At 41.0% G+C, this 144,179-nt stretch overlaps 1 protein-coding gene and 1 non-coding gene across 10 annotated transcripts; both read right to left on the bottom strand.

The window, feature by feature from the left end:
- Positions 1-26,064: 26,064 nt before the first annotated feature.
- On the bottom strand, positions 26,065-26,171 carry LOC113617723 (U6 spliceosomal RNA). Its single transcript, XR_003431732.1, has one exon. It is a non-coding gene; the product is annotated as a U6 spliceosomal RNA (small nuclear RNA).
- A 9,639-nt stretch (positions 26,172-35,810) lies between these two features.
- On the bottom strand, positions 35,811-135,387 carry ELL2 (elongation factor for RNA polymerase II 2). 9 transcript variants are annotated; one of them, XM_027100573.1, is made up of 14 exons: positions 134,896-135,173; positions 115,600-115,647; positions 89,554-89,675; positions 84,427-84,590; positions 77,052-77,311; positions 74,216-74,340; positions 73,966-74,053; positions 71,636-72,203; positions 68,975-69,041; positions 65,499-65,670; positions 63,493-63,537; positions 63,323-63,401; positions 46,892-46,988; positions 35,811-35,925 (listed from the first exon to the last, which is right to left on the bottom strand). In XM_027100573.1, exons 1-14 carry the CDS (start codon positions 135,040-135,042, stop codon positions 35,826-35,828), a joined length of 2,082 nt encoding a protein of 693 aa, XP_026956374.1. In that variant the 5' UTR covers positions 135,043-135,173; the 3' UTR covers positions 35,811-35,825. The 9 variants fall into 9 exon arrangements, 7 of the variants coding, with proteins under 7 accessions (XP_026956374.1, XP_026956375.1, XP_026956380.1 ...); XM_027100574.1 differs by having other exon boundaries at positions 46,892-46,985; XM_027100575.1 differs by lacking the exon at positions 35,811-35,925 and adding an exon at positions 42,630-45,976.
- Between the last annotated feature and the right edge of the window lie 8,792 nt (positions 135,388-144,179).

The raw sequence follows: 144,179 nt of genomic DNA, 5'->3' as shown, positions 1-144,179 counted from the left end.
GAATATGGCCCTGTGTGATTGGTCCTCCCTGCCTTAGCCATGTCACTGCCTTTGCCCCACATTTCTCCTTTATGCCACAGCTATCTCGAGTCTGAGCCTTTGCACCTGCTCCCCTCTCTGTCCATGGTGCCCCGGCCCCCATTTCTGTGTGGCGGACTCCTGCTGGTCCAACACGACCCAGATCATGGCTTGACTCCTCTAGGTAGTACCACTGAACACAGATCTCTTTTCCCCCCTGGGTTGGGTGCCCCTCAGCTGAGCTCACACAACATGCTGTACTCTGACTCATGCCATTTCATTGTTCTTTTTTACTCTCTTTCTGTCACCTACAGGGGGCTCCCTGAGGGCAGGGAAAGAGCTTTCATCCCTGTATTACCAGAGGCCAGATGCGCACTGGTCCTTATCCATCCACCCATGCATCCACTCTACAAACATGAATCAGCGCCTCTGGGCCAGACACAAAGACCACATGCAGCCTCAGCCCTTAGGGCTTTAGAGTCTAGGGGAGACGATACAGACATGGAAAGTGAACCCAGTGTTATAAAGTATTCTAGGTGGTATAATAGAAGTATGTGTGGGAATGAGGGGGACCAAAAGAGACTGGTCATTCCCGCCTGGAGGGTGCTTAGGGAAAGGTAGACAAAGATGAGCTAGGCTGAATCTTGAGAGAGGAGGTGTTTTGGAGTCTACAAGGTAGGGAAGTGCACTTCAGGCAGAGGGAACAGGAAGTGCAAGAACGACATAGAGAGCACTTGGTGTTAAGTGTAGTCACGTGTGAATAGAGCATTAAGGGTTCGAGGTGGGGAGAGAGGAGAGAGACAGCTGGAGAGCAGGCGGATCATGGGTGTCTTTTACCAAACTGAAGACTAAGGACTTTACATATAGGCAGTGAGGGGCAGTAATAGATATATTTTAGGCATGAGGAGATTTGCAGTTCAATGTGTGATGAATTCAGCATGTTGTGACATCTTCCATTTAGCACAATGAGTGGCTAAATGCAATTTGACCACAGAAGGAGTGGTAGGGATGCTTTGAAGCAGGTAAACATTTAGGGTCCTTCAAGGCTCACCCTGGGACTGGTTCTGGCTTCCACAAGGCTTGGAGTGTGCAGAAGGGCAGCTCAGTGGGTAACGGGCTGCCGGTGTTCTGAGCTGCCCTCAAGACCTCTAGACTCATCTTGGCTGCCCTTGGCCCTGTCTATGTGCACCTGCAGGAGTTCAGGTGAATGAACCACGTTACCAGCAACCCTTTCCAGCCTCAGACACATGAAGATTCTGGTGTGTGGCTGTGCCCGTTTTCAGAGTCTATCTTGTTTGATGCTCTCTCTCTGGATCTCTCTAGATTTGACCACAGAGCACCAATCTGGCTCTCACTGTAGACTGTAACTCCAATTTGACCTCAGGAGACACTGATGCTGACTCTAACTGTGGTCCCTCACCTTCTACCGCTGAGGGCGGCTGCTCGGTGCTGAACTCAGAAACACTACAGCTCCCATGTACTTCGGACCTACTGTGGGCCAGGCTCAGTGCTAGGAGCTTTACATACATCATCTCTAATCCTCACAGCGACTTTGAAAGGTAGATACTTTGGATCCCAAACTGACTAGAGGAATAAGGAGAGGGTCCCTGACTTGAAGGACTTGAAGTTCAACCAAGGTCAGGAGTAGAGGCTGCTTTGCAATAGGCTCCACCATATACTTGGGAAGTCTCTCCAAAAGTTGCCACCTTTTCTAAGATCCAGGCTCAGTTCGATATAGCATGTCACCCACTGATACTGGTGCCTTGAGAGTCCCTGGGACCCACTGAGGTTTCTTGCTATCATTTGAGCTCAAGACTGTATCCTTTACCTTTCCAAGTGTTTCACCACATGCAGCTCTTACTCTTTCTATTGGCTTCATGGGAGGGCTTTCTCTTGAGCTCTCCTCAACCGAATCGTGTCAGGCAAACCAAACTGAGCCGTTTATTAGGAATCTCTTCATTAGGGACAGCAGGAAGGAAGTGGCTTTATGTTTCTCTCTTTTCCCAACTCTCGGTGCCAAGGTAGGATATTTCACAGGGCATCTGGCCTGTCTCCTTTGGGATGGTTGTGATTGGGGAAAGATGAAAGGTGAAGGATTCCCCTTGGGCTGTGACTTGGATTCCCTCTAAGGGGTTCTAGGGTACTCTGAGAGAAAGCACATAGATTTAGACTTCAGAGCATCGTATAAACAAGCAAAATATGATAACTCCTGCTTTTATAGCCCCAGCCTCTAACCAGGTTTATCAGCTTGGATATTTTAGGTAGAAAGAAACAAAATACCCAGTTTAAACCAGTTTTCATTAGGGGATTGATTTTCTTGGCCATCAGGAAGTTGGAGGTAGGAGGCAGGCTCAGAGGTTCAGGGATCCAGGGCTCTGGGTGGGGGTATCTGAGATTGTCGTGGTCCTCCCCTCATGGCTGCAGGTTGGCTGCAGCTGGTCCAAGCATCCGTCCTCACATAACTGTGTTCAAAGGTAGGAGGAAGAGGGTGGCCCCGGCAGGGGGTGACACAGGTAGGGCATCTCTCCTCCATGCCTTCCCCTCAGCACATTCCCCTTATACTTCCTGGGCTGGAACTGGTTCACGTACCCTCCCCAAGGTTAGGGGCTCTCTCCCCTAAGCCCATTGATGTGTGCTTGATACCTGAGTTCTCTGGGTCAGCACAAAGAGACAGCACAGCTGTTGGATAATCGACCCGCCTTACTCTCTGTCATACGTGGCACTCTGATTTTATCGACTAACACCCACCTTTCACCATCAAGAGCAGGGGTCTGCTTTTCACTGGTGCCTCCTTCCCAAGGTAGCTACATCGGAGGTGAAGGGATTTTCTGGACTAGTCCATCATTCCTGTATGTGCTAGGATGCCTTTGGCTGTAAGGAACAGAAACCCCAACTCAAACTGGCTTAAATAATAATATTCAAAAAAACAAAAGTCTGAAGTAGCGCAGCTTCGGGGCTGGCACAGCTGAGAGGCCTCAGCTCCATTCCCCTGCCCTTGTCCACGTGATGCCTTCACCCTCAGCCTGGCGGTGGAATCCCTCATCTCTGTGAACAACAGTGTCCAGGGGAAGTGAGAGAGGGTCACTTCTGAAGATTTCCCAAACCTCACCTGGTGGTGTTGGTCTGCTTTGCCTCACAAGCTCATTCCTGACACAGATTAGCACATGGAATGACCACACTTTTGGAGAGAGTAGGCCCATGCCTGGAGTGGAGACAGTTTAGCCTCTCCTGAGGGAGGGGGCCATGTTGGGGAGGACTGAACTCCTGGGCAAAGCTGGGAGGAGGAAGGGGAACACGAACGTGGGAGAGGCAACCACCAGCTCCCAGGACAAACTTCTTGGAAGCAGAGAGCCGCCAGCAGGGACTTTATCTTGTTTAGTCAAACGAAGCTGAAAACACTGAAATAAAGGATGACAGCTTCTGCTGTCGAATAGATGGTTGTATCCACTTTTTTGACGCAAAGCCTTCCAAGCCTAAATGTTTTCAGCGGTTTCAGATCTGTCACTTCCTCCTTTCCGAAGGCAGGTTATCAAAATGATATTTATCTGATAAGTATCCCCTCTGTATACCTGCCGTTTGCAGGTAGGAAAGCAGCCCCTGGCAGGTTTGGAGGCTGTCCAGGGCCCTCCAGCGATAGACTTGGGATTCAAGCCCAGGCGTGTCTGAGCCCAAAGCAGGCGCTCTCTGCTTTGCTCTGCCCAGCAAAGCCCCTGGTCTTAGAGGAAGGCCAGCGTCAGTCTGGAAGGGGCCTCAAAGGCCACCTACACTAGCCCTGTCGCGTGCTGGCATCCCCGCCAGGGCATTTTTCTGCCGTGCTCGTTCAGCCTGCCCTAGGGCCCCTCCGCGGAACAGGCAGGGACTGGAATCAATGGAAGGAACGCTGGGCATCTCCCACGGAGGGTGGAGCCTGCTCCTGGCTGTGAAGCAAATGCCCACGCCCCACCCGAACACAGCTTTCAAGAAGGAGGGAACATTTGATACTTTCATGCGGATTATAGGGCCAGGACGAGGAAGAAAGCAGCAGGTGTGTGCAAGGACGTCATGTGAGAGACAATCACAGCTTTGCTTGTGACAAAGAACATAGTGGTTCCAAATGGGAGTGAAGATAAAATCACATTGCCAGGCTTTTCTGAGAGCACACCTGAGCACACTTCTTCTTTCATATTGAAGTCTCTTAGCCGTGTCTCTCCCGCAGCTGGTGGCCTGAGTGCCAACTCGCTCCTTGAAGCTCAGCTTGATTCCACAAAGCTGGTAAAGCCCAGAAAGCTTAACTGGACCTATGGTGAACTCACCCTATGATGCAAATTAGACATTCCTGTTATCATGTAAGTTCTAGTCTAACTTTTATCTGGATACCTCTTGTTGATACACATCCACTCCCCTGAACAGTCTACAAGCTGGTTTTATTTCTTGCTAATTCCCTTGATGTCAGTACAAAAGAAAACACTGATGAGTGCTCAACTTGAATACCCATCGGTGGGCACGAATTTAGTAATAATATAGGAATATGATGGAAGACTGTGAAATTTTTTTTTAAGATTTTTTTTTGATATGGACCATTTTTAAAGTCTTTATAGAATTTGTTACAATATTGCTTCTGTTTTATGTTTTGGTTTTTTGGCTGTGAGGCATGTGGGATCTTAGCTCCCCAACCAGGGATCGAACCCGCACCCCCTGCATTGGAAGGCGAAGTCTCAATCACTGGACAGCCAGGGAATGTCCCATGAAGAGGCAGACACATGTGAACTGGTTTGGGACAGACTCTTATTAAGATGCAGCAGGATGGCAGCAGTACGCTATCATCACTTGTGTACAAAGAAATGGTATGTTGAGTGGGACTTTCTTTTTGCGCTAGAATTGGGAAGGCCAGAGCTGGGAATGAAGAAGGGTAAATACTGCACCTCCTATAGAAAGCCACCAACAGCTGGTAAGACTACCTTTTCAGGGCTTGCCGAAGGACGGAGCTGACCCTGTGATCAGCATGCTCTCCCCACCACCTCCCCCGACCCTGGGGGCCTAGAAAAGAATGTTGGGTGTTTTTCCTTTTCCTCCTCCAAGCCAAGTGAGAAGGGCTCCAGGAGAAGCATTCTTAAAGATTGGCATGTACCTGCAACGAGGGAGACTGGTACCTCACTTGCCAGTTGGTCAGCTGCTCAGGTTGTCAGTACCTTGGTGCCTACCGAGGAGGGCGAAGAGCCTCGGGAGAGATGGCAGGGCCTGGCTCGAAGAAGATGTGTGAGTTTCCCCTGGGGTGAATGAACACCAGGAAGGGTGACAGCACTGAGCCGTCTTGTTGTAGCAGCAGGAACCTGAGGAGGTTGGAAGAAGTTAACCTGCAGCTGGATCTCCCACACTGGGGAAGCTGTGTGGGAGGAACTCTCTCTGAAGAACTTACCTGTGAGCCCCAAAGAGCCTGTATTAGGATGCTAGCCACTCAGAACACATCACCAAGGGCTAGTGGTGGCCAGGGAGCTGTGACCATTCACAGGGAGAGGACCACAATGTAAGCCACTAAGAGATATTTGCCTTCCTTCCCTCTTGTCCCTCTCAGTCCCCAGCCTTGAAAAAAGATGGGGAGAGATCTCATAGAGCCGATCATGTCCCTCCCGTGTCCACCCCAAGAGCTGGACTGGGTCAGGAGTGAAGGAGTAGATATGCCTGCTGCAGGTCCCCCAGCCAGCAATGGGGGTGGAGTTTGAGCTGATATGAGATTGGATTTTTTTTTTTTTTTTTTGCGGTATGCGGGCCCATCACTGTTGCGGCCTCTCCCGTTGCGGAGCACAGGCTCCGGACGCGCAGGCTCAGCGGCCATGGCTCACGGGCCCAGCCGCTCCGCGGCATGTGGGATCTTCCTGGACCGGGGTACGAACCCGTGTCCCTTGCATCGGCAGGCGGACTCTCAACCACTGCGCCACCAGGGAAGCCCGAGATTGGAATTTTAAACTAGATTAGATGAGACTCCTAATAACTAAAGGCAAACAGAAAGCTATGGGATCTGTTCATCTTCTGCCCACCCGGCAGAGAAGGGAGATTGGACAGAGCACAGTCGGAAGTCACAGTCAGTGAAAAATAAAAACACCCCAGGTTAGTTTTTTGCAGCTTCATATATCTGAATATGTATAGACTATATCTAGAGGGACACACAAGAAATGGGGAGCAGAGACTGACTCTTGGGGGTGACTTGGGGACTGAATGCATCTCAAGGATGAGAGGAAAACCTACTTCCTGCATACCTTTGGGGTGCTTTTTGTTTGCTTGTTGGTATGTACGTGTATGACACAAAATTGGCAGAAGTCATGCCAAAAGTGGTGAGATAGAACAGGAGTGGTGGAAGAAGTGGAGACAGGACCCTTAGATCTCAGAAAAACTTGGCCAAGTTCACCTCTTTAAGGGAACGGGCTCACACTGAGGTGTAAAACCCAAATTCCTTTCTGCCCCAGCAGGAGTGGGGTATGGGGATGGTAGGGGCTACTCTGCACCCAGGTTGTTCCTGAGAAGCAGAAGATGAGAATGAATCTGGACGCTCACATACAAGCCACGTGCTGGAAGCAGCCTGTCCCAATGGCAGGGCACAGAAGAGGGACTGCAGTGCACACAGCCCTCCACCTGCCCGTCCTGCTTAACTAGAAAAACTCAACATGCAAGGATGAGTAATCAAAAAGGAGCCATCACGACATGTGTGTACAGACTGTGCAAGAGGAAAAGTCTGGAAGCAGGAAGAGAGGAAATGTCAGCAAAGCATTACAAGTTGTATGTATGAGGATTTTCCTTGTGGCATTGTTGGTAATAACAACAGCCCTAAAACCTAAGAACCACCCAAACACTCATGAATAGGAATTAATTATACAAATCATGGTAACCTATATAACCGATTACTTTGAAGTCATTAAAACGTGAGTTATATATGTATGTCCTAATATGGAAAGGTCTTCAAGATATATAATTTTAAGTGATCTAAATAGGCAATATGAGGACATATTACAAAATTTTAATAATACAAGATGGTATTAGTAGACAGTGAAAGCAAAGTTGCTCCTTCACCCCCATTTCCCAGCTGCTTAGATCCTCTCACCAGGAGCAGCCACTGTTCCCAAATATATGTGCCAGGATATATTACTGAACTTTTTAAAAAAGTAGGGTCGGAACAGCATGCAATTCCATTTGCATAAAATTTTAAAGTATGTATATGTGCAGATGTGTGTATATAAAATATATCATATATATAATGCATAATATGTATATATATACACACAGTACAGTATATAAAAGCAATATAGTTTTTCTGAAAAGCAACTCAGGACCCTATTAATCAATCAATTGATTAATTAATTTCTTCAATTATCTTTAGGAAAATGACTAGCAATCAGAGGAGGGTAGGGTAACTTGATCAAGTCGGTAGTATTTTATTTTGAAAATATTTTAAAATATAAAACACATTCTACCTGTAAGAGTTTCAGACAATATAAAAGTATTTAAAGTCACAATGATCACTATTCAGGTGGCAGTTTGAGGCCGACCCTGCCAGAAGAAGTAGGATGCCAGCCAAGAACCAGCAAGGACTGGTGGGACACTAGGACCCGGGCAGAAGTGCGGTGGTAAAGCCGTGGAAAGGTGGCGTCCAAGCTGGCCCCTGGTGACACTGGCCTCCAGGAATGCATGTCCTGTGTAGTTCCATCTCACACTGCATAGGGCTGACCTGTATGTACCAACAGGATAAAGTGAAATGATGTGCATGACTTTTGAGTCAGGACATAAAAGACACTGTGGCTTCTTCCTTGCTCTTTCTTGGATCAGTTACTCTGCCTTACAGCTGCCGCAGTGTGAGGACACTCAAGCAGCCCCATGTAGAGGTCCATGAGGCAAAGAACTGAGGCCTCCAGTCAACAGCCATTGAGTGAGCCATCTTGGAAGTGGGTCCTCCAGCCCTGCTTTAGATGAGAGCAGCCTCAGCCAGCAGCTTGCCTGCAACCTTCTGACAGACCCTGAGCCACCTAATTGTCCCTGGACTGTTGACCCTCAAACACTGTGTGAGATAATAAATGCCTGTTGTTTTAGGCAGATAAGTTTTGAGGTAATTTGTTGTGCTGCGATGAAGAACTGATATGAAGGCCTAGGCACCCTGGGCCTCACCCCACATGCAACAGGGGACGTGATAGTCAACTACTCCAGCACCATTTGCAGGTGGGAGTAGGACTTCTGCTAACACAGGGTATGTTCAACCTTCAGCCTAAAGGTCTTCAGAGCTGACATATGGGAAGGGGTGAGGCAGTTTGAGGCGTGTGTGTGTGTGTACAATGTGTGGGTATGTGAATAAGTGTTGTTCCCTTGAGCCTTCCATAAAGGAAAAAAGGAGTCTGTTTTATGTGCCCTTTGCCCCCAGGGTGACTATGAATCCTACTTTAGTTATGGGACCTTTTTAGTTTGTTTTTTTTTTTAATAGACTTTGTTTTTTTAGAGCAGTTTTAAGTTTACCAAAAAAATTGAGAGGAAGGTACAGAGGTTTTCCATATTCTTCCTGCCTCTACACGTACGTAGCCTCCCCCATTATCAACACCCACACCCATGTGTTACAACTGATGAACCCACATTGACACATCATAATCACACAAAGCCCATAGTTTACATTAGGGTTCTCTCTTGCTGTTGTGCGTTTTGGACAAATGTATAATGACGTGTATCTACCCTACAGAGTAGTTTCACTGCTCTAGGAATCCTCTGTGCTCTGCTTATTCATTTCTTCCTCCCAAGAAGGAGCGTTTTATTCCATGTTATACCTTCTTCATTGACTCTTTGCCATATGCATATCACTTTTATGTTTAATTTTTAAAGCAGTGATTGGGCAGTAAGGGAGTGGAGAAAAGCAGTATAGAGTGGCCTTAAAGGAGCTTCACCAGGAGAAAGGGAAGTGAGAAAGTGATAGGGCGATAGCTTAAGGAAATAGCAGGGCAGAGAAAAAAGTATCTTTAATATGAGGGAGCGTTGTGTACTTTTTTTTTTTTTTACAGGAAGTTGAGGGAGGAAAATATAGTGAGAGAGTGGATGCTTGCTAGTGCAAGGTCAGAGACAGAGCTGAGGGTAGGGGACTGAGGGCCAGGCAGTGGGGTTAACCTTGGCCAGAAGGAGGGACACATCTTCAGGGGAACGCTGGCGTTGGGGGCCTCATGGGGAGTGGTTCTGGGGCCGAGGATGGGCAAGCCAAGTGGCGGCAGTGAGAAGCCCAAGGGACTCCAGACTGACACATGGCTGAAACAGCAAATGGTGGGCTCCAGGAAGGAGAGGAGGCAAGTGAAGCCAGGAAAAGATGGTGAAAGAACAGAGTGAGGAGGGGTTGACGTCAAAATGAAGAAGAAAAACTGGTTCAGTGGCAGAAATTTAAAAAAACAATAATTTTTTTAAAAGTTATGCTCAGTGACAGGAAATTCAGGCTCATAAGCGTGCACTCGGTAGATGCTTGGCTGCATGACTAAATATTAGCAGCAATGTCAGAAATGTTGAAACAAAGCTATGAACGATTTTCAAACAGCAGTTTCAAGCCTTTCTTGGGAAACACAACTTTCCTTTGGCTAAAATGACCCCACAACTAAACGCGGTCTGTTTGACCAGGGAGGCGACACTAGAGGGACGCAAACCACTGAGGCCAATTAGCTACCAGTTCATCAACACATTAAATTAATCTCTTCAGATTACCAGCTGTACAGCACTTGCCTCTTACAGAAGTAGAAGCTACATTCATGCACAACTCTGAGAAAAATTCCTTATACATGAGCTGAGATGCTAAAGGAAATGAGTCACTTAGGAACAGAGCATCTTTAATGGAAAAAGACAGCTTGTCCCACCCAGAGACAATTGCTGGGCACACGTATACGGAGCTGTCATTTGAAATAACTTGTCCAAAGTGCTTGAGGTAAAACTTAAATGAAGCTGAAACTGGAAAATAAAGTTCTGGGCTGACAGTAACTATTGAACTCTGGTAATCCAGAGTGTTAGGAGATGAATCAAGAGGAAACACCAGTGTCTTAGCTGTTCCACACCCAGGAATCCTCCCTTTCGTTTCTTTCTACCCAGCATCCTTTCCCCATGTAACAACTCTCAGGTTTCATGATTCCTCCATAGGCATGGAGTTCAACTAAAGATAGACAAATGTTCTTCAATGGGCTTCTGATTAATAAATTTGGTCACATCCAAATGATGGAAGAGGATGCAATTGTTAATAATAACAAGGTATCTCTCTATCTCTATGTGCTGAGGTTTCTAGGGTCTAAAAATCAAAGTGAAGAACCATGTGTATAGGACAATCTCCTTTGTATGAATATAAAAATGTGGGGTAGGGGCTTCCCTGGTGGCGCAGTGGTTAAGAATCTGCCTGCTAATGCAGGGAGCACAGGTTCGAGCCCTGGTCCGGGAGGATTCCACATGCTGCGGAGCAACTAGGCCCATGAGCCACAACTACTGAGCCTGTGCGTCTGGAGCCTGTGCTCCGCAACAAGAGAGGCTGCGATAGTGAGAGGCCTGCGCACCGCAATGAAGAGTGGCCCCCGCCGCTTGTCACAACTAGAGAAAGCCCTCGCACAGAAACGAAGACCCAACACAGCATTAATTAATAAACTCCTACCCCCAACATCTTCAAAAAACAGAAAAGAAAAATGTGGGGTATGAGATTATTTATATGTATGTGTATTTATTATACATGTATTTGTATATGAATGAGATAGAGCTATATATCCTAACATGAAAGATTTCCAAGTGAAAAATATATCAAATTTTAAAAGTTGCAAAATATCTATATCTTAAAAAATGATATATGTGCATGGATCCATGTACTGTTTATGATGGATATGTCCAGAAAGGAGGCTGGAAGACTGTGCAGCAAACTGTGGGCATGTGGCCTCTGAGGGGAGAGTGGCTGTGGGAAGGATGGTGCCGGTTTTCAGCTTTGCTCCGTAGACTTCTAAATTGTTTGAAACTTGTACAATAGGATGTATTCATGTATTACTCAGATAAGAAAAAAAAAAAAAGCAAAAACACCAAAAGTTAAAACTATGTGATCGGGCTTCCCTGGTGGTGCAGTGGTTGAGGGTCTGCCTGCTGATGCAGGGGACACGGGTTCGTGCCCCTGTCCGGGAGAATCCCACATGCTGTGGAGTGGCTGGGCATGTGAGCTATGACCACTGAGCCTGTGCGTCCAGAGCCTGTGCTCCACAGCGGGAGAGGCCACAGCAGTGAGAGGCCCCGCATACCGCAAAAAACAAAACAAAACAACTATGTGATCAACTCTTGATACTTTCCTGGGCAATTAGAGAATCAGAGTGTGGTGGTACAGACGCAAGGTGACACATCCCAGTTTACTAAGCATGGCCTTGCTGGGAGCTGCCCAACAGAGGGTCATAAAAGAGAAAGGGAACAGAGTTTGGTAGCATGCTAAGCCCAAGCCCCTCATTTCTACAGATTTGAGGACCACCAGAGAGCTGTGAGGAGACTGAGCTTGAAAGTTCATCTCAAAACATTGTGACCCCTCAGCAGCTATGGGGTAGCAGGGAGGGGAGAGGCCTTCTCCAGACTGCTGAGGAGTAATTTCTCTGCACTTTCCAGGAGAAGATGGAATTGTAGGGCTTCCCCTTTGGACTCTGAATTACTAAAAACACAACTGTTTTTGGAGGAGACAGATTGTCACCATGTGGCTGGTGATGCCTGAGTGCTAGGGCATGAGACGGCCCCATTGGCCCTGTGATGTGGACCAACATGTAGGGACAAGTGGCAGTGAAGGCCAGTCTGCATATGATAGAAATAGCAGATGATCAGAAACTGAGGGTATTTTCTGATAATGAAACTGTCGAGATAGCCTCATCCACCAAAGGGCAGACAGCAGAAGCAAGAAGAATTACAATCCTGCAGCCTGTAGAACAAAAACCACAATCACAGGGCTTCCCTGGTGGTGCAGTGGTTGAGAGTCCGCCTGCCGATGCAGGGGACATGGGTTCGTGCCCCGGTCCGGGAAGATCCCACATGCCGTGGAGCGGCTGGGCCCGTGAGCGATGGCTGCACGCCCGGAGCCTGTGCTCCACAATGAAAAAAATCAAAAAAAACAAAGAAACAAAAAACCACAATCACAGAAAGACAGACAAAATAAAAAAGGAGAGGACTATGTCCCAGATGAATAAATAAGATAAAACCCCAGAAAAACAACTAAATGAAGTGGAGATAGGCAACCTTCCAGAAAAAAATTCAGAATAATGATAGTGAACATGATCCAGGACCTCGGAAAACGAATGGAGGCAAGGATCAAGGAGATGCAAGGAATGTTTAACAAAGACCTAGAAGAATTAAAGAACAAACAAACAGAGATGAACAATACAATAACTGAAATAAAAAATACACTAGAAGGAATCAATAGCAGAATAACTAGGCAGAAGAATGGATAAGTGACCTGCAAGGCAGAATGGTGAAAATCAGTGCTGTGGAACAGAATAAAGAAAAAAGAATGAAAAGAAATGAAGACAGCCTAAGAGACCTCTGGGACAACATTAAACACAACATTTGCATTGTAGGGGTCCCAGAAGGAGAAGAGAGAGAAAGGACCTGAGACAATATTTGAAGAGATTATAGTCGAAAACTTCCCTAACATGGGAAAGGAAATAGCCACCCAAGTCCAGCAATCACAGAGAGTCCCAGGCAGGATAAACCTAAGGAGAAACATGCCGAGACATTGTAATGAAATTGACAAAAATTAAAGACAAAGAAAAATTATTAAAAGCAACAAGGGAAAAATGACAAATAACATACAAGGGAACTCCCATAAGGTTAACAGCTGATTTCTCGGCAGAATCTCTGCAAGCCAGAAGGGAGTGGCATGATATACTTAAAGTGATGAAAGGGAAGAAACTACAACCAAGATTACTCAACCCAGCAAGGATCTTATTCAGATTTGATGGAGAAATCAAAAGCTTTACAAACAAGCAAAAGTTATGAGAATGCAGCACCACCAAACCAGCTCTACAACAAATGCTAAAGGAACTTCTCTAAGTGGGAAACAAAAGAGAAGAAAAGGACCTACAAAAGCAAACCCAAAACAATTAAGAAAATGGTAATAGGAACATACATATCGATAACTAAATTAAACATAAATGGATTAAGTGCTCCAACAAAAAGACACAGACTTGCTGAATGGATACAAAAACAAGACCCATATATATGCTGTCTACAAGAGAACCACTTCAGACCTAGGGACACATTCAGACTGAAAGTGAGGGGATGGAAAAAGATATTCCATACCTCAACATAATAAAGGCCATATATGACAAACCCACAGCACACATCATTCTCAATGGGGACAAACATTTCCTCTAAGATCAGGAACAAGACAAGGATGTCCACTCTTGCCACTATTATTCAAAATAGTTTTGGAAGTCCTACCCACAGAAATCAGAGAAGAAAAAGAAATAAAATGAATAGAAAAAAAATTGGAAAAGAAGAAGTAAAACTGTCACTGTTTGCAGATGACATGACACTATACACAGAAAATCCTAAAGATGCCACCAGAAAACTACTAGAGGTAATCAATGAATTTGGTAAAGTTGCAGTTTACAAAATTAATGCACAGAAATCTCTTGCATTCCTATACACTAATGGTGAAAAATGTGAAAGAGAAATTAAGGAAACAGTCCCATTCACCATTGCAACAAAAAGAATAAAATACCTAGGAATAAACCGACCTAAGGAGGTAAAATACCTGTACTCAGAAAACTATAAGACACTGATGAAAGAAATCAAAGATGACACAAACAGATGGAGAGATATACCATGTTCTTGGATTGGAAGAATCAACATTGTGAAAATGACTATGCTACCCAAAGCAAGCTACAGATTCAATGCAATCCCTATCAATTACCAATGGCATTTTGCACAGAACTAGAAGAAAAAAATCTTAAAATTTGTATGGAGACACAAAAGACCCTGAATAGCCAAAGCAACGTTGAGAAAAAGAAACAACAAACAGAGCTTGAGGAATCAGACTCCCTGACTTCAGACTATACTACAAAGCTACAGTAATCAAGACAATATGGTACTGGCAGAAAAACAGAAATATAGATCAATGGAACAGGATAGAAAGCCCAGAGATAAACCCATGCACCTATGGTCAACTAATCTATGACAAAGGAGGCAACAATATACAATGGAGAAAAGACAGCCTCTTCAATAAGTGGTGTTGGGAAAACTGGACAGCTACATGTAAAAGAATGAAATCAGAACACTCCCTAACACCATACACAAAAATAAACTCAAAATAGATTAGAGACCTAAATGTAAGGCCAGACACTATAAAACTCGTAGAGGAGCATATACAGAGAACACTCTTTGACATAAATCACAGCAAGATCTTTTTTGACCCACCTCCTAGAGTAATGGAAATAAAAACAAAGATAAACAAATGGGACCTGGTGAAACTTAAAAGTTTTTGCACAGCAAAGGAAACTATAAACAAGATGAAAGAACAACCCTCAGAATGGGAGAAAATATTTGCAAACGAATACAAGGAAACAAAACAAAAGGAAATATGCGTTCCACACTTTTTAGCTTATTTTGTAACCCACTTTTCCTTCATATTTTGCTTCAGAGAAACCAAACCAAATAAAATATAATTATAATATCAAGGTCCTTAAAAAGAAAACCCAAAGATTTATTGAGAGGAGAATATAATAGAGTAGCAGGTTGATAATTCCTATGTGGATTTTTCTCTGGTGCAGGTAACTTCCCCTCCCCTCAACAGGAAAAATGCTCAGGGCTTTGTGTTCTGAGTTCCCAGATTCCCTTGTCTTGGATGGGGAAGGGGCCAGTGTCAGCTCTTTTGTGTTTTAGAATGCAAAAATTAGTTTTGAAATGTAAGGAGGAGCTGGAGGGAGTGAGGGTATGGGACTGAGCTTTGAGGGGAGGAAGGGGACGGCCTGGCTCCAATGGTAGAAAGCGGGTGGCGGGTCTTGAGTAGCGGGCACCTGTGTGCCTCTCGCCATCCAGCATCCCAAGCTGTGATACACCCGGGCTGAATCAAGCGAATGAGGCTGTGGACACGTGTCAGTGAGCACTGAGTGTCAGGACTTGGGGGCCTGGCCTGGAGGGGGTGGAGGCCACCAGAGGATCCTGCAGGTGGAGCCAGGGGCTGGACATTGGGCAGCTTGCTGGCTACCATAAGGCACCCAAGGCCCCTGTCCAGTGTTCCTGGATCCTGGAAACTTTAGAACCCTAGAGTTCTTTGCCGATCCCAAAGGAGGGGCAGGGCCAGCGTGGCTAGGGCTGAGTTAGATTTCATTAGCGGAATTAAGAAATATGGCAATTTTTATGCTCTAGGGCAGTGGAGTGATTCCCACCACACACAGATTTGTTGGTAGATCATTGAGGAAGGGAGTTTCATCCAGTGCTTTAAAGAAGCGGGTAGAATTGAAGTTTGGTGTGTGGAGAAAGAACAACAATGCATGAGCAGGTCCAGCAGAGCCAAAGGTGTGATGGGGGAGGCCTGCAGAGGAGCTCCTGGCAGCAGGTGTTAAAAAGGGACGTGGGGACCAGAAATCCCTACAGTTTTCTGTGGGTGTGGCTACAGAAACCTCCCCTGACTCCCCCAGGACACCTACAGTGACACCTACAGTGAAGTTGAAACTGGTTCGGGTGCTTTTGGGTGGCTGGCTTCTCCTCCCCCTACTTCCTCTTAGAAATGTTTTAAAGTAACTCTGGGTCACTGTTACAAAAAATCGTATGAAGAGACACTTCCTCTTATTCCTGGCCTCAAATTCCTCTCTCCAAATGCAACCACAGTTCCCTGGTTCCTGGTTCCCTGTTTCTTGTTTATGGGGATGGTTGTTTATATATTTTTTCTTAAGCAGTAACATACCTGCTCACTGTTCTGCCTTTGTTTTGGTCACATGACAGTTTATCTAGAGTATTTGGAGCTCCAAAGCATCTTTATAATGCTACTTAGTATCCCATTTTATGAATGGACTCTAATACATTTAACCGGTATCCTGTGGTTGGAGTTTGGGGTTGGTTCAGTCTAGTAGGACGGCTACAATGACTCTCCTTGTCCTGTGAGTGTATTCTCTCAGAGAACTCAGGGCACTCAGAGGGGAATCCAGAGTCCACCGTGTTGCAGAGACACCCAGAGGGGACTCAGAAACCTGAAGTCAGAGGACCAAGAGAGATTAAATGCCAGCGAATGGGGCTTTCTTGGTGGCGCAGTGGTTAAGAATCCACCTGCCAATGCAGGGGACACGGGTTCGAGCCCTGGTCCGGGAAGATCCCACATGCCGCGGAGCAACTAAGCCCGTGTGCCACAACTACCGAGCCTGCGCTCTAGAGCCCGCGAGCCACAACTACTGAGCCCGTGTGCCTACAGCCCGTGCTCCGCAACAAGAGAAGCCACTGCAATGAGAAGACCGTGCACCGCAACAAAGAGTAGCCCCCGCTCGCCGCAACTAGAGAAAGCCCACGTGCAGCAACGAAGACTGAACGTGGCCAAAAATAATAAACAAAACAAATAAATTAAAAAAAGAATGCCAGGGAATGTTAATATTGGGAAACTTTGGGGCTTCTCTAGCCTGAGAATTAGAGATTTGAGAGATCCTAAAGAGATCTCAAGGACTGTTCATTCATTTTCTCCCTCCTCTGAATCCCAGGAGTCCCTTGACTAACCTTCCCCAATGTGCCTGCAGTAGGGTCTTGAGAAGGTAGACTCACCTTTACCATCCCTGCATCACTTACAGGCCCCCCAGAAAATATGATTGAATTGAATCTAATTTTCTTGTGAACAGAAGTATAGCATCTGCTTCACTGTTGATGTTTTCTTCCTCTGAATCTTCCAATGGAGAACTGCAGTCCTTGCAAAGACCTTCCATTTATTTCTGGGGAGCAGCAGAGGGTGTTTCACATGCCCTTAGTAATAAGCCCTTTCAGTGGCTGCTTGACGTCCCTGATAATTTTTACCTTCCTCCTGACTCTGGCTCCATCTCTTTTGGGCCCTGCTGCTGTTTTGCTGGGCTGAGCAGAAAGTTCCATACTTTCGACATCACGCTGACAGCTCTGCGCTGTGAGCCTTGCTTGCACAGATCCTGTAAGTCCCTGACATGCCACCATGCTCCTAACATAGGCAAACATAGGAATGTTCAAGTTTGGGTGTGGTTCCATCTTCCAGGACTGGCTCAATGTTCAAGGATTATGAAACCCAGTACTTCACTCTCTCATGACCTAAAACGCAAACAGAAACTCCCTTGGGAGGAATAAGTGGGTGGTTGTGTAGACAGATGCTGAGTCTCCTAGTAGTTGAACATTGAGACCAGCAGTAGGGCGGTGCCACCTTAATGGACTTAATGGATGATGCCACTTAATGGACCTTAGGCCCTCGTTCTGACACAGTAACACACCTGGCTATTGTTACTCATCTTTGACAATTCCACCACTTGTGCAAGAAGAAATTGGTTAGGAAGAAAGATGTACATAAAAGAAAGGTGAAAGAGAATTATGCAATCTCCATTTTTGTTTTCTTCTCACCTAGTGGAGTTCTGTGGCAAGCTAGCAGAAACAGCAGGACCTGCTTCAGTTATGTTCTGCCAGAATTTGCCAGCGTGCTGTAAGGACCAGCAGTGGTTCTGATTGGTTGGAGCCCATGCCATCTGAGATGTTAAATATGCCTGGGTGTATTCTGAAAATCATATTCAATATTGCACAATAATTTTATATATGGAAAATTTTAAAAGGGGATTTCTTTTGCAATTCAATCTATAGGAAGCGACGTTTGGCAAATTCTTTGGTTGGTGACATAGGAAAATGCAAAAGATAGAATGGGAGGGGAGAGACCACTGGGGACCAAACCAGAATTTGGGGTAGCGGTAGTAAGAATTTTTCACCTCTCTGATGGGCACATGGATGAAATAAATTTGAGAAACACTCAACTACTAAAAATATAGGTGATAGAGGTGATTCTGGCTATGTACCAGTTGGGGTAATGCATGAAGAAAACCCCTATTATAGCTTCCCCTCTGTATGTTGGCTGGAGAGCATGCGTTGTCAGACATCAAGATTGAAATCACTCAGCCCTGTGGTCATTGGAGGTGCCAATGGCCTTCCTGTGTCTCTCTGGGGTCCAGAGTATTCTTCCAGGACACCCTTGTTTGTTCTTGTCATTCTGTGCCTTTGGGCTTCTGTGCTGGGAAAGGACTTTCTGAAGCAGAGGTCCACGGGGGGACAGTGTGTAGAAGTTGAGAGCAGGGTTTCAGGATCAGGAAGACCTACTTCCAGTCCCTCGGCTGCCACTGACTGGCCATGTGAATTAAGGCAAGTGACTTTATCTCTCCAGCCCCAGGTTTCCTCTTTGGTGGACGGTGTTAGATTGGATGGTGTTGGAACCTCTCTCAGAGGAGAGACGAGGATTACATGAGATGCTCTCCTGAAGTGTTCCCCACGGTGCCTGGCCCAGAGTACGAGCTCTGCTGCTAAGTGGTAGCTGGTACTGCTGACCCACAGGGGTGGGAGAGGGATACTGGGAGTTTGATTTCATGCTAGAAAGAGAAGGCAGAGATGTCAGGAAGGCTCAGGGAATCCCTGTTTGGGAACCTGAAAAGGGTGATGACCAGGAATAAAGACCATAAGAAAACTGTAAGACTTCTGAATCTTTGAAGTTTTCCCAGTCCTCAGTATACCTCTATTTCTAGTGAAGAAGAAAATCTTTTTCCTGGTTTTCAAGAATGTCAAAGGTAGCTGGAAAGACAAGTCTGTCCTCTGTCCTAGGCCAAAGTTGGGAGTAGAGAAACTCTCAGGAAACAGAGTAGACAAAAAAACAAAAAAGGCAGGTATCCTGGGGCCCACAGGAAGGCAGAAAAAGTAGCTGACAACCAGACAAGGCTCAAAATATGGCCCTGGGGGCCCAGCCAGCTGCAAGCCTGCGGTGCTTCCTGACATAGTGGCTCCTGGAAGCCCGTTTACCCAGGAACACTCCCTATCTGTGCTGGGTCTAAGTTTGTGGCTTACTACAAATAAATATTTACTTAATGAACATATAAGTGAATGGGCAAGCTCGCTTAGCCAATAGTTTCTGTTATTTAACTGCTCTCCAGCCCACCAAAGGCATCAGGTGTGCATTATCTGATAAACACAGAGAGCAGCAGAGCCGGGCCGTTGAAGAGACTACCCAGCTGTGGTTTCTGCCAGGGCAACATCCCTTCTTCCAGCAAAGAATCTATCTTTTCCTTTTGGGGAATCACCCCTCCCCTATTCTTGATTTGGGTTCCATCCTTTAAGACTCAGTTCTAGCAGGAGGTGACTTCTGGTAAGTTCTTAAATCCCAATGCCAGGGGTGGTCACGTGACACAAGCTAACCAATCAGAACCAAGCCAGTATGTTCAAGGAGGGGCACATGGTACAATCCAAGACGATGAGATGCAACTCCTGGTACCTGGCACATTGGGACACAGGGGCTCTCTTCCTAGAGGGCTTTAAGTTTGTCTGCTTGCAACTCTTGGAGTTTTGCCTTCCCTCCAGGAGAGCCTGAGTGAGGATGGAGGCCATCAGAATAAAGTGGAGACAAGAGAGGGAGAAATAAATGCCTGATGACACCATTTGAGCACCTGTCTCTGATTGTGTGGATCCGGCCCTGCACTTTTCCATTGCCGGGGCTGGTAATTTCTCTTTTTTGCTTAAGTTGGTTTGAGATGGGTTTTCTTTCACTGAAATACAGCAGGAAACTGAGGGGGCACCTTCTGTTTTCACCAGTGGAGTAGAAAAGCAACATCGACCTTTTCCTTTAGACCTGCATTATAGACTTCTCTTAACTTTTTAAGAGTTAATCTCTTCATGCTGACCCTTGGTTTTCCCAACTCATGTCTTGACTCAAGCTCTTGAAGCTAGTCGGAAATTAATTCCACATCTTGTAAAATAAGGGGAAACAGAAGTTGGTGAGAGAGTATTTTACGAGATAGTTTTTTTTTTTTTTTTGGTCAAACGTTTACCAGTGTGTCCCCTGCCAAGGCTGGTTCAGAGCCAGAGATTTAAGCCCTGGAGGAAGTGCTGCCTTCTTCACGGCATCTTTTTTTTTTTTAAATTAATTAATTAATTAATTTTTGGCTGCATCGGGTCTTCGTTGCTGTGTGTGGGCTTTCTCTAGTTGCAGTGAGCGGGAGCTACTCTTCGTTGCGGTGCGCGGGCTTCTCATTGCAGTGGCTTCTCTCATTGCGGAGCACAGGCTCTAGGCACACAGGCTTCAGTAGTTGTGGCTCGTGGACTCTAGAGCACAGGCTCAGTAGTTGTGGTGCACGGGCTTAGTTGCTCCACGGCATGTGGGATCTTCCCGACACGTGTCCCCTGCATTGGCAGGCGGACTCCCAACCACTGCGCCACCAGGGAAGTCCCTCACTGCATCCTGACAAAGAGTAACTAATAGCTTTAAGACAGTAAGTAAAAAGATGGAAAAGAAAAAAAAAAAAACATCTGGACAATGGAAATGATGATTCAATTACTTTTCAGGTTCTAAGGGTGTGGTTTGGGGTTTAGTAGGTATTAAATGTGTTTTGCATCTGAGCCTCCATGTGTGTCTCTGGTAAGAGAAAATGTCTCTTAATTGAACCTGAGAGGCAAATACAAACTGTCTTTAGTTTTACATGGTTTGACAAACGTGCTTTTCTAAACTGTGCGTCAGGTGAGATGTGGTTCTTTCTTGTCTACGTGGACACCCTGTTCTCCCCTCTTCGGCATGTCCAAAATGTTCCCCACTGTGTGTGTGACTTTGGGATGGCCCCCAGTGTGCTTTTTGGACTGGATCAGTGATTCCAACTTAAAGAAAAGAAAAAAGCAGTGGGGGGCTTGGTTTGACATGGCTTGTACAGAAGCCCACCAAACTGGAGCTGCTTGGGCTGAGGTGGGAGTGCTGGGCTGGGAGCCCGCCTTGTTTGGCCTCCTGGGGTGCCTCCCCAAGCCTCTAGGACTCTGAGGGGCCTTGTGCAGTGGCCACATGTTCACCAAGGGCCTAGCCCCCTGCACACATTGCAGCTCTCTCATTCTAAGTGCCCCCTCTGCCATGAAACCTTTCTAGTACCCCGGCCCACACAGATTTCTTCTTTTTCTGTGGCACTTTCACATTTGTGAGTACATCACACACTCTGGCCTATGTTTTTAAACTGACCTCGGTGTGGAGATTTGTCTTCCTTTGAAGCTGACATGTCCATGTCTTTCTTTTGGGAAGTGACTCAAAACTCACTTGGGAAGCCGAATGTAACCGAAAGAACTCCAGGAAATGGGGACACAAGCTTTGTTCACAGACTGTGGAAGTCTGGCCTCATCACACCAGGGCAGAGCACGGCCAGTGCAGACCTAAGGCCCCCACATCGGTCATCCTTCTCCCAGACCTTCTCACCCTAGTGCACACATTGGCCAGGCTGTGGTAGTTGGAAGGTCCTGGAAGATACCTGTGTGAGCTGGGTCGTGGCCTCGCCTTTAAGCATCACTGGGCCAACCAGTGATGACGGCATCCCCAGGAGGAAAAAAAGGCTGGGCCTATCACTAGTACCCCACCTGCCTTAGTCATTTCCTTACCACTGCTTTCCTAAATAGAGGGCTTTACAATTGTCATCCTCACTCTGGGGTTCTGTGTAAACTTCACTGGGCTTATAAACAAACTTCACGCGATGTGATTTCATTCAACACGGCATTGTCTAACGTGGGGCCTGACCTAGGACTGTGTAGGAAGGTTTTCTGAGGCTCATAGAGACATTGTGGTTGGAGCGTCACCTAGTGGTGGCAAAGAGTAGTGCTGGTCAGGAATGAATATAAGGAATATTTCCAAAGGGTGGATAGTAAGATAAAGAGCATTCAGGGGTCTTTGGTCTCCACAATTTCATTGAAAATATGCTTTAAAGCAAAATTATCCTGAACATAAGTTTTAGTCTTTTAAAAATGATTCCAAAGACAAGTCTGTGTCACCATAATGAATACTAGCTATTGTTATAGAGTTCTCTAAATGTAGGAGATTGGGAAAAATCTATAAGTTTTCCATCCCATTTAAGTTTCTATTTTTTTAAAATTGGTACATCCACATCCTCTGGGTTTCCCATGCATGTTTTAGCTGCAGGAAGATTTCCCTGAACCTGGAGATTTGGGACCCATGGAATGGGTACCACGCAGTATTACTTTAAAGGGTCTGCATTTGCTCACCCAACCTCACCAAACCTCTCAGCCCCAAGAGTGTCCAGCCTTATGTCTCATCCAGCTGTGGGTCTAGATGTGGTCAGTCCAGGTTGCATCTCAGCCCCTGAACGAATTTTGTAAGAATTTCTCTCTCTTTCACTGTCTTTGTTTTGTTTTGTAATTTATTTTTATAACGGGGTTTAGCTGATTTCCAATGCTTTACACCCACTTGATTCACTTACAGAGAGATATCAATAAATACTTTTTAAGATTAAAAAAAAAAGTTGGTACATCCAGAAATAATATACCAGGTAACCATTAAAGAGAAATAGGTTTATATATAGAACTGGCTAAGAGATATTAAAAGAAGGATGTAGGATGTAGAAAGTATCAAAAGAATGCTACAATTTATATGAGAAACACATTAGAAAAAATATATGTAAATTTGGTCTGAACAAAACTTCTGTTAGTAAAGTGAGAGACTGAATTATTCAGCTCCAAAGAACAAGGGACATTTGCTGCTTCGAGCCACAAGGTGTTCTCAGGTGACTTAGAACCTAACTAGTGCCTGAGGATCAATCCTTGTGATGTGTAGTGGTCCTACAGCGGCACCCCACTAAAACCATTAAGTAAATACCGCTCTTCCAGGGACACACAATATAAGGACTGATCATTTAGTGCTGTAAGCGCCCATGGCGTTTTTAAACTGTCACAGGGAGAAACTGAGACATTAGAAGAGTCTAACTGGCCCAAGGGTAACTCCCTGGGGAGCTAGACTCAGAAGCAGCTCATATCCGCTCCACCACACTGTCCTCAGAAAGCTGTTCCGATCACATCTCATATCCGAATTAGACTACTGAATTGATAATGGGAAATTGTGCCTCAAAGGCCAACAGACAGCCAACTCTGGGGATACCAGCTGGTTTTATGTATGCTTTCAAGTACTTAATTGAGAATTGAAAGAAATCCTGCCCTGAAATGGCCAAGATGGGGTTTTGGCCCTCCAAAACTGAATTTTGTGCACACAGAGAAAGCCAGCAGAAAGCAATTTCTTATCATGTCAGTCAGTCTCCTGGATTCCCTTCCTGCAGGGTCTGCTGGAAGCAAGAGTGGTAAGAATTTTTCTCTTTTCTAAAATTAGATTAGCCAGAGAAAATATTTGCAGAGCTAGCTCCTTGGACCCTTTGAGTTGGAGTCTTCTAAATTGTTAAAATTTTAGAGAGCGCTCATCTTAAAATACTTTACCTATTTTAATTGGTATGCAGAAGCCCCCAAAGGCTTCAAAATTCCAAAATAGCCTCATTGAAAGATTTGTTGTAGAAGGCTAATGAAAGATGAATGATATAAAAGGTACCTAAAACAAACAAAGTTTAAGGATGACATAACTACTGCTTCCCTCTGTCCTCCTTTATTTGAGTACTCATCCTAGTAATCCTCTGTCTGGGTTGCCTTTCTACTCTGAAGAGACTATTAAATGGTTACTTTAGAAATGGGACCACCTGAGGCTGTAGGCGAGAGGCTGTAGGTGAAACTATTCAGATCAAAGGCCAAACTGAGGGCCATAATTAAAGAATTTCTTAAACCCAGGGAGCATCCTCAAAAGTTTTTGTAAATGGATTACCAAGATGAGGGGCCACCAGTCTGACTAAACTCCTAAATTTAGCTGATATTCAGAGCCTGATGATAGAAAAAAAAAAAATTTTTTTTTTGGACCTCCTCTGAGCTAAAATGAGGGAAAGAAAAGCATTCCAACGTAGGTGAATTGGTATGTCATTCCTTTGATAACATTAAGGGGGTCAGCCAGTTCTTTGAGGAATTAAAAACAGCTATCCTTGTTTTACAAATCTAGTCTTTACAGGACTAGAAATGTGAATCGAGAAACAATCCACAGCCTACCAATCCTTTTACCACTCCCCAAACCTCCCCTACTTATTTTAAAAGGCCTTTAAGTATTAAGAAATGTCAACAGAGTCATCATCATTTAAGTGTAATACTTGTACCTAGGTTTACTAGAAATCAAATAAGATCTTATTATTCCTGTTATTAAAATTTGTCAGCAAGAAATATAAGTTGATAAGATGAAACTTTTAAGTAAATTAAATGTCAATGAGATAAGAGTTTTTAGGTGAACTCTTTAGGAATAATTATGTTTTAGGACTGTCTACTTAAAATATTTTCTCTAGATTTTTGGTAACTTGAAACTGCTAAATGAAGTTAAATGATGGGAATTCATTGAATATTCAGATCATTTCCAAATAAGATACTGGAAAATTAATTGCTAAACAAGTCTAAGTTTACCTACTTTTGTCTTATTAGAGAAAAACTGAGATGTTTGGGTTCCTTGGACATGTCTTATACCCCACTGAGGAAAGAAATTAGGTTATAGAAATTTTATAAGTTTGCCAACCAGAATGTGCTGATAAGACAAACAGTTCATAATTGCTTACTTAGTTTTTGCTAGAAACTAAGATTTTTTAAGGTAAATTAGTAAGTAAATTAGTAAGTAATTAGTAAGTAAAATATCTTTGTATCCAAGGAAAAAGAAGGTGTAAGGAATGGAAATGTTGTTTTTTTGTTAAGGGGAAAAGAAAGTAATTTTGTCCTAAAGCTGGTTATTTCTAAATGGGGAAGAAAATAAGGGACAAATTAATATGGATATAGAAAGTTGTAGGAGGTTTGTGAGAAATAAAAGAATCTTTAGAAAGGAATACTATGTGTAGTCAGGGCTAAGGTTAGAATAAATTTAAGTAAGTAAATTTTAATGTTAATGTGGTACAAAACCTGACTTTGGTTTTCTCTCTGTTAAGAGGACAAAGTTTTCTTAAAATATTGATCGACTTTTTTTTGGGGGGGGAGGATTTTATTTATTAAAATTTTTATTGGAGTATAGTTGATTTACAATGTTGTGTTAGTTTCTGCTATACAGCAATGAATCAGTTGTACATATACATATATCCACTCTTTTTTAGATTCTTTTCCCATATAGGCCATTACAGAGTATTGAGAAGAGTTCCCTGGGCTATACAGTAGGTCCTTATTAGTTATCTAGTATTAGTTTTATATATAGTAGTGTGTATATGTTAAACCCAATCTCCCAATTTATCCCCCCCTTCCCCCCTGGTAACCATAAGTTCTTTAACTGGTAATCTGTTATAATTTTCTTTTGAAATCTTTTATTGTCACTTTGATTAAGTGAATAAGTACTATTCTACAGTGACCCACGATACTATTTGACCAGGTGTTTTGAAACCTTTTTGATATTTTGACAAAATTTCCAAATATCAAATTCTAATTGACGTTCTTTTGACCTCTAGCTAATTTTGGGATGCTTCAGAGAGGACCCCTGAAGCATCTCAGAGAGAGGAATAATAAACTAATTATGCTTATTTACTATGTTAAATTACATAGAAAGCATTGTCAAATGAGTGGCGATAGGGCTTCCCTGGTGGCACAGTGGTTGAGCGTCCACCTGCCGATGCAAGGGACACGGGTTCGTGCCCCGGTCTGGGAAGATCCCACATGCTGCGGAGCGGCTAGGCCCGTGAGCCATGGCCGCTGAGCCTGCGCATCCGGAGCCTGTGCTCCACAATGGGAGAGGCCACAACGGTGAGAGGCCCGCGTACTGCAAAAATAAAAAAATTAAAAAAATAAATTAAAAAAATGAGTGGCGATAAACCTTCTTAGGTTATATTGTATAGGTAAATATTATTAAAAAGATATTCTAGAAATTATATGGAATTTCTAAAAATCTGATATGTCCTGGTAAAATGTTATCAGTTATAATTCTAGTTATTATCTTTTTTTTAACATCTTTACTGGAGTATAATTGCTTTACAATGTTGTGTTAGTTTCTGCTATATAACAAAGTGAATCAGCTATATGTATACATATATCAAAAATATGGAATGCTTCATGAATTTGCGTGTCATCCTTGCACAGGGGCCATGCTAATCTTCTCTGTATCGTTCCAATTTTAGTATATATGCTGCTGAAGCAAGCACTCTAGTTATTATCTTAAATGTTGTATTCACAGCATTAATCAAGTTTCTTTGTTAATTGCATTGTAATCAGATCTTTAACTGTGCCTTTTAAAGTGTTTTGTCATTTATGGACCATTATTGTTTTATTTTGTTGCTTTTGCAAAAAATGCTTCATCTTCAAGAAGAGTCAGAGAAATGACTTTTTGACAAGTACAGGTTTCTGATAACTTTCAGATCATACTGCTGAACTGGGTAAGAAATTAAAGAATTCTAATGGAAAACCTGATAGCTTCACAAAACTGTTAACAGAAGATTAAGATCAAGGATTAGTCACATAGGACTGAGTGAACTGATGAATATGGTATAATTTTTGGGTTTTGTCTGAAATATTACTGGTTTTAATCTGTGTTTTCCAGATATAAAGAAACCTTTCTCCTCAAGCTAATTATGACTTACAGCAGTTTGGTAAATTATACCTTTGTAAGTAGAATTGAAACATTTATCTTTTCTCTCTACCTGATTCCTCCAGAAATTGGAAACTCTTATGTTCCCAGCAGGCTTGTCATCAGGTGAATAAGAAAGGCTGCCTCCTGGCAGGTGCAGGAATCTCGATATTTTGGGGAACTCAAGAGAGGAATCCACCCAGATCTATAGATATCACAAGCAGAATCTGATGGCAAACCAGATTGGTGTGGTTTTCCTGGACTTGAGAGGCCTTTTAAAAGTTCAGTTTGAGATTTCTTATAAAAAGTTCCAGCACAGCCAACTTAAAAGAGCCTGTATGATCAATTACATTTATGTAAATGATCAGGCCAACTTTATTGAAACCAGACTTATTTTGCAAATAAGTCAGTCTTAATTTGGCTATATTTCGTAGAAATTAGGGCAATTTTAGAGGGGGAGAATTATAGTTCAGTGGACATTAAGTAGTAGTGTTACTGTTTTTTGAGGGTTTTTTGCTGTGTGTGTTTATTGCCTAAGACTCACTGCTCAGATGGCTCCTTGTTGCTCTGTTGCATTATTATAAAGTTTGTTCCTGAAGCTTAGCACAGTAATTTATCTTTGGATGAAGATCAGATGCCCCATGACCTGTAACCAGGAGATTATGCATCGTCGCAGCTTTTTCAGTATGCCACTCTTCCTCCCTAACTGCAGGATACAGTTCACTTTTAAAGGGGTTAAGGTGACAGCCTTCTAAGGATCTGAAGATGCAAGGAAAGGGCTAGATGGCAAACAGGTACACTTAATTTCCAATTATAAAATATTCCTGGTGTGAAATTTTAAAGTGATGGAGTTGGTAAGGCAAGGCTATGGTGAGGAATGTGAGGAAAGTTTTCTGGTACAGCAGCACTTGCCTAGGAGAGATAACAACTGAAGATGTGTTTCTTACAGCTGGCTCTGACCAGCTGAAGCTGATAAAGGACCATGAAATTGGAGAGACCCTGGCACACCAGGCTCTCAATGGTCCTAACTGAAGACTCTTCCTAAACAGTGAGCAGTGAGGTTTGGTTTAGCCAACTGTGTTTATTTCTTTTATTGAAGTATAGTTGATTTACAATGTTGTGTTAATTACTGCTGTATGGCAAAGTGATTCAGTTATACATATATATATATATATATACATTCTTTTTTTATATATATTCTTTTATATTATGGTTTATCATAGGATATTGAACATAGTTCTCTGTGCTCTACAGTAGGACCTTGTTGTTTATCCATTCTATATATAAAAGCTCACATCTGCTCACCCCAACCTCCCACTCCATCTTGCCCCCAACCCTGTCCCCTTTGGCAACCACCAGTCTGTTCTCTATGTCCGTGATTCTGTTTCTGTTTCATACGTAGGTTCATTTGTGTCATATTTTATATACATTCCACATATAAGTGCTATCATATGGTATTTGTCTTTCTCTGTCTGACTTACTTCATTTAGTATGATACTCTCTAGTTGCATCCGTGTTGCTACAAATGGCATTATTTCATTCTCTTTTATGGCTGAGTAGTATTCCATTGTATATATGTGCCACATCTTTATCCATTCATCTGTCACTGAACATTTAGGTTGTTTCCATGTCTTTAGCCAACTGTGTTTAGACCTGTGGATCCATTCTGTCCTCTCCAGAGAGATCCAGAGTACTGGATCTCAATCCTTAGTTAGCAATAACCACATGAAACCTGCTTCTGGCTAGCACTTTAAAAACTCTGTTTCCCTCTCAGTGAACTTCTACTTCATCACTAGCTTGTGTTCCTTCATCTAGCAAGTCAGTAGACTTAGCTTTTTCTTTTTACCTATTCATCTATCCATTCCTTCATCCATTGTCCATCCATGTCTTCACTTATTATTTATTAGCTCTGGTGGTCTTTGTTTTATTTGTTGACAGGCATAAATAAATTAGTATATGTAAAGCACTGATAAGTGATAGCTACTATTATCTTCTTCACTCACTGGTATCTTGCGTATATATTATAAGAACATGTCCCTGAAATATTTTAATTCTGTCTCTATTGGAAGCATACATGAATGAGTCATTGAGTTCAGCTGATAGAACGTTTCTAACCCAAGTTTGTAAGTGACGGTGTGGTGTTCAGGAAAGCCTCATTTGGCTTCTAGAAAGATGGCTGGGAAGATTTTAAGCCTCTTCAGTGGGAAAGAGGCTGACATATTCAGGTCTAAGTTCAGGGTCAGACACTGACGTTCGAAAGACTCTTCATTGTGATTCTAACTTATGAACTTTTGAAAATTATAACTGAACTCTTTAAGAAAACAGGGTTAAAAGGTAGTTTGTTGGTATATAAGCATCTGTAAGGCCTGTTTCCAAAGCTCAGCATGTGCCCACACGTGCCCACAGGTACACAGCCTTGGCCTTGCCCTGTAAACTCCCAGCACAGCACACAAGTGTGGGCCCTTGTTACAAAGGAAATGGCTCTATTTCTCAGAGCAAAGAGATATTGAGGACACTTCCCAGTAAGTGGTACAGAACAAGGCCCTGTTGTTTCCTAGACCTGCTGTTCTGTGTAACAGGAAGCTCCGGGTCCTGTCCCTGCCCACCCGGTCCATTACTGCTGCAGTGGAAGCAGCCAGTCCAGGCTCTCCTGGTGAAGGCCAGCCCAGAGCCGACACCACCCTCCTTTCCTACTTGCCTGGGCTGTTGTGGCACATGTTTGAACTGGCCAATGAGGAAAGGTCATGGGCAATTTTGAATCAACTGCCAAGTGCTGCAGAAACTTTAAGCACAGAAATGGACGGGGACCCTGAGGTCAAGACTCTAGATGCCACTGCCCTGCAGTCAGAGCACCTGCTTCTGCAGGTCAGGTCAAAGACCACTGGGGACTGCATGACAAAGATGGTAGTAGGGTCACTCAGAGCCAGCAGTCCAGGCCATCACAAGCCGGGAACCAGCTCTGCTTCACGTGTGAGTTACTCCTCTTCTCATTGTCCTTTTAGCTGAAGTGAATTTTTCACTTGGAATCTCTACTTTTGCCAATTCTCCAACTGGCATGGCTGCGGCTCCTTTCCCCAAACCAACACTGAAGAACCTGTAGAAGCAGGAAGGAAACATGGATTCTAAACATTAATAACAAACCACCCTCCCGCATTGTGCTTCTCCCTTGAGCTCTCATAGTACTGTCAAGAGAATGTCCTTTCCTCCCCTCGAAGTTCTCTGTCTTGCAATGAGTCCAAGGAACCCCAAAGCCCGCTTGGTTCAGTTGATTTCCACTGAGCCCCATCAGTGCTGATCTGGGGCCCTGTGGGTCGTGCCAGAAGTTGAACCCAGGCCCTGCTCTGTGCTGTGTGGTTGAGGCTCAGGGATACAAACTGTCCTGCCTGCGGCCCGTGACCGGTCCAGCAGTGGCTGTTAGTGATGCGCGGGTGGGGGAGAAGGTCCTCCTCCCCAGCCTTTTACTGATGTCACAGCTTTTTGTCAACATCTCTTTGGCGTACACACACACATTCACACACACGGCCATTACCCCCAAGGCATCCCCGTAGTTCAGGAAGACTGGCTTTAACCCCGACACACAGGCCCTCCCCGAGAAGGCCCTGGCCTGGAGCCTGGTCCAGTCCAGACTCCATTGTCCCTCACGGGCTTGTCTGCTGGCCTCCTAGGCAGCTGCTCTGACCCACTGATGTGTTCAAATAACAATGAACCTCAGAAGGGAAGGGGTCAGGGGCTCGATCTGTACACCTTCCACCAGATCTAGATGAATGCTGATGGCAGCCTCTGTGACCCCTTCCACCATGTCCTGTTTCACACTTCTTTACCAGGAGGTAAAGGCCTGGAGACATCTGCTCTGGAACAAAGATCTGTTTTAAGGGCTCACTGAGACATTCAAATGATCATTCCTTTTGTTAATTTTTCTTCACCAAACAATCCATTGCATGCATTGTCATTTTATATGTGTCTGTGGTCATTTTCAGACTTACTTTGTAGGAACAGAACAATTTTTCCAAAGAAAATTTAAAGAGGATCACAGTATTAAAAACACCAAAGTAGTTCTGTTCTGGCTGAAGCAGGGGGGTGACGCTGAGGGCTCTGCGCTCTGCTCTCTCGTCCTCCTGCTTTCCCCCTGCAAACCCCCTGTGCTCTGAGGACACCAGCTGAACAGTATTCACATCAAGCTTAGGATCTAGAATGAGAAACCCTGAGTGTGCGGCCATCAGTCAGGGCTCCTGGCTGTAAGCAGAAAAGGAGTTTATTACAAAAACAGTGAGTAGGTCGCCACCCCCCTGGGAGGGACAGAGGACAGGTTTGCAGGGAGCAGCCCCACATAACAACACCGTGAAGACAGTGCTGTGACTGGGCACAGGGACCACGGTTCACCCCACTGCCACCACTGAGCCTGCACACAGGGCCCTGCTGCTGGAGCTGCGGCCACGGGGCCCCTGGAGGGTCCATCTACCTAGGATGGAGCCTGCAAAGTCCTTGCTTCTTCACTCTTCCAGCTTCTGAGTCATGGTCTGGGGCGAGAGTGTCCCGTTGGAGGACGTTGTACCACGTGCCTGCACTTTAGCTTTGAGGAAGACTGAGAAAGTGGGTATTTGGCATTTTCAGCCTCTATTAATGCGAGATGGATCTATTTTAGGAGGTTGGAAATTCTCCAAAAGGAGAAGGAGGTTCAGATGCTAGGGGAGAAGAGGGATGACAAATGTCCACTGCAGTAGCTCTGGCAAGTTGCTTTACTTCTGAGCATCGTTCCTCTAGGAAAGACAATGGCCCTTCTAGGTCATCCATCCATCCATCAGCAAATGTTTCTTGAGAGCTGTTTATTTTTCTATTGTTTCATAACAAACTACCCCAAAGCTCACTGGCTGAAACAACCATTTTAATATATCTCATGATTTTGCGAGTTGGGAATTTAGGAAGGGCTTAGATTATCTGAGAGATTCTCTGCTCCATGTGGAGTCAATCGGGGTCCTTTGGGACATTCACAGGGTAGCCAGTCAGACCTGGAGCCTTCAGAATAGCTTCATCCATTTGTCTGCCTCTTTGGGATGGATGGCTGGGAGGCTGGGCTCAGCTGGCCTCATCTCCCTCCCCACGTGGACTCTCTGCATGGACTCGCCAGCAAGAGAGCTGGACTTCTTATGTGAACGCTCAGGGCTCCGAGAGACCAAGTCCTCCTTAAGAACCTGGAGCTGTCATAATGTCACTTACACTGTATTCAATTGGTCAAAGCAGTCTCAGCCTAGCCCAGATTCAAAAGGAGGAGAAATAGACTCTGTTTTTTTTTTAATTTTTATTTTTTTAAAAATCTATTTATTTATTTTTTGCGGTACGTCGGCCTCTTACTGTTGTGGCCTCTCACTGTTGTGGCCTCTCCCGTTGCGGAGCACAGGCTCCGGACGCGCAGGCTCAGCGGCCATGGCTCACGGGCCCAGCCGCTCCGCGGCATGTGGGATCTTCCCGGACCGGGGCACAAACCCATGTCCTCTGCATCGGCAGGCGGACTCTCAACCACTGCGCCACCAGGGAAGCCCTAGACTCTGTCTCTTGATCGGAAGTGTCAAAGAATTTGCAGCCATCTTTAATCCACAATAAGAACCAACTATGGGGCAGGCATATATAGGAGCAGGGCATACAAAAATAAATAAGACGTGGTCCTGCCTTCAAGATGCTCAGTCATAGAAGGTTACATGAAAAGCAAACAAATGAAAGCAGTAAATGAGATCAATGCGAAGATGCATTGTAGGTTGCAAAACAACACTAATATGAAGGATTAGCTCTAAAACCAGGATATAACAAACTCTTCTAATGCTCTCAAATATCAGAAATCATTTATTGACCAGTTTGCCAAGAATCAGGAACTCAGCTAAGAGTTTTCCTGGCATAACTGTCCCCAATTCTCAGGGCAACTCTACTGCTGCCACTTCTACACGGTAGAATCAATGCTTCTTGTTTAATTACACAACAGCTTTGGATCTTGCTTTATATCAGCACCCATCACTCTCTGCTCATGGAAGCTATTTAATAGATGCTTCTCAAGATAGCCACACAGGCTACTTAAGAAGAGATTTTCAGTTTACAGTCACCCACCCAGTTATTCCTTGAAGGCTTGGATTTCTCCCTCTCGTAATTATTGCTTTAATCTCCTGAGCCACGCAACAGCAAGTTTTCAGGCTACAAGGCTGAAAGAGTTGAAGACATATCTAAAGGTACAAAATTTAAGTTCTTACTGTGTAAAGAGAACTAGACAACAGACCACTTTGTGCAAATACAGTTTCTGCCTCAGAGAACACTCAGACAAGATTTTAAAACTGTACATTTACCTGATTGATAAAGTGACATGCAAAGGTAGACAAAATTAGATTGTAGGAAATTTGAAAAGTAAAAACACAAAAGAAGTTACTCATAATCTCATCATCCAAAAATAGTACTAGTGGGCTTCCCTGGTGGCGCAGTGGTTACGAATCCGCCTGCCAATGCAGGGGACATGGGTTCGAGCCCTGGTTCGGGAATATCCCACATGCCACGGAGCAACTAAGCCCGTGCGCCACAACTACTGAGCCTGTGTTCTAGAGCCCGTGAGCCGCAACTACTGAAGCCCGCGTGCCTAGAGCCCGTGCTCCGCAACAAGAGAAGCCACCACAATGAGAAGCCCACGCACCTGAAGGAATAGTAGCCCCCGCTTGCCGCAGCTAGAGAAAAGCTCACACACAGCAACGAAGACCCAATGCAACCAAAAATAAATAAATAAAATTTATTTTAAAAAAAATTCTAAAAAAAAATAGTACTGTTAACATTTTGATTGATTTTCTTCTGGGTATTTATTTATTTACTTATTCATTTTCACTTACTGAAAGTAACAAATTTCATTTTTTAAAGGGCAGTTTTAGGTTTACAGAAAAATTGAGCAGATAGTAAAAGTATTTCCCTTCTATCCTCCTTTCCTGTCCTATTCCTAACATTCTGCATTAGTCGGCACAGCTGTTACCATTGATGAAGCAATTTTGAAACACTTATTAACTAAAGTCCATCATTTACACTAGGGTTCACTCCCTGTGCCGTGCGGTTCCATGGGTTTTGACCCATGCATAAGATCGTGCATCCACCGTGACTGAGTCACACCGATTAGTTTCCCCATTTTCTTTTGTATTGTCAGATCCAACCAGAATACACTTTAGCACGCAGCTGTTCTCTGTTTTTCACGTCAGAGCCTAACAAGCCTTCCTTTACCGTATTGCCCTCTGCCTCTGCACGCCGATAAACTCAAACACCATAGGAGGCACCAGCCTACAGGTAACCATTCCCCTGCATTAATACTGTGGACGGGTTCTTCCCTCATCATATGGGATCTTTAAAAATCGGTTCGTGGAAATAGCTTTCCACGATCTAGATAACATTCAAGGAAGAACAAACACAACAACAACAAAAAGGTTTAGGAAGAAACAGCGCTGTGTGGCGTCCCCCAGCACCTCCCAGACAAAAGGCTTCCGTCTGAGGCTCGTGCTGAGCGCCAGTTTCCTCGTGGCTGCCCGGAACCCGCAGCGGGGGATGGGCCTTCCCTGGAGGCCAGGGAAGAGGGGGTTGGCCGGCTCTCCGCTTCCTTGCTTCTCCGGGAAGGACTGCGCCCCAGCACCACTCCCCCTTCATTGCCATCCATCTGCGCCCCTCGGAGCCTTTAGATGTAAACCCGGCACTATTTTCTTTCGCCTTTAGGACTGGTTGGCTTCGTGGGAAGATGAGCAGTGGCGTTGGTGGAAGTGAACTCGGGCCGTGTGGGACGGCTGTAAGGGACATGCCCGTCAGATTACCCGACCAGGTCAAGCTGCTTTCCGGGAAACTTCAAACTGTGGAACGCTGTCCGGAAAGTTTTCACCGGAGGGCGAAAGCCTGGCAAGGTCCTTCTGCCAGCTGGCATGTAAAAGTGTGCGCCAGGATTAATGAGCATAATAGTACTTTGTTGTGGTGGTGGTGGAAGTGATATAACCCTGACGCTCTGCATCTGAAGACCCCGGAGCCCGTCCGCACGGCCTCCTTCACCGCTCATGTTAGCCCACAGCTCAGCGCCGCGTTCCTACAACGCAGTGGCAAGCGCGGAATCCCCGAAGTCCTCAGAGATGGCGCCGCCGTCCGTGGTTCCTTGCGTGTGTCACGTGTTCCACAGCTGGTATGTGCCAGAACTGGACGCTGTCTCCGGGACAGCGCTTTCCTCATCCCTCACCCCCGCCCCGCACTTAAGAATGGGCCAGGCCTGCCCCTCACACCCGGGTGCATCCCATCCAGAGATGCCTGTGCAGGCTCCACCCGTGGGGCCCCTCCTGGCACCAAGAGTCCCCCTGAGAGGCCTTGTTTGTTTTCGCCGCCAGAGTCCAGTCTGTCCCCTGACCTCTGACCCAGAACTATTTGTTCCAACCATTCCCAGCCTGTTGCCCTGGCTCAAAACAAAGTGGATGAAAGGTCTTTCCTCAAGCCCTGCTTTCACGCTCAGGGGGTCAGTGAAAATGAGTGGTGTGGTCATGTGGTTGATGAATCATTTTGGCCTTGAAACGAAGAGTAAAATACACTCTAGTTCAGGGCCTAGTAGGGCGTTGACAGCTGAGAGGCGGTAGAGTAAACGATAGGAGCACAGTCTTTGGGCCAGAGGGACCTGGGCTTGAGCCCGGCTTTGACTCCTCTGTGTTGTGTAATGTTAGGCAGACCTCTTAACCTCCCTGGGCCTCAGTTTCCTCATCTGTAAAACAGGGCTGATCATAGTGCATCTCTTATACAGCGTTTGTGAGGATCACATGAAAACAACAACAACAAACCCCACCAAGGTAAAGCACTTAGCCTGCTGCCTGGCCTAAGTAAGCTGTCAAGACACTGTAGTTCTTTTTATTCAATCGCCAGGAAAATGCCGAAGAATCCACGTGTTGTGTCACTGGTGTCCCTAGCACTGTCAGCAAACACTTCCACGTTGCCGAAGTAGCAGCACCCTTCATCCAACACACCTTTGCTTTGTCTTTCAGGCCTCCTGCTTCCACAGATGCTCATGGGTTTAGGTCAGTAACCTCTTAGGCCGGGAAAGTTTTCCTCATGATTGTGACATAAGTGAGTACAGCTCTGAAGAGCCAAAGAGGTTCTGGCAAAGACCTGCACAGGCCATGAGTTTCCTGTGAGTTTCCCACTACCAGCCACTTGGAAGCCGCTGAGGTTTGATTGCAGACTTCTCCTTCCCACAGCTGGCTGCAGTTTACTTTACCTCGGAGTCCGCCCTTGATCTCTTGCACGCTGACAGCCAGTTCTGTCTGGCTGGGGGATTGTGACAGCCTTTGTTTCCATGCGGGCAAAGTCTTTTGAAAAGGGGAAAAGCTCGTTAGTTAGCTGTCATCCTCAAACGTGGTTAAGTTATGAGTAATTCTAGGAGAGCCAGGGAGCTGGCAGCCCATTAGGTTGAGACTTTCATCTCCTTGTACAGAGTAGTGGGAGATTAACTGGGATATTGTATGTAAACGTTTCTGTCAGCTGTGGAATTGCTTAGAAATCCAGCAAGGAGGGTGACCACGATATCACTTTCCCTACCTCTGGGAGGTCGGTAGAGACACTCCTGGAATATGCAATCTCGCTATACCTCCACACGTGTGCACACACACCACCCACATTCTGTGGTGAGGAAGGGATGGCGTGTGGCCTTAAGGGTTGGTTTGGATAAAGGGTGCATATTTCTGCTAGTGTTTTCTTTTTTTCTTTTTCCAGTCAGGCCTGGCCGTGGCCGTTGCCTCAAAGCCAATGGCACCGACAGGACTTTTCGGTCTCCTCCATCAACTCCAGTCCGCTGCTCCGTCACTCGGCTTCCAGCAGGTGGCGCTGCTTCCCGCGTGGGCCTGGCCCGCCTGCCTTCGCTCCGAGGAAGCCAAAGAGATGCCGGGAAGTTGGGAAGTGGGTCCTCGCGCAGGTCGAGCTGCCGCCGTGGCAGACGCAAATGATGACACACCGGCTTGACGAGGGCCTTTGTCAGAAACCATGGGGATCTGGCGTTTCCGCACAACGGAAAACAAAGTGCTTCTGCCAGAGTTGACATTTGCTCACCATTGATTCCGGCGCATTTACAGGCAGAATGAGTTCGTGTGAGATTGCAGGACCTTGCCATGAGTCAGATTCACTTTCTGTAAATCAGAATCAACATTACACTTCCCCTCACTTTGGCCCATTACTTGAACTTTTAGGTCACCGTCTGTATTTGTATTAACTGAAGAAATTCGGGTATTTCATAAGAACTTTTTTTTTTAAGGGCAAAACCAGCTTAGGGCAGATTGTAGTTTTGAGATTTTTGTTGCTCTTAGCTCCAAAAATAGGTTGGCCTTATATATTATTTACATATTCAGAAGTATGCCATGTACAAATTCAAGTGAAACTTGCAAAATATTTTCTGGCAGGAAGCCCAGGAGGGGTTGTTCAGGGGGACAATGGTGCCTAGACCAGGCATGGGAGCAAGACACATAGGTGAGGAGACACAGGCGCAGAGCTTTTTTTCAACACCTAGGAGAAAATGTAGACAGCTGGAGTTGATCTGTTCTTAGGGTTATGGCCGAATTTTGATACTGGGGGAAAGAGACAAGATGGAGTTAAAAGTGGAGAGAAACAACAGACCTGGGAGGGTTCGAAAGGGTTTGAGCAGGTGAACAAGAAGGAGCCTGAATAATACCCTGGATTTACATCAGGTGAAGCACCTGAAGAGGTTTAACTTGGGAGGAGCTGGGGGCACGGGAAAGCTTTTCATCGGCAGGAGAGGGTTGGGAACAGCCGCTGGCCTGGACTTGAAGGTACATCAGGGAGCGCCCCTGGGCCTTGCAAAGGTGGTTCCCTTACCCGCCTGTCCAACAGGCTACTCCTGACTCTTCTCTGCCATATTTAGAGGGAAATACATCCCCAAGAAATTCCCTGTATCCTCGTTCCTAGTTTTAGCTAATTGTTCCCCCCAGGATATTTTTCTATTGATATCCAATCCCCTTATCCACCTTGTGAAACCTCAAATCTCATTGTCTCCTAAAAGTTCTCCTACAGATATCTCTATGCCTGGTTGAATTTTTTGTGCTTTTCTTGGTATATACTATTATTATTATTTTGGGGGCCTTTTATGTTTTTACTGGGAAAAAGGATCTTTGGAGACCAGAGAAGGCAGGAAACAGTCTGTGGCCTTTCTTGAGCTCCCTTTTCCTTCCAGACCTCTCGGGCGGGCGGGTGGGTGGGAGGCGGTGGTGTCTCCAGCTGCCCTGCTCACCTCTTGCTTTAGTAGGATTGGGTGGGAGCCGATGGGAGGGATATGAGTACACACAGCACTTTTCAGACACAAGGATATGGACGTCTCAGGTGAGTGAGCAAACAAAGAAATAACCCCAAATACTTGGAAAACCAAGTCCAGCAGAGTTTAGCTTTACCCAACTAAACTCACCCCCAAGCCCAGCCCTCAGGGCACACAGGAAGAGTGATGCTCCTATGGGTAATATATTCTCATGAATGTATGCAGCCTTAGGAGCAATTCTTGGCTTGTAATAGGAATTCTACCCTTTTCTTCTTCACTCAGAGAAACATATTGGGATTGAAGAAAATGAAAGAATTCTCATTCTTTATGAGTGTGTTTGTACATATGTATTTTATGTGAGAGGGGAAAAATGCAGACTGACACTTGGCTAAGTAGATTATGATTGATCCCAATGCATCAGGGCAGTAGAGAACAGTCAGACCACACACACACACACACACACACACGTTGTCTATTCCACATCATTTTGGAAATGGGGAAACTGAAACTCCTAGAGGGCTCAAATAAACCTCCCGGGACCATGGTATGTCAGAGGTGCAACTATGTCTTCCAATTCATGCCTTTAAACTTTTGTCTCTTATCCTTTGCAAGGTGGCTGGGACGACCAGGCGCTGGCCTAAGTGCCTCATTCCATTTTCAGAGGAGCTGAGGTCAGGTGCCCCCCTACAATTCGAGAAGGCTTGCCGAGCCGACGCCGCATTCCCCAGCGCTCAGGTGAGTGTTCTTTTCTGGGTGATGGTGCCTGATGAATCTGGCATTTGTGAAACGCATAGGCCGAGAGGCTGGTTGGACTCTTGCTCAATATTCTCAGGTTGACAGCATTGATTTTCTGTAATTTGAGAGGAGTGTGGCATGTCAGCCAGGCTTTTATCATGCACCTGTCTTCTCTTCCTGAGGATTGTTTGCATTGTGGAGATTTCCTGGTGATATTTTTAGTGTCCGATTCTCCATGGTTTCTCATTTCCAAGTAACTGTGGCCATGTTTTAGTGACTCGTACAGATGTCCCTGATAGAACTGATGACTGTTGACTGGGAAGCCCAGGGATTGTCCTACAGCTCGCGTTATTGGTTTCAGCTGATTTTTCACAAGTTTTCAGATAGCTTACCTTCCAGAATTACAGATTTTCATTAGCTACCGTTCTTCATGCTGAATCAGAAAAAGGATATATTCTGGGGTAAAGCAAAGGGGATGGGTGCAGCAAGTACTGACACACCATTTTTTCAGTGGTCTCCTCTCCCTGCTGCTGCTTTCATGCCAGCTGTAGTTCCCCAAGCCCTGCATCTTTGGTCAAGACCACGTGGGGAAATAGCTGAGTCACACGTTTCTGCTTCTCTATAATTACAACTTTTATCACCTCATCTGACATAGAAAGGGTGTTGGTTAGAAATGATATACACATTAGGAATAAGCTCTTTAGAAACAGCAAAAAAAAAAAAAGAGAGAGACAAAAACAGAAAAAGAGCTTTCATGGCATTCATAATGTGAAGGGTTTTTTTGAGTCTGGAGCTAAGGTTATGAAGAGACAGAGGAGTCATCATCCCTTCTTACCCCTACAATCATGGGAACAAAAACATCTAGATCCACAACACTATACATTTTCCATTCTCTCAACACATCTTGTAGTGATTTTGTTTCATCTCCTCAGCACATGTGCCTGGCTCACATACCATGGCAGCTACCCTCCCCGTCTCTTCTCCCACCTTCTTTGCTGTCCTCACTGTCACTCAAGACTATTCAAAATCACCTTCACTATGAAATCTTCTTGTCCCCCCAGTAGATACCCCTTTCTACTATATTATTTTGCTATTGAAACTTAAAAAGCAATGTTCTCAGGTCATTCTCCACGTCCATCACATCTCCAACAGATTGGAAGTTCTTGCAGAGCGGAGGCAGTGTCTGCTAACTCCTTTTTATTCTTCTTGTGCTTCTTCGTTCCACAGGGTAGTCTTCCGTATGAGGAGCATCTGATCTCAAATCTCTCTCGTTTCCAACTTAGACCAAAGTCAAGTGCCCTCCCTGCCAAGCTAAGAACAGAGCCCCCTTTCCAAGTGCACATGTGAACCGTCCCTCCGAATAGCCAGGGCCTGCAAACTAATTAGGTTTCCTCTCCTTCCTCTACCCAAATATGACCTTGCCGATACCATCTCCTATTAGATGACAGATGCGGGTGTTTTTATTGCATGGTTGCCATTTGCCACATGCTTCCTGGACAGGTTTCCAGGTAACCTTAATGGCTGTGCTTCTGGGGAAGGAGGAGGAGAAAATAACTCACCTCTTCAGTAAGTGGTTTTAAAAATATAACAGCATTTACAAGCTTTTAAAGAGCAGCTCTCTCTCTCCTTCCAGCCGCTCAGGCCTTGTTTGCTTTGTGATAGGAGCCCCCCGTAATGCTTGGCAACCTCTGACTAGGACAGGGGGCAGATTGAAAGACCAGAAGATTGATTTTTCTGTGGAGGGCTTTCCATGAGGGGCATGGGAGAGCGATCTTTTGGGGAAGCAGTGGTCAGTGAGGCTTACTTCTTCATTTGCTCTTCATTCGTGTGTGAGGCTGAACACACTCTTTGTCTCAACAAGCGAATCCCAAACCACAGAGGGGAGCAGTCTATCCTGGAGGTCCTGAGACGACCGGGACCTGAAGGGTAAGAGGCTGGGGCTGTCACAGCCTCTCCTCCCATTCGCATTTCCATCCAAAACTTGCAGGGGAAATGTCCCCAAATTGCTTGGTGTTCTGCTTTGATGTGGCCACAGTGTGGCCACCCAGGCTTACTTTGGTGCAGCTGGATCCCGTGGATCAAACTAGGCCTGACTGTCCAGTTTTGGAAACTGGGAGGCATTTTCCCCTCTGCCAGAGCTTGGGCTTACCTTCCCCAGAGCACTGAGCAAAAACCTCATGTTTACCAAATCCCAGCCTCATGATCTCTTCCTGTCAGGGCAGGAGGAGAAGAAGTAGGCACATAATATCAAGTAGACCTTGCAACTTCTGTCCCTTCATTTCTGCCCAACATAAAGTTACAAGGGAAAGAATAGGTAGAGGTGGGGTGTTGGGGGTCCGGGGATGGATCGGTTGTGTGAAAATGTAATTTTAAAATTCTCACTGCAAATCAAATCATTAGGTCTTCTGCATATAGTTTTATTTTTTCAAAACTATTCTTAAATTAAAATTTTAAATCTACACTATACTTTAAATGCTCTGGACAATGTACTGAGGTTTTTGGTTTGTTTGTTTTTTTAAGAAATGCTGTTGTGAGTCCTCTGAAAGATGTACATTCTCCACCTGGTTTACTTTTTGTGCAGATTTATACATCAACATATCAAAGCTTTTTAAAAAATCAAACACTCACACAATATTTTACAATATCCAATAGTTGCTAAATCCACCCCGAATCTTTTTTTTTTTTTTTTTTTTTGCGGTACGCGGGCCTCTCACTGTTGTGGCCTCTCCCGCTGTGGAGCACAGGCTCCGGATGCGCAGGCTCAGCGGCCATGGCTCACGGGCCCAGGCGCTCCGCGGCATGTGGGACCTTCCCGGACCGGGGCACGAACCCGTGTCCCCTGCATTGGCAGGCGGACTCTCAACCACTGCGCCACCAGGGAAGCCCAACCCTGGATCTTCTCTAGATTGCTTTCACCCTTTGGTGTTGCGTCGAGCAGAAAACCACTTAAGAACAGCATCTGCTGCCCATCCGAGTTCACTCTCATGGACATAGAGGTGGTGGGCTTTTCCACCTTGCTGTGCAGACTGGTTTTCAAGGTTTAGGGAGAGCTTGGTTACATAGCACCTCCTAGGTCTTAAAATAAAAAATATCATTTCTCCAAAGAAGGTATACAGATTGCCAACAGACACATGAAAGGATGCTCAACATCACTAATCATTAGAGAAATGCAAATCAAAACTACAGTGAGGTATCACTTCACACCGGTCAGAATGGCCATCATCAAAAAATCTACAAACAATAAATGCTGGAGAGGGTGTAGAGAAAAGGGAACCCTCTTGCACTGTTGGTGGGAATGTAAATTAATACAGCTACTATGGAGAACAGTATGGAGGTTCCTTAAAAAACTAAAAATAGAACTACCATACGACCCAGCAATCCCTCTACTGGGCATATACCCTGAGAAAACCATAATTCAAAAAGAGTCATGTACCACAATGTTCACTGCAGCTCTATTTACAATAGCCAGGACGTGGAAGCAACCTAAGTGTCCATCGACAGATGAATGGATAAAGAAGATGTGGCACATATATACGATGGAATATTACTCAGCCATAGAAAGAAATGAAATTGAGTTATTTGTAGTGAGGTGGATGGACCTAGAGTCTGTCATACAGAGTGAAGTAAGTCAGAAAGAGAAAAACAAACACCGTATGTGAACACATATATATGGAATCTAAAAAAAAGTGGTTCTGAAGAACCTAGGGGCAGGACAGGAATAAAGACACAGACATAAAGAATGGACTTGAGGACACAGGGAGGGGGAAGGGTAAGCTGGGACGAAGTGAGAGAGTGGTATGGACATATATACACTACCAAATGTAAAATAGCTAGTGGGAAGCAGCTGCATAGCACAGGGAGATCAGCTTCGTGCTTTGTGACCACCTAGAGGGGTGGGTTACAGAGGGTGGGAGACACAAGAGGGAGAGGATATGCAGATATATGTATATGTATAGCTGATTCACTTTGTTATACAGCAGAAGCTAACACAACATTGTAAAGCAATTATACTCCAATAAAGATATTAAAAAAAAAGTCAATCTCCATTTCATGTAGTGGGTCTTTTGGGACCTAATTAAAATATGCACATAAGTCTTTCAGGAGACATGAGAGGTAAGAGTCATGCACTGTTTTACATATGTGAAGAGATAACCTTGTATATTGTGGTGTTCATCAACTCCATGAAAATAGATCGTGAACCACCACCAAAAATATCATTTGGCTTTGAAGACTGAATGTACTGGGTTTCTACAATTTCCTTAGGTTTTTGGGGTGGAAAGGTGGAACCAGAGGAGGTAAACAGTTCATATTAAGGCAGATTGAGGCTCAGCAAGTCCCAGATTTCCAGCAGGACTGAACTCCCTGAGTCACATCAACTTTGGGTGGAAATTCACTGGGGGGTGGGGGAAGCAAAAACCAATCTGTCAGACATGAGAAAGCAGGGCCTGATGATGGCTATAGGGTCCCTACAAATCAAAAATATTAAGATTCATTCTCCCTCAGCACACGTAATTCAAAATAAAGACTACTCCAAGCCACAACATAAGTGTAAAAGAGTCTCCTATGGTAACTACCTGATTGATTAAAATATTTTTAAGTGTTACTTTCTCTCTCTGTTGCTGCACGTCCTTGGTCTGCCTGTTAGCTACCTTAGCACTCCTAGTGAGGTGGGGAAGGGCGGCTATGGAGATGGTCATTTGAGAGAAGGAAGGTGCGAGGCTGGGGACAGCTCGAGAGCAGTGTTCTTGTCCAGTCACAGGGCAAACAGAATAAAGAGACACACCCAGCATGAACTCTAGAGTGGGTGGGTTTCAAAATGTATACAACGGTTCCTTGTAGGTCCCAAGCACTGGGTACTTAGTGTATGATTTACACACATTTTCTGGCTGGAAGGCTGGAGGCAAACAGACAGCTCATTAGGAAAATAACTGAAGAGCTAAATATAATGGAGGAAGTAGGCAGCAGATCCCAGGCAGATGAGCACGGCTCACAGTCCTTCATGGGAGAGCAGAGGCCAGGCCAAACCAATGCGTCTGTCCCTCAAAGGTCAGTCATTCTAGGGCTTTGTCAGACTAGGAAGGGAAAGGAATGTTTTCAAAGGGCCTTTTGTGGAACACACACAACTCTGGCCCCTGAGATTCAAATCAGGATCTGGAAACCTGTGTAGGCTTGTATGCAAAATGCTTAGAAACCAGCCAGGGCCCACCATCCTTTTTTTTTTCCCCCCTTTTCTGTTTATGAGCATTAAGGTTTCCCTGTAGTTGGGGAAGAGATCACTAAAAAACAAGATACAAATAACCAAAACCTGAAGTTATTCCCTTATTTTTGTATAAAATCAAAGAATGCCACATAATATTTTTTGTTAGATGTTATTCAGAAAACTATATAGGAAATATATTTTAAAAATTCAAGGCATTATTATTTGTATCATAGATCATACTGCTTAGTGGGTAATGCAGTTATAATTATAAACCAAACCTATGAATATATCAGCAATAAACTTGTTAAAAATTGAAATATAACTTAAAGTAGATTCTCAATTGTTTTTGACCTCTAGTTTCTTTTGCTGGATCCTATCTTCCATGTACATTATCATTTCTTTCTTTTCCTTAGAATGGCCAATAATGCTTCTCAGTCCTTTTCCATCTTCAACGAGTACTATAAACATTAGGAACTCTCTCAAGAAAACGTGGGATTTGTGCCTATGTTTACAATTTTGCGCCCCCCAGTGCCATTTAGTTTTCAATCAGCACACAGTTCTTGTTTGTCTTATTTACTTGGTTTTCCTAGATCTGCACCCTCAAGGGCTCTGGGCTCTTCAGATTTTGTGTTGTGAGGAGAAGCCCATGCCCCAAGGGTAGAAAGCTTAGCCCCCTTCCCTGGCTGGTGCCCCACTTTTTAGTCTGGGGCCTATGGGTTTTCTGAGATTCAGTTTTTGTAACTGTTTACAGAGTTGTTTTGGACATTGAACAAAATAATGACTATAAAAGCTCTACTCAAATGCAAATTATGTGTTATTATTAGTAAAGTTTCTATTTTATTCCAAGACAGAGGAACAGTTGTAGTCATTCATTTGGTATTTCTTTTATTCCTGTCACTTGTTTTACATGTTTTCCCCATCTATTTCTGTCCACGGTTCTCTTCAAATTTCGTCAGTTTAGAATGCTATTGTCATTATTGAGTCATGATGCTGAGTCAGCCATTGAGAATATGAATCAGCTGAAATTAAGGGAAGAAACTTCTCAAGTCCAGTAGGACCTGACTATATGGAGTCAACTTCTGCTGAAGACAAAGAACCGTCTTGCGTTGTAAAATTCTAAGTAAAACTGTAAGTCAGAGTAATAAGCCAGAACTTCTAGGGCAAAGGACTAGGGAACTCAACAGACAATGAATAAAGAGTCAGAGGAATTTACGAATAGCTGCAGAGGGCAGTTTTGAACCTGCAGGCCTAGTAACCTATAATCACCCTTGAAGACAGGAATATTGTAATCTCAGCGAGCTGAATAAAGGAGGCTAACCAGTGAATCAAGCCTATAGTTACGCAATGGCTTGCCTTGCAGTTCCGAAAGCTTGCTGACAATAGGTTCTCTTTCTCTTCACCCTTTCATTGAAATTTCTTGACCCAGGAGGGTCGAACACCTGGTAGAAGCCCATGCCTAAATCAAATTCCGTAAACATTGGTCATTATCGTCCACCATGTTTCAATTGTGATTGATGTATTCATAAATCAACAATTCACATTTGTCTGTGAAACCCTAGTGCAGAGAGTCTCAATCTTTGATTTTAAGCCATAGCCCCTTTGGAAGTCTGGTAGGGCCTATGGACCACTTCTTAGAATGATGTTCTTAAAAGTATAAAACAGAATTCATAGGATACTAAGGAAACCAATTATACTGAAGAATAGTTATCAAACATATAAAAAATGAGTGATAAAGTAACATAGTTGCTTCTTAATACATGAAATAAGATGTATTGGTGGGTTTAGTAAGTACTGTACCTTCAAAGTAGTGATGAATGTTAATGGTATTTCAAGGTATTGACAACAATGGTTGGTGACAAAGTCACAGGTAACTATTATGCTTTGTTGCCTATCTTCATAATTGAAAGAAATACTAAATTTAAGTTACAGGTTAGTGAAAATAAATGAGTGGGTCTTTCTCCCATCCAAATATATAGATCCCCGGAATACCATCTAAGAGCCCCCTGGGTGTCTGTGGACCCAAGGTAAGCACTCCCACCAGGGTGGCTTCTTTGCTTCTGGTCCAAAGGACAGGCACATGGATTATGATGAACAGCATTACTTGTATCTTCTTGGTGTATCTACATATAAACCCAACTTTCACAGCTTCGCTCCAAATGGCATTCTTCTGTTGAATGGCAAGAAATAAAGGTAACATTCATTTGGAAACTAGAGGCAATGTATACTTGTTTTGTGCTTTTGCTAAGGTGACCAGATATCCCTACAACAGCTGGTCAAGGTTTTAGAGCACGTGTCCAAATAAACTTTTAGAGTCATCTTGACTTTATGTGAGGGTTTCCAGGGCCCTTAGGGAAGCCAAGAAGGCTAATAAAACAGTGGGCTAACAGCAAGATAAAGGTAAGCTAAGGCCCACATTAAGATGTGACAGAGAACAGGAACAGAAAGAGGCAAGGAATGTTTGGGCTCAGGCGTCAAAATAAGCCCAGGTGGGGCTGTTTTGTACAATTTCAGCCCCAGGTCCCAGGCCTGGGGCAGCCACACGGTGTGGGCCAAACAAGGTGTTTTTACTAATTTCACAGTGAACACTTTTTCAGTCACTCCCCCACATGAGTAAAAACAAAAACAAAACCTACTATTTTAGTTTGGGGGAGCTAGTTTTATTTTAGGGGCTTAAAGGAAGCAAAGAAGGTACTGATGTCCACAATGAAGCAATACTGATACAGAATGTATGCTTCAGGAAGCAAAAGGATTTAACAGATCTTAGAAGTAATATACTTTAACCTTTCAGTGACATAGGTTTTAATTTTGGCATCATTTTTTTCTAGGAGATGTTGCTACAATGTTTTTCTTTTAATGTGTACAACTTTTGCAGTAAATTGTATTGGCATCAGCCAAATTACATACATGTGTACATACATGCACACATACATGTATTATATGTGTATGTGTCTGTGTATGTAGATACGTATAGTTTTGTTTTTGTATGTCTTATTGGCTAATACCTGGAGAAAGAAGCATCCCTTTTAGAAAATAAAGGATAGTAAATCAAAGGGATGATACCTGTGTGCTCATGTTTACTTACTCATTTGTTCCTGAGTCACACAGTATTTCCAAACAAATGTCTGAGGTTGCGGCACATCCTTTGATAAACGTTGAGTCAAAACTGGATGAGGGAACTGCTATGAATAGAAAAAAGGGAATTCAAGTTGTATGGTAGGTTTAGGAAATGTGGAAATGAGATCATATTCAGAGAACAAAAAATTTACTTCTGAAAATAACTGCGTTTCTGAATACCGTATCATCTAACTGGGGGACAGTACTCTGGGTGATGGAGGAACTGCCCGTGTCTCTGGGAGATGGACTTGGTTGGCTGAAGGCAGAGGTCTGGGAGCAGCTGCTGCTCCTCTTGAGAAGTGGGAATGCCAAGGGGGCAAGGGGGCAGCTTTCCAGGTTGGCCTCGCGGTTATCTGTGCCCTTCGTTCAGTGCATGTCTTTCATAGCAGTCTGAGTGTGCCCTGTGGCATTCTCAGACTTCCTTTTGGTTTCTATGCTTCTGAGAAGTGGCGTAGTCTCAGTCTGGTCCCAGCTCAGAAACTCTCCAGCCACGCTAATACCATTCTCTGCATGTGGGTGTGGTGACACTGGCCCTTGGAATCCTCTCATTTTCCATCCCCTTTCACAGAAGGATAATGGTTAAAGTCCCAGCCATGGTTCTATCCAGGGATGTGGTCTCAAAATTTAACTATAGGAAAAATACCACCATGAAGTTTCCCTAGAACTCATCTTTGCAGTGTCTTGAATGGAATTGTGAAACATTTGGGGTCCTTTGCTCCCAATAAAAACGTGTTCCCTGCTTTTCTTTCAAGAAGCCATTTCCTTCCTGGAATATTTTTAAAAAACACACTGCACACAGTGTTCTGGGAGCTGCAGGAGGATTAAGAATGACCTTTAGCCGAGGAACCAGGCAGCACAACTACAGGAGATTTTGACCTATTTTCTTTTTTATGTGTATAATATTGCACCTCTATGGAAAACACTGGCGAGGTTCTAAACCAGCCTCAAGCAGATGCTAAATATTCTCAGAGAGATGGCCTTGAATTGGTAGATAAATTGTCTAAATACACACCAGGGTAAGCCCAGTTCCAATCTGTTACAGGCACGTCCCATTCAAAGGAGGGGTTGGGATTTCTTTTAAAAGGACAGAATATAAGATAAAGTTATAAAGTTATAAAGTTATAAAGATAAAGTTACATTATGATAATACCATTTCCTTACACCAGCTATTACTTGACAGTTTGAGGAACACTTTCATGATTGTCTCATTTGATCTTTTTAGAGATAAGGTTAACAGAGCAATGATATAGTTGCGTTATACAATTATATAGCAGATGGAATTAACAAGGGCATAAGAACACTCAGCTTTAAAAAAAATCTTCCTCTGTGTTAAGTAGTTAATATGACAGAACAGATATGGCAATGAAAGGATGAAGTATGATAAACAGAGTTAATTCAGAAAGAAAATAAACATTTATGGAACACTTACCATGAGCCAGGCACTGTGCAGGGACCTCGGCATGCATTATTCCATTTGATTCTGACAACAGTTTGGAAGCATTGAGTATTTTAACAAAGACAAAACTGACGATCAGAGAGGAGTGATTTCACTGAGGGCGTAAAGTAATTGTACAATCTGAGAGGTGAGCCCATGTCTGTATTGTAAAGCCCATTGTCTTGTCATCATAACACCCTACCTCAAGTTACTTAGGATGAATGTTGCCCACCAGTTCTTCTCTTTCCTTTTAACTTTTATCATCCCTTCAGAGGGTGTGATCATACTCTCCATAGGGCCTTTCATCATCATTATCACCATCATAATGTGATCATTCACTGACCCCATTTAATGCATCTTACTATTGTTGCTTATAGATTTCTCATCTTACCCACATTATACTATATGTTCTTTGAAAGTAGGTCTTGGGAGTCTTACTCATTTTTATACCTTAAGCAGCATCTTACATACTGTTTTGCATCTAATATCTACTCAATAAAAATTTTTGAATGAAACTAAGTGAAGCAAAATGCTTGTAATCCAGGGAGCCTATTAACTAAAGAGTTTGAAGAAAAAAGTAATGTTCTAGCTAAAGGAGGGTAGTGTAAAGTTATATATTCTTTACCTCTTTCCATGAAACCTACAAAAGGGATGAAATTTAAAATGATGAAATTTTGATAGAAAATGTCCATGTGCAATGAAACTAGGAAATAGCTAAAATCTCAAATCACATTATCTGCCCAAAATAGTGAATCAGGACCGAATCAAGGGAGGGTATAGAAAGCTGAGACACACCTTCTGGGTTCCAATTAGCATTCAGATTTCTCTCAAAGTGAGTGCTATAAGGGGCCCAGGTGCTACTCTTTTACTCAGAGCAAGGACTGAAGGTGTGGTTGGCACACAAGAGAAATGCACCCTCTGGGGGATTGTTCTACATAGTAGAGCAGAGAGGATGGTAGACAGAGGGAAGGACGTTATTGAGCAAGACATATTTATTTTTCCCCCAAATAGAATTCCTATTTAGGAGGCAAGGCAGAGAGGATGAAAAAGTGGTAATGGCAACCAGATTTGCAGTGGTTGATCAGATTCAAACAAGGAACTACAAATAAACAGAAATAACCAAACAAAAGATAGAGCCAGAGTCTCTCATGATCCTTACTGACATTGTGCTTGGGTGATCTACTCACTCAAGAGAATATGATGAATATGGCTAAAAACTGAGGAATCAGACCCAATCTGAAACCTGTAGCTGCCCTAGCTTACCCACTGACTCCCCTCCATAACTACCCTCCTCTCCAAGCCAGGAGAGAAGTGCATTCCCTTCAGAGCAGAGTCTATGTTTTCATGTAGCCTTAGGCATACTAATAACACCAAAAGAAAATTTAAAAAACAAAAAACGAAAAGGAGGCAAGAAACTCAACAATCAGAATGCAGATGAAGATTAGTGTTAAAAAGAATTATTCCAGGGCTCCCCTGGTGGCGCAGTGGTTGAGAGTCCGCCTGCCGATGCAGGGGACACGGGTTCGTGCCCCGGTCTGGGAAGATCCCACATGCCGCGCAGCGACTAGGCCCATGAGCCGTGGCCACTGAGCCTGCGCCTCCAGAGCCTGTGCTCTGCAACGGGAGAGGCTGCAACAGTGAGAGGCCCGCGTACCGCAAAAAAAAAAAAAAAAAAAAAAGAATTATTCCAGCAAACCAAATCATCTCAGGTGCGTATCTATCTCCACTCCCAAAGAAATAAAAGAAAAATACATCTTTTTAAAGACAATTTGAAGATGAAATATGAAATCAAAGAAGAATAAGCAAAAGAAGTTAAAGTAAGCTGAGAGTTATGAAAGAAATTGAAGATAATAAAAATATCCTAGAAATGAGAACCACATTAGAACAGATGTTGAAAACGTATTCAGCAAAGCAGAGGTCAGACTAGAGAGACTAAAATAGCATTTGCAGGATGAAGAAAACTCAAATAAATGAAATTAAGTAGAAAGAAGATGACAGTTATTAAAGACAGCCAGCATCCAGTCAGCATATGAGATAATGGTATCCCTGAAGTAGAGAACAGAACAAATGCAGCAGGAAATAAAAACGTCAAAAATAAAATTAAACTCCACTGATAAAAAGTATGATCTGACTCTGCAGATGAAGAGATTTCAGGGGAAAAAACTGATCACAGAATAACACAATGCCATGTAAGTCAAGTTACTGAAATTTAAGGACAATGTAAGAATTCCTAGGCATCTACGCAGAAAAAGCAAATTTCCTATAAGGGGGAAAAGAGCAGGCTGACCTCAGATTTCTCAACAGAGGTATTCAGTTAGAGAAAAAAGTGGACAACAAAGTCTAGTCAACCACAAGATGAATCAAAATTAAGTCTCAGGAAAGGGGAAGGCGTAGTGTTAGAGGATGAGGTGGAGCCTAGAATTTGTTTACTATAGAGCTAAACCAAATGCACGTAAAATTATGGTTAAAGAACAATGTAACTATTGTAAATCCTAAACATATAAACATATAAAATAAACATACAATATAATATATAATATGATGTAATAGTCCAAAATTTTCAGTAGGGAAATTAACCTTTTTTCTTCTCTCCTCATTCATAGCATCAAAGGATGCTGAATTCAAGAAACAAAATATCCTTGATCACTTTTAGAAACTGATGCACAATATTTAAAATTTTTACATTTGTAAATTATTTCTGAACATCCTGTAAACAGTCTTTGTATTTTGTGTTTTTCTCATGCTTTAAAAGGATTTAGTGAGTGAGGCAAGGTAGGGATTGTCAGCAGGGATAGTGACTAAAATGTTAAACCATTCAGTTGAAAAAACAGCATTTATTTGGCTTTGTTGGTGATGATTTCAGTTTTCCCTTACTAGGAATAATCTGACTCTCAATTAGGAGTGATTAAATTATAAAATTATGATATAAACAGTGGAATACCATGCCGTTGTTAAAAAGAATGAAAGAAGTCAACAGGGGCTCACGTGGAATGTTCAAGCAATGTTGTTAAGTAAAAAAATTAAGTTGCAGACCTATAGTTTGATATCCTATTTGAACAGAAGAAAAAACTGTGCATGCATATGTACCGTTAGTGGCTCCCTCTGGAGCCTAAGGTAGGTGAGTGAGAACAGGGGTCTTCTACTTTTTACTTTATTTACTAGGTACTGTTTGAAATTTTTGCAAGAGTAGATATAATTTTTTTTTAACAAAAGAAAAGTCAAAGGACAAATTTTCATTTTTTCATCGAATGACCGTAACAGTCATGGTCAGTGACTTAGAAAGATAATCTGGTGAAACTGATTTGCTTAGAAGTGTCCTTTAAGATTCTGTTCCCACTCAGGTGGACACTTGGTCCGGCTCTGATGCAGTGCACCCCATCTCTGGGCAGAATACAGACGGAGGGGATGGTTGCAATAGTGGAGAAAGCCTGGGAGCACCATCAGAGATCTGTGGAATGGCCCGAGCTCAAGGGTGGTGTTAGCAGAGAAGAAGGCATTTTCAGAGCAGACTGAGGTATTTACCTGGTTGAAGGAGCCCAGGCAACGAGGAGTCGCTGGCCCAGAGCACAGCTAAGGAAATGGATATCTTACCTTCTGTAAAAAGAGGTTCGTTCACTTCAGTACACTTAGAGGAAAAACAGTTTCAAGAAGGCAGAACACGAGTGGGCTGTGAGGAGGCCTTACTGGGGCTCCTCTGTCACCAGGTAAATTTTGGGGATCAGCGCCAAGTCTGGGAGGGCAAAGGCACACTGACAGGAAGTGGGGTGCAGTAGGGCAACAAGATTTGTATTCTTGTTCTAGAGCTGATACCACGTCATCCTCTGGCCTGTTCTCGGTGGGATGTCCCACTCCACGCTATAAAGGGTTTAAAGGGAGGATCAATTGCGAACAGCTGAGAAAGTGCTCAGACAAGGCACAAAGCATTGTACGTCGTAAAGTGGTCTTTAAGGAGGCGTCCACCTCGCCTCCCTGCTTTACCTCATTTTATTCCTGGAAGCACTTTTTCAGCTTCCCCGTCCTTTGGGCATCTTTCTCTCACCACTCTTGTTTTGGTTTCCTGCTTGCCCACCAATTCCCTTGTTAGAGCCACACCACACGGATGGTTCCCCTGGCTGCTGACAACAGAGGTGACGGGTTGGCAGTTCTGATAGTACAGATGTTGTTTCTTTCTTCCTCAGAGAACCTGCCTCTAGCTGATAGGGCTCTATCAACGTGGCCAAGGCTCCTTACCAGAGCCCCAAATGCCTCCAGCGCTGGAGGGCACCTGGCAGTCGTGGTGCCCCGTGTGCACACTCTGCACCAGCCTCTGGCCTCCGGGGAGACGGTGGGCTCACCGACCCTTGGGAGAGCAGCCACTGTTCCTCCCCAGTCCAGACCTTCCCACGGGAAAACTCATGGACCGCTTTGGGAGCCACTGGCTACTAAACTGAGGTCTATTTTGGAAACTTTCCTCAGAACTTAGTAGCCACATGAGAAGGCCACCAGGAAAGAACCTCAAGTACTCAAATGCATCTGATAGGCAATAACCTCCAGTGGTTCTCAGGAGGGAAGCATGTCAGGGCGCCTCTGGGCCTCATCTCCCCAGAAATGCTTAGCAAGGACAAAGCAGCACCTGAGGGAACAAGTTCAACACCAAAAAAGCCAGACCTTAAATGGCTCTTGTGAATGAGAAGTGATTTGCATAAACATGCATTCAGTGAGTGCTAAAGGCCTTCCTCTGGGGCCTTTCCGACATGTTTTCTCTTCCTGGTATGTTTTCCTCTCTTCTGACTCCTCTCATCCTTCAAGTATTAGTTTCCATGCCAGTTCCCCGGGCAGGCCTTGCCCCATTCCCTCACTGCCCTATGTCTCCTTATTATTCATTCTCAGAGATTTATTTTGCAGCATTTACCACAATTGGAATCAAATAATGTGTGTAATTCGCATTTGTCCTGTTCACTGGTACATTCCCACCACCTAGCACCATGCCTAGTGCACGTAACTATTGGATGAATGCACGAACGCTGTGACTGAGGAACTCAAGAGCATATGTGACAGGGTTTAACACAGGACTCTTTCTGACAGCTTTGGATGGAGTCACAAGACAATAGATGGCATCTACCCCCATAACATAAAGCAAGATGCTGGGCTTGTAGAGGTTTCGTTCTCCTTAGCTTCTGGCTCCACAGTGGCGTAAGGGCTTGATGTTGAGCAGTCAGCTCATGTGGGAAATCAGAGGGTTTCTATGGAGCGTTGAGAGTGTGCTTCCCCTCACCACAGGCTAATGAGAGCGGCTTCGTGGAGACCACTTAGATGTTGGCAAGGATGCAGAGAAAAGGGAACCTGGTGCACTGTTGGCAGGAATGCAAATTGGTGCAGCCGCTGTGGAGAACAGTGTGGAAATTCCATAAAAAATTAAAAATAGAACTACCGTATGATCCAGCAATCCCACTTCTGGATGTTTATCCAAAGGAATTGAAATTGAGTTCACAAAGAGACACCTGTACTCCCATGTTCATTGCAACACTATTCACAATCGCTGAGATATGGAAACAACCTAAATGTTTACAGATGAATGAATGGGTAGAGACAATGTGGTAAATACATACAGTGGAATATTATTCAGCCTTAAAAAAGAAATCCTTCCATTTGTGAGAACATGAATGGACCTGGAGGACATTATGCTAAATGAAATCAGCCAGACAGAGAAAGACAGATACTATGTTTTCTCAATTATGTGTAGAATCTAAAATAGTCAAACTCGTAGGAGCAGAGTAGAACGGTGATTACCAGGGCCTGAGGTGGGGGTCAGGTGGAGATGGGGAGGTGATGGCCGAAGGGAACACAGTTTCAGTTATGCAAGAGAAATAAGTTCTGAGATCCACTATACAGCACAGTGCCTATGGCTAACAATACTGTATACTTACAATTTGCTCAGAGGATAGATCTTCTGTTAAATATTTTTATCCCGTGCATGTACACACACACAAATAATGATAATAACGGGGGCAAGAGGAAACTTTGGGAGGTGATGGGTACGTTTGTGGCCTTGCTGCGTGTGACGGTATACACTTATCCTCAGACTCATTGAATTGTGCACGTTAAATATGTACAGCTTTTTACATGTAATCATTCTTCTATACAGTCAAAAAGAAAAAGAAAACCTGCTTTGTGACTCTGCAAGCTTAGGGGTCACAGAGGGGGCTGGAAACTGATTTATGTCTGAGAAACCTCCAGTCCTCCACCAGAGTGGAGGATGCATTTGGAGGTCACTACACCTGCATAGGTAGCAGGCCTGAAGTGCTTACTTTTGTTTGCGGCTGGGGTGGGAGGGTGATGAGAGACCAAACACCTCTAGTTGGCATATGCTGGCCTGGTTCTTCAGAAAAGGGCTCTAAGCTGCTAGTTTCCTGCCTGAAGAGGTCGGGGGTGTGCTGTTGGAGATGCCCTGAAAACACCCTGAGAGGCTGGAGAGCTCAGCAGGGTGCTGTCCCAGGCAAGGGGGACGGGCTCTGACAATGCCTAGAAAGCAGCCAAGGGCAGATTTCAGAGGCGCCGTCAAATAGGCCTTTTCCTTCCCCTTATGCCTCCCCCCTGCCCTCTGTTCCTTCAGCCCTGGGAGGTGCCAAGAGGTGGGAGGAGGGGGGAGGGTGGCAAGAAGCACTTGGCTTCCAGCCTAAATCAGGCCGAAGCTGGAAGAAGGGAGAAGATTTAATTTTAAATGCATTTCAGAGTTTTGGCTATTACACCAGACTGGACTTACTAGTTCCTGAAATGAGACCTATGCTAAAAGTGACCACAGGACTTAACCATCTAAGAGTAGCTGTCCTAGAGGAATTGTGAGACTTGCCAGAGATCTCATCTCTGGGGACAGAAACAGCCACGAAAGTGGGTTTGTGAGATTGCCCTACCCAGTCCCTCTAGTTGGATGCAACAATTTCTGTTTCATTCTAATATAACCATGGTGTGTAGATATTATCCCAACCTACCAGTGGTGATGGAAGGAAGATTCAGGAGTTTGGGCAAATTGCCCTGGGTCTCAGGTTGGTAAATCTCAGAACCAGGTCTCAGCCCCGGGGTGTAGGACTCCATGTTCCATTTTTGGCTCTCTACGCTGCAAGGCATTTTCAACTTTACTTCCAGACTTTGCATGTCTTGCTTGTAGGTCCCTGGTTCTGAACTGGCCTTCTCACTATTGATAAGCCAAGTCATCGTTAACCAAAAACAGAGAAGAAATGGTAATACGTGCAGGTTAACAGAAGGGAGGGGCCATAATAGATCATTCAGGTGAGAACAGTGAGTTAAGAGAAGGGAAGTGCAGGTGGGGATGTGATAACTGGCTACCGCAGCAACAAAGGCTTGTCAACAGGGGCCGAGAGGGGAAGGGAGCAGAACGGGGACAGGAGGAGCTTTGCCCACTGTCCCTAGTGCCCCCTCACGCTTGTTCTTAACTGCAGAGTCTGTAGCTCAGGTGGCCATGAGAGCCCTGGAGACCCTCTTGGCACCCCTTTGACAAGGCTGCCTTAAATGAACTCTATTCCTTGGGAGGAGAAGGGAAAGCTTACAGGTGTAAGAGGGAGAGTCATTTTCACAGGAGACTTTTCCCCAAAGCATCGTAACTGAAATGAAGCTTGTCAACCCCCTCTGGTAACTAGATGGCAAGAAGCACTTACAGACAAGGCTCTTTTAAAAACTCTCCCCTATGAAGACACGTGGAAAAGAGAATTAATAGAGAGACTATTAAAAGTTAAGCTTTAGTCTGGAACAAATGCATCAGCACTGTAAGTTACTGGTAGCGGTGATGTTAAGAGAAGCTATAATGTGGTGCTTGAAAAGTTCACAGAGAAAACATTCTGCAGAGCAATCAGGAGCAGAGACTTTGAAATGCTCGAGGTTGTGTTTATCTACCACAGGGACTCAATCACGGTTATGCGAAAATCTAATAGGGTTTTCATTTCTGGCTGGCTGTTTGTTCGTCAGGTATATTGCTACAAAACTCTCCAAGTCGAAATAAAAGATGGAAAGAAATAATTAGAAAATAAACAGCAAAAAAATACATATAGAAAACTTACTAGGTGTCAAGCACCACTCCACATATATGTGATCGCAACAACCGTCTGAGGCAGGTTACTACCCCACTCAGGGTGGGAAGCTGAGGCTGGAGGGCTTTGCAGGCTCGTCCATGCTCTGCAGCCTGACTGTGCTCTGAACGGCTGGTGGTGTGACGCCTCTAGTTTGGCACTTTCCCCCTCCTCCCTGTCTTCGTATCACTTGCCAGCAGTGGCTGCTGGGCTGTTCTCAGCTCCTCCCTAGGAAGAGTGTAAGATCCTGAGGTCTCCTCCTGCTCTGGTGGCTGTCATTTAAACATCTTCATTTCATCATCTACGAAATGAAGACTTGTTTGTTCTAGGTGCTGTTGACGGGCCCTGCTAGCTCTATCACTGCAGGAATCCCAAAGTCCTTTGATTATCTTCAAAATGTCAACTGCTTGGAAGGTTATGGAAGTGCTAGGCATTAAAAAAAAAGGTCAGGAAAAGCACATGTCAAATTTAAAGGAACATCAGGCTAGAGATGCTTAGACTGCCATCCTCTACCATGTCCCTAAGCAGTGGGGAAATGAAACCAGAACCTATCTGTCAGTTATGATAAACAATAAGTTTTTAAACCATTTCATTTTATGTTCCAAACCATTATAGACCACGTAGATGCTCATATTCCAGAGGTGACTAGAGGTATGAATGCCAGTGCTGGAAAGAGCTGTACCTTTTGAAGGTGTCCAGTTAGTTATTCAGGGCAAAGGGATTCCCAAAGTCAATCTGCCATCAGTAACTCATTCCTTAATCATGACTTCGGGAAGATAAAGTGGCAAGGCACACAAACCTGAATGATACAGCAGTCTTTCGCAGTAATCCAAATCCTCTGGCCACATGAATTTTAAATGACATATATGGATAGCCTGCCTCATTCATTCTTTTAGTAAATTACTATTGAGCACCTTCTCTATGCCAGGCACCAGGCTAGGAGCTGGGGACACACCAGTGAACAGGGCAGTCTCTACTCTCATGGAACTTATTTAATTAATAATACAATTAGTATTTAATTATAATTGTGATAAGTGCCGCAAAGGAGAAGCATAAGATGAAAGAGAACATATACTGGGGTGACCCAAGTTAGTCTGAAAGGTTAGAGAATGCTTCCTGGAGAAAGTGATGTTTAAGGGGGAGATCTTAAGGGTGAGGAGGCCTTAGCTAAGTGAGAGAGGGATGGAGGGTAGAGCCGGTGGTGCAGAAGGACTGCAAGCGCTAAGTAAGGCCTGGGGGTGGGCGGAGCAAGGGTACTGGAAACCCTGAAGGCAGGCCCTTGTGACTGGCATGGAGTGGGAGTGGCAGGAGATGAGACTGCCTATGTGCACCACAGTGGAACTCTGTAAGCCCCCTGGAGTCCACGAAGTATAGAAAGGCAGTCCGTCATTTCTCAAACATGGTGGCCGATAATGTGGGCTCAGGCTTCAGGAAGCACTCTCCCGTATTTCACAGACCAGATAAGGAATTCTTATCATCCTTCTCCAGATGCCCAGATTGTCCCAAGTATCTAATTACAGCAAGACAAACCAGCCTGGCCACCACACTGAATTAAACAGGCAGGAGTTGTAAATAATAACACATCTCCACCATCATACAGCAGAATCATCTGACCCCAACTGGAGAATTAAGCAATCATAAAATATCAGAGCCACCTATTGCCACAGCCAGCCTCCGGCCCCAATCTCAGAAAGGTAAAACGAGTGGGGCAGGTACGTGTAGGTCTACATCAATAAAACCCCAAACGCTCCACCTCGAAGACTTAAGCTTCTCTCAACCTTTGTCCCCTTTGTAATCAATCAAAACAGACTCATCCTCACCTAGAAAAATAGTGCTCCAACAAACTGTCCCTGTTGCATTCAGCAGATTGCCGGTCTTCAGAACTCCCAAGTGCTTTACAAACAATAATTGAGCCTCTTCCATACCCCAGTTAGAAGGCATATTTTCACCCTGTAGCTGAGGAAAGAAGTTGAGTTAAAAGACAAGTACAATGTCAAATGTCCAGTGGGGGAGGGAGGGCTGCTGAAGTAATTGCAACATTGGGAACCTCATTCACTCCTGGGGCTCCTCATAAACCCAACCAGAATCATGGCTGGCACTGAGCATTCTGGGTTTTTAATACTAGCGCTTACTTGAGGCTCGCTTCCTTTCCTCCTCCATTAGTCATTCGGAAAACTTGTAGAGACTGCATGCTAAGGATCCAACTAGAATGTTCTTATGTCTGATTTACACTGGATACCCCTTAGAGTTGGAGTCTTTTACTGAGACAGCCTTTTAATATGAAGAGAAAATGATGTGATTCCAAGACTGTAACCCTGCTTCTTCTCTCTACCCGCACTGCCCCGATCTCCTTCCAATAGCCCACTGTTAAGATAGCACACATTTGAAAATAAAGGACACACACGTTTTCTCAAAAAGTATTTTGGCATTCCTTCAAATTTATCATTTCTGACAAAATCAACTCACTGAGAATGATCCATTAGGTATCACTCCAACACCCACATTCTAGTCTCCGTTGAATCAAGAGTCTAGCCCTGTGTGGTGTTACTGGACTTGTCACTTTGTGATGGTTACCCTAACCCTAAATAGGTACCAATATATGAGTGGCAGTATGGAAAAGTGGTTAAGAACAGATACTGGAGTCAGGCTTCCCAGTCTCCACTGTTTACTAGCTGTGTGATGGGCAAGTGTCTTAACTTCTCTAAGCCTCAGTTTACTTGCGTATAAAATGAGGATAGCAGGGTTGTGCTGAGGAGAAATGGGACAATACATACAAAGCGTGTAACCCACAGAAAACCCTCAATAAATGGTAACTGTGATTATTGTTCCCCTAGGAGATACTGCCTTTGGAGGGGATGTCCTCCACTTGTAAAACAGGCAGCAGGGGGTCCTGGAGCAAATACCCTGTGTTCCCACTTCCTAGAGTCACCAACAAGTAATAGCTCTGTCCCAGGAAGATCATTTACATTAGGGCATCAGAGAGAACTTTGCTGTGGCATGTTTTTTTCTAAGACAAAATTAAGAGCCTTGAAATGAGACAAAGGAAAAACGAGTACCAGAATTGCAAAGTTAACATTTTTATTGAACTGAAATTGGTGTAGAACAATAGGGGCCACCACAGCTGCTGAGCTCAGTTAACTGAAAAGTCTCTGTGACATTTTACCTTGCTAACATGGTTTGGGTAGAACAACTGAGAAGCAGCATAGATATATATGTATATATTTTTAACACTTCAAAATATTTTGAAATGAGTCTCATAGCCTTGTTCAGTTGTCAGGTTACAAAGGACATTGATAACATCTTCTGTTGCCTTCATTTAGTCGTGTCAGTTAATATCTTTTCCCAAAAGATTCCTCTCAAAGCTGGCTATAATTTTTCCCCATCTGGTATAGAATAAAAGGATTTAGTAACACTTAGGAAGTAATAAACAGTAAGAACTTTAAAAGTAGTAAAGGCAAAAACCACTCATATGTGACTCAACACTCACACGGCTGGAAAGACAAGGAACTGGCTGAAGAGTTTCAGCCAAGTTCCAGAAACAAAGGACGCACTAGTGGAAGGGGTAAGGCAACCAAGCAGAGTGTTGGAACTGATGGACCATTTGTGTCTAAACCTCATCTCAACACCTTGCTTCAAACATGAAAATATGCATTTGTTTTACAGAATAAGGTGAAATATTTTAAGGGAAAAGAAAACTATTGAGGTTAAAAGATCAATCAGAGATGAAGGAAAATTAATACTGGATTTTTATAATCAATGCATGGAGCTATGATATCAACTGACCACACCAATTACTTTTGTGAGAGCAAGTACTGAACATCTATCACTACTTACAGTTGAAAGTTAACCCCTCTAAAGTATTCCAGGGGAAATAAATAACCAACGAGATAGGAAGTGAAGTCCTCACATAAAACAAAACCACATCTAGTTAATGTTATTTTGGGTTTGTATTAAATCAGCTGCTCGCTCATTCTGGAGTTAATTTATGGTTGTTGGTAAAAATCATCAAGAGTGCTTCAAATTACTTAAGATGAAATGTGATGAGCAAATAATAACACAACTCATTGTCTCATCTTGACAATGCTATTTTACACTTACTACTTCTCTCAAAAAACCCCCCAAAAAACAAAAAACTAAATAAATTCTACCAGAGTAACTGATACTAAGTGGCCACCCATTCCTGCAGCAATTATTGGAGAGAATCTAAAAATCTTGCAGTAGGAGATGAAGAATGATTATAAATATCTTAATAGGCTCACGCCCATCTTTAAAAGAGATGCAGCCTTAGGTAATAGCAGAGGCAGAGATTCACAACTCTCAAATTTGCAACTGATGATAGATACACATTTTGCAAGGATCTGCCCAATGTACACGACAAACATCTAAATTAAGGCTTTTATAGGTAGGTGGTCGAGTCTATGGGTGTGCAATGCTGGATTTTCATGAAGCATCTCCAGCTTCCATTATTACCCAATTTGTAAACCAGAAGATGTGCTGATGTAGATGGGTAGGAGCTCTAAGGGCTAACAATTAGCCAACTGGAAGGTTTGCCTTGTTTGTAAACAAGTTCTAAAATAAGCGTTAGCAGTGAAACAACTGAGAGGGTGCCACAAATGATGTAGAGAGGAAAAGTGAGTTGCACCTGCTGACAGGGAGGGGCTTAAAAACCAAAGCCAATAGCCGAACCTCTTCAGTTCAAGACTCTGAGATTTAGAGACCTAAAGGTTTATTGTTACTTCCAAGCCAATTGTTCTCACACTTTAGCTTGCAAAATCACTTGGAGGATACTTATGAAAATGGGGCTATGTGGGCCCTATCCCCAGAGATTCTAATTTGGGTGATGCAAGTGGTCCAAGCACCTTGCTTTTGAGAACCACCACTCATAGCAAGTAGCAGCACACTATCTTTGATTAAAAGGCCATGATGTCTAAGAAATGACACCGATGAGGTCATTACCTACAGACAAATCCCTCAGGAAACTCTACCATATGATATGAGGACCAAATTTATCCCCAATTAAGTTTCCTTTACTGCTTTTTTTTTTTCCAACGGAAAGTTTGATATCAGTGAACGCTTAGTAATGATTGTACCAATTCTGAGGTAAAAGGAAGAGCACCAGGGATCTCAATGCTAAAAGAAAATCGAATTCCCCAGGAGGTCCATGCTACGTAGAAATCAAATTGCTGCGGTAATGTTAGAGTTATAGTGCACAGGGTCTTGTTTCAGTCTTTGTAAAGTATACTTTTGTATACTTTTACTATATTACCTACTCTTTCCTGTTAATGTTTTAGAAGAACTCCGAAGAGTAAGTTTCATCTACACGCTCTCTCAGGTTTTCTGGACACCAACATTTTCTGGTTTACAGTGATACACAACAAAGTTATTTATTTTTTTATTGTTTTGGATGCTGGAGACAAACATCTTTATTAAAGATACCACCAAAATTTTGGCAAACATTTCAAAACATATTTGTAAACATAATGCTTCCCTTTTAAACTGGCAGCACTTTGAAAAACAATACGATAAGACAACACAACTTGAATCAACATTAGTTCAAAATCCTTATATTTTTGACCACATAACTTATGTTCCCACATGATAAAACAAATGATAGTTTAAATCAACGTCAACAGATAAACTCCATGAAATGAAAGTTTGTGCTGTTTGATGAATCACAGTATGTTATGGTTAAATATATCCACTCTTTTTTATATTCCTGGCACCCAGGATGAAAAAAAAAAAATCTTTAAATATACATTTCATGTAGGTAATAGCTTCTTTGCATATCTCTCTTCAAAAAATACTTTATAGCAGTATATAAATAGGTTACCTACACGTTTAATTTTATAATTTTGCCCCAAACTATAGATCTGTTTCATTTTCATAACATATCAATTTTGCCCAACATTAATAAAGTTGACAAACTGTTGAAATGGAAATGCTTTTGTCTTCCACGATAGAAGTAGCAATTTGATAGGAAAAAAAAACCTACAGTAACACTCATCAGTTGTTTCACCTGAGCGTTTGGCCTACTGAGAGTAGCAGCTTTTTTCCTTCACGCACGCTCACATCCACACCACCTCTGCACACATACAGGTCGAGCACACGCTTTCAGACGCTGGTAGGCCACAATGTGCTTCCCATTGCTCGAATCAAGTGGGAAGCAGTGTAGCTAATGATTAACCACACTAGGTACACAACTAGCAAACACCTTAAGGCAACCATTGCAATGGGGGGTTAATTTGCAGGGCAGATTTACTGTTCTAGATCAAGTCAGACTATATATACACATGTGTATATAGATCTATACACATACACACCTTTCTATTTCTTAACCCTCCAAAACAATGTTTTAAGTTTTTTTGTATTTTGTGCAAATTTCTAAATGTTCTACCATTTAAGGCAAAGAGTTCATATTAAGAAAGGTCAGAAAATAGGCTTATGTTTATCCAAAAGCATTTCACCTTGTACATTACTGTTTTTTTTAAACACACATAACTTTGAAGTGTGGACACTAGACCCCCAATATCTAAAAAAAATCATTTCTAATGACAAACACAGTTTTTTAAGGAAAAAAATTGATTTGAAGTACAGACACTGGATCCCCAATATCTACAAAAAAAATTATTTCTATTGACAAACACAAGTCTTAAGTAGGAAAAAAGGACCAGAAAAAAGCAGCTTCAAAAATGCAAGGAAACAAAGTAAAATGCGGCGGGGGGCGGGGGGGGGAAGGTAACTCAAGTTTACTAATACTGAAACTTCCAACAGGCAAAGTTTCATTTTTTAGAATTTGAGAGCAATTCATTTGGAATTTTAAATAAATAAGCTTAAGTTTATTCACATCTTCTGGTCCAAGCAGAGCTCTAGTGCCATGACTCTGCTTGCTGTTGGTCAAATTCACCTATTAGTCTTTTGATGTGAGCCAGCTTGTTATGAAGATACTCGCATCTGTATTTTTCTTCATGGTAATTGGGACTAGACTGTGGATGAAAAAAAGAGTGAGGAGTAAGACTGTGGAATTCATAACACTTCTCAACTAATGGTCAGAAAACTAACAGTGATAATACCTACCTGTTTTATCTTCTGATATTCTTGTAAGACTTCTTCATGAACACTCTAGAAAATTAATAATTAGAAATCAGAAGGGAACTTTTTTCTTTGCAATGTAAACAGATAACACACAATTGGCAAGGGTGTGGGAAATATTAATGATGGAACTGTAGATTGGTACAGTCTTTAAGGAGGGCAATTTGGCAACTGCCGTTAAAATGGCAAATGCAAAACTGACTCAGCACTTATACTTTTCTTTCAGATTTAATTGTGAAATGACACATGTACAGGGTTACTCACTGTAGCACTGTTTGTAAAGCAAAAGAAAGTAAACAAAATCTAAATGTCCATTAATCCATACAAAGGAGTACTAAGAGGCCATTAAAAAAGGGGAAAGTGCTTTATGTGCTTACATAAAAAAATTCTCTAAGATATACATTGTCTAGTGAAAAAAGCAAAGTACAGAACAATTTATAAGTTTGGTATCATTTGTGTATAAGGGAGAAATAGAATATTATATCCTAGGAATTTTTAATGAAATCTGATAAATAATGTATCATACCTTAACTTACTGGAACATAAGACAATGGTGGATCTTATAAATGATGACATCTTAGATTCAATTACATATGGTATATTTGTGAATTTGCTTGTGTATATATATCTTATAGTCAAACAGACCTCTGAAAGAATACGATGGAAACCAGTAATACTGATTGCCTCTCGGGAGGAAAATTGGGTGGTAGGGGAAGAGAGCTAACCCTTATGTACTACATAACCTGTACTATGGATCTAAGCAGTTTCCAAATGCTAACAGTTATTCTGCACAACTCTATAATCACCTCACTCTATGGATGGGGATTTTGAGAATTTTCAGTCAAGTTAAGTAGCCTGCCCAAGGTCACACAAGTAGAGCTGGGAATCAAATCCAAGCAGTCTGGCTTCGGAGCCTGCTCCCAACCACTAAGCAATTCTTAGAATTACATTTTAGTTTAAATATAATCATGGTATACAGGTAAATAACTATATAGAAAAAAATAAACCCAAAACCATATCACTGACCTCTTGCACTGCCAACCACTCACTCCTCTGGCAAAGTTTTCTATAACTCTAGGCAGCTTGTTTAAAAGATTAAGGCCCACTAATAGAAGACATAATGAATCTCTAGGGCACGGATGCTCCCAGGCTGTTTCCCCATTGTGGGAAAACCCACCCCATTTTCTCATGTAGGTTCCTGTCAGAACAACAGTGGGCTAGGAAGGAGGTACCATTTGCGGCTGTGAAGTATGACAAAGTTATCTGTCATACACAAGGAGGGAAACATCCATTTATATCAATCCTTTGGCTAAGAACTCTAAGAACAATCAGTAGGCAGGTCAGGCTTCTACTGCTCTTTGTCAGCTGTAGTAATATTACCACTTAATGTAGGCAAGTGAAAAGAGATTAATACCTGTTAACAAATGGCAGTCTCGGGAAGCTGGAAGCACCATGCTTTTCTTCACTTAAACCCCAAGCCTGAGTGGTATTAAGCCCCCTTTATATTCTATGCCAGACTGAGGTTTAAAAAAATTTTTTTTAAAAATTTACTCGAAATAGTAATTTTGGGAAGTAGCACCAGATGTGAGAGCTATAGTCTAAGTTGAGTTGGCAATGCGGTCAAATATTTTGATGCCAAACCTTGCTTTTTGTTTTTCCTATTTTGTTGTCTGTATTTTTCTCAATACACTATATATTATATTACAGTAAGTATGTAAGTATATATTATACATTTTATACATATCATATTGTATGAAAATATCATTTTTTCACTGGAGGACATATAGGCTCATCATGTTTACTTATTTTCAGGAACTATTTCCAGTATTTATTTTCCTAGCTCATTTTAAATGAAGGCCAGAAGCTGCAGAGAGGCTGGTCTGAGAGAGGACTTGCTCTGAAGGCTAGAAGGGTGGCTCAGGATGGGAAGGGCAGAGAAAGAAAGAAGGTAAAATACAGAAGTCAGTCCATCTAGGAACAAATGTGTTTACCTGATACTCTTTTGAGCCTGGAGAAAGGCGCTTTCGCTGTGCATCCAGTTTGATAAATCTTCTAGCCACCGTCTCCATCCTGGCATGCAAGGTCCTATACTCATCGTACTCAGCATTGAAGTCATCCTTGTAATTCTGGCGTTGCTCATAGGAGACAATAGCAATATATTTTCTAATAAAAAAGACAAACAATAAATGGAGAGGAGCTACAGAATAAACATGATGCAGAAGCCTGAGATTTAAACCAAATATTTAGAAACTATATCTATGCGTGTTTCCCTAGACTGAATGCCGCTCTGCCACTGCTTGCTGCCTTGTCACTCCTTCAAAGACCTTCCTGGTAAAATTATCCCACAGGAGAGTTTAAGAACTTCAGTGAAGAAGAATAAATGTGAAAAAAACCATGGTGGAAATGGAATTAAAGTGCAGCTAGAAGACAACACTTACACACATGTAGCTTCCTAAACCTTTCTCTACCCCAAATAATTTACTACCATGCTAGCGGCAGAGGCCAACCCATCTGTTACGAGTCACATGGGGACAGAAGGATTGGAGGGGTAATGTGAAACCGGGAGAATGTCACAGTCACTAAGTGCTGAAGTCAAAGCTCTTTGTAGACCTGCTGCTTTGTTTTATCATTTTTTAAAAATGAGAGACCAGAAAAAATAAAAAAGGGGAAAAAAAGGTATATTTCTCTAGTTCTTTTCAAACAATGTCATACTCTGTGTAACAGAAAGCCAGTTTTATAGTATTAGTTTATTTTCTTAATAAAAAGGCCACAAATGTTTTACTTCAGGGTGTGAGTATCTCTCGGGACCTAGTGAATGAAGGCCACCTTCCCAGAGTGTCAGTTTATTCAGTGGTGGTAAGTCAAAACAGCATTTTAATATCAAAGTTAATATTATTTGTTTGTGGCTCTGGGCCTGGGTCTTTTTGTACTCTGTGCTCCTGTCATGGAATGCAAAATTCCCTTCACTTTTTGAGATAAAAATGGAGATTTCAAAGCAATTTCAGGCAGGTGGCAGGAGCTTCAGGGTGCTCCAGTGGGTATACACATACTCTTCATTGTGGAAAACTTTGGGAGTTCAGTCCTCTCCAAAATGGTTTTAGACATTCTTACCAGTTTTATTTAAAATGCAGTAGCACAGATGCCTAGTTGGAAATGTGAGAAAAGTGATGCAGTGAGCAACCTTAATGTCCTCATTAATATTTTTATTCATGCTGAGTTAGACAGTGTGGAGGTTTAATTTTCTAAGTGTAACTGAGACAGTGGTAGTATGCTGATTTAAAGCTGCCCTGCTAGTGTCCTTGCTATAAAAGGAAAACCACCAGCCAAGCAGTGAAACAGGCCTCTCTAGACACGGGCTGTCCTGACTGCAGACCAGAGAGAGCCCGGGGTGGGGGGTGGGGGGGGCGGAGAAAGAGGTTCCTGGGGATAAGCATACATAAGCAAAATGGCTAAACTGATCGTGAAACTCAGGTTCAATTTGTTATATAAAATATTTATCCCACTTTCTCAAAATCACACCTGAGGCCATACCCTCCATATTTTATTTAATAATTCTCTCAGGGAAAAGTACCAAACTGGCCAACAGTTGTGTTGCTGTTATAGAAGATTATTTGGTTATACTGGCATTTGAATGAAAAGCATGTCACTATTTTTAATAAAAATTGTTATGGTTCTACAGCTGGCTCTTAATGTAGTGATGGAATAAAATGTTAAATACTTTGGATAATTCACAACCACAAGTAACAGAAGTATTCTTATTATATAAAAATTAGGAATACTGTGGTTAAGTATGAATTATTCAGAGGTTGATCATTAAAGGTTTCATAGTATGTCCTTTTGGTTTTCTTAAGAAACAAGTTTAAGTTCTGTATTTTTAGTGATTTTTCTGAATTCATGCTTTCTCATCATTTTAAGAAAATTTGCAATGTTTATATAAGATAGCTTTTGTTAAAATAAATTGCTCTTAAGCAAACAATCACATAGGTTATGTACTTTCATGATTTTAAAAGAGCTAGAAAATGACAAACATACAGAAATGCACTGAGGCAGATGCAGCAACCATCCGTAGATCAGTACGTTAAAAACAAGTTATTAAATAAAGAATTAACTGCTTAAGTTGACAAAACACGGCAACACTGAATCCGTGGGGGGAAGGTTAGAATCATTTTTCAGTCTCCCCACATGATTTTGTCCTATGTAACAAGTATACAGCACTATTACAAAAAAGAGAAATTCAAATTCCGTCATAAGAGAATGAGAGCACAGTACTGCAGCTGTTATTTGAGGGGGCCAACTTTCACAAGACTTTTAAGGAAACGCATTTGGAGAGGTGAATGCCCACGTCAGTGGAGCCAGGCACTGTCCCCCATCCAGCCCTTCCGGGGCCAACGTAGTGGCAGCAGCTTTTCCAAGCTCCCCGACAGAACTCTAAAACCATACACCACCTCAGATGAGAGAGTACTCAGCATGGTTTCTTGGGTTCCTTTTAGTTAAGAGATGATAACCAGCATTACAGTTTCATGCTATATCATTCCCCAATAAGTATAGCTTTCACCACTACTGTTAAGCAAAAGTAACACACTTTTAGTATAAAATGTTCTCTACTCTGGAAATGAACATTTCATGGGACATGGAGTGCTAAACTTCATAGTTTAACTTTGTCCACCATGAGATGCTACTGATAGAGAAAAAAATGTTCATACAGCCCAGATTCCATTTCCAGTCTACATTTAAGCTATTTGTATATTTGTTCATTTTCAAAGCTATTGGTAGGCAAATCTGTTTGCTCTTTCACTCTCCATTTTTCCAGGCTTTTGCAACTTAATTATTTTCTTCTTACAGAAGCCTCTGAGTCTGTAAAAAAGCTAGAATTATGTGTCCAAGTTATAATTTCTGTGATAACCAGTTACAAAAAAGTCCCCAGCTTAGCACTGAGCAACTTGTTGTCATAACAAGAAAAATACTATAACCGGTATTAAAGTGAAATGATCAAATTTTACTGCTCCTCTTAAAGTTAATTTGATGGCAAAGCTTTATTTAAATAAAAATCCATCTGTCTCTACTTGTGTTAACTGCAGAGGTTTAAGTACTTTATCACTAATAAACTGTCCCTTTGGGGGGCCCAAGTGAATGACTGTGCATTGATAAACTGTTTGACTTTGAAGAGTCAGATCCCTGAAATCTTCCATAATCAAACGCTTGGCCTGGCCCCGGAACAAAGGACAGGCTTCTCTATACTTAAAGACCACCGAGCGGAGCTCACAGCAGGGAAAGGCACAACCTGCTCAAGCCAACATGGGTGGACTGGGGACGAGCAGGCTTAATGGCAGCCTTTCAGTTGCAGGGGTGGCTCCAGGACTCTATTTCTGGAACTTCCTACTTTTCTGATTTGCAAATTATGAGAAAAGAATTTGCAAACTTTCTAAAATTAAATAGTTCTCTCCCATCAGCAGACATCTGAACTTACATCAAATAATCTGGGAGTTCAACTGTTGAAGAAGCTTCCGTGGAGGCAGTGCAATCCTCTTTAACTCCTACAGAGAAAAAAAATTCAAGCGTTCACCAAAGGGTATGGTTACAAAATGCCTATAATTCTAAAATAGATCAGAAACATCTGGAACACTTTTCCTCAAATTCTATTCTTCCATCTCAATAAGCAATAGTGAGCAAGGAATACAATTGAACAAGAACAATAGAGGCCCTATGACCAGCGCCAGCAGAACCGACGCCAGGCATTGAAAGCACCCTGGCTACTGCAGTGTCTGCACAATAAAGGAATTCCATCTTAACCCAAGGTCAATCTTCTATTCTTTCAACAACAGTTGTGGCATCTGCCCAGCAATTCAAAGATTGTGGTGGCAGATGCAGCCAGACAACGGGAGATACAAACTTTACATCAACATCTACTTTTCATAGGATTCAAACAAGGCAGATAAGATAGTGAAGTCAGGTAGCAGACTATTTCGATGGCTGTATTTTTACTGCTATTCTTTTTGTATGAAGACAGTGGAATTGGGCAGGAAGTTTTCCTATCAGTTTAAAGTAATTTAAAATAAGTTATTAGTGAACACCAATTTTTACTCCTCTAATCTCTAACCCTCATAATACTGCACAGATTTGTTTTTAAGAGGACAAAATAAAGTGCCAGTTGCTCAGGACTGCACTGTGATAGTGTATAAAACCCCTCAGTATTCCATTTGTTCGAAGGTACCATTTTCCAGAGGGTATGTTTAGACTTTTTTATGAGGTTAATTTTTTATCATTCAAAGTAGAATTAAATTAATAACTCGAACCCAAACCCTGCCTGCTAGCAAAACATACATGTTCAATATAAAACAAGTGAGAATTTAATAATTTCTTGGTTTAATATTTTAAAGGACAAAGCGCACTAAACAAATTATGCAGACTCTGTGGGCTTATTTTGTGTGCGTGCGTGTGCGTGCATGTGCGTGCGTGCGTGTGTGTGCGTGTGTGTGTGTGTGTGTATTTGATTCAGGCTTAGGTAAAAGCTTGTTTTTACAACAGCCTGAGCCTTAAAGGAAAAGGCATCAAGTGCACATCACCTGGCTTCTCCTTTGCCACAGACACCAGATAAATTGCAGTAGAGCAGAGGATGTAGGTCTGAATCTATCCTCAGTTTGTGATAATCTCGATTGGCTTTGAAAGGTACTACATCCTCAGTGAAGGATTCAGAGACTAGGCCTGCTTCTCTCGGTTTCCAGCTCTGAGAAAACTCGAACTCTGCTATAGTGCTCAACATTCTGGGATCCAGTCTCTGACTCAGGATTACCATCTGATGGTGGGAAGTGTGGAGAGTGGGGCATACCCAGGAATCTGGCTTACTAACTCTGAACATGAAGTTTTAGTATCTCTTTTTCTCTTCCTGATCTGGCAAATTCAAGTACGATAGTGTTTGAGGGAAAAAGCTTACACCTACCTCTTGGGCCACTATATACTACCATTCTGATCTACATTATTTCAACAGATATGCTTTGACAAGCAATATCCTCAATCCAGGTCAATAAAGGTACTGCATCATACTATTCCATAATCAAAGCTTCTCTCCTATGGTAAAAATGGTCAGTTAAATCTAAGGATTACAGACTTTCAGTACTGTGGGCAAATTACAGAAAGATAAAATTCCTTAAAGTCTAATCATTAAGGTACTTTTTCTGAAGTTGTATTTTCCTGGGAAATTTTACCTTAGTTATGCTGGGTTTAAAATGGGCAGCAGTCCTAAATGATGGTTTTGAATCTTCTGTATGTTGGTATGCAAGACATTAAGTTCTATATATATAAAATAAGAGAAATCTAATTGTGTCATTAGGTTTTAAAGATCACTACCCTCAGGTAAGCAGTCTTTATACTGATTAGCTTTTCTTTAGAGGTAAAGCATTATTTTAGGCTTCTTTGGGTCTCTAGATATTTGGCTTTGAAAGCTTCCAAAAGCTTGAAATGGTTAAATTTATTAATAATGGTTGATGTTTGCTAACTAAAACAGTGTTCTCAAAATTGGAAAAAAAAAAAAAAAAAAACCCAAGATCGATCAAGCTAATCACCAACACCTTGCAGAAGACAAATTGCTTTCACTCTGAATGAAGATGATGTTATGGATCTGCATATATAATTTTACCTCGCCTGTTTTATAAAGAATTTGACATTTCCCCTGTGCTATTATTAATTAAAGCAGGGTTGACCCTGCTTCTTGGTAAAGAAGGACCTGAGTACTTTTATTGCTAATTGTGTGTCTGGTTAAATCAGTTCAAGAATGGCATATAATAGGTCATGTTGAGGTTGCACAATACTGTGACAGCTCTGGAAAAGCACAACAAAGTTCACCTTCTAAAAGGGGGTCTTTGGAGGATGACAGGGTCATTTTCAAATGTCACCATCTTAAGAAACATAGAAACTATGTTTAATAGTTGGCTAAAAAGAGACAGAAAATGACTGCTGTAAAATGCAAGAAAAAAATTTGCTCAAAAGGACAATACTAAGATTAATAACTAAACGGAAGGTCATTTGATAAAAAAGCATTACTAATTATAAGCAGCATAATCTCATACTCAGGATAGTCTGCTCTTCCCATTCATTTAATCCATGTAGTCGGTTTTTACAAATGCAAAAATACCTTCATTGGAATCCGGACTGGAGTTGTTCAGCTTGGCAATTTCCTCTTCTCTTTTAAGGTCCTCTTCCTTTTCCTCAATCATCTCAATGTCGTGCTTTTTTATTTGGTCCTTTTCCTTGTGTCTTTTAGACTTCTTCTTGGACTTTTTGTGAGACGAATGGTTTTCTTCCATAAGCTTTGGACATTTTAGTAGAACTGAACCAGGTGGTAAGGTTTCCAGAGAAGTCCTAGAGGTATATTTGTCTTGCTGGTCCTCATAGATACTACCATTTTGACTAAAACTGTCAACAGGTAGGTCTTGAGTCCCCCGGCCTTCTGGAGTGCTAGGGGAATTGGAGTGAGAATTTACAGTCTGAGGAGGATTGGAGACAGGCAGGTGGGTTGAAGGCAGCGGTGGAGGCGTGGGGATGGCAGCGGCTGCAGGGGGCAGCGGGGGGCCTGCAGCAGATTTTTCACTGGTGGGATTCAAATGACCATTTAATGTTGGCGGCACTCTATTTGTCAGGTGAGATATTCGAGCTTTTTTATTCATTAAAGGATCAATGAAATCTGAATCTAAAAGCCGTTTCTGGGGTGGGGGGGGAACAGGGAAAACAGATGAGCCAGTTTGCACTAAAATTCAATACATGTGTCACTCGTTACTAGAAGAACAACTGAGTAATTTTATTCATACTTAAATTTATAACCAGTTTAAATTCATTACCAGCACTGTGTTAACCATCCTCCAAGCTTAAGCACAAACAATCTACAATAAATTTTCATGTCTAATGTAAAAAAGCAGAATCTGGCAAATATGGTTCTTGAAGTACTTATACTTTCTGATCATACAGCTCCACCCTAAGTTCCTTGAGACACTAGGCCAATTTATGTGGATTATACCACTCAGGAGTATATTAAATAGAGGTGGCCTCCTTCCTCTGCTGGCCACAGCTGACCTAGTTATATTCAGTGAGAGGAAGAAGCAATTTTTAACATTATTGGTTGTCAGAACCAACAAGGGTTAAGTACAGGGCAATAAGCCTACACTTACTTGATCTCTTCGAATGTGCTAACATGCTCCAGTTATACATATTTTGGCTGTCTTAAGATGGCAACAACCAGCATATTCAGAATAATTTCTCTACATATCTCTATCATTGCTGAAATGCCATCCAATTTTTTCTCCCTTAAATATATCTTTTCACTGAATTGGAAGATAAGTCTGAATAACTAGTCCATAAAAATTATATGGAGTTACTATTTCAAAAAATTTCAAAAATCATGCTAATATTAGCCCAATCCAGCAACAACAATAACAGTATTTAAAATAAAAAGGAAAGTCAGATATTTGAAAAGTACAAAGCATACATCCAATGTAATACTGTGGCTAAAACTTCAGCTTGAAAGAAAATAATAGTTAATCATCACATTAATTTATTCTGTGTTGAATTTAGGGCCACTGATCTCACACCTAGTACATAATTAGATCAGAGTATAAGTAGCTTTATAGTAGTTGGCATTTGAGGCTTCTGTAGACAACATACATGCAAGGAAAGAATTGCTTTTATTTTGTTCCTCCTCTGTTCCTCACAAGAGGTTTCTAACATTTTCTGACACGTGAATAGCCTTTTGCCCAGGGCACGCTTACTGTTCTCAACACATCTGTCCTGTCTCCCTAAGCCTTGGGAGGGGGGTCCAGAGAAAGGAGCACTCTGTCAACAGCACTGGGGTAGAGCGGTTTGTCTCACTGCCAGTCTCAAAGACCTGAGAGAGTTCAAGGCTGTCTGAGAACCAGGTGGGCTTGACCTCTTATGTCGCCCAGGATCTCCCCATCTTTTTCCAACTGAATCTTTGGGGGGAAACTCTAAGCTGGAATGGAGTCGCACTGGAATATTCTGATTGGGATCTAATCAAAAAGTACTTTAAGAAAACATATGGAAATAGCAGAGTTTTTTATTTGCTTATTTTAAAAACATTTTTCCCCAAGAACGTGCTTCAGATAAATTTAAATATCTTCTATTTTCTATATAATCTAAGACTGGATATGGGACTGGATAAGTTAGTGATCAAATGGAAAAGTAGATAATCTTACAACAAAACGTGAACTTCAAGGATTGAAAATCAGAGTAGACATTAAGTACCTTGACTTAATGTAGTGTTATATGGTGAAAAAGAGTTCTGGGCTGGGAGCTGGGACCTGAATTCTAGAGTAAGCTCTGCCGTGAACTTTGGGTAGGGAAGCTGTGCGTCTTTTCTGGGTCTCATTTCTCTCACGTATAAATCAGAAAACCTGAACAAGGTGTCCCCTAAAGTCCATTTCAGGGCTATGATTATATAATTTTATGCAATACCTGAGGAGAAGATGCAGCATCTCTACTAGAACATACAGGAGATTCTGAACGGCTGGTGCTGGCAGCATTCTGAGATGGATTTAGTTTTCTGGAAAGGACACACATGTTCCAGTTAGGGGGACAATTTTCAAATGTTCATGATAGAAAGCCTACCCTTGCTTCGTTTTTCCCATCTCAATACTAAAATAACAATGACTATAATAATTACTTATTTGCATAATTTTTAAAGGAAAAAAAAATAAGAACGTACCTCGAGAGCACTGACTCTAATGACCGTCTGTCTATTTCATTATATCCAGGCCAATCTCTTTGGAGCTCTTTAAAAACATAATCCTTTAAGGTGTATGAGAGGTCCTTAGGATTCAGATTGGCTACCTGGTACATGGTGTGAAAAGAGAGCATTAGTTCTTTTTGCTATTTCTTAACCTAAAACAGGCAACCTTTTGGATTTATACTGAAAATAACTATATCAAATGGCTCCAAGGGACTGCTAGCTTTGCATATGCCAGATCTCAATAAATGCTTTTTGACTTCATTTGGGGAATTAAATAAAACTTTATATACATAGTTAAATATTTTTTTCCTGGATGGCCACTGCATTTGTTAAATAGTAATCCTACATTATGCAAAAAGTGGAGGAAGATTTTTTCTTTTAATCATTTTTTTTTCTAGCCAAAGGAATCCAAAACAGTTTTCTTAACATCTTCATTATTTATTTCTGGCTATTAATTCCATTACTTTTGAGTTACAAGTCCTTGATCACTTGTATTAAGTAGAAACCAAACAGTGCCCATATGTTGGTTTACAAACTTTCCTATCCAGTAATCAACAGAAATTATCTCCATAAACAGTATCAATTCTGATAATCTTGTCTGTCATCTTCTTGGCTTGCTAAGCTTGCTCGTTATAGCTGCCAGTTCTCCTGAAGAACCACTCTTTCCTTGAAATTCCCCCAAACCAATAAACGGAAACAGAAACGAAAATAACCCCCACATTACTGTTATTATTTGCAAGTGTAATCCTTTCTTATCCCTTAACTACGGTTCTTTGTGTATCCAGGCTCAGGCTCCATTAACAACATGAATGTATGGATTCAGGGGCCGAACCACGAGTCATTTTCAATGCTGGCAGAAAGATATTCTTTTCATTCCCTACTGGAATGGTCTTTTTTAATAACTTCACTTCTTTCTGTGTCTTCTAAAAGTACTATAAAATATAATATGATAGTTTATGCTTTTCCCACAGCTCAGCTGAATACTAACATTAATGTTGATATACAGTAGAAAATGATAGGTTTATCTTAAAATTCAAATTTGCAAATAAATTAACATGAGATACAACCAGATTTCTCGAAGTGGAATAAATACAACCATCTTACAATCTATATTCTGCTAGCTCCTAAGTTATAACTCTAGCTTCAACTGTCCTCTGGACACCAGACTCTTATATATATATAACTACCTACTGAATATCCATCTCCATTTGGATATGTCTAATAGACATCGTCCAAATAGTATGTATGTAAGACAGGATTCCTGATTCCTCTGCATACTCTTGTTCCTTTTCCATCCCTCCCCATCTCAGTCAATGGCTCAATATCCATTCAGTTGCTCCATTTAGTTGGTCTGGGGCGAAATCCAGGAACTGGCATTTTAAAAAAGTTCTCTAAGGGATTCTAATATGGAGCTAGGATGAGACTATGCTCTAGATTCTATCAAATAAACAATAGTAATGATACTCATATCCCACTTGCTCAGGAATTAAGTATACCTACATTTAAAAATTATATCTATACACATATTCATGATCACATGACTACTGACATACATCAGTAGCAGCCTCTGGGTGAACTGCCTCTGCCATCATTTTGCCCTCTCATCCTCTAACCTAGGAGGTAATTTACAACCTTTCTGGAGATTCAGTCACCAAATATTTTGTCTTATAACCTGAACCTCCCCCCTTCCCCAAATAAAAAACTGAACACACACACACACACCTATACCCTCATCCTCATTCATTCTTTCATCCTGTCTCTTGAGCTCTTAAAACTGCTATGTGACACATGGGTTTAAATTAAGTGTTTCCAAATAGTGCTCAAATGACTTAATAAGATCCCTGAAATTGCCAAAGATACCTTGGGGATTGGTTAACCCAGAACTGGAGATTATGGTTTTACTCTTTCATGACATTTGGTATCATGTCTTGAATATAAGAGAAAACAGATGAAAAGGACTTAAAAATGTTATTCTTTGAATAATACATGAAAACCTGCAGGTTTATTTTATTTTATTTTTTAATGACAAAATTTAAGAACAACTTTGGAAATGTTACTGCTTTAGAAAAAAATAAAGAAAGCAGACTTCCATTTCTGGTGGACTTGAATACTAATCAACATTTATGACACAAAGTCGTTCTAAAAAATACAGGAAGCTACAGTCTGATGAACTGTTGATTTTAACAAAATTACTTACTTTTATACTTAAGCTTGTGATTATACGGTAACTGATCAGTGCTAACACTTTACATATTCATATCCTTTAATGAAGACAGGTGACTGATTTCAGCATACCCAATGGTTGAAAAAGGCAGAGTATTACAGGCGAAAACAGCATGCAGGGCAAGACACATCCAAAACTATTTAGCAGGTAAAAATAGTCTAGCTTATACCGACCAAAGACTGATAAAAACACATTGTATAATTTCACCTACATAAACCAATAAAAATTATGGCAATAGTTTAGCGGATTCAAGACTAAAAGCAGATAACCAAAACTTCATTTACTTTTTTTTAATGGAATTTCAGGGCAAAGTTTGTTTAACCCAAATGAAGATAATGACTCGAAACTTGATAATTCAGAAGGCTCTAACTTATAAAACCTAGTATAAATGTCTACATTTCAATTAGTTTTTAATTAAATGTTTAAGTCAGGATGATTTAACTTAATATTCATATACCATTGATCAAAACGATCCTGAAATTTCTCTACCTCAGTAATAATGATAACAACAATAACGGCAACAAGCCTTCTTAAATGAACTCCCCAACAAGAAGGTAAGCAGAAGGAACTCTCTCCAGCCGTCCTCACCTGTTGCAGAATTGCTCCGAGGGAGTTCTTGTCTTTCTGATTGACACCGTCTTTCTGCAGTCGAGCTAGCAGCTCAGGTTTCTTATAGGCCTTCAGTGCCAGTAAGTGAATCACCCTGTCCCGATATGGCCGCTGGGAAACACTGCTGCTGCTATGTGTCTTTCGAATGGTATTTGCAGGGTTCATGGGGGTTGATCTTTTCCTCTCAGGCACTGCATCTGAAACAGCTTGAGGTGCTTTCCGAATTTGCACTCTTTTCCCTAAAGTCCAGTAGAAATGACATTGTTACACATTTGCGGGTGATAATATAATGAGCATCTCAATTTCCACAACTCTGATTTAGGTACCTCTTCATTCTGGAAGGAATAAAGACTTCATATTTCAGTTTTCACTTTAAAAAGATATGCAAACAGAAAGCATTCTGAATAAATGGCCTAAAATGTAGATTCAGAACTTTCTGACAGAAGCACTTATTGGAATAAATATGTATTATAAAACTATTTTGGCCACTTAGCTATACACATGGATAATAATTAGTGACACACACCATAGCAACACACTGGAAATTTTAAGGTTGTAGGCATTTGATGTTAAGTGGAAATAAAGTAATCTCCATACTCACCTGTGCTACTTACAGAACTTAAACCTACATATTGTATGTCATTTCGTTGGCAGAGAGGAATACAACGAATATGTGAAATGTGAAAAATACCTGTCTATCTCACTAAGGACACACTGTTGGCTGAGCTCAGTCATTAGCTTAATTTCACAGATTCAGAAGCCACAAAGAGGAGAGTCAGGCATAATTTGGGGTCAACATTCACCAGGGCATTCATGAGTGATATTCCTTTTCAACAGATATAACATACTCTAGGAGTCAAAAAGCAAAAACAAAACCAATCAACCAACCAACCAACCACACAGTCTAAGAGGGCCAGACAAGCAGATCTCTCCTCTGTGGTGCTGAGACTACAAGGTGAGTTAGAGGAATGGAAAGTGCTAAAAGCAGGCATTCACACCATTTCTGCACAGGCCAGTGCCATTCACATAATTAACACACTTTCTGCTTAAACTTAACAATGACAAGTGTTTGGCAAGTGGCTATTTCTAGAAAATACTGTGGGCTGTAGTGACCTGAATACTATATGGATGTGTGAAGCCAACAGTACATGGCTGGTCACTGACAATACCTGGTAACCATTCCTTGCTGAAGAAAGAGAGATTAGAATGAAACTGTATTAGACCCTCGCTTTATGATTTCTGAGGTGAAATCTCATACATCACTACTAAAGCTTCCAACTCTATGCCCATTGGTTAAAGAGGGGGAAGAATTGGTAATGACATACAAGGTGGAACAACTGCATTAGGGACAATACTAGCAATTAGAAACAATGGATAAGTAAAAGCAGTCTCTAAAGCGCTGTTGGCTTGGGTGAAAACAGCTTAATGGGGCAGGAACTTTACTGAATAGTAGTTCTGTCCATGCTGGGTTCCCAAGGCCTGGCCAGAGGGGCTGTTTGTTTGATACAATCCTACCTAAAGGAGAAAGAAAGGTCTCACTGGCTCTTATATTTCTTTACTATCTGGACGTAACCAATTGTAAATATCAGATCAAAATACTGCACAACAAAGGAACTCAACATTAAAGGGTCACTGCCCAGTGGTAAGAAAAGCTATTAAATTAAGGTACAATTAGAGATTTGGAGATAGATTTAGATCTGTTTTCTGTATTTTTCTTAATTCAGAGATAGTTAGATCAATGTCAGATGTGCAGGGAACTAATATCTACCTTGCACCAATTATGGGATGGGGGAGGGACACCGTGCTAAGAGCTTTACACATATAAAGTCTCATAAAGTAACCTGATGAGGTAGGCCTTGGTCCTATTTCACAGATGAGAAAACTGAGGATTTCAATGGGATAAGCTCAAATAGTAGAGTGCTGACTTAGCATTTGGAAGGTTCTGCGATTAATACCCAAGTTTTCCTACTTGTACTTCTTTGTTGGAAAGGTTTTATGAACAAATGCCTAATGTCTGCCCTTGCTTCATGTTAGGCTGCAAGCTTCCTGTAGGCAGTGCTATGGCTGCTTTGTCTATCAGCAGACCTAGATTTTGATGACTTGCAAAGTGAAATGACCAGCAAAGTGTCAAAGTGAATGACAGCAAGTGAACAAGCAGACAGCAGAGGAGCAGAATCAAGGTGGCCTGTGCTGTATTTTTGCACATTACCAGGCTGCCAGAGCCTGAAGACACAATGAAATTGCTAAAGTGGCAATTGCAAACCTTCCAACCCACCACTTCTCAGTTGCAATAGTGTTAGCAAACAGTACTACTTCCTTGAAATTTCAATAGGAATTTTTGGAAAGAAAGAATAGAGTTAGGTCAGACAAGTTTAGGAAACGCTATCAATTCCACACTCCCCTCCCCCTTGAAACCTGTTTAACTTCTACTTCCCCAAACCAAGCTGACTATGGATCCCTCTCCCACACTCGTCTCTAGGGAGTGGGATGAGCAGAGAATGGTTTTTAACTAAACTCACATACACCATGACTGGTCATTTAGAATGAATTCAGGCCAGCAAGGAAGGCAAATACAAATAAAAACAAAAACAGGACTATCACTGTGTTGCAGGCTGCCCTACCTCTTCTGTAGGTCTCACCAACCTCTGGTCCACAGTCTCAGGAAAGCCCCTAGGTCTCCTGAGTTTACCCCACCCTCCCAAAGTAGACATAGGGCTACCAAATAAGGGAGGTTCACTTTGCCCTTAAAAGGGGTCAAAGTATGATGGCTAACAAGAAATTAGAATCTGGACAGGGATGTGACAGCATTGGAGTCTCACCTGGGGCCTAATGCTAGGCTATCATTGGTCCATGAATCTCCTACCCACAAAACACTCACTTCACCTTTACCTCATTTTAAACAGCAAGTTGTAGGGTAACCCATTTCTTTCAAATGATGAAAGAAGAATCCAGCCACACTGGGCCACAGAGTTTTGCACAAAGATCACTTGCTCCCTGCCTCCCCATCAATTTGTGCCTATTCAACCAGGAAGGAGTCCTCTGATTTAAGGTAAGAAAGGCTATAAATGAAGAAAACATTAGTACTCTAAGCAGTTACAGAATTGAGATGCTAAAGCAAAAAAAGAGCAGGAAAATGTGGTTCAAAGTGGGCAGAAGAAAGGTTTTATTTTTATTTTTTACATTTGCCTCAGAAAAGCCCTTTTAATAAAGCCTGTGGGAGAACCTAATTCTCTTCCCAGACCCAACTGCTAATCAATTCCCTGGGCTCCTTATATAAACAGCAGCAGCGGGTCGGACAGAGTTGGGTAATCTGGGACTACATCTGAACCGTTTTGTTTCATAACAAGGAGTCCACTGCTAGCTTCTCCATTCAATATGAGATGGTAAAAGTACTTAGCCCTCCGTCTAATGACTCTGAGTAAACAATCTGAAAGGAAGGTGTTAAAACAGACAATCAGAAAGAGAGCAGGGACGGCAACCGTCTTCTGCAGTTGTTTTTCTGTTCTGTGGAACCTAACTAAAAACCCTGGCAACACTGACCCAAGGTTTTAAAAACACTGGCAGGACCTTGACAGTGGTGTGACTCTGTCATGGTTAAATACATAATCCACTGCAATGAAATCCATCTCCACTACTTAGCATTTGAGATCACTTCTTCAAAAGGTTTACTATCAAAACATATATAAACAAGTCATAGACTGCTAGAACTACAAAGGACCTTAGATGTTATCTAAGTGCAAAACCCCTTATTTATTTTTTATTTTTTTATAAGTTTATTTATTTATTTATTTATGGCTGCGTTGGGGCTTCGTTGTTGCAGGCAGGCTTTCTCTAGTTGTGGTGACCGGGGGCTACTCTTCGTTGTGGTGCCGGCTTCTCATTGCGGTGACTTCTCTTGTTGCGGAGCAAGGACTCTAGGTGCACGGGCTTTAGTAGTTGTGGCACACGGGCTTAGTTGCTCCGCGGCATGTGGGATCTTCCCGGACCAGGGCTCGAACCTGTATCCCCTGCATTGGCAGGTGGATTCTTAACCACTGTGCCACCGGGGAAGCCCCAAACCTCTTATTTTAATATTTGAGAAAATTAAGGTCTCCAGATGTTAATTGATTTGTCCAAGGTCACTCAAACATGTACTAACATCAAAAATAAGGAGGATGGGGGGAAAAGTTGGGAAAACTGGAAAAAGGATCCTAGAAATCAGGTTGTTTGGGTTATTTTATATACCTAAATAGATATTAGGTATATAAAATAACCAAAATTTACAATTCAATAAATTTCCAGAATTTAGATAGGAGTCAGTGAGCAGACTTAAGACACTGGTAAACTAGAAGTGATAAGTTTCTTTTTTCTTTTTTTTAAACAATGGGGAAGGATTATAACAACACAACAATGCTCATCATTGATATCAATGGCATAACTAGAACTGGAAATATTACTGAAGAAATAATAACGATGTTTTCTAGGTTAAAGCTTCTCCTGTGCTCCTCTCCAGGCAAAACAGGCCTTCCCCCATTCCCCACCCCAAGCCCACTAGAAGGTCACAGAAGCTCACATTCCTGGTTGCCTAGGCAAGCTGACCCCTAAGAGCACAGCCTTCCCTTCCTTAAACTGGGCTTGTGCCCTAATTCAACTATCAGAGGACTGGATGATGCCACCATACCCCCCACAGTGAGACCAACATTATTCCTATTTGTCCTCTACTCGGGCTGACACTATTAAAAGAAACCTTGCTCTGCAAAGGCTTCTAAGCTGGCAGAGGTCAGCTTTTGGTATCATTTTATATGATATATTCAATTAAGAACTAAAGAGGTATCTCCTGTTGTCTTATGAAAGAAACATAACTTGTTAATGAGGCCAAACTCTTATCATTTGCTATTTGCTGATACCAACAACTTGATATGTAAAATGGAGAGGCAGTCATAACCCAGCTCATGCGGTGATTGTGAGATTTAGATGAATAACTACATGTGAAGTGCTAACCAGTGCCTTGTGCATCGCAAGCACTCAGGAAGTGCTGAGTAATATTAGTATTGAAGGGTGACTGACTAGCGTTTTAAAGAACTAAATGGGTCAGTTTTGAGATACTGAAAAAAGCAGGAGGATACAAACTGCCTGGAAGGAAAGAAACATGGTAAAGGCCTGGCAATGGATACAGTTAGAAGAAAAAGATCAAAACATGCCATAACAAGGAAGAGTAAAAAAATCAAAAAGAAACACCAGAAAAGCCAATCCAGATACTAATCTTTTGCTCTACTGTATTCAGAATTGATTAGTCTTTTCTTAGGAGTAGTGTGTGCAGTTTGGAATTCTGAGGTGAAGAACTGGAGGCAGTCCAGAGGAGAGCAATAAAAATAATTAAAGGCTTGGGATACAGGCCATATTAAGGAAAGTTAAAAGGAGCTGGGGTTACTTGACCTAGAGAATAAAGGGCTGAGAAGGTTAATGACAAGATTTAAGACCAGAGAAGAACACTGCTGTGATGGTGAGTAGCCCAGGGCACAGAGGACACAGCACAGAGGAGAAGGTTAAACAGAGCACTTGTCTGGCAGAGGTCACTGTGGGGCTCTGCAGGGGGGGAACATATGTGTGCTCTTCTTAAAATGGCATAGATGTAATCTGGTTCAGATTTAAATTTAGATAACCTCAAATTCTATGTGGTCACTCTAAAAAATGTATATAAATTATCTGTAGTGCCTATACGAAACCCTGCAAGTTCCAAAATTCCCATACCATCAGGGCATGTATGGCCTGTGTAATTCTGGGTGTTGAAAAGTCTCTTGTGTAAGCTGGGAATGAACTGTACCGACCCTATCAAAACAAACAAAAACACATGGACATAGGGGACGCCCAAGGATCTTTCAATGGAAAAGTACGGTGATCATTGCTAATTTTCAAGCTTTGGAGTAAATCAAGGTGAAGGTTTTTAGATAGTTATATTGGGAAGAAAAAAGAATCATTTTGATTGCTGGAGTCTTCTATTCCTTTGTCAAACATACCAATTTGTCTTACTGTTTATAAATTGGTAGTATTGGACTTAAAAAACACTCTCAAAGCAACAGGGACGGCAAATTCATAGTGTGCACTTAAATTTAAGAGCAGCAGATCTTGTACATTTTTAAAACAATTTGAGATTTAGCCTACTAAAGTTAATTAAGTTACCTATGAGAATAAAGAAAGAAAGAAAGGAGGTTGGAAGTTGTTACCTCATTCAGCAGGAAAGAGAAGATGAAAAATCTCACTGCTGGTAAGTTACTGGGCAGAAACTGGGCCCCGTGGGTACAGATACCTGGGGAAGCCATGAATTGTTGTTAAACCAAACTAAATGTATCTAAGCTAAGCACCAAGTCCCAGGAGCACTGGCTCTGTTCCAAAGAAATACTTATTAAAGATACTAGTGGAGCTTCTCAAAGCTGAATGTATTGTAGCTGGGTCAGCAATGGGAAAATACAGAAGTAGAATTATACCAAACCATGGAAAGATGTTGATTAAGGGATCTGGTTATTCAAGAGACTTTTTGTTAGCATTTACATTTTCAAATTAATATCCTTTCATCATTTACTATCCAGTGACTTGTGTTATTAAACTGACCGAGGCCTCATAGAGCTCATCCTCACTCTGCGTGACTCTATTACTGTTAATAGTCACTGTGAATTAACTCTTTAAAACTGTCAGGGTCACTGCTCGTAAAGGAGAGACTCAACTTGCGGGTCTGGTCTTAATTCCCCTCGATTTGATGGATATTTGAGTAAGCTGATGATAAAGGTGATGGGGGTAGGGCAGGTTCTTAATTAATGGAGAGATGAGGATGAGGATCCATAATTGAGATGACATCACAATTGAGGTACCAAAGAGGCATCACCCTAATGCTTTGCTATAAGCACGTTTTAATACTTTTGCAATAAAAACTCCTTGTTGTGCAAAGATCCTTTGAAATTCTGCTAATAGAAAACTCATAAGTTCTACTAATAGATTTTACTATAAAAATAACTCTCCAGAAGTACAAAATAAGAACTATACTGTCCACCACTGAAATTACATCATCCAGTGATAAAGAAAACACAACAGTACCACTATCACAATCTCACATAATAAAGTAACTTGAGCAGATCCCAGGATTGTAAAGTAATAACAAATGGCCAGTAGAGGATCTGGGATTTATGAAAGAAATAAAACTTTTCAATCTCTTCAATTTATCAGCAGTATGAAGAGAATAAATGACTTTTGACCATGTTTTTCAAAGTGTTCTGAAAACTAATTTCTGTGTTTTCATTAAGTAATATTACCAATATTTACCTAGAGTGATCTTGAATGATTCCAATCAATCAGCAAGAAGGAGAAAGGTATCTATACAAACCTACATATGGTCCACCAGGTTTGATAACTTTTGTGCTTCGGTTGCGGGATTCCTCCTCTGCCTGGGTCATTCTTTCTCGTGTCATCTGATACGAGTCATTTGTTGCACACACTGTAATTTTATCTTGTATAAATCCCAGGCAATTGAGCTGGGATGCTCCAGAGCTGTCAGGTAAGATGGTGCCTTGTTAGATATGTCCCACATTTTGCATAATAAAGGCAAGCAGAAATTGTATAATCCTAAAACCAGCAGCTTTAATAATAACTTTGCAATTCAAAATAACTAATATTAGTCATTTTAAAATGTAAAGCTTACTTAAAAATTTTTAAGTTTCTCCTCTTCATTTGATATCACATTTTTTTTTTCCATATTCTGGATAGAATGGGTGAAATGAGATCTCAGAGACCAAATCCATGAAATGTTGAAAAAAAAAAAAAAAAAAAAAAGAATCAGTACTTGGAATGAAGACCAGAGTCTTGATGGGCACTGTAGTTCTACTGTCATTTTTAAAAGAATTATCTACCACTGATGTGAGAAATGTTAAAAGTTTACTTTTAATGGAACCATAATATGTATGCTTTAGAACTGACTAGATGAAACAGACCCACCATAATAATGCCTTTTATTTTTAATAAGATATTAAGTTTAAGGCTAAAGTACTGCCAAATATCATAGTTTAATTTATTACTATTCACCCAAATACCCTAAAAAATTGTAACTTTATATTTACCATTGTTAAATCTCTATAGGATGATCTTTTGATATAGCAAATACTGAAAAATACTGGACAGGAGATTTTTGCAGAAATATTAAAAAAAGAAACCTTTTATTTACACAATCACGAATATTAACACTGGCCAGGAAGACGGCTCTGTATTCAAAGTATTATGCTAATATTAGGGGATTATGGTAACAGTTATGCTAGTATTTTAAAAAGAAATTATTATGGCCTTAAAACAGACTAGAATGTAGAAGTAATGAAAATGTCACTACAGCTCTGATATTCTATTTCTTAACTTAATTGGAAGTAGCTTTGTTATGATGCTAAGAAATAAGGGTTGATAAAATTTTTGTAAGTTGCTAATAACTGTCTGTACAAATGCTATTTTAAAAAAATCAGTTCGCTCTTCTCATAAATATTTATTGGGCAGAGAGACTGTGTGCCTGGCAATGTGTGAGGTACCTGGGCTGTGACAAGGACTGACAGATGCGGTCCCTCCTTCAAGGAGCTCTCTGTCTAATGGGCGACAAGGATGAGCACACTGGAAATTATGATGCAGTGTGACAAGTGACAGGGAACAGGGAACCCCCAGGAAGGTACTTCACCTGGACTTGTGGGCAAGGCAAAGGCTTCCTAGAGGAAGTGGTGATTGAGCTGATCTAGAGGGATAACTAGACAAGGGGGAAGGACAAAAGTGTTCTAAAGGGATAACCAATGTGTGCAGGCCCAGAGGAATAAGGAGGAGGTTTTCAGCTTGACCAAAGGGAGCTGGCAAGAACAATTAGAGGTGAGGATGAAAAGAGGGTATAAGAAGTGCATCACACAGGGCTTTGGAGGTCATAGTATAAATTTTGGACTTTTCCCCAAGAATAACAGAGACTGAAAATAGTCTTATTTATTCCGTAGAAAAATCAATCTGGATGAAGAACAGATTGGAAGGAAGGGGGCACTCTTGTGAAAGCAGACCAGTTAAGAGGCTACTGAACGATTACAGACAAGAAGCAATGGCTTGAACCAGGGTAGGGCAGTGTGAATGCAGAACAGTAAACAGATTCCAGAGATAGTGAGGAGGCAGCATTGACAGGATTTGGTCAGAGATTAGCCATGGCCAGGGGTCGGGGGTGGGGGTTGGGTGGGTGGTCGTTAAAGACTGTGCCCAAGTTACTAGGTGTGTGGAGCTGCCATGTGAGACACCGGAGTACGGATGGGAGAGAGAAAATGAATTCAGTGTTGGACCTGGTTGGTGACTTTAAAGAAGTAAGGAGCAGTCTCAGGAGGGAATGGACTGTGAATAACACTAATATTTAAAATAATCAATAGGAAGATAAAAAGACCACAGGAGACCAAAGAGGTAGAGGGAAATTAGAAGAGCAGTGTGTCATGGAAGCCATGGGAATAGAATACTTCAAGAATCAGAGAGTGGTCCACAGTGTGAAATGTTGGCAACAAGTCCAGAATAATAAGGAACCAATAAGCATCCCCTGGGTTCATGGGCAAGGAGGTAAAGGCTCTCTTCGAGAAGCATATTTCAGTGGAATGGCGGGGACTGAAGCCAGACTTCGGGTCCAGAAGTGAGTATAAGGGAGGCGGGTTTGGGTTTTTTTTGGTTTTTGTTTTTGCGGTATGCGGGCCTCTCACTGTTGTGGCCTCTCCTGTTGCAGAGCACAGGCTCTGGACACACAGGCTCAGGGGCCATGGCTCATGGGCCCAGCCGCTCCGTGGCACGTGGGATCTTCCCAGACCGGGGCACGAACCCGTGTCCCCTGCATCGGCAGGTGGACCCTCAACCACTGCGCCACCAGGGAAGCCCGGTTTTTGTTTTTATTGTCTTTTTTAATGAGGCCTACTTGAGCTGAAAATCCAGTGAAAGGAGAGAAAGGAAGGGGTAGGGAGGGAGGATGAGTAGGAAGAAAAGACTGCAGTAGAGAAAAGTCTGCAGTGTGAAGGTCTGGTGGCAGGAAGTTTGAATTTCAACATCTCCCCTTATGATTTACTAAGTAATTTACATAGTGAGAATAAGCTGAACCTATTGCCAATCACAATGAAGATACAGTTTTCACCATCCAAGGTCAAGAAACAGATCTTTACATGAAAACAAAATACAGCTATAAACCCTGTGGGCAAGAAGGTACTCTCCAGAATTCTCCACTCATCCCTTTTGAACTTAGTTACCTTAAAAGTTTAAATACTTTGACATATGTGCATAAATGTTCCTACAGTCCTTCTCTAGCCTAGCTCACTGTTTCCTATACTTGAGTATGCATTATTTACAGAGCTGTATTATGTATTTTCACTAGGCCTGTGAATGGGCAGATTCAAGGAATTTTTGAGTGTGGGATTTCCACCATCTTACATATGAGAAAAGCGAGGCCCAAGGAGATTTAAAAAGAAAGATAAGAAAGGAGACTAGTTGATATATATTTTTTGAACATCTATTTATGGAGCTCAGCCAACACTGTAAGACTGGAAAATGAGTGTAAGAAAGCCCCTGCCCTTAAGGAGCTTGCACAACTGTAGGAGAGACAAGATATATGGAAAATAAAAAATCAAACTGAATAGAAAAGGTGGAGCCAGATTATAAAAAGGTTTTCTTGCCAGGATAAAAACTGGAACTCTGAGTGCTTTTGTTTTTATGATGGCAAATTTCAATTTATATTCATACCACACTTGGATCATACGAATGTATTTATGACAATGTTCTCACAATAATTGTTTCTTTTCTGTTGGCACATCATGTATAGTTTTATAAAGTGACCTTAAATCTTTCTCCAAACAAGGTAGAAATAAACACACAGGGTATCTGTGATGTAACGGAGAAACCATATTACCTATGATAGGCCTGGTTTTGAAGAGGGAATTAAGTTCCTTAATGAAATTCCTAATGGGACATAGTTCAGTTTGATGTCAAAATGTTCTCACTGTACTAAAATAATTCTCTTAAGACAAGTGTTACAGGTAATGGCACTATTAGAAATCGGTGTGCCCTGTGGTATGTAAAGAACACTGAAGTAGGAGTTAGAACTCAGTTCTCATTCAGCCCAGTCACTAACCAACCAGCTATGCAACCTGTGAAGTGAAGGGGTGGAACCACACAATCACCGAGGACCCTTGTACTTGGTGATTCTATGATCTATTACAATGCTGTCCCACAGAAATTTCTGCAATTTAAAATGTTCTGTGTTTGTGCTGTCCCCTATGAGAACCACTAGCCATGTGGTTATTTAGCCTATAATATGTAGTTAGTATGAGTGAAGAACTAAATTTTATTTCATTTTTATCAACTGAAATGTAAATAGCCCCATGTGGCCAGTGGCTATCACTGTGGACAGTGCAGAAAAGTCTACAGAGTCTAAAACTCATGCAATTTATACCAAAAAATGTAAGTTTGGGGGAAGGCAATTTTTAGAAAGCAAAATTAACATATACTCAGGGAAAATGGCAGATTAAGATAAAGCAAAAAGTTATTTAGTCGCCTTAAATGGGAGAAGAAATTTAGACCTCTCAGTGAAGTGTCTTATTTTGTATCTCTGCCTTCCCTGCTTACTTGGAACACAACTTTCCCTTCCTTTCTCCCACACACAGCAAACACTTAAAGTTTCAAGTACGACACAGAGGAGAGATAGGGATGGATGGCCCTGGGGGCCTTGGGGAACTTTCGGCCAATGTCAGTGTTTCTCGGGAGGTTGGGGGCTCTAAGGCCTTGTCTTTATCCACAGGCAGAACAAACTCCCATGAGGGGCCATTCTTTAATCAGAAACAACCACAGCAAAGAAGAGTGTAACAAGTAGCTTAGTGTTTACAGAGGACCTAAGTAGATAAGGGTTCCAGTGGGTACCCTGGGCTATGGGTGTGTATTTTTGTCTTCCTCCCTCCTTTTTTCCCCTGAAAATCAGAAATGACTGCTATACTGGGGTTAATTTCTAGTTTCCATTCTGCTGCAGAATAAAGATTTTTAAAAACCTATCTTAAAACAAGCCTCGCACAGCAAAGGAGGAAGGGGATATATAAGACACACGTATATTTTCCTCCTTTATCTATGAGTGTGAGTCCTGAGGATACTATAAACACTCTTATTTATATTCAGTGAATAAAAATTTAAAAACCCCTCAAACTTGTCTTTAATTAAAATAAACAAAATAAACCATGTTTTATAGGTATAAAATCTATACCTTAAAAATTCCTCAAGGGCAAAAATCTTAAAATTTTTGTGATTGTATCCTACAGTGACAAATATAATTTCTAGCACATAGTATGTGCTCAATATTTCTCAAATAAATAAATAAGCCCTACCATTCAAGTCAGTAAATATTTACAGAATGACTACCATGTATTTTATTGTAGAATTAAAAAAGAAAACCCTCAAAGAAAAATCATTTTCCCTTCAGCATACCTTGGAACGCACTTACCTGGAGAAGGTTTGCTGGATGCAGTCAAAGCTGCCTTGAGGGTTGTCTTTACCCACATTTGACAAATAGAAGTTAAAGGTATGCACTTCGTTGGGGGGATCATTTTTAGGGATTTTGACAAGCTAAAAGGGGGACAAAGAGAGAAACACTTCAAATTATAAATTTGCTATAGAATGATCTGATGACTGACTTAACTGTTTTTCAAGCGACATTCATTTTTTACCGAAGCCCTCTTGAGCATCTAAATTTATAGCATTTATATTACCAAATCATTCAAGGAATCTGACAAGCATGCTTTAACTCACCACGTTCTTATTTCCATTTTCTATCCTAAAGTGTCAGTAATCATATCGGCTCAGTAATTAGTTTATAAGAGGAACCCCCTTCTTTTCAAACTAGAAAATGGTTACAGTTCACATGAAGAGTTATTAGTGAACTCGCTAAAAAGCTCTTCCTCTTTTGAGATACACAGGTTCTGCCTTTGGCTACATGACCCGCTGCTAAATAGCTTCTAGATATTTAGATGGTCTCGAGATAGAGTCCATATCCCAATCTTTTGCTGTCTTATTACATACGCATTTCATTTTAATTCTTACTTCTTGGAGCAATATTTTTGAAGAATAACTAGCAGCATAAGGTGACTACTATAATTACATTCACACCAAAACGCAGCTGGGTGCTTCTCCCTGCCCTATGATTCTTGTACTCATCCTCATGTTTACAGAACAAGGTCAGCAGCCTACAGAGATTATTCTGCAGGGCACTCCAAGGCTGAGCCCCAGGCAACACTGTGGAACAGGCAGATGTTTCCTATGCTCTTGCTCAAGGTCTGGTTTCTCTGCTAGATGGGAAGCCCCAGAAGTGAAGGGACAGGGTTGCTCTCGATTACTGAACCCCTGTACTGGGTACATTTTCCTGGCACATAGGAGGAGCTTAATAAACATTTGTGAATAAATGAGCTGGAAACTTCTGTCTTTCAACTGCTCCACTCTTCCCAGCTCCCAAGACCTTTCTTCCCTTGGGTCTACAGGGGCCACCATGGTGTTAGATGATAATTATGAATAGGATGCATTGGAAAGAAAGTAAAATATGACTTCCTGCTCTCCAGCCTCCAAATACATGGTCTTGGCAATTCAGTAGACAAGCAAGGAGGGAGAAAGTGTTTTCTAATTCTCTTTTGTCTCCTCCAAATCTGCCCTTTACATCAATGGAAGATTAAGACTCAGAGCTAACTGGCTGCCAGATATATATATATATATATATATATATATATATATATATATATACACACACACATATATATCACTCATGAATATGCTAGTAAGCATAAGCGTGTATGAACTCTACTTGGCCCTAAGGACATCCTGCAACTCTGATTTGCTCACTCTAAAAAGACTCCTAATGTTTTATCTACAGAAAATAATTTAAAGCCACCAACTCCATCCCACACCCCTCCCCCTAAAAGAGTGAAGAAAGCTAAGAAGGGAGACAATTTGCAGTGTCTGGTACATAGCAGACATGCAATAAATGTTTGTTGAAGGAATGAACGAACAAGGAGAAGAAAAAAGAAAGAAGTCAAAGGTAAACATCTTTTCAAAGGAGATTCATTCAGAAGACCCATGTAGAGTTCGAGAGCCTAAATTTCACCAAAAATGTTGAATATTAGATAATACTCCATAGATCCTCCATCACTCATGAATTTAAACTATCTTTGACTCCCTTTTTAAATTAGTTCTAATTGCTAGAGTAACAAGCTTCTATATTAATTATCCACTCTATAAATTATATCTCTGGGGGGCCCTAAAGTTACTCTTTTATTTCCCCAAATTTCCCCTAGTTCTAAAATGCTGGAACTTTGTGAACAAGTCTTAATTTACTCTGTAAGTATTCATCAGGCTGTCTTATTGGGCATGCAAACTGAACACCTAGTCAGCAAACACACACTGGTGAAATGAAATGGAACGTTTTACTTCTTAATCCTATAGAGAGGGAGCAGAGCAGGAGCCAAAGGAATGCTTGTGTGAGATGCAAGGGAACAGCAAGTCTGTCCACAGGCTGGTGTAACAGCATTCACTGACGTCTGCTTTTGTTTTCCTAATAATAGCAGGGCTCTGCTGTCAGAGAAGGGATGTGCCCGGTAGCCCAAAGCTTCCTTAAGGTCTAGGACAGGAGGTAGACAGGTAATGTAGGTGTGAACACTTGAATGACATCCCTTCCTCAGCCATGACTGACTTAACTTCCATTCACCTTCCCCCTCAACTGTCCCTGTAGATCTGCAGAACCTGGTTGGGGAGATTTTCCACAGTGGTTGTAGGCTCATCTCCAGGCCAGGCTCTGGCTTCAGTTTAGGCCTAAGGTCTTCCTTCCTGTGCGGCTCAGGTCTGGGAATGCAGGAGCACTTTACGTATCAGAGTATGAAAGACTGTCCGTTTTGGGAGATTCTAAGTTGTATTTTAAAAGAGTAGAAGCATATAGTTTTTTTGTATTTTGCAGGAGTGACTAGAGTCTGTACTCAAATTCTACAAATGTTCGGTATTCTTTCACTGAAAACTTTTAACTTAATTACTGGAGTCCTTAAGCTCAGACATCTACTAAACAGAGCATTTTATTCAGGAAAGTTCTTAACGAACCTTTATAATATTTAAGTGTAGATTTTTCCGTTCTTATCATCTAAATTGTGATTCCTCTTAAGTAATATTTATACTTCTAAAGGTGAAAAATTATCTTCCTATACATTTTTTTCATTTTTAAACACACACACACAGAATGTCTTTGTGTAAATTTGGAGGATTTAATAACAAAAATACCTTGTATGAATTAATTACGGTGCACACCACTCAAAGCATTAGGGTCTGGCCTGATGGTGGGCATAGAATACTTTCATATTCTTATTCTTTAAAAGAATCTTGAATAGAAAAAAGCTATAGTCATTTAAAAAATATCATAATGAACAGAACAGGAAAGAATCAGATCATACAGAAACAAAATTAAAAAAAAATACACAACCCATGCTATATACCCACTGAAGTGTTTGAAAGTTTGTATCCCACATAGATTAATTAGAACAGCAGTTTTCAACAAGGGGCAGTTTTGCCCCCCGGGGACATGTGGTGTGGGAGGGTGCTACTGGCGTCTACTGGAGGCCAGAGACAGTGCCCAACACTTTACAGTACACAGGACAGTCCCACAACAAAGAGTTACCCAGTCTAAGATGTCAGTAAGGCCCAAGTTAAGAAACTATGGATTAGAGCTAGAGGTAGAAAAGAAGTCAGGGAATTCTGACTTTATTGACTTCTGAAAATTAATGAAGAAGTGGAGGGGGAAATGGTATCTTTAAAGAAATAAAAGTACCCGTTTAAGAAAAAAAGAGGTAATAGCATGGAGAATGACAGCAGGACTTCTCAGAAGTCTCTCCAACCCACTGTCCCACTCTGTGGTGTGTACGTGAGCAGTGAGCAGATAGGGGCAGGAGCAGGCATCAGGGAAAATTATGTTCATCATGGAACCCAAAGGTGAATCTTGATGCATATCATGGTATTTTTCTCCAGCTGAGGAGCTGGGGTGGGGTTGGAGGTTAAGGAATGATGAGAACATGAAGTTCTGAGTTGCCACAACTAAGTTTCTACATCTCCTTTCCTCTGTGGTTTTCAGATCAACAGCAATGCAGATGGTACAGCCTGACCTAATCTCAGGCTTTTCCTGTAAAAGATCTGAGAGCAAGATGTTGCCTAGCAATCTTCATATCTTTAAAATTTCAAAAGCTTAAATTATACGGTCTATAGATTTAGTATATCTAATTTCCTGAAGGAGATGGTATAAATTAGATACAAATTTTATTTGCATTAATATCTGAATATACTCTTCAGAATGAAATGTATGTACAAAAAGTACTCATGTTTATAGCTGGCCTAACAGTTTGGCTCCTTGGGCAAAGCCTTAATGGAAAGAGCAGGTTGTGTATGACAATTAGGGCAGGCAGGAGGGGTGAAGGAGTGGGGGCTTCAGAACTAAACTATGGGGACCTCTGAGTGGACCAAAGCCTGTAGGACTGCTGAGGGTCAGAGCTAAAGTGGGATCAGAGTCCCCACTTCAGAGACTAGACTTTCAGAGGAACTTGTGGATACTTATTGCTCCTCTCTCTAATATACAGGAACCTATTCCACAGCTTGTCTAGATAGTGAAATAGGAGTCAATCGTTTCTTCCAGAATGGTTACGAAGCATTTTCTTATAAACTGGCCTTTGAATATGGAATATGAAGAGAGGGAGTTAAAATGAAATGACTGTTATTGGCGGGCACAGGATCAGCTTCTGGAGACAGGACTAATCACCATGGGAAAAGAAATTCTGAGGTCTGATTTAGAAACAATCGTGGAGGAGCATCCCTTTGTACGATAGGAACTTCTCAATTTTAATTATAATATTTTGAGCTTTTCCTATAAGTCAGTGGGAATACCTTTATATTTAGCAATCCATGGTCTACTGGAAATTCTTTTAGCTAAATATCTTAAGAATGAAATATTATTTTAAAAGTATCAAAGACTATGATTCTAAACAGTTTCCTATTCACAATGAAAAATATAAAAATATACTACCATGTTCTGGGCAACTCAAAATGTAGATTTTAATTTTCATTCCAAATATGAGAGCCTGAAAATCAAAGGCTTAGGACCACAATCCACAACCCTCCTCCCAAACTCCAGTCTGTCTTTGATAAAAAGCTACGAAGACAAAGTTTCAGGAAACTTTCAGACATTTATAATTAACATAAACACTGTATACCAAGATGTGTAAGTCAAAGCTTCTAATTATTCTGAGACACAAGTTCAGGCATGAGGCACTGGGATCCTGCCTGAAAGGTCATTTCAATATCAAGTCACAGACCTCCTATTTACGTAAGGATATAGGACAAAAGTGCAGTGTGCACACTGCTGCAAATTTCTCACAGAGGCATGCTAACATCTGCTTAAAAGCCACTGGTACTTTTCCTGCAGAGGTTGCTCCACTGGACTGAGGTACACACTAGATTAAAAATAGGACCATCAAGCAGAGAAAGCTTTCGACAAAATTCAACACCCATTTATGATAAAAACCCTGCAGAAAGTAGGCATAGAGGGAACTTTCCTCAACATAATAAAGGCCATATATGACAAACCCACAGCCAACATCGTCCTCAATGGTGAAAAACTGAAAGCATTTCCACTAAGATCAGGAACAAGACAAGGTTGCCCACTCTCACTACTCTTATTCAACATAGTTTTGGAAGTTTTAGCCACAGCAATCAGAGAAGAAAAGGAATCCAAATCGGAAAAGAAGAAGTAAAGCTGTCACTGTTTGCAGACGACATGATACTATGCACAGAGAATCCTAAAGATGCTACCAGAAAACTACTAGAGCTAATCAATGAATTTGGTAAAGTAGCAGGATACAAAATTAATGCACAGAAATCTCTGGCATTCCTATACACTAATGATGAAAAATCTGAAAGTGAAATCAAGAAAACACTCCCATTTACCACTGCAACAAAAGAATAAAATATCTAGGAATAAACCTACTGAAGGAGACAAAAGACCTGTATGCAGAAAATTATAAGAAACTGATGAAAGAAATTAAAGATGATACAAATAGATGGAGAGATACACCATGTTCTTGGATTGGAAGAATCAACATTGTGAAAATGACTCTACTACCCAAAGCAATCTACAGATTCAATGCAATCCCTATCAAACTACCACTGGCATTTTTCACAGAACTAGAACAAAAAATTTCACAATTTGTATGGAAACACAAAAGACCCCAAATAGCCAAAGCAATCTTGAGAACGAAAAACGGAGCTGGAGGAATCAGGCTCCCTGACTTCAGACTATACTACAAAGCTACAGTAATCAAGACAGTATGGTACTGGCACAAAAACAGAAAGATAGATCAATGGAACAGGATAGAAAGCCCAGAGATAAACCCATGCACATATGGTCACCTTATCTTTGATAAAGGAGGCAGGAATGTACAGTGGAGAAAGGACAGCCTCTTCAGTAAGTGGTGCTGGGAAAACTGGACAGGTACATGTAAAAGTATGAGATTAGATCACGCCCTAACACCATACACAAAAATAAGCTAAAAATGGATTAAAGACCTAAATGTAAGGCCAGAAACTATCAAACTCTTAGAGGAAAACATAGGCAGAACACTCTATGACATAAATCACAGCAAGATCCTTTTTGACCCACCTCCTAGAGAAACGGAAATAAAAACAAAAATAAACAAATGGGACCAAATGAAACTTCAAAGCTTTTGCACAGCAAAGGAATCCATAAACAAGACCAAAAGATAACCCTCAGAATGGGAGAAAATATTTGCAACTGACAAAGGATTAATCTCCAAAATTTACAAGCAGCTCATGCAGCTCAATAACAAAAAAAAACAACCCAATCCAGAAATGGGCAGAAGACCTAAACAGACATTTCTCCAAAGAAAATATACAGACTGCCAACAAACACATGAAAGAATGCTCAACATCATTAATCATTAGAGAAATGCAAATCAAAACTACAATGAGGTATCATCTCACACCGGTCAGAATGGCCATCATCAAAAAATCTAGAAACAATAAATGCTGGAGAGAGTGTGGAGAAAAGGGAACACTCTTGCACTGCTAGTGGGAATGTGAATTGGTACAGCCACTATGGAGAACAGTATGGAGTTTCCTTAAAAAACTACAAATAGAACTACCATATGACCCAGCAATCCCACTACTGGGCATATACCCTGAGAAAACCATAATTCAAAAAGAGTCATGTACCAAAATGTTCATTGCAGCTCTATTTACAATAGCCAGGAGATGGAAACAACCTAAATGTCCATCATCGGATGAATGGATAAAGAAGATGTGGCACATATATACAATGGAATATTACTCAGCCATAAAAAGAAACGAAATTGAGCTATTTGTAATGAGGTGGATAGACCTAGAGTCTGTCATACAGAGTGAAGTAAGTCAGAAAGAGAAAGACAAATACCGTATGCTAACACATACATATGTATTCCATACATATGGAATTTAAGGAAAAAAAAATGTCATGAAGAACCTAGGGGTAAGACAGGAATAAAGACACAGACCTACTAGAGAATGGACTTGAGGATATGGGGAGGGGGAAGGGTAAGCTGTGACAAAGCGAAAGAGAGGCATGGACATATATACACTACCAAATGTAAGGTAGATAGCTAGTGGGAAGCAGCCGCATAGCACAGGGAGATCAGCTCGGTGCTTTGTGACCGCCTGGAGGGGTAGGATAGAGGGTGGGAGGGAGGGAGGGAGACGCAAGAGGGAAGAGATATGGGAACATATGTATATGTATAACTGATTCATTTTGTTATAAAGCAGAAACTAACACACCATTGTAAAGCAATTATACTCCAATAAAGATGTAAAAAAAATAGGACCATCAAGGTTTTTTTTCCCTCATTTAATATAAACACTTTGTTCTTTTGTGGGTATTACAAATGATTTAAACTTCCATAAGCTTTTATTTGACAGCAATTCAATAAGTTCTAATATCCAGCCTTTTCTACTAAGGTGACTGCAAATGCTCAATGGATGTTCATGACCCAGCAATACCACAGAGTTTGACATGACAACTCTCGGTCCTTAAAGCAGACCTGCTGGCAGGGCCTTTGAGATCATCTAGCTGAATGTCTTCATTTTACAGATTTGAAACAGAGAGAAGTTAAGTGACTTGCTCAAGTTTACGTCTCTATATAAAATTGTAACCCCTGTACTCCTGACCTCCTGACCCTGGCTCCATGTTTGTCTAAAACACTTAGTACCTGCACTACTTACAGCTTTTGTTTGTTGTCTTTCTCTTCTGGCTAGAATATAATCCTTAGAAGGACAGAGGCTTTTGTCTGGTTTGTTCCCTGTATTGCCAGCATCTTGAATAGTGTGTGGCATAGTCACTCCATATGTACTTGCTGAATGAGTAAAAATGGTGATTAAAGCCTCAGACAGGACTAGAACTGAAGTGTCTGCTTTTTTTCCACCAATATAAAGCATGTTGAAAAGTTTCCTTATATTAAAAAGGGGTTCTATCCTCCAATAAGTTTGGGAAATGCCAGCTTAAACAAAAGCATTTACTTTGCTGTAGGTTCTTTCATACTGAATAGCGGTTTCCCAATTTTTATGACCTCAAAACCCACTTCTTCCATTCCTATAGTATCTTAGGAGGCCAGCCTGTCTCTTAATATTATTTGACTAAAATATCTATTATTTTACTATAGATAAACTATATATCTTAGTTTGGATACAAAAAGTGCTACAAACACTTAAACATTAGAATTCTCCATTGTTCTCAAATCCTTTCCTGACTTTTAATCTGTAATTTCTGGAAAAAAAAATCCTGTAATTTCTTAATAATCTAGAAAATTCGGCTTAGCTAGAGAAATGTATTGATATTTGCATGTACTGTTCAGGTTCCAGAGTTTAGGGACAGAATAAACCTAGAATCAGAACAGAAAATAGAAATCTCAACCTGAAAGCCACACGTCCTATTTTTCAAACTAGAGCTGCGGTTATGAGTTTAGGCCTAACATTATGGGTTTAGGGAAGGAAAAAAAACCCTCTCGGATCAGTCCAGATGTAGAAACCAATGCTGTGGTGGAGGTGGGGGACTAGGGAGGGGAGGGGAGGGTATCTTTCACTGGCAATTGATCAAGTTTAAGTATTAGAGAAATCAGTAAGAGATAAATATTCCTATTGACAAGGAATGACAGGGAGTGGAGAAGATCCCACATATATCATAAACATCTGAAATTTCCACATGATAGAGGCTTTACTGAGAGTAGTGCAAAATGCTAAATTTATCTGCACAAAGGGAACTATCGGCAGTTATCCAAAAAATGCAGGCCATGTACCAATTAATATGAATAATTCAGGACAAAATAAGTCCATTTATCTCCTTGCATTCTTCCTCTTTGGCAAGATGTATAGTATTAAGGAAAAAAGTAAAGTAGCATAGCTTTTCCTATTAAGCTTCATGTAGCTCCTTAAATCCAGTAATAGAACTTATTAAAAAATTCTTGATGAAAGGGTACAGTATAGGCCAGTAACGAGACTTCTTGGTTCTGTTACTTCCATAGGATATAGTCTTATCAGAAAACTCATTCCTTTGAACTGCATTCTCATCCAAAATGTATTCTTTTATATTTATGGCTGTTTTGGGGATAACATCATTGATGGCAACATTTCAAAACTAATTTTAATTGGTTACAAGTAAGCAATACCACCTTACAGGAGTAAAGTGCTAATTTTTAAAAGTCAAATACACCCAAGCTGCTATATAACTGAAACTGAAAAAAACTGCCTTGAGTAATTTTTGGCTTTCTTAATATGGTTCTCTTTAATATGAAACCAACCTTCTAAATGTTGGTATATCCAACATATGTCAATGTCATCCAAGGTGACACTGATTGATTAATTTGTTCATTTAATTCATTTATTCCACAAATATTAACTGACTGCCTGCTGTGTCAGGCACTATTCTAGGTTTCTGTGACACATTAATGAATAAAACCACAAAGATCCCTGCCATTGTGGCATATATGTACAGAAATTCAGGAGCGAGATGATGAGGGCTTCGAACAGGAGATGGGGAGAAGTGGAGGAATCGGGATATATTTTGCACACAGACATACTGACTGTGAGGAATGAAAGAAAGAGAGAAATCAAGGATGATACCAAGCCATTTTCCCCTGGAAGAATGGAGTTGTTTGAGTGTGTGTGTGCATACACATATACATATATACATGTATGTGTATATATACTCATGTGTGTATGTATGTGTGTGTATATTTATTCTTGGATATGATGATGAGTACCTTAATGTAACTGAATCCATACTAGCTAAGTGCACTAAAATACAATTGACCAATGCTGGTTTCACCAGCTAAAAAGGGGCTTCAAAATGAGTTTTGTTATGACTCATTTTGTAACTTCACAGCCAAAAATTATTTAAAAGGGCCCAGGTGGCTGGGTGTAGTTGGCTGGTAGCTCGGTATTTCCAGGAAAAAGGGGGGGATGACAGTTAGTGGCAGGGGAAAGATGCAAATAGCAGATACTAGAGAACAGGGAAAAGGTATACAGACTATGGAGTGTGAGAGAACAGAAAATTTGTATTTAAAAATGACTGCAAAATTGAGCTAAATGCCAAAGTACCTTTTAGAAGAAAAGTGAGAGAGCCACCAAGAGAATCTGAGAAGTTTGTTAAGATTTCATAGGACACATGTGGTTCCTTCCCAATAGACTTGGGCCTCACTCTCCACCTTGTATTTGATGTCTCCACTTCTTGTCTTGGCTTGCATTAGCTTATCCCTTGTTTAATACTCAGCTCAGGAGCCTTTCCCTTCCCCAGCGAGATGGGTTCCCTTTTCTGTCCCCAAAGCACCTTGGGCTCACTTCTACTGCATGCTAAGTACTTGTTTGTGTCTTCCTCCCCACTAGACTGTGAGTTCTTTGGAGGCAAGGACCATGGTCTTACTTTCATACATATCTGGAACATGACAGATACCTAATAAATATTTGTTGGATTAATCTGAAGAAACTTGGGACTTAGATTAAATTCACTCTGAAGTGAATACACCAGGACTACTAAAAAATTAGAGATATAACTGAAGTAGATCAGAGGAAAACCAGGGCTCTGCAGAGCAGGCAAAATAAATAGCAAAATGAAAGGAAGAAAAAAAAAAATCCCAAACAGCATGCACTGTGTGGTACAAACATCAGAATGAAAAAGTTTTTTTACCTCCTTGTGCTATGTTTAGCCCACAAACCTAGGTCAAGTGGTTGCCTGGTTTGTGGAACTTAAATTTATTATATATTATACATTTTTCTTTTTTTAAAAGTATCTTCATCTTTATAAAAATACTCACAGAATACTCTGGCCTTACCAAATTCCATTGAAAATATGATCCAGCGTCTTTAAAACCACTTTGCATTTTAAAGGACTTAGGGAAACCACACTAAATAATTCTAAACTTAGCAATTCTCCTGGTCAAGTAGGAAGCAGAATTTTGTTTAAAAAAATGGTTTGTTTCTCAGAAACAAAGTCCAAACCTGAATTCTGCAAGGAAAAAAAAAATCTTAAGTATGAATGTCAATTTCCAAATTCATTGCTAATCTCTCCTTGTTCTACTGGAGTCTTGAGAAAAGCTTTCTGTAATATGCCAGGAGGAAGTGCTGGTGAAACATGGGTGGAATAGAAGTCATGTATGGCAGTCAGCAATGACTGTTTAAACCTAGGAAGGAATACTGGTACTTGACAGATGTGAACACTCAAGATTAACATAAATTCGTAAAAGTGGCCCAGGCCTTAGAGTTTGCAAAACACATGGTTTCATTCCAACTCAATCAATGTTGCCATGAAAACTTATAAGTTCAATAACATAAATTGTATTTAAGTCTGAAGAATATTTCCATATAGATTTGGAAATAAATTCAATTCTTAATTTTCTGTTTTCAACATCAACATATTAAAAAAAAGTTTTTAAGCTACAGAATGCTTTTTTCAAAGTAAATCTTATGGGGAAACCCACCATGTATTACAAATAGAGTCAGAGCCGCTCTGGTTGAGCGGACTGGGACTGGGACTGCTGAGGCAGCCACTGTGGTAACATCACAGAACCCAGGCTCTGGGGACCAAAGACACAAAACCATGGCTGCATGTTAAGGAAAGAGAAAGAGCAACAAGATGTATGATAGTCAGGGGATATCATTTTATTAATTACATTTTAGTCACATCTTAAATGACAATTACAAAAGAATGTGTATAAATATGAGGTCTTATGTGCCATTTCTTGATGGGAATTAGTGCCAAATATTTGAAGGATACCAAAGATAGGAAATGGTGTCCTTCTGCCTTATTCCCTTTCCTTTGTATTTTATTTTATTTTTTTTTTAAAAAAATTATTTGTTTTATTTATTTATTTTTGGCCATGTTAGATCTTCATTGAGGTGCGCGGGCTTCTCATTGCAGTGGCTTCTCTTGTTGTAGAGCACAGGCTGCAGGCACGCAGGCTTCAGTAGTCGTGGCTCATGGGCTCTAGAGAGCAGGCTTGGTAGTTGTGGTGCACGGGCTTAGCTGCTCTGCGGCATGTGGGATCTTCCGGGACCAGGGATTGAACCCGTGTCACCTGCATTGGCAGGCGGATTCTTAAACACTGCACCACCAGAGAAGTCCTCCCTTTCCTTTTTAAAATGCTTTCTTTACAATTGGATCCCTTTGTATTTCCAGTTCTAAGTTGGGTATACCTCAATGGTTTGAGAAGAAAAAAGTGAGAACTTCTCTTTTACACACAGATGACAAGGGAACAGGGCAATCAGACTACATCTAGTATTCTAGATTACAGGCTCTGGAGCAATCCTGCCCAGTTTCCAATGCTGGCTCTGGAATCTACCATCTGTTACCTTGGGCAAACAACTTAACCTCATTAATTCTCAGTTTCCTTATCAGTAAAATGTGGAAAATGATATTATTCACCCTATATGATTGTTGGAGTTTAAAGAGATAACTCATCTAAAGTGCTTGCAAATAATGATGCAAATAATGATGTATTCCTCAGCAAATAATGATGTATTTGATTTTTAAAGTAATTTTAAAATGGTAATGGACTGATAAGCGCCCTGTGGATAATCAAAAAAGTTGATAATATACTTATTCTGAATTCTTGGTATTTACAAAAGTAAGGGGCTAGAAACCTTCAAGGTCAAAACTTACGTGTTAGCTTAAATAAAAGCCAAAGAAGCTATCTGAGAAAACAAACAATCCAAAAGACTAGCAATATTTCTAATTGTTCCAAACTCAACATACATAGAGATAAGGTACAAGAATGAATCAGCCACAACAGGTGTCCATGGAAGGCTGAAAAATTACAGATGCCTGCTGCTACTCTAGAAGGGTAGCAAATACTCCTTGCTTCCCAAGTGCCCTATCCTTTAAAAATATGCTGCCTTCAGTAGCTATAGCACAACAAAGAAACAAAATAGAATTAAGAGTTCTTATGGAGCCATTCACTCTTCATAAATGCAAACAATATTTTAAAGTTTGTGGGGTTTTTTTTTGTGTGTCAAAGCTATAGATAGTCTTGAAAAATGAATAAAACCTATAGTATTCTAATTTTTATAGATTTCTTTCCAAGCATCTACCCTGAAAATACGTTCCTAAGGTAGGATCCATTTCAATAGAAAATTTATTTCTTTTCAGTTTTCATACATCAAATTCACTTGCTGATTTCCTTCAAGCCTTCAAGAAGTTTAACTATTTCTGATTTTACATTGATATGCACAGTAGATCAAAAACTAAATTAGAAACTGCAATTCTCATTTCTAAGAGACTTAGTTCTGATGTAAATAAGAGGGCCTGTGAAGTCTCTTAGATCAATTGATTTATTATTGTAAGAAATACAGGACAAAAATGATTCATTTTTAAGGATGGTATGCCTGGGCCATTAGCAAAGCCAGAAAACCCATCCCTTCAAACAGAGAAAGAGACATGTTGGTAAAGGAAGGGTGAAGATATTTTACATATGAACAACTAAGGTAATTACTGTATTTTAATAATTTATATCATAAAACTGTTGATTGATTATCTTCTAGATAGTTATTTGATTCTGCTAGGAGGCAGACAACATGGGTTCCTCTAGAACAATGAAATTATACAAGGTAGCAAAACATTTTATCCTCTTGGCAATAATTCATTGCATTGCCCCTTTAAAAAGATAACCATATCACTAGGTTTCATGAGACATTTGGCTCCTCATGACTCAATCGCCTTAAATATTTTTGAAAAAAGTTATATATATATATATATATATATATATATATATGTATGTTACAGATTCTGAAATTGTAAAGTTTAAGACTTTATCCAAAATTAATCCTGGATTCACAATTATCTTATTTTTCAAGTTCTCTAAGGAAGGAACAGAACACTATCTTCCTGAAAAAGTAAAACAAAACACCAAGCATCCCTAGTAGAAAGTTTTTCTTTACAGCCAAATACAAAACGTTTAAACAGCTGTGGAAATATGTCAGCATCATCTTACTGTTCAGTGGAAATGGAACACCTCAAGTTCCTGTCCCTCCTTCCTAATCTGTGAAAACTGACTTTAATGAATTACTAATACAATGAGATTAAGAGAAAACTAAAATGCATTCAGATTAGTATTAAGAAAGAATTTCTTAGTATTGATTAGTAGAATATTACTATATTCATAAATACGGCTATGCCTTACATTCTCACTCTAAAATAAGATATCCCCAATATAACTTACTGAGTGATTACTAGACACTCTCAACTTTTTAAGTTCTATAAAAGATTGCCCTCTTCCTATGGCTGCTTAATTAAGTACCAACCCTCTAACACTGTGAGCCCAATTTAGCTATCTTTAATCATTCTCTATTGCATTCTGAGTTTTATTGCCTGAAGCTCCCTAGGAATCTTATCTTTTTAAATTCAACTGACTACTACTATTCATTCCCATAATCTATTCTTTCTAGACTGGACCCATTCCCAGGACACTTCACAAGACCACTGTTCTAAAATGTCAACTGTTAACTCAGAAAGGAAAGTGGCCTCTTCTCCCATGTTCTTGATAATACCAGGAACTCTGCCTTTACCTTCCTTCCGCTGGGGAGACAGATCACAGAGGGGAGAAAACTTTTTTTCTCCACTGATAGATGACAAAGCAACTCATTAAGTAGTTGACTAGAAAGATATTTAGCTGGTGTCTAGGTACAGATAACTTTGAGACCTGCTTTCTCTTTTTGTCAACCTGTTTTGAAACCTTGAATATTCAGCCTTTCTCCTAGATTCTTGACATATTTAAACTTGGCATCTCAAAACATTTCTTTTATGTTTATAGAACAATTAGGAAATATAGATAAACAAATCTATCTCATTAGTAGGGTAATTAGTAAAGCAATGACATTCTGGTGTATAGCATTTCATTTTCTTTTGCAGATTTCTATTTGTGTTTGTGTATTTATTTTTAAAATTATTATAATGGTATATATAATATCTTATTATTAATTAGGAAGAAGAAATGACAACTGCAAAAGTTTCCAACCTAAATCCATGGACAGTCTTGCCATTTACCACTTATATATTCTCTTATACCCATCAGGAAAGTATTACAGCTCTTTAGACAGAATAACTTGACTACACTTAATATTTGGTATTTTGTAATTTTTTGTTGCTACCATAGATGAGATCATTTTTACACTGAAACTCCTAATTGCTAGTGCTTAGGGAGGCCAGTGATTTTTAAAAATTATATATATCACTTATTGGGCACTTTCTGTGTGCCACTTTGCTAACCTCTAAGATAAAACTTTGGCCTAGGTGTTTTGACTTTAGGTTTGAGATACGGCTAAAGAAATGGTTTAACAAACAATAAGAATTTCAAAATCTGCACCCATATACATACCTTCCCACTAGCTACCATACAAGAACTTCCTTTGCTCGTATCTAAAGCCAATCTCTCCTCTGAGCAATTAGACCCCATCTCTCCAACCTACTCGAGGACATTGCTCCAGCAAGTCTTGCTCTTTCTCATATCAACTTTTGCTTTCTACTGGATGACTCCCATCAGTTTATAAATATTCTGCTATTTCTCCCATTTTAAAAGAAACTCCTCTTCACTCCACCCTACCACTATTAAGCCAGTGGTTTTTAAACAGTTATTTCTGAACTGACCACCTTACTGAAGGAAATACTGTAAGTTTTTATAGTTTTTCACTTGGTTTATCTACACATACTGGCAAATTTGCCCCCACTTATCTATTATCCATAGCTTTTAGTTAATTTTCTTTTTCATTACATTAATGAGCATTCTCCAAACAATATTAAACTACAGAGATGAGAGTGGCCATGTGTATTTTATTGCTAACATTAAAAAGGATATTTCTGGGCTTCCCTGGTGGCACAGTGGTTAAGAATCCACCTGCCAATGCAGGGGACACAGGTTCGATCCCTGGCCCAGGAAGATCCCATGTGCCGCGGAGCAGCTAAGCCCACGTGCCACAACTACTGAGCCTGCACTCTAGAGCCCGCGCTCTGCAACAAGAGAAGCCATGACAATGAGAAGTCTGTGCACTGCAAAAAAGAGTAGCCCCCGCTTGCCTCAACTAGAAAAAGCCCATGCGCAGCAACGAAGACCCAACACAGCCAAAAATAAAAACAAACAAACAAACAAGCAAATAAATAAATAAATAAATAAAAGGATATTTATATTTCTGTTGTCTAATTATTAAGTATGCTAACTGGCTATTAGATAAAGATAATTTTCATCATGTTAAGAAAGAATTCTTCTTTCTATTCCCTACTTAACTAAAGTTTTAATCCAGATTTAATATTGAATTTTTATCAAATGCCATTTTGGCATCTATTGAAATATGTTCTGGTTTTTCTCATTTAATCCATGAAGATGACAGATTATAAATATACAAGTATATATATTTATATTATTATATTTAAAGTTAATGATAACGAGAACTTTATGTAACATTTATTTCTTCAAAATCAATATAGCCTGTTATGAAGCTTGACGACATAGTGAACACCTGTGAATTCACTGTCCAACTTAACATTAGCAATAATATATCTACCCATTGCTCCTCTCCTATCTCTTCTACCTGCCTTTCTCTACCAGAGATAACAACTATTCTAATTTTTGTGATTATCATTCCTTTATTGTTTTTAATAATTTTATCACGTGTGTACCCACACAATATATTGTTTGACTTCGCCTGTTGTTAAATTTTATAAAAAACGGTGTCATACCATACATATGTAGTCTTCTACCCAGAGTTTTCACTGCCATATTGCACAGAGCTCTAAGTCACTGCTTTTCACTGTTGTGTACTCTTCCACTAAATCAATATGCCACTGTTTATCTCTATTAGCCTGCTATTGTTCTTAACTAGTGTGAACAAAATTTGGCAAAAAGGGCTTCAAATCTCCTAAATGTTAAGAAGTAAAAAGTATCAACACTCATAAGTATTCACAACTAAACCAGTATTCTTAGAAGTCTTTAAATAGAGCTTTATAACAGAATTCCACTATAAATACACTTTTTTTCTTCTTCTCACTACTGGACTGCCAAGTATAATTAAATACTATAAAATGTCCTTTGGAGCAGTTTCTTGAAACTCCTTTTGTTCCAAATCCCCCAATACCAATGTCTCCTGGACAGCTCCATCTTGATAGAACAAGGTATGGAGTTATTATCTGAACACCTCATGGACATCATGTCCCCAACTAAACACCCCATGAGTTCTGCCTCAGTCTGTTCTTTCATCTATTTTAGATCTTGAATAATGGCCTCACCATCCAACCAAATGCTCATCATAAATATGGTGCCATCCTCAACTCCGCTATTTCCTTTCTCCCCATACAGAAGGAATAATTAAGTTAAGGTAGCTACTGGATAAACACGTTAAAATGCAAATCTGATCACATGACTCCCTGGCTAAAATTTCTAAAATTAAAAAAAAAAAAGATGGTCATCTCCTGTAGTGTTTTTTAAAGCACAGACTGTGACCCATTGGAAGGTTATGACGTTATTTTAGTGGATTGTGATCAGGATTCTTTTAAATTGAAATAGAAAATGTCAGAGTATACTGGCAAAGGATAAATACTGTGCTGTGAAACTTTTATTTTAGCTGTGTGATGTGTACACTGATATCTGTAAAGGGTCACAATGTAAAATGTTTTTTCTTACTCTGACTTTTTACTAAATGTGTTTGAAAGAATCTACTGTAGTCAGTGGTCCCCTTCAGAAAATGATGAAAATTATGAACCTTCTCCTGAGAAGAGAATGTGTACATACCTACATAAGTGCATATTCTTATCATATTCTTAATTATAGTGAACCTAGCTATTATAATGAAATCTAGGGGGAAAAATTTTAAAAGCCAGACTTCCAGACCTCATCATAGACCCCCAGGGAGACTTTATAGATAAGAAGCACTGATCTCCAAGGTGAAATTCAAGCTCCTTAAGAAGGTGGCAACTTTTGCCACACTTGCTTACCACCTCTCTGAGACCTCCCTGACTGTCCTGCTTCCTCTTGCTAGCTGGGGAGATACTCAACAAATGTTCGTACGAATGTCAGAATAAAATGCCCATTGAACACTTATTATAGGCAGGTAAATCAGTGTAGTGATGAAAACAGGCTCTGGAACTAGATGCCCAGGTTTGTGTGCTGGCTCCTTTACTCACTAATTGTGTGAGCTTTTACAAGTGTTTTAACTTCAGAGCCATAGTTAACACACTAGCAGAACAGGAATATCTGCTTCATGACATCCCTGTGAGGATTAAATGAGAATAATATATATAAAGTGCTTAGTATAGGATTCTTAGCACATAATAAATATTCAATAAATTTTAGTTATACTTATTGAAAAAAGTTGGAATCTATAAGCAAAATAATAGATGACTGTGCATTTCTGGTAAATACAGTACAAAGTATAAGACCAATTAGAGAGATTTGAAAATTCCTAGCCTGATAAGGGCAAATTCATTAGCCTCAAAGCATGTCTATGAGCTTTTTAAGTCTTTTAAGTCAGTAAAACTCTTTTCTTCTAAACTTGTTTTCAAAACAAATTACTTTTATAAGGTTTTTAGCCTAAAAACAAATTTGAGAACATTTTAATTTCATACTCTTGTTCCTTCCAGTTTTAATCACAAAAATAGTTATAAAAATTTACCTTCCCTATAAATTCTCCAGATTATCTAACATATGGAGCTAAAAAGCAAACCAGTCAAGGGTGGGGTCAGGAAAGAAAACTTTTGAAAAGATTCTAGTTAGATAAAATCTTATTGCAGGATATAGAAACTCTCTAAATACTTCCACTGCATTGCTGTAGTTAAGCTGCCAGCAACTGTATGACTATGTACCATTGCATAATATAAAATGCTGACAAACTATGACACAGTACTAAGATGCTGTTGATAATGAGATATATTCTAATTCCAAAGACGTTAAATGTTAAAAAGAAAACAAGCCTTGGAATCAACAACATATAGTAATTTTGTTGTGTTAAATATTGTTTGAAGTAAGATCTGCGGCTTGGACATATTCTGCTAAATTGTTTTTCCTGCTTTAAATTTTGAATTTTCTTTTTAATAGAGCTCTTATAACCTCTTTAATAAAGCTCTTATAAGGATAAGGCCTTGCACATAGTAAGAAGTCAAAAGATATTTACATACTGCTTGTGGCTCAAATTTAGGGGTGGGTTAGTTATAAGAACCATAAGTGTTATAAAATGGTTAAAGATTATTATTTTCCAAGCTTAAATAAGTGAGTGCTGTTAAGTGACAATGTCTGTAACATAAACAACTGAATTTCACAAGTTTCAGTTTTGGGTGGGAAACAAAAAGGCAAAACCATCAGATTCAGATTTTATTGACAAACAGATGGTGTCAGGAACAAGAGCTGGAATTTCAAGGTCCTATTTACCTTTGTCCAAACACTGTCTACCGTGGTGCTTGGTACAGTGCAAATATTCACAAACGCTTGTTGAATGAAGATATTAAGCTTAACTGACCGCTAAGAAGGCAGTTAATGGTATTTGTAGCAAATTCAGATTTCAATCATAGTTCCAATGGCTGCTTTCCAAAGTGACTGCAGTTTGGTGAAGGACAGAGCAGGATGATTTAGTCTTCAACTCCTTTATGATCGTGCTTTGGGACGCTTGTCCTGCTGTGGCCCACACTGGAGCCTGTGTGGTATACACTGAGATAGCTTCCTCAGGCAACACAACCATACAAAGTCACCCTCCCACCCTCACCATTCTGCACGTCTCCTTTATGTCACTGGTGTCTGTAGTGGTACCTGGCCATGATTTGTGAACTTAGCTCTCTACTCTTTTTTATTTAGAAACCCCACAGGTAATTCTTATCCAGAAAGAAAAGGAGAGCAGAGGTGGGTGGCAACATAAAATAGAGAAGTTGGTCAATAGCTTCAAACTATTATTTAGTTATTGTTTGAGATAATAGGAGTTTCCAGAATGTCAGTCCATACCACTGGCCAAATATGATATTTTACATATATATATATATATATATACACACACACACACACTGTATATTATACTATATACATAAAAAATTATGTAAACTTTGATATATATCAAAGTTAAATATTTCTTTCAAATTGGGTAATTTACCATTGTATTAATACCTTAATAAATTAACATGTGGTTAATGGGTTATAATTCAATGCAAATATGTTATCTACACATGTTAACCACTGTAATATTAAAAGAATTAAAACAGAACTGCCATAAAAGGATTTAATTTTAACATCTTTGTAGTATTAACTACTTTCAGAGCTGAGTGTATAAAGGTAGCTGTTAGTCAGCAACCTTTGAGCAGACTGACTAAACACAACCGTTGGCAAAACCAGTGGACTAGCCAAACCAAAAACAGCAGGGGAAAGCAGAGTGCAGGCATATCATCTAAGAAGGAATGACAGTGCTGGGGATTTATTTTTATCTCTGCTGCTGTTTCAAGCAGATAGTTATCTTTGCTTCCTGAGTATCAAGTAGATTAGAGAAGGGTAGTCTGTGGGAAGTATTTTCAGGTGGGTTGAAATTGGCTACTAATTTCAAATACTGTATAATTTAGTTTTTCAAACCCAATCTTCTCTCCAGCCCCCCAAAAGGAAAATAAATAATTAACAAAATATTTCTGAATGCTTTGCTAAGTTTGGAAGTGAAGAAAAAAAAAAAGAAAATCCAACTCTGTTCTTTAGAGTTAATGGCTCTACTGCAAAAATTTTAACACTATTCAAGCCTTTAAAGTTAGCAGTTAAATGCTGATTTCATCTTCAGAAGGTCAGTGTGCCTTTTTGGAAGGCGTACATTTAAAAGCTGCTTGACTGGCTGTTCCTTGCTCATTCTTAGAAAAATGTGTGTTACTCAGTATTTCACAGGAGACATAACATGGTACTTATAGACAATATTTTCTGTCCTCATCTTAAGGTTAATTTCTAAATTACATATGCAAAGCAAACTTCTATTTTTTAAAGCCTCTGAGATTGCTGAGTCTGAAGTGAGCAATTAAATTAGAGAGAATTGTGGAACAACATTCTCATAACAAATACTGAGTTAATACTGAGGTCTGGAATCCTATTTACTGTGACAAAATTAACATTATTTCTCACTGCCCTGGGACAATCATTCCCTGCATGAGTCGCTGATGCCACAGGCAAGTCCACTCTGCAAGGCTGACACAGGCCAACAGATGTGGCCATTATTTGCTGTTGAAAACTTTGCCATTTCAGATTTTATCTGAATTATAAACATATCACAGATCTACCTTTTTGTGTATGAGTGTGTCCATAAATTTTAACAGACCTTCTGGAATTTTACATACCTATTTCCAGGATATAATATTTTGCATCTACCGAAACCTTTGTTTAAAACCCTGATTCATACCAATCAGAAATACATAAGCCTTGTTTCTGAGAGTCTCCTGTATCTATAGAAGTTCTGAAAGGAGGGATCTGGATAAGCCCTACATTATTAATTCTTTCCTGAGTATTAGTCTATACATGTTTGTCAGATTCTGAGTTCCCTGAGGGCACAGCCCATGTCTTACCCATCCCTGTATCTTTGCACACAAAGCACTCAGCAAAGTACTTGGCACCAGTAAGGGCTAAAAGAATGTTTGTGCAATAAATAAGAAACAAACAGAACAATAAACCTATTAGCACACTCACTGATTAGGCACCTGTTTATAGTTTATTGAGTAATTATGTTAGTAGATAACTGCATCAGTAACAACTGCCATTACTTGAAAATACTGAGTTAACTTACTTCCAATACTTCTCCTTTTACAGCTGTGTGGTATAGTGGGGAGAATTTTCCCTGGCAGAGTGAAGACCTAGACAGTAGTTACAGCTGGGTCTGCATCAGCTGTGTGTCTTTAGATAAGAAACTTTCAACAAACATAAAAATAAAGAGTAATTAGTTTTTTTTTTTGTTTTTTTTTTTTTTGCGGTACGCAGGCCTCTCACTGTTGTGGCCTCTCCCGTTGTGGAGCACAGCCTCCGGACGCGCAGGCTCAGCGGCCATGGCTCACGGGCCCAGCCGCTCCGCGGCATGTGGGATCTTCCCGGACCAGGGCACAAACCCATGTCCCCTGCATCGGCAGGCGGACTCTCAACCACTGCGCCACCAGGGAAGCTCAAGAGTAATTAGTTTTTAAAATTTTACTGAAACACACATTTTTGGAAAATTTTCACCTGCCACATTTTCGGTATCCAGTGAAATATGAGACAGAACTACCGTGATTTGGATAAAGCTTGCTCAACAATAAAGATGCAGCTTTTGTAAACCATGTGCATTATACCATTACACCCCTCTGAATGTTATAACTTGAACACCTCAATACTGTAGCCATGTGAATCTTACCAGCTACCTTTTCTATTCAATTAGAATGGTCTATAAAAATGTACAATCCTAGTACACCTTTAGTTATGAGTATCCTAGGTATGGATTAGAACTGCAAGGATAATTGGTTGAGCCATACTCTTAAAAATCAACAAGGTATTTTTGGCTGATGTATTCAGCTCCTGATATTCATCAGTTTTGAAAACACAATTAACTGTTCCTATAGATACTTCCTCATCTTTTCAGAATCCATAAAATGCCTTCAACGACCATTCAATTTCCTGACTATGCTTTTCCACTAAGGGAAAAGGGTGAGATGAAGTGTGAAAGACAAATTTTCATTTTTTATGCTATAGAAGCTGCTGCCCAACTGTGATGATAAAAATCCAGGGAATCAATGATTCTCAGAATTTTCACTCTTTAAGAGCATATTGCTATACTTTAATGGTCCAGTCTGCATTTTTTTTTAGAAGAAAACTTCAATTTAAGAGAACGTGTTCAGGGCTTCCCTGGTAGTGCAGTGGTTAAGAATCCGCCTGCCAATGCAGGGGACAAGGGTTCGAGCCCTGTCCGGGAAGATCCCACATGCCGCGGAGCAACTAAGCCTATGCGCCACAACTACTGAGCCTGCACTCTAGAGCCCGCGTGCCACAACTACTGAGCCCACGTGCCACAACTACTGAAGCCCGCGCACCCAGAGCCCATGCTCCACAACAAGAGAAGCCACCACAATGAGAAGCCCGCACACCGCAACAAAGAGTAGGCCCCGCTCGCCGCAACTAGAGAAAGTCCGCACACAGCAACAAAGACCCAACGCAGCCAAAAATAATAAATAAATAAAATAAATGAATTTATAAAAAAAAGAAAAAGAGAACGTGTTCAGGCACAAAAGTAAATATACTTAAAAGTTGACCAGCCAAGACCCAAATTCTGACCTTCTAAAGACATTATAGAGGGGGGAAAAATCCTATAATTAGTAACAAGGAACAGCATAAACATGCAGTGCTTAGCATCAGGGAAAGAGGAAATAATCTTAACACTAAATGTTCACTTTTGAAATGATATTTTAACAATATTTCAGTTGTATTTCAAATATGTCTATATAGGACACTATCATGATAGTTAATGTATATTTTCAATCACATTTGATGTAAAACCTGTAAATTTGTTAGACTTGCCACATTCTTTCTAGAGAAACTTTCAAAGTATCTGAAACACTATATTAAAAGACAACTAAAATTTCTCATTGAGAAAAACTCTTTTGTGGGAAATCTAAATTAAAACCTTCCAATTTAAAGTCCTAAACATTTTCCACGTAGGAAAACTCTGTAAGTATACTTCTTCAGATAGTTTTTAAAGCAATCAGCACCGGCAATGTTAAATTATCGTGGCTCTCAAGAAAAACAGAGGAACACTGTACAGAAGACCCTCACATTTGTGGCTCTGTGTATTCCCTGTGGGCTGTGCCAACCCACTCTCTCCCCAGTAATGACTCTTTGTTTTTAGTAAGTCCCAAAGGGCTGGTGAGAGCGCTGCAAAGAGAAGGGGGGGAGGGGTGGATGGAATGCAGCTGCAGGCTCTGAAACAATGCTGAGTCCATATATTTTGTTCCCAGTTAGAATAATAAAAAGGGGACTGTGGTGGGGGGTGAGGGGATGGAGAAGACAGAATGCAGAATAAGCAAGGTAGGGCCAAGTATCCTATAGCTCTCATCCTGCAGCACTCCCTCCTCTCTCTGCATTCATACTCTCCCAACTCCAATAACCATTCATTTGGTTAAAAAGCTTATCTGTTAAAATTCAAACACCCATTAAGATTTACACCTATCAGTCATTTATATCTAAATTACTTTTATCAGTGAACTATATTCAAACAAAGAATAGAGTAGGAAGAGAGAATGGAGCTTGCAAAGATAAACTGGGGAAGCTTGGACACAGAGATAGGAAAGTTTGGGGGAGGTACGTAGGAGATTTCAGAAAGGGAGGTCCAAGGTTTCAAACAGAAACTGCCTGCTTTGTAAAGGTACCTAGGGCCTGGGGGGTAACTGGTATGCTACAGAAAATCATATTCCTTCTAAGACTGCTAAAAGCTACATGTTTCTGCATCAAGAGCTTGGAAGCCTGCACATACTGGTTCCTCATTATTCAGTCTAGCCTACTGCCTCCTAAGAAAATGTCCTTCACTTGCATTTCCCTGGCCTCCACGTCCCAACTGGGAGAATGAAAGAATTAAGGGAAGAGGGAAGAAGCAGACACCAAACAAGGTGTCAGCTGCTAGTGAGGGAAAAGCAGCTCAAACCCCACTCTTCTCCTCTGGGTACTGCCCTCTCTTCCCAGATAACCCTTTACTGAAATGGGTAGCCCTGCTGAGCTCAAGAAGTCAGGCCTGCCTCTCGAACATCCCTTCAGATATTGTTGATGCCATTAAAATTTGTAAGAAAATTCAAGAAGCCTCACGTAAACAACTGACACTAATACCTCAAAAATAGTATCAGCATGCGCTAGAGACTATCTAAAAAGCTATGAAACAAAATTCAGAAGAATGCTTGTTCCATTTAGGATCCCATTCATGAACACTCAGTTACTGGGGAGAGAAAAAAAAGGACTTCATTGTAAAGCTATCATGTAGAAGCAAACCTCTGACATCCACACACAAACATCTCCTTCAAGTTAACATTCCACAAGATTTAGAAGTACTCTTAGTTGGTGTTGAATGATACAATTAATCTCCTGACTCTTGAAATGTTTTCAAGTTATAAAGTTTAGAAAGACTGTATTTATTCACATTGAATTTTTACATTTTGTGACATAAACAAAAATTCACAAGTGTATAGATTTATAATAAATAGGAATATGATCTTCCCCCCTCAGGCTGCCTTTTCTCTAGAGCTCTAAAATCCATTTACAGATATTCCAAATCTCCATACTGTAGATAGTATATAGAGACAAATTCAGAAATGCATATTAATTTAAATGAAGGAATGACTGAGTCTATTTAATTAATATTAAATAGTAATAATTATGAAATAATATTGACGCTACTCCTGAAAAGTTTATCATCTATTACAAATACAAAATTCATAGGTGCATTTTATTAGGAGTTATCATTTATTATACTTTTAAATCCAGCAATAAAATAGACAATACTTTGTTTATTCTGTGTACTAGAAAAATTCAATTTTCTATATATACATTTCATTTCCTAGTATTAAAGTCCATAGACAGCAGAAGTTTGTTAATATTAACAACAATCACATAATCATAACTTGCCTGAAATTAATAATTCTTTATGGTTACTTAATTGTGGTAAACAAAATATAATCTCATAATACTATGATGTATGTTACACTTCAATAAAAAGGTTAAAAAATCAATTATCTATGACTTGGAAAAAACTACTCTCAATATCTATACCTGAATTACTTAACTAAATCAAGAAGATAATTCAAGTCTTAAAGGTGTCATAAATTTACATTTAGTTACAAAGTTCACAAAATATGAGTGACATTATATTAAGAGGCACAGGTGAAAACAAATTTTAAGACGTAAATATAATAATGTGTAAGATTAGATTTTCTTGCTAAAACAATAAGAGTACTCACCCCTTGGAGCCCTTGGAACTGAATTGAAGGTCGAAAAGGAATTAAATTCTATTAAAAGAAACATAAGAAACAAACACGTCAACCTTGGTTACTGGGACATGGAACTAAATGATTAAACTCTAAACCTATGCACTTGGTCAGTGCTATAGTCTGTGAAAACCTTTTCATTACATACTTAGGTTTATATATCATTATATTAAGATGCCTTGATAAATGATACTGCACTGCTGACATTTCTCTGAATACACAACCGAAGGTATCTTTTGGCAGTGTAGCTAATCACGTTTTTGAAAATGACTGACATGATTTGGCAAAAAATGATCAGTGTACTAATTCAATTTTACATGAAAAAGTATTATGGCTTAGTTTCTTGATATATTTTTTAAAAAGGTAGGGGAAAGCAAGAGATAGTCAAAGAAACTTTGCAAAACTCTTAAGAGGACGCTAGAAATATAAAATTAAAATATTTGAGAATGAACTGTGGTTTCCATTTTCTCACATTTTACCAGAGATTAGTTTTTAGTTGAGGGTCAAACAGGTTACCAATCTTCTCACAAGCTTCTCACCAGGAGAATATAATTTCTAGAACAATGTTTTGTTTCATTATGAGCTTTGTCCTGTTCATAAGTTTTATATTTTCTCATAGAGTTGTGTATTTAGAACAAAAGCTGAAACTGTAAATATCTACCAGAGTCTCAGGCATGATTTCCTGTACCTAAAGTCACCAGTATGGGACCGGTTCACCACTACTGGAACGCTTTTCCAAACTGCTAACAGAAATTCATGGGGAAATCAGATTTGGGTAACATTTTAATAGTAACACATCAGCCTGTAAACTATTCTTCATACCCTCATATCCAAACCCAATGCACAAAAACAAAAGCAGTGGTTTCTGGTCTCAACTCTACCTTAAAGAAAAATACAGAGGCACCCATATGCCCCTCCCTCAGCCACTGCACATTAACTACTACTTACCAGGTACTTCCCAAAACTTCTCTACAGATTTAAAAGTTTACTAATCAGGATTACAATAAACTAAAGAGAAATAAGGAAAGGATAAGTACTTTAAAAGACAGATCATCTGAATATAAAATCAAGTGGTAGCATTAACCATTCTATTATTATTTATAAAAATGGATAAACATCTTCTTGAAGAAAACATAATAGATACTATTATCATTGTTCTACCACCATAAAAAGATTATTTAACTTTAGACTTATCAGCAGAATCAAAGCACTACTGGGTGACAAAATTTATTTCTTGGTGTGGGAGAAGTAGGTAACAATTTTTCATAGTGATTCATTCTAATTCACAGTGTTTTATGAAAATATAAAATATAGATTAACGCTAACTTGAATTTCCTTAGAGGGAGAAAACCTCACCCAAACCTACCTTCCATAGCTAAACCTCTACCTGAAGTAATGGTAGCTTGCGTGCAGAAGCCCTGGGGAGGCCCGCTTTGTGTGTAAGTAGGTGGCACTACAATTTAGGTAAGACAGGTGGAGGTTCTAGCTTTCAGAATATTTCAATCAGCCCTGCCTCCTGCTCTCTCTTCAAATCACAAACACTGAACATCTCCTCTGAGGCTGGTTACACTTTCCTCTCTGACTCCTTGCAGGAAGGTTATCTTCAGCTCACCACTGGAATTTGAACTTCTCTATCAAGTTCATCAATTCTTCTTGGCCAAACAAATGCTAACTTTCCTCAATTTTCAAATTGCTCACTTCTTCACTGGATGTCACCTGGAGAAACCACTCCTCCTAGCTCTTTGATCATGCCTTTCACTTTCCTCTTTCTAGATCCAGTCTCCCCTGGAGGCTCACCTTGCCTATTTGGTGATGACTCTGAATCTCTTCCCTATTCCTCAACTTGGCATCTCTCTGCAACTTGCAACTTATCACAGCCTAGGACATTCTGCATTAGAAACTCTCAATGACAGTAAAATTGGCAAACACTAAACCACCTCTGCCCCTCGCCAAACTGGCACCTCTTTCCTACTTTCGGGCAAGGGTGCTTCTATCTTGTTGGTTCTCCAGGCTCACAACCTTAAGTTTAACGCACAGCCTCTTCTCCCTCTCCCCTCACCGCATTCTATTAGGCAATCGCACACTGCTAGAATCACAGAATACCAGGTCCAGAGGTACTCCAGTTGGTGCCCAGCCCCACCCCCCACCCTTAACCACAATGGGCCATGCGTCCCATTAATAACTAAGCTAGGACCAGAATCTAGGACTCAATCTTCCTGTTTTGCCATACTGTTTTTCTTCTACCATCTTGGGCTCCACACACATCTGTTATGGTAGATCCATGGGCACTTGCTCCTGTATGCCAGAGTTCGCATTTTAGTTGGAGAACATTTGAAAACGATTAAATATTGTACTAGGCTAAGTACTGCTGGGAGGTGCAGTAAGGATTCTCACAAAGAAGAAAAGTATGGGTTAGAAGAGATACTAGAAAAGAGAAAAGGCTCATGGAAAAGATGGCTCTTGAGTAGCAATTTTGAAAAGACAAACTCCAGGGAGATGGAGTGTCCTAAGCAAAAAAGCAAGGAGACAGGAATGGGTACTGTGCAGGCAGACGGCAGGTCTTTTCACACGTGAAACATAACATAAAGGATGAGAATTGGACCTGGTGATCCCTGGCTAATCTATCCTTGACCTCAAAATTTGTCTTCAGTTTTAGCTTCTATCCACTACAGAATAAATAGGACAGTAATTTAAATTTCAGACCTCATAATTTCTAAAGGTTCATCACCCTGTGAAATAACCCTATCCTAATCCCTTCCATTACCCCTTTACGGATGGCCTTTAAGTCTTGTCTTTGACATGATAAACAACTGGAGGCTCTTCTGATTTTTGGAATAAGAAAGTGAGCTGCTGAAAGAATGAAGTGTTTCACGGAAAGCAGCTCTTTCAGTCATGTGTAAGAAAGAGATCAGTTGGGGCTAGGGAAAAGGATTAGACACCAGCTCCAGGGAATGTTTTATTTAGGAACACTCTAGTGATAAAGGCCTAAATTAGTATGGCTTTGTCTGGAGCAAACAGGAGATGGTGGAATGAGCAGACCTTCCCAAGAAAGAATGATAAAATGTGATGAAAGCTTGAATATCAGGTGTACATGCGCACATATGCACAAAAGAAGCAAAGGTGGCTCAGGGCTCTCAATCATCATCTGGGGCCTGTCTGCCCCAGACTCCCTCATATTAAGCTTAGTCTTTACTTTGAAAGCTCCTAGCCTGTTTCAGGTCCCTATCACCAAGCACCTAGACAAAGGCCTTCCTCCCTTCCTTCAATTCCTTCCAAATGGCTACTCATTCAAATAGCTAGCAGAAGCTTTCTCAGATACCACCCTCAGCATGTAACATAGCCTGCAGTGGGTTCTATCAAAGCAAAACAAACTCCTCCACGTAGAAAGCAGACAGTCCAACTATAGGACCAACCAATTTCATCTTCCACTTCCCAACCGTGGCTAAGCAGTGTTAACCTTTTTCAGTCTGTTTGTTTTGTAAACAATTTCCTCTCTATTTCTACCTCCTATTTATCTGTTCTTTCAACCTGGCATACCTTCCCAAACACTATTTTGCCAATCCATACTAATCACTTAACATTCAAGCTTAAGATTAATTTCCTCAGCTAGGCCTTGTTTTAGATAAATCAGAAATCAAAGACTCAATGAGTTTAAGGACCCAATGCAGGTAAATGTGAAAGAGACTGGGTGTAAAGCAACAGGGCCGTGGCGAGTACCTGGGGAATGAATGCCCAGCTGAGAAAGGACTCAAATTTTAAAATGTTAAACCTTTTTCTCACCAAACAAAACACTGCTGCCACCATTTTGCTAACTCTGAACTATGCCCACTTTAGCTACCATTAGCTATTGTTTTTTCCAGATGCCTGTGTCTATCGTACCACTACACTGGGGGTGTATTTCTTTCATAGGTTTTCTTACTCCTAGTTGTTATGATACAAAAGAGTCTAACACATATTTAACTTACAAGTATTTATCTACACTATGATAGAAAAAGTATTATAAAATCACTTTGGCTATGTTCTCTTTATATATGCGGTATACAACTATATGCATTATATACTTTATAGATTACTATTCTGGGTTGTATGGACAAAACAATACCACTATGCTTTACATCAACTTACGGATTCTCAAGAGTAATTTTTTTTTAATATAAATTTATTTATTTAGTTTTGGCTGCATGGGGTCTTTATTGCTGCACACGGGCTTTCTCTAGTTGCGGTGAGCAGGGGCTACTCTTCATTGCAGTGTGCAGGCTTCTCACTGTGGTGGCTTCACTTGTTGCAGAGCACAGGCTCTAGGCATGCGGGCTTCAGTAGTTGTGGCTCGTGGGCTCTACCCAATCTTTTGCTTCATGACCTGAATTTAGAACCTAACCTCCTGATATGCTTAGAGTTCTATCTGTATTGCTTGATTCCTCAACAAAAACGATAACTTGTTTTTGTTTACATAGTTTTGTAATGTACAGAGTATTTTTATATCCACAGTCTCAAGTGAGGCCTCCTAAAACCAGCCGTGGGTGGTAGGAAGACATCATCATCCCCCATTTCAGAGGGAGATAAACGAGTCTCCAACAGGCAAAGTTCATTGCTCAGAATCACCAAGCTAGTGGTTAGCAGAGTTGGACCTCAAATCCAGACTTCTGAATTTCAAATACAGTACCTTTTCCTTATCTTGCCTCTGTAACAGGTTACCTCCTAGGGCTGAACATGAAAAGCACTTAAACGCTCATTCAATTCTTCTGGCATTTTGTTTCCAAAGAAAATGAATTTTATAAAATCATTATAATTTCCAAGGTTCAGCTTCTGATTAAATAAAAACTAAAAAAAACAGTTTTGTTTTTTTTTTTCTGTAAGGACCATGTATAGTAAAGGAACATATATAAATATTTGTGTTAACATTTTTCATTAAAAAAACAAAACCCTCACCTATGGAGTAGTTGTGGGTGCTTATCCAAACAGGATAAACTAGGATTACTGTTGCTGAAAAACTTTAAGATATCTAACAACCTACAAGAGAAAAGTACATAAGAGAACCTCAAATCCTTTATTGATTTTAATCCCAATTTTAGACAAGAAGATGTTAGGTACTATGCTACAGTTCCTGAACGTTTTAAAAAATGCAACAAGAGAGCCAGCTAGAATGCTATACCACTTTTTATGCTTCTGACTACTGTGTCAATGGGAAAGGTACCCGGAATAAGTTCTAAAAGTCAATACCAGGACTTACCTGGTAGTCCAGTGCTATAGAATCCATCTTACAATGCAGAGGACGTGGGTTCGATCCCTGGTCAGGGAACTAAGATCCCACATGCTGAGGGGCAAGTAAGCCCGAGCGCCACAACTACTGACCTCATGCACCTCAACTAGAGCCCTCGCTGCAAACTACAGAGCCCACGTGCCCTGGAGCCTGCGTGCCGCAACTAGAGAAGAGAAAACCCACAGGCCACAACTAGAGAGAAGCCCGAGTGCCACAGTAAAGATCCCGCGTACCGCAACGAAAGATCCTGCATGCCACAACTGAGACCCGACGCAGCCAAAAATAAATAAATAATAAATAAATAAATCTTAAAAAAAACTGAACATTTAAAAAATAAATAAAGTCAATACCACTATAAGCAAATGTCTCAAGCATGTTAGTTTTTCACCTAAATGTTTTTTAGTCTAAGTTTAACTGCACAAACATAACCTCAACTCATTGTTTTTGGGGTTTTTTTTGCGGTACGCGGGCCTCTCACTGTTGTGGCCTCTCCAGACGCGTGGGCTCAGCGGCCATGGCTCACGGGCCCAGCCGCTCCGCGGCATGTGGGATCCTCCCGGACAGGGGCACAAACCCGTGTCCCCTGCATCGGCAGGCAGACTCTCAACCACTGTGCCACCAGGGAAGCCCTGTATATTTTTTAATGCAATCCAGTTTTAAAAGATAATGTAATTACAGGTGGCCAAATATGATATGGCATGTTTTAGAATAATGTTTAACTTACTAAGTACAGTTCCATTACATGTGGAAGTTCAATAGGACTTCAACTTTTGATTTTTAGCTTTAATTAAATATTTGCACCAACTGGCTCTTTTGAAAATCAAGTAACTCTAGGGTTTAACTGACTAGTACTTGAGTTATAAATAAGATAGTGATCTAGTATCTTCATCCATCCAAGAAACAATGCAGACTGGAACTGGCTAGGGAAACCATTTTGATAAATGCTTTCAACAAGGTGATGTTTTATAGTCAAAAGATTCTGTTAAACTCTTGGTTGGTTCACTGATTTTAGATTTCCTTGAATTAACCCTCTGTATTTCTCAGAGAATGTAGGGCATTCTTAAGCTTAGAATAAAAGTGTAGACAATACTAAAATGCTCAAAAGTTTAGTTCTTGACATCTGCCACTATAATAAGCCAATTCTACTGCAATAAAAACTGCTCTATGACCAAAGAAATCTATGTCCACTTATTTCCAGGGACTATGCCTTGTAATATATACGGACTATAAAAGTAATATGTAATTTACTAAGTAATGTTACTAAGTAATTTTAATTGTGCTGAGTAATATTAATTTCTGACATGATTCTTTTAGGGTAGGAGGGAAGAAGCAAAGCTCAGGTTTCTTTGGGGATAAATAAAAGAGAGTTACTTATCCTATAAAAGTTGTTATAACCATCTCTTGATTATTTACATATTGCTTATCCATCCAAATTAAACCTATGGTTACTTTTATTCTATCAACCACTATTGGTTTTGTCAACATACAACCATAAGAAATAGCATTCTGTTCTAGAAAAGAGTGATTTCTCTAAGAAACACATTATAGAGATCTTTCTTAAGTTTGTTCTCTAAGGTTAGAGATGTACTTGAAATACCTTCAGCTTCCCTTCTGAACCCATAATGGAGCTTTGACTCAACTTAAAGTGAACTCTTTAGTTATTTAAAATTAACCAATAGGTATTTATTAAATACTTCACATTTTATTTGTGTATCTAAGCTGCATTATAAGTCAAGCTAAAGATAGTGCAAAAAGGGCTTCCCTGGTGTGGCACAGTGGTTAAGAATCCGCCTGCCAATGCAGGAGACATGGGTTCAAGCCCTGGTCCGGGAAGATTCCCCCATGCCACAGAGCAACTAAGCCTGTGCACCACAACTACTGAAGGCCGCACGCCTAGAGCCTGTGCTCCTCGACAAGAGAAGCCACCGCCATGAGAAGCCCATGCACCTCAACGAAGAGCAGCCCCCGCTTGCCACAACTAGAGAAAGCCCACATGCAGCAGCGAAGACCCAAGGCAGCCAAAAATAAAATAAATTAATTTAAAAAAAGAATATTTAAAGATAGTGCAAAAAAATTTTCCAAAGTCAAATATAATTTTGGAATTTTGTGTCAAAACCAGAAAACTGTCTATAAATGGTGATGGGTCAGGTGACTGCTTTAAGTGAGATTGTTTTACAAAATGATTATAGCCACCTAGTTACTATTTACTGAGCGCTTAAAATGTGTCAGGCCAGTGTAATCACTTTTACTATCACCTGTGGGAATTCTCAGAACACCCTTGTGGAGTAGATACTATTATTTCCACAGGATTCCACAGGTAAATCCTGTGAAATCACATACGGTTACACAGCTAATAAGTGACCTGGAGCTCAAACCCTGGCCTGGCTCCCTTTAAGAACTAAGCACTCTACACAGGTAGCCTCTCCTGCTCCTCCTTAACAACAGTTATATAAAATGTGAAATATCTGACCGCTACAGAATTAAGAACTGGTAAGAATCAATAGCTCTTTGGGGATCACTTCTTTGGTTTTGCACTACAACTTAAGGAAAATATCAGGCACTTGAATTTCTTTTCACTTATGCAAGTAAATAGTAAAAAGTATTTATGACTTATCCTGGGATACAATTTAAGATAGATCTTTCTTTCCTAAAAGAGGTACTATACCATTTAAAGAACTGTGGTTATAATTCTTTTATTTAAGAAGTCATTTAATTCTGCTCTTTAAAACATCACCTGATAGAGAAACCAAAGACTATCCAATAATTATATTTTAACCACGGTAATAAAAATAAATCTAAGCTGGGAAAGAAGAGGAAGAAAAAAAAAAGATGGAGTATAAGCAGACAGTAGCACAGGAAATCAGTTAATCCTGAAATCAAATATACCCAGCTCTTGTCAAAAGCTGGTAATATGTTTAGTATGTTTAGAATGATAGTATGAATGTGAAATTTTGAGGTAATCCAAAGATACCTTAGTAAACGGTATCTCCTTCTTTGCCCCAATCTTTTATTAGATGCTCCCCCACCCCCCGGGGGAGAGAGAGAGAGGGAGTCATTAAGTTTCACAAAATCTAGTATTTTGCTTTGTCAGTCAATCCAACCTTACACATCGCAGAAACTCCTTCTCTGCAGATTTGGAAGAACCAGATTAAAGAGCATTTGGAATAAAGAATAATTTCTTTCTAGCCTTTACAGCATAGAAAAGAATGAAATATAAAGGAGATTCTCGAAACAGTAGGGAGAAGTCAAAAATCTAATTTATTTAACACAGTCCTTGTTTTTAAAGATAGTTTCTGGAAAACTGTAGCTATCTGCTGCAGGCCAAATTTTAAAAAAATTATTATTGTCTTAAACGTTACTATTCCATACAACTCTTTAAAGGAATATGGAAGGCAAAAATCCAAACTGAACAACCACCTAAAAAGTTACTTACTGTGAACAAGCCCTTATAACAATATTTGAAGCATAATATCCCATCATTTTTTTCCAAGAGAGCGCTTAATGTGGACTTTATAATTGTGTAATAAGCTTACATGTCAAATCTGATTATAAATACAAATGAAGATTTGTTCTTTGGGATCATGATCTCTAGTAAAGTATAAGGAGAAACAGTAAAATAAACTTGGATTGGAAGATGGGTATTATTTTTAAAATAGTAGAAATTTGTAAAATGAAGCATCTACAACAAAGGGAGCCATTAGAAGGCTTGAAACTTGGAAACTACATGATCACACACACTTAGTGTTTTAAAAAGATAGCTTTGGCTGCTGTGTGGAGAATGGACTATTGGGGGAAGAGTGGAAGCCTGGAGGCTAGATGGAAGTCCATGGCAGTGGTCCTCAAGAGAGATAATGGTGGCTGGGACTGGAGTCGTGGTGATGGATGAAGTTAGATTTCAGATTTTTGAAGACTGACAGAACTTGCTGATGGATCAACTAAGCCAAGAAAAGAGGATATAAAATCAAGGAATACTAGTCAATTACTAGTCAACTGGTGATGAGTACTGCCACTTACTGAAATGGGGAACACTCATGAAGATGTAGGTTTGAAGGGTGAAATCAAGAGTTGTGCTTGGCAAAAATAAACTCAAAATGGATTAAAGACTTAAATGTAAGGCCAGACACTATAAAACTCTTAGAGGAAAACATAGGCAGAACACTCTATGACATAAATCACAGCAAGATCCTTTTTGAGCCACCTCCTAGAGAAATGGAAATAAAAATAAAAATAAACAAATGGGACCTAATGAAACTTAAAAGCTTTTGCACAGCAAAGGAAAACATAAACAAGATGAAAAGACAACCCTCAGAATGAGAGAAAATATTTGTAAATGAAGCAACTGACAAAGGATTAATCTCCAAAATTTACAAGCAACTCATGCAGCTCAATATCAAAAAAACAAACAACCCAATCCAAAAATGGGCAGAAGACCTAAATAGACATTTCTCCAAAGAAGATATACAGATTGCCAACAAACACATGAAAGAATGCTCAACATCACTAATCATTTGAGAAATGCAAATCAAAAATACAATGAGGTATCACCTCACACCGGTCAGAATGGTCATCATCAAAAAATCTACAAACAATAAATGCTGGAGAGGGTGTGGAGAAAAGGGAACCCTCTTGCATTGTTGGTGGGAATGTAAATTGATACAGCCACTATGGAGATCAGTATGGAGGTTCCTTAAAAAACTAAGAATAGAACTACCATATGAACCAGCAATCCCACTACCAGGCATATACTCTGAGAAAACCATAATTCAAAGAGTCATGTACCACAATGTTCACTGCAGCACTATTTACAATAGCCAGGACATGGAAGCAACCTAAGTGTCCATCGACAGATGAATGCGTAAAGAAGATGTGGTACATATATACAATGGAATATTACTCAGCCATAAAAAGAAACAAAATTGAGTTATTTGTAGTGAGGTGGATGGACCTAGAGACTCTCATACAGAGTGAAGTAAGTCAAAGAGAAAAACAAATACCGTATGCTAACACATATATATGGAATCTAAAAAAAAAAAAAAGGTCTGAAGAACGTAGGGGCAGGACAGGAATAAAGACGCAGATGTAGAGAATGGACTTGAGGACACGGGGAGGGGGAAGGGTAAGCTGGGATGAAGTGAGAGTGGCATGGACATACATACACTACCAAATGTAAAATAGATAGCTAGTGGGAAGCAGCCACATAGCACAGGGAGATCAGCTAGGTGCTTTGTGACCACTTAGAGGGGTGGGGTGGGGGGAGGGTGAGAGGGAGACGCAAGAGGGAGGAGATATGGGGATATTTGTATATGCATAGCTGATTCACTTTGTTATAAAGCAGAAACTAATACACCATTATAAAGCAATTATACTCCAATAAAGATGTTTAAAAAAAAGGAATTGTGTTTGGGTCTGTTAAGTTTAGATAACCTATTAAACTTTGATAAAGAGATCAGGTGTTGAAAATTAGTGCCTGGAAATGGAGGAAGGTCAGAGCTGGAGATAAATATTTGGAGGTCGTTAACATATAGATGACATTTAAATCCACAGGACTAGATGAGCTCACCTAGGGAAGTGAATAGATAAAGAGAAGGGAACTGGGATCTCCAACTTTCAGAGGCCAGTCAAGCAGCGGATAATCAGCAGAGGAGACTGACAAAGAATGGCCAGGGAAGTGGGAGGAAAATCAGGAAAGTGTTTCTAGCAGGAAGGAGTAGTCAACTGGATGGCATGATGCTGAGGTCAGGTAAGACAGGAACAGAGAGATGACCACTAGATTTGACAACAAGGGACCTAGTCAGGTGCAATCTCAGGGATGTGATGGACACAACCCAGCTGGAGTGGGCTGAACAGAGGATGGGAGATGAAAAAGCAGACACTATTTCTCAGACATATCCTCAAACATAATCCTCTCTTTAGGTGTCCCCTTGCACAGAGACTTTATTGTATGTATGTATGTATGTATGTATGTATGTATGTATGTATTATGTCTGCTTGTTTCTACTAAGGTATGAGCACTTTCTGGACCATCCCTGACTTATTCAACTTTATATATACAGTGCCTAGTACTATGCCTGGCACATATCAGAAGATAAACAAACACTGGCTAAATGAATAAATGCATATTTGACAGTTATAGGTATAATTCCTGTTCCTACCTCTTAGTCTTTTATTAAAGAAAAATACATCTCAAGACACTCAACTGAGTTTTTACCACATGGATGTGTTTTCTGGCTATCTGAGGCATCACGGTTTCCAACAATGAAAACCAAAAGCCATGATACTAAGTAAATGTCTTAAAAATCTGCTAACATGTAAATTTACAAGTAAGCATATTTAGATCCTAAAGTATCTCAAAGTTCATGCCTGGCTCCACCCTTGAACAAGCTCACTCTTCATGGGAAAAGTCTTCTAGCTAAGGTTATCTCCATGGACCATGAACCAAGTGCCCATAACTAGTCCATGACAATGTATATGTATAACAGAAGTTTCATGTACTCATGATTATTTTTTGGTTTGTTTTTCACAAACTGTCAAACAAAAGAAAGAGAATCAAAACACCAAAACAGAAATGAAAGTAATCTGGAAGTGAAAACATTGACCCTTGCAAGGCCTTTAGGAATCTTTTAAAAATGATGCTTGAAATGTAAATCCAGGCACATTGTAGAGAGTTACTTAATGTTTCAATAATCACTTGGGACAGAAACCATGGAAAGTATGATCTTCACGTTAAAATCAAATTCAATTTTCATATCATCTGTACTCTACGACAGTCTTAAGTGCAATTTATAGAGAACGTTATTGGATAAGGGAAGCCTATAAAAATCCGAGCAAAATTTGAAAATCCCTGTTCAAAACCAAAATTTCTTCCACCTAATAATTTCAACTTCCCCCAAAACATTACCAATCCCCAAAATTTCCATCCAAATGGAAAAGTTTGAGACATGTAAATAATATGGCATTGTTCTAGTCTAGCCTCAGACCCAAATATACTTCTCAAATATAAAACATCTAATCAAACCTAAGTCTAGTCACCAAACAACAGACTGAGTGAACGTCCACTAAAATGGTACTTTATCTCCCCCACCCCACCCCACCCTCCCAATAGCTTCTGATTTCCCTTTTTTTTACTAAGGGTACCCCTCCTAGTGCTGATGGCTAGAAATTTCCATTTAACCCTGTTCCTTTACAATCTGTTATTGAGTTCTATAGATTCTATTCATCTGTAATGTCTTGTCTCTCACTAGCATCAGTTTAGATCCCACTCATCTCTGACCTGGACCACATACTTCCTCCTAACTTGTCTACTGCCTTCCAGATTCATCTTATACTCATCATGCACACTGAGGCCAGTATAATCCTAAAGCATTAGCTCAAATCACCTTAAATTTCTACTCAGTGTCTCTCCAGTTTTGAGAGAATAAACTCCAACCTGCTCCAGTCTCCCTTTCCTCTTAAATCCAACTATATTTTCTCCAACACTCGAGGTTAAGTGGAACAAGGGTCTTCCTTGCAATTCTCAAAGCCTGCCTTAGCTTTTCTACTGCTGTCCTTTCCTTTCCTGTGCCATTCCTTCTGCTGGAGATGTGATTCCCCCCATCTAGTCTCTGTCTGTTAAAATCCTAAAACCCAAAGATGTTTTTTAGACCAATAACATATAGGATCCCCAACAAGAAAGAAACTTATGCTCTTTGTCTAACAACCTAGTTATTATTGAACTAGTAGCAAATGCTCTGACTACTGAGTTCAATTCAAGGTGCTAATTTGATTCATGGATCTTTACGGAGCATATAGTCTAATTAATAAGATTCTCTCTTTTTATATCCTATATTAAATTGCTAGCCATGAGATTCCAGGTTTGGCCTTTGCTGGCAAAATATTAGTGGAAGCCCTTAAACCAGTTCTTCCTAAAGATTTAACGTGGCTCTAAAGTGCCATAATTCCACAACCAAAATAGTTAGATAGGTAGATAAATTGAAAGGAAGGGAGGGAGGGAAAGAAAAGAAAGCAATTCTCCATAAATCTGACCTGATTTATGCCATGTTTTTCAGCTTCAATTTGGCTGTAGAGACACAGTCATTAATTTACTGTATTCTACTCCAGACCTGCTTTTCTAGATTTTTGCATTAAGTCATGGGAAATGTCCTATGGAGCTGAGGTATGCAGGAGAGTCAAATGTGCTGTGGTTATATACATGCTCTTTTCTTTATTCTAAAACTCAGCTCACCTTACATGAAGAAATGCCCATATCATCACATTTTAGGGACATCTTCTCAAATACTCCAAATACATTTGACTCAAACTGGCAAATAACTGGGCTGAACTCTGGTGCCACGGTCCTGAGCCTCTCTGTAGTCACAGCAAGTTGTTAAAAATGACCCAGCAGTGGTTCTCCTGAAATTCTCATTTTTCTCACTTTGCCGGCTTTATCACAAATTACCTAATAAGCGCTATGTGCACAGCTTCCATAGTTTTTCACAAGTGCAAATGGAGCAAATGGAAAAGTTGGATCTGGTGACTGTCCTTGATAAGCTTTCCTGTAAATCATTCCGAGAATTTTACACCCCTTTCCTTTTAAATTCTTTTGTTGAACATGTTCCAATCCTTCACATATGTTCTTTCTTTCTCCTCTCAGTTCTGGTGCCAAGGTTCCCTGTCTATCTCTTTAGGCAATCTGGCTACTGCTTTTCACTAGCAGGAGCACCCTTCTTTGCACTGAACACCTGATCAGCTGAAAAAACTTTTCAAACACTTATTGCAAAATGGGGCACAAACTTGACTTTACTTGATAAAAAGCATTTTAATATCAAGTTCAGCCTGAAGATGGGTCTAAGTTAAAGTCAATAAGATTAACTTATTTTAATTAAAACTGGCTATATTTAAAAACTGCAACAAAAGGAATCTGCTAAGGCAAACCTCATTGTTTTACTTAGTAAACATGTCAGCAGCAGTGGCAGCTCTGTGCTGGCAGGTCTGGATGCTTGAGTGGTGCCTTAAGGAGAACAGGGTCTTCTGTATTTGTAAAAGCAGATTATTGAACACACATGTACACACTCAAAATTGATTGAGGGCAGGCACAAAAACGAAGAGATAGGAAAAAGTAAGGTATGAGTCTTTTTGTGCCTTAAACCACAATGAGTCAAATGCTGATATGTTCACGAGGTAAAAAGAAAGGAAAGGAGAGGATATCTCCTACTCCATGACCTGTGGGATCGGTGATTTTATAAGATCACGGAACACATTAAAGGGAGCTATTGTGAAGAACAGTAACTTTAGAGGTTTACATAAGACTTTATGCTTTGACTGGAAATAACAGTATCTAGTAATACTGAAAGAGACTGAATTCCTCATGCAAAATTAAACGTAAGTATATTTGTACAAATTTCCAAAACACTACCATTTTCCTAGAAGACACTAATCAAAGCAGGGAAATTTAAAGCCAATAATTGGAGTTGACAAGAGAATGTGTTAACAGAATCCTTCTTAAAGTCATCTCCTTTCTCATCTCCAGGCATAGAGAATGAATGGCCCCTGCTTCCAGATGCATCTATGCAAGACTTTTTATGTAATAGTTGGATAAACATGACAGTATTATTTGAGCCACCACCTTTGAAACTTTGAGTAAACATTAAAAAAAAATCAACAGGCTCAGCAATAAGAGAATCTGAAAACAAAATTTTGATAAGATTTTTGTTACTACCAAGTGAGTTACTCAAATGTCAAAATAAAGCCAGCTACAAATTACTGAAGGAATTGGCTAAAATAAATTTTAGAATTTTGAGGTTTAATTTGAAATAGTTTTAGGATACATTTGGGAGAAATATGTAATTACAGTAACATATGCTCATTTAAAATATGTGAGGCTTATATAGACCACAAATTCAGACATCAGTTTAGAATGACTATAAAGTTGTAATATGTGATTTTTATTTAGTAACCTGTACCTTCATTCAAAATAACCTATCTATAGGAAAAAAAAAGTAGTTTTGCAATATATACTAAATATCTGTGTAAGTATTCTGAGTTCATTCTGCAAACCATGAAAATAACTTTCCAGTTAACACTTTTTTATATATATAATCAACTTGAAACTGTCTCTGTATTCAAACTGAGTGGAAAACAACTTTTAGAAGATATTTACTCCAACTATAACTCCCATTCCTGGAATCACAATGTCTCTATCCCGCACCCCAATCTCTGTTTAAAAGGTTCCCAAGTTAGCTTTCCTCATTTCTTCTCTAAAAATAGAAAACTTGAGTAATGAAGGTCAATTAGGTTTGTTTGTCTTTCAAAACAGTGAGGAATTGTTTCTAATTAAAAGATTCTGTTTCCATGAACTCTAATAAGTTCAGATACTTGCTCAATTATATCTAAAGAACATCTGTATTTAGCCTAAGTCATAGTTTCCTAAAATTCTTAAATTTACCTCCCTGAAGTCTTAGGTCAAGTGGATTAATTTAGGACAGTAAATCCAATGGACAAAATAATCTAGATAAAAATAACTCTCTGATGCTTAATTTAGGAAATTAACCTGTTGAAATTTCTGGCTCTTAGAAAGTCATCAAAAGAGGAGGCATAACAGTCATAACATTGCATGGGCCAAAGCCACTTGGAGGCCACTTGTCAAGCATCAAGCACCTTCCTATCTAAGCACAGGAATGGCAGGAGCAGTTTTATATGAGAAGTTAAAGCCATCCTGCCCCCCTCCCCAGGAGAGAATAGAAACTTCTCCCTGACTAGCCAATGCATTCCAACATTTTTCCAAACGCAGCTACAATTTAAAGTTAGGAGTCCTAATTTGATAAGGGTGGAAAGTGAAAGCGTAAAAGACCAAGTATGTATCCTTCTACTGGAGGAGAAAAGCTCGGCCATATGCCCACTGCTGGCAACTTTACCGTGTTGATGGGGGAGCCGTGGTCTGGCCCTAGTGAGGAGGTGGGACACTGAGGACACATTGTGGGAGACTTGGCTGAACACACCAGAGGATACTGTAGTAAGTTCCAACAGTACCTCATTTCTTTTTCTTCTGTCTCTTCCCACTTTTCAGCTGTCTGAAGTTAACAGTCTCACCCCAAATCCTGCTTTTCCAAGCCCCTTAAGAAGTGTTTCTGTGGCCAAAGTGACAGTGAGGCCTGGGGACAGGAACTGGTTAAGTCAGAAACAAGGCAGTGTCCAACTGCAACGGCCAAGTCAGCTTATTTCTTCCTCCTCTCCCTGCATAGTACTGCTTCTACTACCAACTTTTAGAAGAAAAGGAATCCACGGATTGTCTCAATCTACCTGGGTCCAACTCAGAAGGGTAGAGGGAGTTGGAAAAGTCTTCTCCCTTTCCCTTCTCTGCCTCTGTACAGATTGACTAGATACATTAATTTGCATGCACAGAGATGGAAACAGATGGTAATGATATTAATAGGCAATAGAAGTAGTCAGGAGCAAGGAAAGCCATTGACTTTGGTACCTTTGACTGTAAAAATAAATAAATATAACTTAAAAAAAATCAAGAACTAAGTGGTGGGTTGGAAGAGGAAGAATTTTTGATCTGCTGTTTCTTAAGACAGTGGTATATATGTGGAGCTTTTAGAATCCAAGCATTCCAACTTTAATCCCAAGCACGTAAACACTAAGGTGCAGGAGGCAGAAATGAAGGGAGAAAAACAAACAGCATTCTCAGTGAGCACTGGGGGCTTCTCTGCCACCTCTCTCTCCCTGGGTACCATCCCTTCCCTGTGCGGGCCTCCTCACCCACCTCTTCCGGGTCAGTGTCTGTCAATCTTGTTGTGATCAGCTGTACAGTATGCCAGTTGTCCCCCCAAGGTGGCTGGTTGACCTACTGTCCCCAGAGATGCCTCTCCCCACCCCTGTGTGTCAGTCTTTATCTGCTCCCTGGGTCTGTTTCTGACTGGAGGTTGGCCTCCTCCTGCTGGCCTCTTCCTCTCCGGTGTTTTTCTCTTTACATACCCTGACCTACCTTCTTCCCACTGTCATTCCTTCCCACACCCTCCTCTTGGAACAGGCAAGCTTATCTCTCCATCTTGCAGGGCTGAGTTTCTCTCCAGTGTCTGCCCCTGTGTCCCTCTGCCTGCCTATCTGGCTTCCCCCAGATGGGCCTCCCACTCCATGCTGGTGCTGGTCTCTTCCCTGCAGATGCACCTGTCTGCGAGTAGCTACTGACACATGCAGTTTTTATTTCTTGTATTTCCTCGCATTCCTATTGCTGTGTGACTTCCCAGTCATACATGAGACCCTCTTTCCCTGAGACTTCATGGTGTGTAGGAAAAGTATCTTTCTCCCTGTGCATGCACTCCTCCCTCCACCCCCGAGTCTGAGTGTTTTTCGCCTATGCTTCTCTGGTGGGTAACTCATATGTCCTGGAATGTACATCCATGTGTCCACTCAATTCTGTGAGTGCCATCCTGAGGGCATGCTCATTTCTGAGTCTCTCCTGCTGTTTACATGTACACTATCATGTGAGCTCATGTACTCCTCAAGCTGTGCACAACTGTGTGCCTCCTCCTGTGTGCATGCTTATGTAGGGGCCCCCTGAAGGTAAGTCTCCCTTGGCCCAGGTTCACACCTCTCCTGCGGTTTTGCCTCCAACTCTGGGCCTTCCTTCCAAGCATTTAAAGGGCCTGGCACTAGTGGGAGCTCAACAGATGTTAATTCCTTTCTCCACTTTTATCTGAATAACTATGAGCGTGTCTGGGTATCCCTCTGGCCCTGCTTTATGAGATCAGTTAATCGGAGCGTGTTTCCTTGACATGGACTTGGCTATTTGTCGGGATACCCTGTGGGTTCTCTGCTCCACGGACGGTCTCTCTTCTCAGAGTGACTGTTACCGGTCCCTCATATGGTATATCCCTCCCCTTATGCGATGCGTCCACTGTCTCCCTCACTCATTCACAGTACTGCATCTCCATAAACGGCTTCCCTAGGCACTCCGGTTGCGGCGTTTCTTCGCTATGCCTCCCACTCTATCCCTCACTTTTTTTTTTTTTTTAAACGTGAAAACGCGTCCCTGGGTTTGTCCTCCAACTGCCGAGTACGTGAGCCTTCGCTGTGCTCGAGTTGTGTGTGTCCATGGATCTCTCTCCGGGACGCGGTGCGGGGTGAGAAACCCGAGTCTGCCGGGGACGCAGTGTATCCCCGCCCCCGCCGCCGCCCCGGACCCTCGATCCAAGTTTCCAAGTCTGTGAATCCGCCTCAGACGCGAGCGACGCGTCTTTCGGGTATGAGGAGCCACGGAGACTCTCTCTCCTCAGTAACCGATGTCTCTGCTCCCGGGTGAGCGCTGGCTGTGTGTGGCTCTCGCTACGCGGTGTTGTGTCTCTGGGAACGCGAAGCGCCCGTGTGCCCGAGTCTCTGGAAGTGTAAGGTGCGTCCCCCTCCTCCCTCATACGCGGACTGTCTGTGCCTCAGCCTTTCCGAGTACACGGTGTGCCCCCCGCCCCCATAAGCTCAGCGCCTGTATCCCCAAGTTCTTGCGAGTACAATGTGTATCCCACCTTCATACGCGGAGCGCCTGTGTCCCGGTCTCTGCTGGTCCGCGGTGGTACCCCCAAAACGCGGACGATTAGTGCCCGCCGGTCCTCTCGGGTTCGTTACCCGGACGCTGCCCTCTGACCCCTCCCCACCCCCCCGACACGCCGTGGGCAGAAGAGCCATCTCACTCGTCTCCCTGTTGCCTTTCTCCCTCACTGGGACAGAAAAGGCTAGAAAGCCCGGGCGCCGTCGGAAAGTCCCGCAGCGGCTGCGCAGCCGAGCCAGGGCTGCGGCTGCCTCGGCCCCGCCGCCAGGGGCCGCCCGCCCGCCCGCCTCCCAACGCCCAAGCGCCCAGCTGGCCCGGGACGGCGGCGTCAGCGACCCTGCCCGGCCCTGCCCAGCCCTGCCGCCGCGGGCGCTGACGGCGAGCCCCTGCTCCACCGGCCTCAAGCCAGGTGCCGGTGGCAGGGAGAGGCGCGGCGGGGCGGCGAGGGACGCCCTCTTCCTTCCCGAGCCCGGCCAACTGCCCAGCTCACCTCGTGGCTCTGGTAGGTCTCGAGCGCGCGGATCGCCGTCTCGGTGAGCTTCACATGCAGTACGGTGGTGTTGTCCTGTCCCAGCCTCCCGCACGACAGCCCATAGCGCTGCTCCTCCCGCAGGCCCGCCGCCCCCCCTGCCGCCATCTTAAACTCCCCGGGGTGCCGCCGCCGACGCCGCTCGGGCTCTAGCCTCCACTGCGGCCGCGGCTGCTCGGGCTTCTGCAGCCGCCGCCACAGCTACGGCCATCCCGCTGCTGACGTACTGTCATATACTGCGCGCAGCCAGACCTCGGGCTGCCACCGCCGCCACCCGCCCCACCCTCCGGCCTCGTGCCCCGCCCCGGGCTCGTCTCATTGGTCCCGGTCCCCTCAGAGCCGTCCTCATTGGCCGCCCTCCACTCTCACGGGGGCGGTGCCCAAAGTCGCTGGAGTTTGCTCCCGGGACGGGACGTCCGAGAGGTAAGAGGCTGACGTCGAGGTGACGCGCCAACTTAATCGCACCTGACGTCACGTCTGGTCGTCTTGGCCCACTGGCCGCTATTGGCCAGGCTGGTTTGGGGGATCCCCTGCTAATTGGGTGTCCAGATTGCCTGGTCTGGTTACCTGGGGTCGAAGCCCCGCCCCTTGGGGGTATAGTAGTAGAGAGCCGGAGTGTAGGGGGGAATCTCTTCCTGCGCTGGTGGTCCTTGGAGAGGAGGAGTCCCACCCCGAATGTGAGGCCAAGTAAGGACTTCGTCCCCCGACGGCTGCGTTAGTTTGTGGAGTAGGATGTGTGCGTGTGAGGGAGGTCGCTGTAGGCTGAGTCACTGGAGAGTCTCTCCTCAAAACTCATTGCTATTGCTGTGAGACCGAAATGGGGGAGGGTGCCCTTCTCCGTCATTTCACCCTAAATTTGAAATTAGTGAGTTGGCCCTTGGTTTTAAGAGTTTCTGCTAGATTGTGTGGAGCATCTTATGTACAATACCATGCCTAAAGGTTAAATCCCTTTGGTGTGGTGGGCATAGTACTAAAGAAAACGGAATTTAAAGGTTTTTCCCACGCCATGCCCTGTTGTGATCCCAGAGAAACGGTATTCCGTTCCTTTGGAGTTCGCCATAGGAACAGGGTTGTGCCTTTTTATGGGACTTGGAGCGGCAGTTAGGATTTTCCTTTCAAAGGGCAGTAGAAGACTGTAAGCGTCCTTGACCTAAATTAAGAGAAACAGCGACATCATTCTCCGGTTCGTTTGGGTTCTGTCCATTTCATTTGACAGGGATGTGGGAAAACCTAGAGTTTAAGCTATTGATGTTAACCGTAGGAGATGGGTGTGTGAGGGGCTGCGGAGGCTGGGCATACTTTCCGTTCCTCGCGATGCTCCATGTGTAGGCGTGGCTAAAGGAGGAAGCCTAATCAGGAGCCCTCTTCAGGCTGTGTGTGGAGGGACTGACAGGCTTCCCGTCAGAGGGGATGAGTTAACAGGGTGATCAGCACCACCAGATAAAAACAAACCGTTCAAAGGCTTGAAACTGTAGCAAGGCAGTTTTTAAAAATGATTATTATTTTTAAATTTGAGACGATTTTTGTTTCCCTCAGATTGTAAAACCTTGTTGCGTTTTACAGGGATTCCCCAGAAAAATTATAGGCATTTAATCAGTATTTCCCATACTTTTTAATTGGATAGGGCTATGATTTTCCAGAAAGGTCCAAGTGGGATTGTTTTCATGATTCACCCCCTCCCCTTAATAAATCCTCTAGCCTACATGTACACCACCTCTTGATTCAGACCCTCAAGCATTGTATGTGTATAATACAAATTACAGAACGAATTCTCCTTCCACAGAATATGGGTTAAGTGGAAACATCTGTATTAAGTGTTGTTACATCACAGGAGAACATTTTTAAAATTGATTTAACTTCAATCCACTAGATTTGGCTAGCTGCTAAGGCGTGATTAACACTTGTTAATTTAGTTTACTAGTGTTAATTATCTTAAATTCATTGAATAAATTAAGGCAATCACAAAATTTTTTTTAAAGTCTTATACTTGAATTATTCTTTTTTCCTGTTTGCTTTGCTCTTTGATAGGGAAGGACTGACTGACCACATATCTAAAGTTTTAATTATTTCGGGGTGGGGAGGAGAGTTTGACCAGAACAAGTAAAACCTGTATACCATTGCTTTTCTGGTGAAGGTGGGTAAATCCCCGCCCACATGGCATCTTAACTTGGCCTCCTCTTACTCAGAACTTCTGATGACATCCAAGGGGTGGGGGAGGAGCAAGGGTGGTTTTCACTGTAGTTTTTAAATGTCTGACCCACAGCCCCTTAATAGAAATTGATTTTCTTTTCTTAGTTGTGGTAGGAAAATTTTTCTCATGCTGTATTTTAGTGAGTAACCTAATCTTTCAGTGAGTAATACAGTATATTATTGTAGTGAGTTATTGTTTGTATTTTTCCTCTTTTGAGCATTTTGACTATGGAAGGAAGCAATGAACATGTACAAGACAATAGGGTAGGGGCTTCCCTGGTGGCGCGGTGGTTGGGAGTCTGCCTGCCTATGCAGGGGACATGGGTTCGAGCCCTGCTCTGGGAGGATCCCGCATGCCGCGGAGCAACTGAGCCCGTGAGCCACAACTATTGAGCCTGCGCGTCTGGAGCCTGTGCTCCGCAACAAGACAGGCCACGATAGTGAAAGGCCCGCTCACTGCGATGAAGAGTGGCCCCCGCTTGCCACAACTAGAGAAAGCCCTCGCACAGAAACAAAGACCCAACACAGCAAAAATAAATAAATTAATAAACTCCTACCTCCAACATCTTAAAAAAAAACAATAGGGTAATCTAGTTGTGTGTCTCTTCATTGCATAGTACACATTATGCCTGCCTGAATCAAATGGGCAAGTTGTGACGCTGATAAGGTTAATTCCTTCTCAGGAGGCTGGTGAAAGTTGCTCTTTGGGAAGTTTGCCACTTTATAGATATTTTCTGTATCATTATTCAGTTTAATTAACAATTATTGATTGCTAAATAAATGTAAAATGCTGTGGAAGATTTAAAAAATAAACAGTGTAGTCTCTTATTTAAAGAGATCTTCTGTTTGAATATGGGGAATGAACCAACAAACTCAAAGTGATTAGAGAATTAGTAAGTGCTAATTTGGGTGGTAGTGTTTATGAGCTTAAAACTTCAAAGAAAGGAGAAGTCTGCAGAAGTTTTGTGGTGGTGTGGAACTTGAACATTTTTTGAGGGTTGAGTAGATAGATTCTAGATAAGTAGAGGTGGTATAGATGGGGAGAGGCCAACTAAAAGTGATCTTAATGATCATTCTAGCTAAACTCATTCATTTTACGAATGAGGAGACTGAGACATTTAATTTAAAAGCAACCTGCCTAGGGGCTTCCCTGGTGGCGCAATGGTTGAGTGTCCACCTGCCGATTAAGAGGACATGGTTCGTACCTTGGTCCGGGAAGATCCCACATGCCGCGGGGCGGCTAAGCCCGTGAGCCGTGGCCGCTGAGCCTGCGCGTCCGGAGCCTGTGCTGCGCAACTGGAGAGGCCACAACAGGAGAGGCAGGGTCTGAATCAGCTTTTTAAGTGTCATTATAGTCACTATATACACTGCGTAGCTATTGTTTGGACTTAATAACTGAGAAGAAATCTGTCTTATATGATAATTCAGTGGAAGAAAAAAGTGAAAAGGAAGTAACCTTGTTCAGGACTTGCTCCATCTCTGATGCCTAGTGTGCGGTGCAGACAGAAGTTGTGTGAATATCAAGGCCATCGCTGGTCTTCAAGTGCTGGGCCACCCTTCACTCTGGGTTGCCACGTATTTAATGAGCATTGCTTACTTATCCTTTGGAACTGAGGTCACCAGTTCAGATGACTTCAGGGACCATTAGGTACCCGAAATGAGTGAAGTGGCCAGTTTGCCGCAGGGACTGAAGGTGCTGGACTGTGGTGAGCTGGGGGTGTTTAAAGGGCTCAGTGATTTTCTGGTTTGGCTGATTGTTGCCAGGTGAACCTGCAGGGACCCAGTGTTGTCCGATCTTCTAATTTTTCAAGAAAAGCTGTAAATTGAAGATTTTTACATGGGCTTTCTGAGTTTATTTGTTGGCACCTTACTAAAAATGTCAATAAACGTTTTGTGGATGTTCAAAAAGTCTCTTGGCCTGAGTTAGGCCACAGCTTTCTAGTTTTCAGTCTCTGCTTTAGTGCTTTTCAGTGCTGAAGGCCATTCTGTCTTATACACGTCTTAGTAGTTTTGTGAGTTATTTCTTAAAGCCACTTATAAAATAGTTTCTACTAATGTCTTAATACAAGGCAGTGGCTTCTGTTATGAAAAGAGAACACAGACGTTATGGAGTTACAGCTGAGAAGCAAAAATCTCCTTTCCTTGGACACAGCTGAAGTAGGAGCTTGATGGTTTTAAAGGAACTTCACTAAATGTTCATAGAGAATAAAAGTGAAATACCTACAGAAGGGACATAAATATTTGTTGCCTAAACACAAATTTTAAGCTGAGCAATTGTGTCATGTGTGATTGTTTTTACTGCATTCCACTCAAGTGTAAGAAATGTCATATTGCATTATTTATCATCATCATCATCATCATCATTATTGGTAAATGTGGTTCTGAGCCCCCCATCTCTCTGTGTGGTAGAACAATAAATCTACAGGTGTCACAGAGGTCCCAGAATATATGGGGAAGGCTCTCTGGTCTATGTCCATTGGTGCTGGTATAATCCATTAGAAGCTCCAGAATTTCCCTTTAGGAAGGGTTTAAGATTGGGTGCAATCTGGATGGAAGGAACCAGGGGATGTGGATTAAAACTGGGTTTACATAGCAAACATACTGGTTTTACTTTAGATTGTGTGTTTATATGGCCATTGCGTTGAGGGTGGCGTTGATAGGGATTATGAGAAGGGAGGCTGAAACTTTCCCTAGTCACTACTTAGCACTGAAACATTTATGATGGTGGTCTATGTGATTTCCTGAGAGGTAGAGCTCATCTGGGAACTGGGGTACTAGGTCCAACTCTCCTCTCCAGGCATGTCCTTTCCTGGGGAGCTGAAAAGACAGTGGACTTGGGCCGAACCCTTCCTGGGATTGGCAGCCTCTTCCCCTTCCCAATCTTGGGGGAAGCTATCCCAGCTCTAGACTACTCTCTCTGCAGTCTCTTAGTCTCCAAAGTCCTTTCCTCCTCCTAGGACCCTCTGGTTCTTTTAAAAAATTGTAATCTGGGAGTAAGTATCCCCCTGCCCCCAACCCCCTCTCACTTCCTCCCCTCCAGTTCAAATTCCTTCTTTCTGTGGGTGGTGCTGTGTAGAAGGTGGGGTGGGCGGGGTTCTCTCTCATTCTCTCAGCTATATGGAAAATACAGCTCTGGCTTCCTAAGACAGAGATACCCAGTCTTGACTGACACTTTTCTGGGCTTCTCTCCCTCTTTGTTCCTTGCCTTTCCCACTTGAAGAGCAGTCTCTAGGAAGTTGTATGTCTTTTGAAAGCAAAATGACTTTGGTTTAATTCTCCTGCACACCAATAAAACTCTTTCCCTCTGTACCGACTGAGAAAAATGTCCTGTCCACAGAATTGCACAATATAGTGACCAAAATGTCCCTTTCTCCCACATGATAATTGTTTTTGTGGCTTTTCAGCATAGTGCAAAGTGCCCTGAAAGGTGTCAAATAAGCTCTGAGAATGAGAAGCATGGTAAAGAGTGACCTCACAACTCTTAACTGTTTCCATGCTGTTTTGTACTGAAAAGGAGCACATGCATTTCTGAATAAACTGAGGAAGTAGGAAGATTAGATGGGGCAAAATGACTGTTTAGCTTTTCACTTTAAAACATACTAATAGTGGACCAAATGCCATCAACATCTAGAACAATATTGATAATTAATAATAGCTTGAATTCCTGATGGGACTTTGCATTTTAAAAACAATTAAGTTATATTATCTCTTTGAATTTTCTCTGTACTCTGTGAGATAGTCATTGTTTTATACTAATTTTACCTTTAAAGTAACTGAGGCTCAGAGAGGCTGTGATCACCCAATTGGTAAGTGACCGAGCTTAGTCAGAACCTAAAATTTCCTTTTCCAAATCTATCACTTCTGTCTTTGAACATGGCTCTAAGGTCTGAGGAATTACACTGAATGTGTCAGGTTGTCACAGTAAAATTAATAAAAAGGAAATGGTTGGTTCTACTTTGGGGGGCAGCTTGGGGGTTGGTTTTGTTGTTGGTCTTTTTTTTTTAGTAATTTAATTTAATTTATTTTTTTATACAGCAGGTTCTTATTAGTTATCTATTTTATATTGTTGTTTGTCTTGAAAGAAGGACTTAAGTTCATTTGAATCACCCCTTCCACACAAACACCAAATATTCTGTTAAATAGTTAGAAGGTAAATAAAATGTTTCATTTAGCTTTGGTTTATTATAGCTAGCATATTGACTTTAGTGAGATTTATGAAAGCTAATTCTATTTTTATGTGTGGCATAGATAATTTGTGATATATTGGAACCTTGGTATAACAAATGTGTGCACAGGTGCCCATTTAAAATGCTCATCTTGGGAATTCCCTGGTGGTCCAGTGGTTAGGAGTCTGGGCTTTTACTGCCTAGGGTGCAGGTTCAGTCCCTGGTTAGGGAACTGAGATCCTGCAAGCTGCATGGCACAGCCAACAAGAAAAAAAAAAAAAAAAGAAAATGCTTGTCTTATAATTTTAAATTATAAGGATTTATACTTGTTATATCTTTGCTTTTATTGCATATTGTTCATATCTATGATTTATTTGATAATGAGTCTTTGGTCAAAAGCACAATCCCCAATGATATCACTAGTTCCAAAAGCAAAATACCACTCACTTTATAAAGTAGAAAATATATATATCACACATATGAACACAGAAGCTTTTCTGTTTCTACTTAGAGAATTAGAATTGCATTTGCCCTGATCCCATTTTGTTTTCAGTCAGCAGTTTATTCAAGTATCATATTTATCATCTTTGACCTTTTGATCTGTCATGGCTTTTGCTGTTGCTTTGGATTTTGGAAATTTAAGAACCAACATGATCCTTATAGGTTAGAATATTTACAGAATTCAAAACAGGGCAGTATAGTCTTAACAGGGGATGTAAGATATGAGAATAAGGGATATTAGATGAGAAGCACCATTCAGGCACTAATTCCTAACCAAGGGGGGAAAGTGGCAGGGGGAGGGGGGGTGATGAATTGGGAGATTTGGATTGACATGTATACACTAATATGTATAAAATGGATAACTAATAAGAACCTGCTACATAAAAGAATCAATAAAATAAAATTCAAAAAAAAGTGATTATTTGCAAAAAGTATTTAAGAGTAAGAGATTGTTGCTACCGGTAGTAGTCACATATTTACTGAATAAAGTTTCATGGCTGTACATTGACTATTGTCCATCCTGAGTGGATTAAAAACTTCAGTTCAATTGTAGGGAATATTATAAGCCTGGAAAAGGAAAGGAATACATTTTTCTCCAAGGGCTGATATGGTTGCATAGTACTGCCCCCTTCAAATTGTTATAGCAAATTAATTTTAATGGTGACTAATTAACAGAAATGTGCTTATAATCTGTAATCTGGGGACTTCCCTGGTGGTCCAGTGGTTAAGAATCTGTCTTGCAATTCAGGGGATGCTGGTTTGATCCCTGGTCAGGGAACTAAGATCCCACGTGCCACGGGGCAACTAAGCCCGCATGCCACAGCTACAGAGCCCATGCGCTCTGGAGCCCTCATGCCACAACTACTGAAGCCCGTGTGCATACCAGAACTAGAGAGAAGCCCATGCACTACAACGAAAGATCCACGTGCCACAACTAAGACCCAACGCAGCTAATCAATCAATCAATCTGTAATCTGGTCTTGGAAGCAGGGCCATTAACTGAGAATGAGGAGAGCTGCTCTCTGTTTCTGATTCTGTACCTCTTGATTCTCTATCTTTGCCTTGAATAAATCACTTCTCTTATGTGTAAAATTATTTTAGGTAATTTAAATACTCTGGTTATTTGAATTGTGATAGTTCGCTTCAATATTTCTCAACTGAGGGACTTCCTGGTGGCACAGTGGTTGGGAGTCTGCCTGCCAATGCAGGGGATGCGGGTTCGAGCCCTGGTCCAGGAAGATACCGCATGCCGCGGAGCTACTAAGCCCATGTGCCACAACTACTGAGCCTGCATGCCACAACTACTGAAGCCCGCGTGCTTAGAGCCTTTGCTCTGCAACAAGAGAAGCCATCTCAATGAGAAGCTCGTGCTCCTCAAGGAAGAGTAGCCCCCGCTCACCGCAACTAGAGAAAGCCTGCACGCAGCAACAAAGACCCAACACAGCCAAAAATAAATAAAGAAAAAAAATAATAAAAATCTTAAAAAAAAATATTTTTCAACTGATCCAACATAAAAAATATTAAAAGTATAAAGTATGATTTGATTTACCTGCAAGAGTATTAGCCTCATATTGTAATATAAATGTATCAAAATCAATATGTTGTACACTTTAAGCTCACACAATGTTGTATATCATTTATATATCTCAATTTAAAATAAAAGTATTAGTCTCTAACAGGGATAGTCACATTTCTTAAAAACAACAGTCCAGAATGTTAATGATCTATTGTAACTCTGACCCGTGGTAAAAAAAATTGTACTGGCATCAGCAGATTGTATTAAACTTCAATAGTATAGAAAGCCAAGCAGCATGATTTAGCTTTGTCAAATGTTGACATTTCTTGTATTCTGCATAGAGGAAGAGGTCTGTCCTATGTAGATTTTGAATTGATCAGTATCTTTGCTTCATTTTTAGTTTCCTGAATCTTTAAAAAAAAATGTTTCTGTCTTGTGGTTTTAAAATTAACCTGTTTTTTACACACTCACTCTAAGCATATCGGTTTGAATAGATCAATTGAATGTTATTTTTGACTGTTTTCCAAAACAGAGCATGGCATTGGAAATTTACTTTAAAAATAGAAAATTTGAAGCATGTCTTGGTTTGCAATGGCAATTCCAGAAGGTTTGCTGTAAAATATTCAAGTGTTAGCTCAGAATAAACTCTTTAAAATTTATTTTTAATTTACGTACAGTAAAATTTACTTTTGTTTTAGACAAACAGAATAGTTCTATTACTCCCAACAAACTCCCTCATGCTGTTCCTTTGTAGTCAGACCCTTCTCCCCTCCCTCTTAACCCCTGACAACCACTGATCAGTTCTCTATTCCTACAGTTTTGCTTTTTCAGAATGTCACATAAATGGAATCATACAGTATGTAGGCTTTTTG

Source organism: Aethalodelphis obliquidens, unplaced genomic scaffold, assembly GCF_003676395.1.
Source record: "Aethalodelphis obliquidens isolate GAN/ISIS:26980383/991018 unplaced genomic scaffold, ASM367639v1 scaffold4, whole genome shotgun sequence".
In the NCBI taxonomy this organism is placed as follows: Eukaryota; Metazoa; Chordata; class Mammalia; order Artiodactyla; family Delphinidae; genus Aethalodelphis; species Aethalodelphis obliquidens.
The sequence above is the reverse complement of the archived record's forward strand: the minus strand, read 5'-3'. Positions and strand labels throughout refer to the sequence as shown.

What these genes read in the sequence shown, in the direction of transcription:
- ELL2 (XM_027100573.1), bottom strand. Translation starts at nt 135,042, where the DNA reads ATGGCGGCAGGGGGGGCGGCGGGCCTGCGGGAGGAGCAGCGCTATGGG. An exon ending in ACCTGGTGGACCATATGTAG is followed by an intron (nt 77,312 to 84,426) that starts GTTTGTATAGAT and finishes ACTGGACTTTAG; the next exon opens with GGAAAAGAGTGCAAATTCGG. An exon ending in AATATCAGAAGATAAAACAG is followed by an intron (nt 63,402 to 63,492) that starts GTAGGTATTATC and finishes TTTCATCCACAG; the next exon opens with TCTAGTCCCAATTACCATGA.